Source organism: Staurois parvus, unplaced genomic scaffold (assembly GCF_062004578.1).
Source record: "Staurois parvus isolate SC_StPar_1 unplaced genomic scaffold, SC_StPar_1.0 ptg000005l, whole genome shotgun sequence".
NCBI classification, from domain to species: Eukaryota; Metazoa; Chordata; class Amphibia; order Anura; family Ranidae; genus Staurois; species Staurois parvus.
Window position 1 is genome coordinate 455,775 of NW_028317801.1, and position 144,179 is coordinate 599,953.

Genomic DNA, 144,179 nt, shown 5'->3' on the forward strand with positions numbered 1-144,179 from the left:
CATGACACCATTTACAGCTAGACACACTAGTATTCAATGGATGGCATGAAACAAAGCCATCCATTGTATACAACTGTCATGTGACCTGCTGGGATTGGTCACAGCAGGTCACATGGTACTGAAAATGGGGCTGGTACACAGATCTGTCATTGGCCGTGTCTGAGGTACATGGCCGGTGACAGATCTCGCCGCAGAGCAGCCCTGCGGGCAGGCATTGTGCATGCCTGAAAGGATGCCATATGGTGTCCACCCGGAGGGACGAGGTGTTTTGCCGTCCGCCTTTGTGCTATTGGTTGGGCGGAACCAGTTAAAACACAAGGACATGGCCTCAAATTAGCAGGAGGAAAGTTCAAAACTAATCTTAGAAAGTATTATTTTATAGAAAGAGTAGTTGATACTTGGAATAAACATCCAGCAGAGGAAGTGACTCAGGAAAAACTAAGTGCATTCAAACAAGCTTGGCATAAACATAGATGCATAAATCTATATCTATATACACATACACATAATATTGCCAAAAGTATTGGGACGCCTGCCTTCACATGCACATGAACTTTAATGGCAGCCCAGTCTTAGTCCGTAGGGTTCAGTATTGAGTTGGCCTACCCTTTGCAGATATAACAGCTTCAACTTTTCTGGGAAGGCTGTCCACAAAGTTTAGAAGTGTGTCTATGGGAATGTTTGACCATTCTTCCATAAGCGCATTCGTGACCTCAGGCACTGATGTTGGATGAGAAGGCCTGGCTCGCAGTCTCCGCTCTAATTCATCCCAAAGGTGTTCTATCGGGTTGAGGTCAGGACTCTGTGCAGGCCAGTCAAGTTCCTCCACCCCAAACACGCTCATCCATGTCTTTATGGACCTTGCTTTGTGCACTGGTGCGCAGTCATGTTGGAACAGGAAGGGGCCATCCCTAAACTGTTCCTACAATGTTTGGAGCATGAAATTGTCCAAAATGTCTTGGTATCCTGATGCCTTAAGAGTTACTTTCACTGGAACTAAGGGGCTAAGCCCTACCCCTGAAAAACAAGCCCACACCATAATCCCCCTCCACCAAACTTTACACTTGGCACAATGCTAAACCCAGACACTTCCATCGGATTGCTAGACAGAGAAGCATGATCTGTCACTTCAGAGAACTCGTCTCCACTGCTCTAGAGTCCAGTGTTGGCGTGCTTTACACCACTGCATCCAGCACTTTGCATTGCACTTGGTGATGTAAGGCTTGGATGCAGCTGCTCGGCCATGGAAACCCATTCCATGAAGCTCTCTACACACTGTTTTAGTGCTAATCTGAAGCCCACATGAAGTTTTGAGGTCTTTAGCTATTGACTCTGCAGACAGTTGCCGACTTCGGTGAGCTGTGCGCTTCAGCATGCGCTGATCCCGCTCTATCATTTTACGTGGCCTACCACTTACTGGCTGAGTTACTTTTGTTCCCAGTTGCTTCCACTTTGTTAAAATACCACTAACAGTTGACCGTGGAATATTTAGTAGCAAGGAAATTTTATGGATGGACTTATTGCACGGGTGGCAACCTATCACGGTACCATGCTTGAATTCACAGGACCAGCAGTCCTGCATTGTATAGGAGGATGACAAGGGCCTTTCCCCATTCCAGAGCACTGGACATTGGAGGAGAGCCAGTTCTGGTTGGCTACGCTGTATCCAGGTGAGCCTGGTGGCCATGTTGGGTCAGCAGAGCCTTTTTAAGTGCATGCTTTAAGGTGAGTGAATAGCGTAGGGACAATTCACCCATCTACCAGGGAGAGTGCTGCACAATAAGGGACAAGATAGGGACACACCATCCTCCACTGGAATTCTGATGAGGCATCAGGACCTGCTCCAACCTCCAGGCTTGGACAGAACTGTGAGTGTTCCTGGCTGGGTGCTTCCCCGTTGGGCTGTCTGTGTCTTTGGGCCATTCCTTCAATACATTATCCTCCGGTACCTCTGTTAGGGACCTGCATCACCGGAAGTGACATCACAGGACACCAGAAGCTGCTAGATACATAGACAAGAGACATATAGTTGACCCGCAAGGAAGGATGTGATGTAGATGGTCTCCCAGACAATAGGTTTCAGGGCATGGTCCCTTTGTCCTCACTTCAGACTTGCTCTGTGTTATTGAAACTTCTGCTGCACCAGTCACAGATAAGACCTCAATATAATGTAAGGTCTTCAATATTGTGTGTCCCCTTTAATTGGGATCCTATATCCTCCAGCACCTCTTTCTCTTCCACTGCTCCAAAAAGTGCAGACTCTTTAAGAAGGACACTTTGCCTCCTCAGCAAGTGGCATCATATTATCCACTCCTCGCCAATTTAGCTTGCCTTGGTAGTAGGGACTCATGGAAGCACTCACCTTCAGTGTTCAGCAGTGCTGTGTGTAATAACACAGAAAGTCCACACCAGCTGTGGAGTCTCATGTCCCCCTTGACTATGCTGAGCTTCTACTCTGCTTTGTAAACACCCACCTCCACAATTTACCTTTACTGTGTTTTCACTGTAATCAGTTCTAGTGATATAGCTTCCATACCCAAATAACACGAGCTAAACTATTGTCTGATTAGCTGGTAGTGAAAAATGGTGTGTAATTACTGACAGTTTAAAGTGGCACGAAATGCTATCTTTATTCTCCAGTAATGTATGTAATATATTTTTCATAAAATTTTTTCTTACTGTGTTTTTCTGTATCCTTGTAACATCCTCTGTGAGCTCCCTCACTTCTATTTGTTTGAAATGAACAGTGCACGTTAGTTGCAGTCACGTACACTGCTCTATGCACACTGCAGATCCCATAGTCCTTAGTTCCCAGTCCATCTCAGGAGCAAACAATAGATGGTGGCTACATTTCTACATACAGTGAGACCATGGAGAGTGAACGTAGCCACCCTCTAACAGGAAGTAAGATCACAGCAGCAAAAAAGGAACTTGGAGATTTAGAGGAGGCTGAGAGCAAAAGAAGGTCCTCTTTTTGAGTTAAAGTGTTACTAAACCCACAGCAGTAAAATCAGTATATATATGCAGTAAAGCATGCTTGTTATACTCACTGTGGAACCTAAGGGGTTAATCCTCTGCATTGTCTAAAAACTCTGTCTGATCCTCCCCTTCTTCCAGTGTCACCCTCTTATCTCCTGATAAGACATATTGTGTGGAGACACTCTACACATGCTTAGTTTGGTTTATATTGCTAGAAAGGTTTTTTTTTCTTGGGAGAGTGCATGGGATCAGCACAGGGCCAATCAGCACTGTCCAGACAGAGGTCAGGAGTTCTGCATCCTCCTGGAGCAGAATGAAAGCTCCTCCTATGAGCTTTAACCTGTGCTCTGCTGAACACTAACAGAAGTCAAAAGACTGCTCTAACTGCTGATGAGAAAAGGTATTTAGCAGTTTTTTATTTACTAAAATAATTGCATTTCCATGTTCTGTGTACTGTGTGAGACCAGATATAGTGAATGCAGGGTCCTGGGTTTAGTAACATTTTAAGAATATAACTTGTACATACCTAAATAGAATTTTCTTTTTTTTTAACCAGAGTTTACTTTCCCAAACTGGAAAATAGTTGTTAAAATATTAAAACCTCTTTTCTATGGTATTTTTTTATGTAATGTTATATTTCTTAAGGTATCTTCTCTAGGCATACGTTGGTATGGAAAAAAATGGTATTCATGTGAGCAATCTTTTTCACATTGGATATTAAGCTGAAATAAGGTTGTATAGCTTGTTTTATAGGACTTTCCCACAACCACAAGACCTAAGCACTGCAATTTTGCAGCCAAATCTGGCCAGCTATTATAATTATTAATCAATATTTTCAGACCTGACTGTGTATTTTAATTATAACTAGCAACTTATCTTTGCCAGCTGTCAGCTCAGCCAAGTAAATCAAAAAATAAAAGATCGCAGCCAGTTTTGGCCTATTTAAGGGTACAATGCCAGTAGCATAGTATTACCATGAAAATACAGCATTTACTATAAGAAAATAACCATCGCTGAAAGCCCAATTAGAACTTTCAGTACCAATGTAAATGTACAATATTATGCCTTGTCAGTACTATAAATACATGTAAAGGATAGGTGTATGAATATCAGATAAATACATTCCAGATGTGTAAAAACAAACGGTGCTTAATGACTTACAGTTTAATTTTCTTTTGAATGCAGCTACAACCTGAATTGAAAAGCCAACCCCCTGCCAGCAGCTGCAGATTAGGACCCTTGCTCTCTGTGGGAAACACTGGTTTCTCTGCAGTGACCCAACACACCCCACAGTGAGTCAGGCCTATATTTCTGCAATCAGCAAAACTCATGTCCTCTGCTGATTGGAAAGCTCTTGACTCTGACACCCAGAAGTGTGCAGGACCCTTGCAGAGTTCCCAATTTTTCTCAACAGACAGCAAGGGACTCACTATTCAGCTACTGGCAGTGGCATAGTGTGGGTTGTCAGCGCCCGGGGCAAGGCAAGTAATTTGCGCCCCCTAACCCGTGGACTTTCTCTCTCTGAGTCCCTTCCACTGTGACCGTGGAAATGCAAAGGGTTTCTCACCACTCTGGTGGTGTAAGTAGAACCTTCAGGACCCCAGTGAAAGAAGCCATGAAGCCTGACCCTCGGCCGTGGCCCTTCCCTCTGAACCCGGTGGCGGAATACCAGGGCCCAGTCGCAAGTGTGACCTTTGTTACTCTGGTAGTTCCGCCACTGGTGTCAGCAGTTTTTTAAACTTTTGTTATTTTATTAGAAACATAAAAAAGTGAAGGCAGAAAAAGACAGAGTGGTCCTCCTGTACAGGGCCCAGGCCAGCAGGAGGGCCCAGGCAGCTGGGTGAGTTGGATGTGGGCAGGGAGGGTGATCGGCACAGCGGAGAGGCAATTACTGCAACAGATCCCCTGTATGGCTCTCTCTGCAGCAGCTGAAAGCTGGCTTCTTCACTTCTCTCTCCTGCTGGCTTTCAGCTGCTGCAGGGAACCATACAGGGGATCAGATCTGCACCCAACACCCATCACCCTCCCTGTGCACCATATGTTTCCCAATGCTACCCAAACTCAGTGTGCCCCTACCCCCGCAGTGCTGCATGCTTTCCTCCTCTCCTTCCCACTGACAGCTAAAAGCACACAATAATATCTTTCAGTATGGAGAGTGTGGGAAGGGTCCGGTAAATATGTCACATTTTACTAGCCCCTTTTTTCTGAATGAACACAATGAGTGATCAGTACTGAACACTCACTGTGTTCATTCATAACTGAAGAATAGTACAATGTGTGGGTTTTTTTTGGGGGGGGGGGGCTGTCAGGTTGGCTGTATGGGGCCCTGTGGTTTCTAACAGCAGTCCTGGGCGGCACTGATGGGCGACATTGACAAGCGGCGCTTACTGACGGCACTGACTGGTGGCACTGATGGGCGGCACTGATGGGTGCAACTGCTTGTACTGCACTGATGGCTGGCACTGATGATGGTCACTGATGGGTGGCACTGCTGCACAGTTTCTGCTTATCGGCAGTACTTTACTCAATCTGTGACAGTGTGAGGAAAGTGCTGCCGATAACCGGCAACTGTATCAGGGGCGGACTGACAACTTATGGGGCCCCTGGGCAATAGGGGATCATGGGGCCCCTGTGTCCTTGCCCAAACTCAAAAAAGCCTATGAAAAAGGCACCAAGGGCATCTCATGGGACCCCCTACTGACCCCGGGCCCTCGGGCAATGCCCGAGTTTCCAAATGGTCAGTCCGCCCCTAAACTGTATTTACTCTGCGATCTGCTGTATCATTGGACACAGCTGATCACATGGTAAAAGGCTGCTGTGGTTGGCCTTTTACCTCATCACGTGATCAGCTGTGTCTGTAGGACACAGCAATCATGGAGATTGCCGGGTGCGTGTCGCTGGGGGCACGCGGGAGGGCGCGTTCTGGGAGGATGTCATATGACGCCCTCCCAGAACTGGACAACGGCTATAGCCGTCATTCGGCTATAGTGCGGTTAGCAAGTGGTTAAACTCCCGGGATATTGATCTGTTCAGTTAAGTAGCAGAGGTATGTTAATCAATTTCAGCTGCTTTGGTGCTAATGAAATTGACAACAGGTGCACTAGATGGGCAACAATGAAACGACCCCCAAAACAGGAATGGTTTTACAAGTGGAGGCCACTGACATTTTTTTCTCTACTCATCTTTTTTAACAGTTTTTCACTAGTTTTGCATTTGGCTAAGGTCAGTGTCACTACTGGTAGCATGAGGCGATACCTGGACCCTACAGAAGTTGCACAGGCAGTCCAACTCCTTAAGGATGACACTACGTGCCATTGCCAGAAGGTTTGCTGTGTCTCCCAGCACAGTCTCAAGAGCATGGAGGAGAATCCAGGAGACAGGCAGTTAGTGTAGGAACGATCTCCAATCCCAGAGGACGCTATTTTGGGAAAAACGCGCCAGGCAGAGTCTGTGACATCACCATGCATGAGCCAATGGACTGACACCGCAGCTGATTTATCTTTCCATTGCTCTCTTTTACTCATACGAATGTACGAATGTAAGCGCAATACTTAAGCTATAATAAACATTTGTTTTTAACGGGGTTGCACTATGAAGCTTTTCTTGTCTAAACCCTTCCATATATTACTATGGAGAGCAGTATAAAGTGGTTAAGCCGGTTCCTGGTGTGAACACGCAGTGATCCATCCATCTTCTCTGGATTTGTCAGTGAGAGTGTCAGTGTGGAGTTTGGACACTATCCGCTCATTTGATCTCTATAGCTTGAGATCAATTTGATTTGGTAAGAGGTTTGCCTGTTTTTCTGAGGAGCACCTTTTGAGCACAGCAGCACTTTATTGGAAGATTAATCAGGCACGCAGCACTTTTTTGTTCACATTGGATTGGGGGCTTATATATATGTGTTTATTTTGCACTGCATTGCACTGTATATGAAATATTATTTGATGGTTTATGTATTTTAGGTTGCACAGTTTTGTATTTTATACAGAACAATCATCATTTGAGGATACATCAATTTTCAGTTTGCACATATTTCTTCATTTACTTATCACTTTTAAAGTGAACAGCGCAGTTTTTTTATATATTGAAATTATTTACTATGGTATTCAGGAAGGTATTAGCAGCCATTCACTTTTCCATTTATTCATTTTTTATTTTTTCATAATATATAATATTGGGTTAAGTGCAAATATTTCCTTTTTTTTCCACAGAGTTACTGGACAGGGCCGTAGGAGGTCCTTGACCCATCAGCAGGACCGATATCTGCTCCTTTGTGCAAGGAGGAACAGGATGAGCACTGCCAGAGCCCTACAAAATGACCTCCAGCAGGACACTGGTGTGAATGTCTCTGACCAAACAATCAGAAACAGATTTCATGAGGGTGGCCTGAGGGCCCGAAATCCTCTAGTGGGCCCTGTGCTGACTGCCCGACACCATAGAGCTCGATTGGCATTTGCCATTGAACAATTGAATTGGCAGATCCGCCACTGGCACCCTGTGCTTTTCACAGATGCGAGCAGGTGTATATCCAACATGATATTTTTCCTCATTGAGATCTGATGTGTTATCAAAGTGTTCCTTTAATTTTTTTTCAGCAGTTCACATGATAATGCCAAGGGACAACCAACAAACCGAAACTTCGGGAAGAAAAGGGCAGTTCTGGAGTATGCCAGAGCAGAGGTTGGAGTAAATAATACTGCCTGTTCCTCTATTACCTAGACATAAAAGCAGTTAACCCTTACAGTGCGGGGGGCCCACTGCAAGGGTAGATTTTGTCTGCATTTTAGTTTTAACATTGAATTCAAGTTTTCTACCTTATAAATGGAAAGAAAAAAGGTTTATATGACCTTCCTTGGTCTTTTCACCCTATTCTACATTGGCCTGTGGGAAGAGTCCAGTGGAACCAGTACTTCACTGCAGTAATGCCCAATCAACAGTGATTGACATTTAGCAGACACCATGCCCATCTAAACTAATACACACAGCTACTGTATGTCTAAATGTGAACATTGGAATACAGTAAACCAGATGCTGTGTGTTATATGTGGTCGCATTCCGGATCACCCTGTGCATTATAAGAAACTGGGGTGATATCTCCTTCAATATTGCCTATTGTGACTAGATAAGTAGATAATATAACATATATTATCACCTAATGCAGTGTTTCTCAACCTTTTTTTTCAGTCAAGGCACCCTTTAAAATTATGGACAGTCCAGAGGCACCCTTTAAAATGGGGTACCTCAAGACTGTTCATAATTTTAAAGGGGCACCCCATTCTAAAATGTGAAAAACTATTCTAATAGTTTTATATAATGCAGCAACATCCACACATGTAGGATACCCAACATTAGAGGTGATTTATTCTTCCAAAGAAACCAAAGGTGGCTTCCTTATCAACTGATGATGTAATTGGTTGTCAGGACGCCAGCGGCTAGAAGACCATAATGGTGCACAATTTAAACCTGTGGCTTTGTGTAAATAAAAGACAAGCTTGTTCCACCCGCTGGCTTGTATATACGTTTTGGGCAATTTTTAGACATTTTGCCAAGGCACCCCTGAAGAAACCTCAAGGCACCCCAGGGTCCCTGGGCACCCTGGTTGAGAAAGGCTGACCTAATGCAATGAAAAATGCAAAGAATAACTTCTACTTGTTGAGCAACAATACGGCATTCACACAGAGAGAGCAACACAGCAAGTGCATTTCCTAAGTCCAGGGATTCACTGAACAGAGGGGATGGGCTCATCAGTAACTTTTTCTCACCTATATTAAACTGGCTCTATGGAAATTGTTTGCACAACATAGGACAGAATAATTAAAACTGACACTCCCTGAAGCCCAGGGGTCATGTCAAAGACAGTCAGTGGGCCCTGTAGAGACTGCGCATCTGCAGAGAGAAAATGTGCCGCTGCAATGATTTTCAATGAACATTTCACAGGCACATGGTAGGGGAGGGACTACATTGCAGCACCAAGCAGCAAAAGCAAACATAAATGAGTCAGAAACTGGTGAGACTGGAGTTCTTCTTTAAATTCAAACAAAAGGCCTCTTTGTGTTAGAATAATGTTCTTATCATGAGAGAAAATGAGATATTCCCATGTTGGGCAAAGGAAACATCTTTATGTTCTCCATTGCTTCCCAGATAACCTGTATATAAATAAGATCACATCATTCTTTTTTTCATGCTTCCTAAGTTTTTTTTTTGGCTATAAATCCAGACATAAGCTGTTGGTCATATCTTGCAGGCTTTCTCAAGTGGTAACTGGTTAATGGTAAAGAGGGGGTTAAAATAGATCACAAATTAATTTAATCCCTAATTATTTAATTTTGTGCAACCAAATATACTGTTTGCTGAGTGATAAAAAAAACCTCCATAAAGCTGCACACTACAACAATATATATATATTAAATAGGTGCGCTACTATGAATAAAACAAAATGGAATATAAAAATATTTATAATCCATTGAGGTTGTACTGACACATTCAGTGCATTTATGCACCCCAGTGTTTTACTACCACTCACTAGAATGGAGGATCACAATAACAAGAGGTCTGCATTTGTTTGGCTGTCTAACAGCTATGGTAAAATCCTGGCTCAGTTGTGTCCAACTAATGAACAGATGGGAAAGACTTCAAGCCAGTTTACACAACACCTATCCAGCTCTCCAGCATCCAGCAATTACCAATAAGATAAAGCAAGAAGCAGGGCAAAGCTCATAGTCTAGTAACAAAGGTTCAAAGTTTAGTTAGTTAAAAAACTACTCAATATCGCTGTAGAAATCAGCATCAAGCACAATAGTAAACCAAAAGTAAAACACCCCAGCAACACTGGCCTGCTTGTGCTATGACATCACAAATCAGAGGCTCTGTCCAAAGCATTTCTCCTCAAAAGGCATCATCAGGGAAAGGTGGCTGATCCGGCACTTTGAGAGAACTGTGCTGCTGGGATGATACTTCATATTTGTAAGGTCACCAATCACCAATTTACAGCTTAAATTAATTAATTTTGTTTATACAGTGTGTTGTTGTTAGTTTCGATGGAGAAGGGATACTATATATAAATGGGCATACAATGGCTTAAAGGGTATACTTTTTGGTAAGGTTTTTTTTCTCCTGCTCAGTGTGTTTTCCTAGACTGGACACAGTAAAGTAAAATACGGTTTTTATGACCTGTTAGTTTAGATAACATTATTTTTATATTACTTGATAATAAAGTAATATATGGATGATCCTAATTCATATAAGGTAAACAAGGTCAAAGTTTTGCTCATCTCATGTGACATGCTGGGGGAACTGTCAGCCCTCTATTTCTGCATAGAAAGGTTTGAAACAGAGGTCATTTATACAGTATTTTATAGTTTTTAAAAAACAAAAAAAATGTAATCTATCTATCTATCTATCTATCTATCTATCTATCTATCTATCTATCTATCTACATATTAATTACGTATATACTATATATATATATATATACAGTTGTGACCAAAATTATTCAACCCCCACTGAAATTGAGTGTTTTGGCCAGTTTGACATTGCTTTTGATCATTCAGTCATCTTGCTTACATTTACATTAAAGAGGCACTTGTAGGTCAGACAAATATAACATAACAGTTATAATGAAATAACCACAAATGTCTTTTCTGTGCTCACAGCATTATCAGTTTTATTCAACCCCCAAGTGACATTCAATCTTAGTACTTAGTACAGCATCCTTTTACAGTTATAACAGCTTTTAAACGTGAAGCATAGCTTGACACAAGTGTCTTGCAGCGATCTACGGGTATCTTCGCCCATTCTTCATGGGCAAAGGCCTCCAGTTCAGTCACATTCTTAGGCTTGCGCACTGCAACTGCTTTCTTTAAGTCCCACCAGAGGTTCTCAATCGGATTTAAGTCTGGTGACTGCGATGGCCACTCCAAAATGTTCCAGCCTTTCCTCTGCAACCATGCTCTAGTGGACTTGGAGGTATGCTTGGGATCATTGTCCTGTTGAAAGGTCCAACGTCTCCCAAGCCTCAGGTGTGTGACGGACTGCATCACGTTTCCATCCAATATCTCCTGGTACTGAAGAGAATTCATGGTACCTTGCACACGCTGAAGCTTCCCTGTACCTGCAGAAGCAAAACAGCCTCAAAGCATGATTGACCCTCCACCATGCTTCACAGTAGGCAAGGTGTTCTTTTCATCATAGGCCTTGTTCTTCCTCCTCCAAACATAGCGTTGATCCATGGGCCCAAACAGTTCTAATTTTGTTTCATCAGTCCACAGAACACTATCCCACAACTTTTGTGGTTTGTCCACATGGCTTTTGGCATACTGCAGTCGACTCTTCTTATTCTTTGGAGACAGCAAGGGGGTACGCCTGGGAGTTCTGGCACGGAGGCCTTCATTACGCAGTGTGCGTCTTATTGTCTGGGCTGAAACTTCTGTACCCACATCTGACAAATCTTTTCTCAGTTCCTCAGCAGTCACACGGGGACTTCTCTCCACTCTACGCTTCAGGTAGCGCACAGCAGTCGAAGTCAGCATCTTCTTTCTGCCACGACCAGGTAGCGTTTCAACAGTGCCCTTTGCCTTGAATTTGCGAATGATGCTTCCTAAGGTGTCTCTTGGTATGTTTAACATCTTTGCAATCTTCTTATAGCCATTGCCCTTCCTGTGAAGAGAAATCACCTCTTCTCTTGTCTTCCTGGACCATTCTCTTGCCTTCACCATGTTTGTAACCACACCAGTAAATGTCTAGAAGGAGCTGAGTATCACAGTCATTTTAAAGCTGCCTAATTGGTGCTTATTATGCTTGATTGCTGCTCGGTGACATCCACAGGTGTTTTCAATACCTGATGGAAAGCACCTGTATGAACCTCTGTTCTTCAGAGTGGTAGTCTTTAAGGGGTTGAATAATTGTGGCAATGAAGAAACCACATAAGAACCATTTACTACTGTATTACATAAACAATTGATGTCATTTTAGTTGCATTTGGGTAGTTACAACGTCCTTGTAGGATTTGATTCTGAATACAATTCCAAATGTACACTATAGTCCCTAAACCCCTTTACAGCATTGGGGGTTGAATAATTTTGGTCACAACTGTATATAAAAAATTTTTTTCATGATTTTGGATTAACAAGAGTAGGTCTCATCTAAAATGAAAAAAGGAAATAGCCAATATATCTTTGCTGATAGTATGCCCAGCCAGTAGCCATTAAAAGAAATTAAACATAGCATGTATCATTTAAGTAGTATTTGTATAGCTGGCCTTATGAATGCAATTACTAAAAAAATGGAAGTGTACTTTTATAATCTACTCTACAGTTCCTGTAATCACTCAGTCAGTGTACAGGAATCTGTAATCTCTCAGAATGCAAATGATCCATCCAAAGCTTGAAAGAATTATGTCCCTTCATTTGCTCGGTATTCCAGTAAAATGGATCAGATTTTTGGCACTGGAGTGTTGCTTGCCTTTGCATCTCTGTCAAATCTTAATCTTGTGGCAAGCGGTTTCCACATGAGCACGTTCCTGGCCCCCTTCCAATGTACAAATCAGAGGCTTCAAGTTCAGAAACATTTCACAAGTCAGAGTTAACGCCTCGTATAATGCTCTCAGTGCTACATAAAGCAGCAATCCAAGCCAGAATGCACTGACTGATAGCCTCCATATAACATGCAAAATCGCCAGTTTTCAGCTTTTCAAAAAGGATGGCGGAAAAAACAAAATCTATATTTTATAGAACATTTATTTAAAGGTGGACTTCATTTTCCTCCCATCTGCTGCACTAAGCAAAATAAACAGCATGAAAATGTCAATTTCTCCTGTGAAGTTTTTAAAGGTGAGTGTTGGGTTGGACGAATGATAAAAATTATTAGATTTGAAATGTTTTATGTTGTGCCAGGGCTGCTTTAGATGGGATATACAGTCTTTTCAATTACTTTCATTTTTACTTTTTACAGGTAAATGTATAGCTTGGTGTAAATACCTTTATCAAACTGAGTTATTGTTTTAAAAACATTGTTTTTGTGTATAATTTTATGTTATGTACATATTTGCCTATTACATATGCAGCCTCTGCTCTCTGTTTTGCTGTGTTGCACACTGGCTGGATTTTATTACTTCTCGCAAAACAAGTCTATGAGATGGGTGACTCATTGAAAGCTTATATGTGAGACTGATATCTAATTTCAGCAGTTATTAAAGTGGACCTTTTAGTAACTGTGTGAAGGAATAAATTGCAGACATTACAGGATGCACAGGCAGTGCTCAGCCCTGATTCCAGATGACATTGCCTGTTCTGGCAATGCCACACCCTCCTGCACACCAAGGCTAAAGAAAGAAGTTTTATTTCAGGAACATTCTGTATATACAGAATGGCAATAACAATAAGCAGATAACAATTTTGTATAAAACCACGAACAATGAGAGTGTCTTTGTACCTGAACTCTGAGTCTAGGGACATCCTATTTAAAAGGGCAGTACTGGAAGCTAAGAGGTCCTTCAGTTACTCAAAACCCCTCACATTGGCCAGTGTACAATTAAAGTTTGGAGCCCGAAGTTCCTGTGTTAGAGCTTTGAGGTTTAGGTGGATCAAACAGTATAGGGTATAAATACTCAAATTGTACCCCAAGGCAAGGTGACACTGTCTCTTTAAAAAGTTGGTGGGAAGATTGTGGCCTGTGGCCTCTCACCACCATCCAGTCTCTGAAATGTGTAATGACATTTTGGCCCGCAGCCTCTCACTCTGTTCTCCTGAACCAGTGGCAACTCTGTATTCTGTAGTGGCGATCTCTCTCACAGAACCAGTGAAGCCCTTTTAGTCCAGCTCACTGGATTTCTTTGACAGCTGTGCTCTCCATGCAGCTATAGAAGCCCAGTCACTCTCCGACACCATGGAGAACACTCACAACAGAGGGCTCTCATACACAGCAGCCCAGTCTCTGGTCATCTCTCACATTCCACTTGAGACTGTCCCAAGCGCTGGATTCTGCTTCATTTTCCTTTTAGCTCTCAGCTTCTGGTTCTTGTAGTCCCAGAGATATACAACACTGAGTCCAGTATCTAGGTGGACTACTTCCCCCACAAGTCCTTGCTCCTCCCAGAAGTCCTCAGACAAGAGGGAGTGCGGCCGTTCCTTTCCAGGCTGCTTTGTAGCCAATCACAATGTCTTCTGTATCCTGGACAGTGAGCAGGTTCTCTTCCAGCAGCTGTGGCTGCAAAAGCATCCCTTGTCAAAGCAGCCTGTGTAGTCTGGCTCCAGGTTCACTGGTGAGAGGGAAAGGAACCTGGGTGTGAGCAGCTGCAGCATTAGTATGACAGACAAAAAGAGCAAAGTGTGCAGACTAAGTGTAGTGTGTATGTAGACATTTATTATGGGAAGACAATTAGCAACTCAAATAAAGTAAGACAAAATATGTTTATCATGGTTCTCAAAAGGATTTCCAGCTCGGGAGGACACCAAAGACACAAAGGAAACTGTCACAATGGATACATTTGATATGGTCTGGATGGCATCTGCAATAGCTAAAAGAGACAGCAAGGGGGCATCAATCTAAGTGCAGCAAGGTGGAGAGGTGGACACAGCACATAATAATTAATAACTCAGTGTGTAGATAATCTCATGCATTGATGTAATAATAAAGTGTCGCGCTACTCAATAAAACATCTCAAATACATGCCGAAACTGAATATTATGAAAACCAGTGTGACCAGTTCTGCTTTTATATTCAGTGTCAATGTGAGTGTTTTATTGGCTATTCGACTTTTAATACAGGTGAAACTCGAAAAATTAGAATATTGTGCAAAAGTTCATTTATTTCAGTAATGCAACTTAACCACTTGAGCTCCTGAGGATTTACCCCCCTTAATGACCAGGCCTCTTTTTGCTACTCGGCGCTGCACTAATTCAACTAATAATTGCGCGGTCATGCAATGCTGCACCTAGAGATGAGCGAAGTATTCAAAAATTTGATTCGACTGATTCGGCGAATTCGTAGAAAAATTTAGATTCGAGTCGAATATATTCGCTGTGAATTTAACTTAAAAAAGGGTGTTTCTAGGCTTCAGAGAGACTTAATATTAGTGCAGAACACTGTACCTTTAATTTAAATGCCCTTGGAGTCTGCTGGGGAAGAGAAATAATACTGTCAGTCAGTATGACATGCAGATGAGTGCCGTCGATCTTAGAATCACCGCACACTTCACTCATTTGGGCAGTCACGGGGCCAAAACCAGAGTGTGGAGCCACAGTGTGGCGGTGGAGGCAGCAGCAATGGGAGGCCATACAGCACCCTATGACAAAAATGGAAACCACCAGCAGTGTGAGGAGACCTGAAAGTGGCACATGGCAGAGTGTGGCGATAGAGACAGCAGCAATGGGAGGCCGTACAGGGACCCATGACACACTCTGGACCTGGCAGCAGCATGAGGAGGCGGTACAGGGGCCCATGACAGATTACGGGCCTGGCAGCAGCATGAGGAGTCGGTACGGGGGCCCATGGAAGATTACGGGCCTGGCAGCAGCAATGGGAGGCCGTACAGGGACCCATGACACACTCTGGACCTGGCAGCAGCATGGGGAGGCGGTACAGGGGCCCATGACAGATTACGGGCCTGGCAGCAGCATGAGGAGTCGGTACGGGGGCCCATGACACACTCTGGACCTGGCAGCAGCATGAGGAGGCGGTACAGGGGCGCATGACAGATTACGAGCCTGGCAGCAGCAACTTGGACAGGAGGACGTTCAGCTTCTGCACCATCGGGTGCGTGCTCACAAACTGTTGTCTCTTGGAAACGGATTCCAAGAAAGACTGCTGACGGAATCCGTGAAGAGGAGTAGCAGGAGAAGGAGCATCTGAACGAGCGGAATATGCCAACAAGCGACAACAGGGGCCCATGACAGATTACGGGCCTGGCAGCAGCATGAGGAGTCGGTACGGGGGCCCATGGCAGATTAGGGGCCTGGCAGCAGCTATGGGAGGCCCGTAATCTGCCAGCACCCTATGACAAAAAATGGAACCCACCAGCAGTGTGAGGAGACCTGAAAGTGGCACATGGCAGAGTGTGGCGATGGAGACAGCAGCAATGGGAGGCCGTACAGGGACCCATGAGAGACTCTGGACCTGGCAGCAGCATGAGGGGGCGGTATAGGGGCCCATGGCAGATTAGGGGCCTGGCAGCAGCTATGGGAGGCCCGTAATGTGCCAGCACCCTATGACAAAAAATGGAACACACCAGCAGTGTGAGGAGACCTGAAAGTGGCACATGGCAGAGTGTGGCGATGGAGACAGCAGCAATGGGAGGCCGTACAGGGACCCATGAGAGACTCTGGACCTGGCAGCAGCATGAGGAGGCGGTATAGGGGCCCATGGCAGATTAGGGGCCTGGCAGCAGCTATGGGAGGCCCGTAATCTGCAAGCACCCTATGACAAAAAATGGAACACACCAGCAGTGTGAGGAGACCTGAAAGTGGCACATGGCAGAGTGTGGCGATGGAGACAGCAGCAATGGGAGGCCGTACAGGGACCCATGAGAGACTCTGGACTTGGCAGCAGCATGAGGAGGCGGTATAGGGGCCCATGGCAGATTAGGGGCCTGGCAGCAGCTATGGGAGGCCCGTAATCTGCCAGCACCCTATGACAAAAAATGGAACACACCAGCAGTGTGAGGAGACCTGAAAGTGGCACATGTTTGGGGCATGATTCATGGCGGATTTAGTCAGTTGTGTCAGGAACTGGTGGTTTGAAATCCAGACTAATCCACGCCTGATTCATTTTCACAAACGTGAGTCTCTCCACACTTTGGGTGGACAGTTGTGTCCTCCGCGGAGTTGCAATACCTCCTGCCGCACTAAACACGCGCTCCGATGCCACGCTACTGGCCGGGCATGACAGCCTTTCAAGGGCAAATTCAGCTAGTTGGGGTCAAAGGTCAAGTTTCGTTGCCCAGTAGTCAAGGGGATTGTCTACCTCGGTTGGCAGGGTGCTGTCCAAGTAGGCCTAAGCCTGTTGTTTGAGGTCCTGCTCCAGGTCCACCTGATGCTGCTGCTGCTGCTGCTGCGGCTGGTTAGTAGTTTCCTCACTGCGCTGGTGAAGAAAGCTACTCATCATCGACTGCAGACTGAGGCAGCCGCTGCTGGTGGAGCTGCCACTGCTCCTACCACCCCACCCCTCCCCTGCTGCCATGGCAGCGGAACGCGAGCGCACAGGGCCCACAGTGTCTGAGGACGGACGTTGGCACAGACAGGCAGAGACCAGCTGACTACATAGGTGGTTTTTATAGTACGTTATTTTGGCCTCCCTCTCAGCAGGTGTGAAAAAGGCCACCATTTTTGAACGGTAGCGAGGGTCCAACAAGGTGGACAGCCAAAAGTCATCCCTCTGTCTGATGGTTATTATTCGGCTGTCGCTACGCAAGCAAGCGAGCATGCTATGGGCCATTTGTGCCAAGGAATGCGAGGGACTCCCTGCCTCCATCTCCACAGCATACTGCCACGGTGCGTCTGGGTCCTCTGTCTCCTCTTCCTCCTCCTCTACCAGATGCTCCTGCTCCTCCACTCCTGTCCGCTGAGTGGAAAAACCACCCATTTCACTCAATAATTCCTGAGCACCAATGTCCTCCTCTACCTCCTCCTCTTCTTCCTGTCCTGCCCCCACAGGGGTCATGTGGCGTTGAGATCTGTGCGCCACGTCTACCGCACCCTGACCAGCCATTGTTAACAGCATTTGTTCCAGGACGTGCAACAGAGGAATGACGTCGTTCATCCCATAGTCCTGCCGACTCACGAATAGCGTGGCCTCCTCAAAGGGCCTGAGCAAGCGCAGGTGTCACGCATGAGCTGCCAATGGCTGACATCTAAGTTACACAGGGAGTACCTTTATCCGCTTTTAACATCAGGAAATCTGTGATGGCCTTTTGCTGTTCGTAAAGGCGGTCTAACATATGTAGGGTTGAATTCCACCTTGTTGCAACGTCACAGCATGAGGAGTCGGTATAGGGGCCCATGGCAGATTAGGGGCCTGGCAGCAGCTATGGGAGGCCCGTAATCTGCCAGCACCCTATGTCAAAAATTCAACACACCAGCAGTGTGAGGAGACCTGAAAGTGGCACATGGCAGAGTGTGGCGATGGAGACAGCAGCAATGGGAGGCCGTACAGGGACCCATGACAGACTCTGGACTTGGCAGCAGCATGAGGAGGCGGTATATAGGGGCCCATGGCAGATTAGGGACCTGGCAGCAGCTATAGGAGGCCCGTAATCTGCCAGCACCCTATGTCAAAAAATTCAACACACCAGCAGTGTGAGGAGACCTGAAAGTGGCACATGGCAGAGTGTGGCGATGGAGACAGCAGCAATGGGAGGCCGTACAGGGACCCATGACAGACTCTGGACTTGGCAGCAGCATGAGGAGGCGGTATATAGGGGCCTATGGCAGATTAGGGGCCTGGCAGCAGCTATAGGAGGCCCGTAATCTGCCAGCACCCTATGTCAAAAAATTCAACACACCAGCAGTGTGTGAGGAGACCTGAAAGTGGCACATGGCAGAGTGTGGCGATGGAGACAGCAGCAATGGGAGGCCGTACAGGGACCCATGACAGACTCTGGACTTGGCAGCAGCATGAGGAGGCGGTATATAGGGACCTATGGCAGATTAGGGGCCTGGCAGCAGCTATAGGAGGCCCGTAATCTGCCAGCACCCTATGTCAAAAAATTCAACACTCCAGCAGTGTGAGGAGACCTGAAAGTGGCACATGGCAGAGTGTGGCGATGGAGACAGCAGCAATGGGAGGCCGTACAGGGACCCATGAGAGACTCTGGACCTGGCAGCAGCATGAGGAGGCGGTATATAGGGGCCTATGGCAGATTAGGGGCCTGGCAGCAGCTATAGGAGGCCCGTAATCTGCCAGCACCCTATGTCAAAAAATTCAACACACCAGCAGTGTGAGGAGACCTGAAAGTGGCACATGGCAGAGTGTGGCGATGGAGACAGCAGCAATGGGAGGCCGTACAGGGACCCATGACAGACTCTGGACTTGGCAGCAGCATGAGGAGGCGGTATATAGGGGCCCATGGCAGATTAGGGGCCTGGCAGCAGCTATAGGAGGCCCGTAATCTGCCAGCACCCTATGTCAAAAAATTCAACACACCAGCAGTGTGAGGAGACCTGAAAGTGGCACATGGCAGAGTGTGGCGATGGAGACAGCAGCAATGGGAGGCCGTACAGGGACCCATGAGAGACTCTGGACCTGGCAGCAGCATGAGGAGGCGGTATAGGGGCCCATGGCAGATTAGGGGCCTGGCAGCAGCTATGGGAGGCCCGTAATCTGCCAGCACCCTATGACAAAAAATGGAACACACCAGCAGTGTGAGGAGACCTGAAAGTGGCACATGGCAGAGTGTGGCGATGGAGACAGCAGCAATGGGAGGCCGTACAGGGACCCATGAGAGACTCTGGACTTGGCAGCAGCATGAGGAGGCGGTATAGGGGCCCATGGCAGATTAGGGGCCTGGCAGCAGCTATGGGAGGCCCGTAATCTGCCAGCACCCTATGACAAAAAATGGAACACACCAGCAGTGTGAGGAGACCTGAAAGTGGCACATGTTTGGGGCATGATTCATGGCGGATTTAGTCAGTTGTGTCAGGAACTGGTGGTTTGAAATCCAGACTAATCCACGCCTGATTCATTTTCACAAACGTGAGTCTCTCCACACTTTGGGTGGACAGTCGTGTCCTCCGCGGAGTTGCAATACCTCCTGCTGCACTAAACACGCGCTCCGATGCCACGCTACTGGCCGGGCATGACAGCCTTTCAAGGGCAAATTCAGCTAGTTGGGGCCAAAGGTCAAGTTTCGTTGCCCAGTAGTCAAGGGGATTGTCTACCTCGGTTGGCAGGGTGCTGTCCAAGTAGGCCTAAGCCTGTTGTTTGAGGTCCTGCTCCAGGTCCACCTGATGCTGCTGCTGCTGCTGCTGCGGCTGGTTAGTAGTTTCCTCACTGCGCTGGTGAAGAAAGCTACTCATCATCGACTGCAGACTGAGGCAGCCGCTGCTGGTGGAGCTGCCACTGCTCCTACCACCCCACCCCTCCCCTGCTGCCATGGCAGCGGAACGCGAGCGCACAGGGCCCACAGTGTCTGAGGATGGACGTTGGCGCAGACAGGCAGAGACCAGCTGACTACATAGGTGGTTTTTATAGTACGTTATTTTGGCCTCCCTCTCAGCAGGTGTGAAAAAGGCCACCATTTTTGAACGGTAGCGAGGGTCCAACAAGGTGGACAGCCAAAAGTCATCCCTCTGTCTGATGGTTATTATTCGGCTGTCGCTACGCAAGCAAGCGAGCATGCTATGGGCCATTTGTGCCAAGGAATGCGAGGGACTCCCTGCCTCCATCTCCACAGCATACTGCCACGGTGCGTCTGGGTCCTCTGTCTCCTCTTCCTCCTCCTCTACCAGATGCTCCTGCTCCTCCACTCCTGTCCGCTGAGTGGAAAAACCACCCATTTCACTCAATAATTCCTGAGCACCAATGTCCTCCTCTACCTCCTCCTCTTCTTCCTGTCCTGCCCCCACAGGGGTCATGTGGCGTTGAGATCTGTGCGCCACGTCTACCGCACCCTGACCAGCCATTGTTAACAGCATTTGTTCCAGGACGTGCAACAGAGGAATGACGTCGTTCATCCCATAGTCCTGCCGACTCACGAATAGCGTGGCCTCCTCAAAGGGCCTGAGCAAGCGCAGGTGTCACGCATGAGCTGCCAATGGCTGACATCTAAGTTACACAGGGAGTACCTTTATCCGCTTTTAACATCAGGAAATCTGTGATGGCCTTTTGCTGTTCGTAAAGGCGGTCTAACATATGTAGGGTTGAATTCCACCTTGTTGCAACGTCACAGCATGAGGAGTCGGTATAGGGGCCCATGGCAGATTAGGGGCCTGGCAGCAGCTATGGGAGGCCCGTAATCTGCCAGCACCCTATGTCAAAAATTCAACACACCAGCAGTGTGAGGAGACCTGAAAGTGGCACATGGCAGAGTGTGGCGATGGAGACAGCAGCAATGGGAGGCCGTACAGGGACCCATGACAGACTCTGGACTTGGCAGCAGCATGAGGAGGCAGTATATAGGGGCCCATGGCAGATTAGGGGCCTGGCAGCAGCTATAGGAGGCCCGTAATCTGCCAGCACCCTATGTCAAAAAATTCAACACACCAGCAGTGTGAGGAGACCTGAAAGTGGCACATGGCAGAGTGTGGCGATGGAGACAGCAGCAATGGGAGGCCGTACAGGGACCCATGACAGACTCTGGACTTGGCAGCAGCATGAGGAGGCGGTATATAGGGACCTATGGCAGATTAGGGGCCTGGCAGCAGCTATAGGAGGCCCGTAATCTGCCAGCACCCTATGTCAAAAAATTCAACACACCAGCAGTGTGTGAGGAGACCTGAAAGTGGCACATGGCAGAGTGTGGCGATGGAGACAGCAGCAATGGGAGGCCGTACAGGGACCCATGACAGACTCTGGACTTGGCAGCAGCATGAGGAGGCGGTATATAGGGGCCCATGGCAGATTAGGGGCCTGGCAGCAGCTATAGGAGGCCCGTAATCTGCCAGCACCCTATGTCAAAAAATTCAACACACCAGCAGTGTGAGGAGACCTGAAAGTGGCACATGGCAGAGTGTGGCGATGGAGACAGCAGCAATGGGAGGCCGTACAGGGACCCATGACAGACTCTGGACTTGGCAGCAGCATGAGGAGGCGGTATATAGAGGCCTATGGCAGATTAGGGGCCTGGCAACAGCTATAGGAGGCCCGTAATCTGCCAGCACCCTATGTCAAAAAATTCAACACACCAGCAGTGTGTGAGGAGACCTGAAAGTGGCACATGGCAGAGTGTGGCGATGGAGACAGCAGCAATGGGAGGCCGTACAGGGACCCATGACAGACTCTGGACTTGGCAGCAGCATGAGGAGGCGGTATATAGGGGCCTATGGCAGATTAGGGGCCTGGCAGCAGCTATAGGAGGCCCGTAATCTGCCAGCACCCTATGTCAAAAAATTCAACACACCAGCAGTGTGAGGAGACTTGAAAGTGGCACACGGCAGAGTGTGGCGATGGAGACAGCAGCAATGGGAGGCCGTACAGGGACCCATGAGAGACTCTGGACCTGGCAGCAGCATGAGGAGGCGGTATATAGGGGCCTATGGCAGATTAGGGGCCTGGCAGCAGCTATAGGAGGCCCGTAATCTGCCAACACCCTATGTCAAAAAATTCAACACACCAGCAGTGTGAGGAGACCTGAAAGTGGCACATGGCAGAGTGTGGCGATGGAGACAGCAGCAATGGGAGGCCGTACAGGGACCCATGACAGACTCTGGACTTGGCAGCAGCATGAGGAGGTGGTATATAGAGGCCTATGGCAGATTAGGGGCCTGGCAGCAGCTATAGGAGGCCCATAATCTGCCAGCACCCTATGTCAAAAAATTCAACACACCAGCAGTGTGTGAGGAGACCTGAAAGTGGCACATGGCAGAGTGTGGCGATGGAGACAGCAGCAATGGGAGGCCGTACAGGGACCCATGACAGACTCTGGACTTGGCAGCAGCATGAGGAGGCGGTATATAGGGGCCCATGGCAGATTAGGGGCCTGGCAGCAGCTATGGGAGGCCCGTAATCTGCCAGCACCCTATGACAAAAAATGGAACACACCAGCAGTGTGTGAGGAGACCTGAAAGTGGCACATGTTTGAGGCATGATTCATGGCGGATTTAGTCAGTTGTGTCAGGAACTGGTGGTTTGAAATCCAGACTAATCCACGCCTGATTCATTTTCACAAACGTGAGTCTCTCCACACTTTGGGTGGACAGTCGTGTCCTCCGCGGAGTTACAATACCTCCTGCCGCACTAAACACGCGCTCCGCTGCCACGCTACTGGCCGGGCATGACAGCCTTTCAAGGGCAAATTCAGCTAGTTGGGGCCAAAGGTCAAGTTTCGTTGCCCAGTAGTCAAGGGGATTGTCTACCTCGGTTGGCAGGGTGCTGTCCAAGTAGGCCCAAGCCTGTTGTTTGAGGTCCTGCTCCAGGTCCACCTGATGCTGCTGCTGCTGCGGCTGGTTAGTAGTTTCCTCACTGCGCTGGTGAAGAAAGCTACTCATCATCGACTGCAGACTGAGGCAGCCGCTGCTGGTGGAGCTGCCACTGCTCCTACCACCCCACCCCTCCCCTGCTGCCATGGCAGCGGAACGCGAGCGCACAGGTCCCACAGTGTCTGAGGATGGACGTTGGCGCACAAAGGCAGAGACCAACTGACTACATAGGTGGTTTTTATAGTACGTTTTTTGGCCTCCCTCTCAGCAGGTGTGAAAAAGGCCACCATTTTTGAACGGTAGCGAGGGTCCAACAAGGTGGACAGCCAAAAGTCATCCCTCTGTCTGATGGTTATTATTCGGCTGTCGCTACGCAAGCAAGCGAGCATGCTATGGGCCATTTGTGCCAAGGAATGCGAGGGACTCCCTGCCTCCATCTCCACAGCATACTGCCACGGTGCGTCTGGGTCCTCTGTCTCCTCCTCCTCCTCCTCTACCAGATGCTCCTGCTCCTCCACTCCTGTCCGCTGAGTGGAAAAACCACCCATTTCACTCAATAATTCCTGAGCACAAATGTCCTCCTCTACCTCCTCCTCTTCTTCCTGTCCTGCCCCCACAGGGGTCATGTGGCGTTGAGATCTGTGCGCCACGTCTACCGCACCCTGACCAGCCATTGTTAACAGCATTTGTTCCAGGACGTGCAACAGAGGAATGACATCGTTCATCCCATAGTCCTGCCGACTCACGAATAGCGTGGCCTCCTCAAAGGGCCTGAGCAAGCGGCAGGTGTCACGCATGAGCTGCCAATGGCTGACATCAAAGTTACACAGGGGAGTACCTTTATCCGCTTGTAACATCAGGAAATCGGTGATGGCCTTTCGCTGTTCGTAAAGGCGGTCTAACATGTGTAGGGTTGAATTCCACCTTGTTGCAACGTCGCAGATCAGGCGATGCTGTGCAATTCCGTTCTGCCGCTGCAGCTCAAGGAGGGTGTGCTTTGCTGTGTAGGAATGGCTGAAATGCATGCAAAGTTTACGTGACATTTTAAGGATGTCTTGCAGTGGGATGGTGGATTTTAGGAACCGCTTGACAACCAGATTGAACACGTGAGCCATGCATGGCGCATGGCACAACCTTCCTTGACGCAGAGCAGACAACATGTTCTTTCCGTTGTCGGTCAACATGGTTCCGATTTTCAGTTTGCGCGGAGACAGCCATCTGTCGATTTCTCTGTTCATTACACTGAGAAGTTCCTCCCCTGTGTGACTACGTTCACCAAGGCATACCAGGTGCAGCACAGCGTGACACCATTGCGCCCTGCACATGTGATATGCCGGTCGGGTAATGGGACTTGGCACGGGGGTGGCGGCTGAGGACACGGCGGAAGAAGAGGTGGTAGAGGCGGACATCTTTGCCGGACCAAGGACGTGCAAACGTGGAGGCAAAAGCGGCGTGACCTGTCCAAGTTGCTGGTGCGGCTGTGACGGCACCACGTTCACCCAGTGGGCCGTAAATGACATGTACTGTCCCTGACCGTAGTTACAGCTCCACACGTCGGCGCTGCCGTGCACTTTGGCAGAGACCGACATGCTCAAAGACTGGCCCACCATCTTTTCTACATGTGAATGCAGGGCTGGCACTGCCTTTTTGGCGAAGAAATGACGGCTTGGCACTCTCCACCGCGGCGCGGCACAAGCCATCATTTCTCGGAAAGGTGCTGAGTCCACCACTTGGAAAGGGAGGGACTGCAGCACCAGCAACTTGGACAGGAGGACGTTCAGCTTTTGCACCGTCGGGTGCGTGCTCGCAAACTGTTGTCTCTTGGAAACGGATTCCGAGAAAGACTGCTGACGGAATCCGTGAAGAGGAGTAGCAGGAGAAGGAGCATCTGAACGAGCGGAAGATGCCAACGAGCGACAACTCCCCTCAGCAGAGGTGTTGGAGCCTTGACTGGCTGATGGAGGTCGATTGACTTCAGGTGACGGAGCAAGTAACGGAGCGGGTGATGGAGCGGGGGCTGGGGCGGGCAGATCCGCCGTATCTTTAGCACGGTTTTCCCAGGCCACCAAATGGCGACGCTGCATATGCTGCCGCAACGCTGTAGTCCCAACATGGGCCCCCTGGCCACGCTTGACTTTCTGGCCACATAGTCGACATACGGCTACGTTTACTTCCTCGGGCGGCTTGACAAAAAATTGCCACACCGCCGAGTAGGAAACTTTGCCCCCGATACTCCTCACTGGCTGACTGCTGCTTCCTCCGTGCACACCGGCACCACTACTGGCCGTGGTGGTAGGCTGCAGTGGAGCTGGTGCTCTACTCCGTGGCCGTTTGGCTCCACTGACACTGCTGCGACCCTGCTGCTGTCTCCTGGGCAACCCACCGACTGTTTTGCTCGCTGCCAAGCTGCCACCCTCTTCTCCTGATGATGCGGAAGAAATTGCCTGATGACGACGAGGCTGCCAAGTGCGATCAACCTCCTCATCATCAAGTAGGGTCTCCGCCTCACTACTAGCCCCCTCGGCTGCGTGTGGGTCAGGAGACAGACCTGTCTCTAGACTGGCTACCGAGCCACTCTCCTCGCCACTACTTCTTCGCCTGGCTGCTGAAAAGGCGGATGTCTCCCCCCGTTCCTGACCACCCTCTGTTAGCTCTTCCTCACTGTACAGTGGGGCTGAGCCCACAGCATGCGATACTTCGCTTGGTGAGGGAACACCAAAGGACAGGGGCAGGTAGAGGACACGTGATTTCAGTGGGCTTGCTCCTGGGCCATGCCAACTAACGGTTGTGTCTGACGTACCCACCGATCGTTGGCTGTAGGTGTCAGAGGTGACCTGGGAAGAGGAAGACGACCGAGCCAACCAATCGACGACGGCAGGGTTGTCGGTGGAGACACGACCGCTGGATGACACCGGGAGCACTGGCCTCTGGCTGCGAATAGTGCTGCCTCGACCCCTTCCTCTGCTGCCACGTCTGCTCGCTCCTAAAACATTGCCTCCTCTGCCACTCCTCTGCATGTTGTCTGACATACTCTTTAATTCAACGATTCTGTGTCCCTGAGTAACAATTCTGTGTCCCTGAGTAACAATTCTGTGTCTGTCCCTGAGTAACAATTCTGTGGCCCTAAGTAACGGTTCTGTGGCCCTCAGTAACAATTCTGTGTCCCTCAGTAACAATTCTGTGTCTGTCCCTGAGTAACAATTATGTGGCCCTAAGTAACGGTTCTGTGGCCCTCAGTAACAATTCTGTGTCCCTGATTAACGTTTATGTGGCCCTAAGTAACGGTTCTGTGCCCCTCAGTAACAATTCTGTGTCCCTGAGTAACAATTCTGTGTCTGTCCGAGTAACAATTCTGTGGCCCTCAGTAACAGTTCTGTGGCCCTCAGTAACAATTCTGTGTCCCTGAGTAACCTTTCTGTGGCCCTAAGTAACAGTTCTGTGGCCCTCAGTAACAATTCTGTGTCCCTGAGTAACAATTCTGTGGCCCTAAGTAACAGTTCTGTGGCCCTCAGTAACAATTCTGTGTCCTTGAGTAACAATTCTGTGGCCCTAAGTAACGGTTCTGTGGCCCTCAGTAACAATTCTGTATCCCTGAGTAACAATTCTGTGTCTGTCCGAGTAACAATTCTGTGGCCCTAAGTAACAGTTCTGTTGCCCTCAGTAACAATTCTGTGTCCCTAAGTAACAAATCTGTGGCCCTAAGTAACGGTTCTGTGGCCCTCAGTAACAATTCTGTGTCCCTAAGTAACAATTCTGTGGCCCTAAGTAACGGTTCTGTGGCCCTCAGTAACATTTCTGTGTCCCTAAGTAACAATTCTGTGGCCCTAAGTAACGGTTCTGTGGCCCTCAGTAACAATTCTGTGTCCCTCAGTAACAATTCTGTGTCCCTCAGTAACAATTCTGTGTCCCTCAAGAAACAATTCTGTGTCTGTCCGTGAGTAACATTTCTGTGGCCCTAAGTAACGGTTCTGTGGCCCTCAGTAACAATTCTGTGTCCCTGATTAACGTTTATGTGGCCCTAAGTAACGGTTCTGTGGCCCTCAGTAACAATTCTGTGTCCCTGATTAACGTTTCTGTGGCCCTAAGTAACGGTTCTGTGGCCCTCAGTAACAATTCTGTGTCCCTCAGTAACAATTCTGTGTCTGTCCCTGAGTAACAATTCTGTGGCCCTAAGTAACGGTTCTGTGGCCCTCAGTAACAATTCTGTGTCCCTGATTAACTTTTATGTGGCCCTAAGTAACGGTTCTGTGGCCCTCAGTAACAATTCTGTGTCCCTGATTAACGTTTCTGTGGCCCTCAGTAACAATTCTGTGTCCCTCAGTAACAATTCTGTGTCTGTCCCTGAGTAACAATTCTGTGGCCCTAAGTAACGGTTCTGTGGCCCTCAGTAACAATTCTGTGTCCCTGAGTAACAATTCTGTGGCCCTAAGTAACGGTTCTGTGGCCCTCAGTAACAATTCTGTGTCCCTGATTAACGTTTCTGTGGCCCTCAGTAACAATTCTGTGTCCCTCAGTAACAATTCTGTGTCTGTCCCTGAGTAACAATTCTGTGGCCCTAAGTAACGGTTCTGTGGCCCTCAGTAACAATTCTGTGTCCCTGAGTAACAATTCTGTGGCCCTAAGTAACGGTTCTGTGGCCCTCAGTAACAATTCTGTGTCCCTGAGTAACAATTCTGTGGCCCTAAGTAACGGTTGTGGCCCTCAGTAACAATTCTGTGTCCCTCAGTAACAATTCTGTGTCTGTCCCTGAGTAACAATTATGTGGCCCTAAGTAACGGTTATGTGGCCCTCAGTAACAATTCTGTGTCCCTGAGTAACGTTTCTGTGGCCCTAAGTAACGGTTCTGTGGCCCTCAGTAACAATTCTGTGTCCCTGAGTAATAATTCTGTGTCTGTCCCTGAGTAACAATTCTGTGGCCCTAAGTAACGGTTCTGTGGCCCTCAGTAACAATTCTGTGTCCCTGAGTAACGTTTCTGTGGCCCTAAGTAACAATTCTGTGGCCCTCAGTAACAATTCTGTGTCTGTCCCTGAGTAACAATTCTGTGGCCCTAACTAACGTTTCTGTGGCCCTAAGTAACAGTTCTGTGGCCCTCAGTAACAATTCTGTGTCCCTGAGTAACGTTTCTGTGGCCCTAAGTAACAATTCTCTGGCACTCAGTAACAATTCTGTCTGTCCCTGAGTAACAATTCTGTGGCCCTAAGTAACAATTCTGTGGCCCTCAGTAACAATTCTGTGTCTGTCCCTGAGTAACAATTCTGTGGCCCTAACTAACGTTTCTGTGGCCCTAAGTAACAGTTCTGTGGCCCTCAGTAACAATTCTGTGTCTGTCCCTGAGTAACAATTCTGTGGCCCTAACTAACGTTTCTGTGGCCCTCAGTAACAGTTCTGTGGCCCTCAGTAACAATTCTGTGTCTGTCCCTGAGTAACAATTCTGTGGCCCTAACTAACGTTTCTGTGGCCCTAAGTAACAATTCTCTGGCACTCAGTAACAATTCTGTCTGTCCCTGAGTAACAATTCTGTGGCCCTAATAACGTTTCTGTGGCCCTAAGTAACAGTTCTGTGGCCCTCAGTAACAATTCTGTGTCTGTCCCTGAGTAACAATTCTGTGGCCCTAACTAACGTTTCTGTGGCCCTAAGTAACAATTCTCTGGCACTCAGTAACAATTCTGTCTTTCCCTGAGTAACAATTCAGTGGCCCTAATAACGTTTCTGTGGCCCTAAGTAACAGTTCTGTGGCCCTCAGTAACAATTTTGTGTCTGTCCCTGAGTAACAATTCTGTGGCCCTAACTAACGTTTCTGTGGCCCTAAGTAACAATTCTCTGGCACTCAGTAACAATTCTGTCTGTCCCTGAGTAACAATTCTGTGGCCCTAACTAGCGTTTCTTTGGCCCTAAGTAACGATTCTGTGGCCCTCATTAACAATTCTGTGTCCCTGAGTAATGCTTCTCTGTCCCTAAGTAACGTTTCTCTGTCCCCAAGTAACGTTTCTGTGGCCCTAACTCTGTCCCTAATACAGAGCGGTCTGCCTCTCTTGAATGACTGGAGGCAAATGAAGAATTCTAAAATGGCCGCTATTTATAGCTCGACCATTACACAGTGCTGGCTGCCTGGCTGCTGATTGGCTAATGCGATCACATGTCATTAAGGAATGCATTATGGGTCAGCGCGCCTTGTCTGCGCGCCTTCCCAGACATCCCCGCTCCGTCGCCGCACATGTCCGCCGCCATTTTAGGAAAAATTTCGATTCGCGCGTCCGAAGTAGGCTATTTTTCGGATTCGGCACGAATCGAAAATTTTCCAATATTCGACTCGAATTCCACTTCGCCTACTTCGATTCGCTCATCTCTAACTGCACCCAAGCGAAATTTACATCCTTTTTTTCACACAAATAGAGCTTTCTTTCGGTGTAATTTTATCACCTGTGCGCTTTTTATTTTTCACGCTATAAACAAAAAAAGGCCAAAAATTTTGAAGAAAAACAATATTTTTTACTTTCAGCTATAAAAAATATATAGTAAACTCAAAGTTGGTAAACTCAAATAAATTTAGGCCAAAATGTATTCTGCTACATGTTTTTGGTAAAAAAAATCACAATAAGTGTATATTGATTGCTTTGTGTGGAAGTTATAGCGTCTACAAACTATGGTATAAATACTGCAATTTATGCCATTTTTCTGCTATACAGCGCTGCGCTAGTTTAAGGGACAATTGCGCGGTCATGCAATACGGTACATAAATGAAGCTTTCTTTCGGTGGTATTTGATCGCCTGTGCGGTTTTTATTTTTGGCGCTATAAAAAAAAAGGCTGACAATTTTGAGGAAAATAAACAATATTTTGGACTTTTTGTTATAAAACATGTCCAGTAAAAAAAAATGCAAAAATCAAATTTAGTCATAAATTTCTGCCAAAATGCATTCTGCGACATGTCTTTGCTAAAAAAAAACCCAATACGTGTAAATTAATTGGTTTACGTGAAAGTTATAGCATTTACAAATGGCGGGAAAGATACTGGGATTTTATATTTTTATTTATACTAATAATGGCGCCGATCAGCGACTTATGGCGGCAATCAGCGACATATGACGGCGACCAGCGACTTATGGCGGGACTGCGGCAGACATTTTGACACTGGGGGGGAACTGACTTGGGGTCACTGACATCCCCAGTGACACCAATACAGTGATCAGGGAAAAAAAACCCACTGAAACTGTACTAATGTCACTGGGGAGGAAGGGGTTAACATTTTTAGAATTTGCTGTGTAAGGGGAGTGTTTTACTAGGGGGCGGGGGTGTGTACTGGACGGGGGGAGGGAGGGGGGAGCTGATCGAGGGAGAGAAACTCTTCTCTCCTTCTTCAGCTTGTCGGCAAACTGTCACAGAGCAGGGCTGTGTGTAAACAATGCAGCCCTGCCCTGTGTTAGTGATCACCGCTCATCGCGGGAAAACGGCCGGTAACAACCGGCCGTGACCCGGCGGCGGAGACCCGCTGCTGACACCCGTGGGACAGGTAGGGCGGGCGCGCGCCCCCTACCTGTTTTGAAGGCAGCTGTTTTAAAACGTGCTTTTGCCTACGAGCGCCGCCCTGCCACCATTTAAGTGGTTAAAAGGTGAAACTAGTATATGAGATAGACTCATTACATGCAAAGCAAGATAGTTCAAGCCGTGATTTGTCATAATTGTGATGATTATTGCTTACAGCTCATGAAAACCCCAAATCCACAATCTCAGAAAATTAGAACATTGTGAAAAGGTGCAATATTCTCGGCTCAAAGTGTCCCACTCTAATCAGCTAATTAAGCCATAACACCTGCAAAGGGTTCCTGAGCCTTTACATGGTCTCTCAGTCTGGTTCAGTAGGAATCACAATCATGGGAAAGACTGCTGACATGACAGTTGTGCAGAAAACCATCATTGACACCCTCCATAAGGAGGGAAAGCCTCAAAAGGTAATTGCAAAAGAAGTTGGATGTTCCCAAAGTGCTATATCAAAGCACATTAATAGAAAGTTATGTGGAAGGGAAAGGTGTGGAAGAAAAAAGTGCACAAGCAGCAGGAATGACCGCAGCCTGGAGAGGATTGTCAGGAAAAGGTCATTCAAACGTGTTGGGGACTTTCACAAGGAGTGGACTGAGGCTGGAGCCAGTGCATCAAGAGCCACCACACATAGACGGATCCTGGACATGGGCTTTAAATGTCGTATTCCTCTTGTTAAGCCGCTCCTGAGCAACAAACAACGTCAGAAGCGTCTTACCTGGGCTAAAGAAAAACAGACCTGGTCTGTTGCTCAGTGGACCAAAGTCCTCTTTTCTGATGAGAGCAACTTTTGCATCTCATTTGGAAACCAAGGACCCAGAGTATGGAGGAAGAATGGAGAGGCACACACTGCAAGATGCTTGAAGTCCAGTGTGAAGTTTCCACAGTCTGTGTTGATTTGGGGAGCCATGTCATCTGCTGGTGTTGGTCCACTGTGCTTCATTACGTCCAGGGTCAACGCAGCCGTCTACCAGGAGATTTTGGAGCACTTCATGCTTCCTTCTGCAGATGAGCTTTATGGGGATGCTGACTTAATTTTCCAGCAGAACGTGGCACCTGCCCACACTGCTAAAAGCACCAAAACCTGGTTCAATGACCATGGGATTACTGTGCTTGATTGGCCAGCAAACTCGCCTGACCTGAACCCCATAGGGAATCTATGGGGCATTGCCAAGAGAAAGATGAGAGACATGAGACCGAGCAATGTAAAAGAGCTGAAGGCCGCTATTGAAGCATCCTGGTCTTCCATAACACCTCAGCAGTGCCACAGGCTGATAGCTTCAATGCCATGCCGCATTGAGGCAGTAATTGCTGCAAAAGGGGCCCAAACCAAGTACTGAGTACATATGCATGCTTATACTTTTCAGAGGTCCGATATTGTTCTATGTACAATCCTTGTTTTATTGATTGCATGTAATATTCTAATTTTCTGAGATTGTGGATTTGGGGTTTTCATGAGCTGTAAGCCATAATCATCACAATTATGACAAATCACGACTTGAACTATCTTGCTTTGCATGTAATGAGTCTATCTCATATATTAGTTTCACCTTTTAAGTTGCATTACTGAAATAAATGAACTTTTGCATGATATTCAAATTTTTCGAGTTTCACCTGTATAATAAACAGTAATACACTATTGAAAGCCATTTGTTTTTCCTTCCCTGGGGGTCCCGGAGTGGAGGAGAGGAAGTGGAGGTGACATTTTCGGAGCGGAGGTTATACTGCTGATGGAGGAGATTTACAGTGTGACCAGTTGCTGCCATCTATAGTCTATAATATATAATACAACCAAGCACTTGTGACCTGTATTTAATTGTATAGGTCAGGGGTCTTCAAACTACAGCCCGCGGGTCACATGCGGCCCGCCGAGGACATTTATCCGGCCCGCCGGGCAAGGGACTAGGGTTTGGCAGGTCGGTAGAGCTCGGCAAGCTTCAGGCGGGAGGCAGGAGGGCGGAATCAGCAATTCTAGAACAGGGGAAGGTGGGCTTGGCTTATGAACCCGCACCACTCACCTGGCCTCTCTGCAGCCAGCCAGCCATCTATTCTGATCAGTGCGATGCAACCGTCACGGCCGGAGGGCGGAGCCTAGAGCTGACCATGAAGAGGGGGAGCAAGAGAGGAGACTCCATCGCTGCATGTTGGGTATCATGGCCATGGACCCTAGATAAGTGCAATAGATGATTGATCTCCTCCCTCTCTCTTTCCCCCCTCTCTCCTCTCTCCCTCTCCCTCCCCCCTCCTCTCTCTCTCTCTCTCTCCCCTCCTTATCTCTCCCCCCCCCTTTACATTATACACAGATCTGACCCAACAAGGTGTCCTGCATTTACTGTATATTTCGATCCATAAGACACACTTGGGGGGAAATGTCTGTGCATCTTATGGAGCGGCCAGCCCAGTATTCCTGCCGCTTTTGTATGTCCGCAGTCTCTGGTCATCTCATATACTATGTCCGCAGTCTCTGGTCATCTCCTGTACTGTGTCTGCATTTGTTCATAGTTTTTTTTTTAAACTATAGTACAGCCCTCCAACGGTCTGAGGGACAGTGAACTGGCCCCCTGTTTAAAAAGTTTGAGGACTCCTGGTATAGGTCCTGGTATCCAGGTGAGCGGCCATCCTTACATATGGTGGTGGTGTTTATCACACGATTGATTCCGGATCACTGGAGTATATTTGTCAGGTGAAGCAAACAATTAACTATTTGGATCACTTACACATTATGGATATGAACTATTTAATGGACACATTGATTATTTGATTATTTTATAAATATTTAGTTTTTTCATGTATTTGAGATGTTTTATTAAGTAGTGCAACACTTTATTATTACATCTTATGCTTGGGGGTGTGGGATCACTTATTAGTGGGTGCAGCGACTCTATTAGTTTGATAATAATTTCAGTTTTATTTGGTTTATTTGTTTTTGGTAGCGTACACTGTCACTGTTTTACATAATCTCATGCATTAGTCATTGGTGCATCTGCAGCTGGGAGGAGATGCACCAATGGCGGTAATGAAGGAGATCATCCCACACTGTGAGTTGCCAATTATTGTGGGCTGTGCCCACCTCTCCACCTTGCTGCACTTAAATTGGTGCCAATTTCTGTCTCTCTTAGCTATTCCAGGTGCCATCCAGACCATTTCCAGTGTATCCATTTTGACAGTTTCCTTGGTGTCCTCCCCGCTGGGAGCCCTTTTGAGAACCATGATAAGTATAATTTGTCTTACTTTATGTGAGTTGCTAATTGCCTTCCCTTAATAGGTAAATGTTACACATACACACCCGCTGCACTTAGTCTGTGTACTTTGCTCTTTTGTCTGCTGCTTAGGGATCTCTCCAGTCTCTCAAAAGTGCTGCGTTATATATGTGCTGGATTGGATTCTTCTGCGATTGCTAAAGCCATAGGATCTATACTGAGGATTTGGACCACAACTGCGCTTTCCATCAATGTAATTTGTATCTGCTCAAATTGCACCCATGGCACCATATTGACAATTTTTATCCTTGAGCATTTTAATGGTAGTCTGGTCTGAGCGTCAGCAGAAGTGCTCTGGATCCAAGGCTATGTGCAGTAACAGTATACGGTATTTTGATGCTCAAGGATAAAAATTATCAATATGGTGCGATGTGTGCAGCCCGGGCTGAGTGAAATTACATTGATGGAAAGCACAGTTGTGGTCCAAATCCTCAGTATAGATCCTATGGCTTTAGCAATTGCAGAAGAATCTAATCCAGCACATATATAACGCAGCACTTCTGAGAGACTGAAGAGATCTTTTTTCAAAAAAGCTCTACCTTTTATCATTAAGAACCAATGGTTAGCACTTCCGCCTGGCAGTACTACGGTTGCTGGTTCATATCCCAACCACGGCACCACCTTCCTGGAGTTTGCATGTTCTCCCTGTGCCTGCGTGGGTTTCCTCCAGGTACTCCGGTTTCCTCCCACACTCCAAAGACATGCTGGTTGGTGAATTGGATCCTGTCTAAATTGGCCCTAGTATGTGTATGTATGAATGTGAGTTAGGGATCTTAGATTGTACGCCCCTTGAGGGTTAGGGACTGATGTGAATGTACAATACATATGTAAAGTGCTGCGTAAATTGACGGCGCTATATAAGTACCTGAAATAAATAAATAAATAAGAACCAGTTCTTCTTAATGGTTAAATCAGCTTGTCATAGCTGGCACAGATCAGTAACTACTTTGGAATAAGTGTCAGATGGTAGCTCTCAAGAGGGAGAATATGCTAGGGAATAATAATAGGATATATACAGTAGATGGTGAGTAGGAGGGGGTTAAAGTGAACTGTTCAATCAGTCAGGTGCAGCAGTGGGAAGGAAGCACAGTTAGACTGAGGACAGAGTGTCTGTATGGACACTCCAGTCTCAATGTGCCTCCACACTCTGTGCATGCCCCAGGTTCATGTGCCTCTCTTCAACAGGTACATGAATCTGTCATGTGCACCAACATTTGTTATGTGGAGGCACTTTGTAATTTCCGATTATGGTCTTCTTACACTTTAAAAGACTGGAAAAAACATCCCCTGTAATGTAATTTGTAAAACTACATTTTTAACTTCTGTGTCTTATTGAGAGTTAAGCTGTTTATGGAAACTGCTGAGTCAGCAAGTGGCTATACTGTTCAGAAAGAACAAGATCTAGGAGGTATAGGGGTTCAGCTTTAAGTGCCCAAAATAAAAATAACATTCTTGGTCAAAAATTATTTTCTATGTCACTAGTACAAGTGAAAATGTGAGGGTTTTTGGTGATTTTACAAGGGCTATATATTTTTCAATGAATGAGTGAATTGCTATGGTTGTCTTTACTTATTTCTGTATATCTCTAAATTGATGAGCACTTTGTGGAGTTGGTTTGTACTGTTTTGATGTTATGGTTGTTTATAACAAAGAATAAAACAAATACAAATAAATAAAACACCCATAAATTTACAAACATTTTTTCAGGATAATGATACGTTGCAATTGTGCCTTTGGGCAAGGTCACAAATGCATTAATCTGATATGGAAAGCCGATCTAATGAAAAAAGTGACAACTGTGACAATCCTTTTTGCAGTGATTGACAAGTTAATTATTGTCAATGCATTGAGCATTGTTAATTAGTATTTAATGGGCTACAAATTACAACACTGTTTCTAATGAGCCTCAGCAGGTTTCTTAAGGACAGTGACCAGTGGGAGGTGCTGAAACATGAAGGTAAAATTGCTGGCAATTTGGATGTTTGTTAATTTAGGCTAAAAGATGAGTATGTGTTCTATTACATGGGATGTGTTTGACCTGAACTTTGCATGTGACCACTTGATGACAACTAAACTTAGGCTGGCCATACACTATACAACTGTCAGTCCAATTTCTGCTCAATTACCTTTAGATTTACCTTCAACTATGTAGTGCAAGGCCCTGCCAAATTGGACACAATTGAAAGTGCTGTTTAGGTTTGACCTCATATTATATGGTTTTTGGTAAATCTAAAGCAAAATTCTCAAGAAATTTGTATAATGTATGGCCAGCCTTAAGCTGGGTATAAATTAGCAAGTTTTTGAAGGGACGTTCAGCCCGGGTTCACACTGATGCGGTGCGGAGTTCGCACCAGTGTCTATGCGATTTCCGCACCGCATCATGATCGCACCCCATTCATGCGAACTGCTGCGGGTGTGTATGTTACATTAACAACACCCCGAAATCAGTTTGCAAAACGTGGTGTGAGGTGCAGAATCAGATTGCATGTGTGTGAATACCCATGCGATCTGATTCTGGTGCGGACTAAAAAAAGAGTCCTGCGCTATTTTGGTGCGGATGCAGTGCAATCTGATCCATACCAAATGAATGGCTCAAATTGCACCGCACAGAAATCGCATGTGATTTGCACACGAATGTGGTGCAATTCCTGTGAGAATCACATGTGATGTGCTGCACCCTATCTGTGTGAACCCGGGCTCACACTAATATGCATACAAATATACTCAGTACAATTGATGAATGTCACTCAAACATAGTTCAAAATTAGTTGCCTTTAACATTCGATTTTGGAATAAATTAACTTTACAGGAATGAAAACCACATACTCTGGTTCACACTTATGCAGTTTGCGTTTGATCTGTTTCCGCAGTGCTTTTTGCAGTGCGTTTTGCTTTTTTGCACAGGAGTTTTTGACGTGTTTTTGAGGCGTTTTGTGTATTTTTTCAACTTGTTGCTGGGCAGAATATAAAGCAAAATGTAGAAAAAATGCATAAAAAACGCATCAAAAACACAGCATCTCCATTCAAGTCTATAGAACCAAAAACACAATGTTTTGCATTTAAAAAAGTCCCTGAGCCTTTCCAAAAAATGCATCAGGTGAAAACGGGAGATGTGAACCTGTCCCATAGGAAATCATGTTAAATGGACTGCTGTGCTTTTCTGCAAAATGCTGTGGAAAATGCATGGGTGTGAACCTAAACTTAGAAATTAGTTCAAGTGAGAGAAATATTCCATCCTGCTCTTTAGAATTTTCTTGTCACTGTGGTCAAAAACATATGTTGAATTGACACCACTAATGATTAGAAAATCAAACAAAAGTTCAGGACATTCTGAACAAATATCTACTAGTATATCCCCAGCGTTAGAAAATCTGTAAGATATTTGATGTCACTGAAAGGCACTGAACAGATCATGAGCCTTAGACCTAGTACACACGGGCCATACACACAATTGAAACCAGCCAACATTACCAGCCAATGGCTGAGATCTCTGACCAAAGTGTTCTGGCGGGGGGCCGTCCCTCCTGTCAGAACAGAATAGCACAGCAGGGAAGATCGCTGTTCTAACATTGGAAAGTTAGTACAGTGGCTCCTCCTTAGCTGTCAGTTTTTTTTGTTCATCTCACTGGGTTGAATAAAAAAAAATAATAGTGTGTACTAGGCTTTAAGCTGGCCATAGTTTTTTTTTTCTTCATTCAGCCAGTGGGTTGAGTGAAAAAAACAAAACAGGTTTCTCAATCCACACCCACACCAAGCAAAGTGAATTGAGGAATCCTCCCCTGCTGAGACCTTGCATTCTTACAGTAGGACTTTTCACTGTCAGAATACACTGATCAGTGGCTGAAGCCAATTGGATGCACTGCTGATTTACAGAAGTCGATCAGGAGTGTTGGAAACGTTTTGTTGAACAGAAATAGCTACACATGGATTAAAATTCGGCAGGTTCAGCAGGGACTTTCGATCCATCTATGGCCAACTGTAAAGTCCTTTCACCTAATGCCACACCACTGCATTCAACTAGGGATCTGAAGAGCAGATCAGAGCTAAATGGGACTGTTGTCAGTGTTGTCACATCTGTGCTGTTGAGTTTTTAATCTGCATTTTGACAGCAGACTCTGGTAGTCCCCTGTTGGATCTATAGACTCCAAATGTAACTGTACTTGTGTCCGCTCACATCAGACTAACTCTGATTCATCAAATTTAGGTCCACAAATGTGGAAATGGATACAATCCTTTTCTGTTTTTTTTTATTTTTTATTCTTGACTTGGATGGACATGGACACAAGTCCATTTGCATCTGCCTGCCCATAGACCTGCATGAAGCTTCTAATCAGGTTCATAAAGAAAACTGACAAGTGGACCTAATTGGAGAGTCTGTGTGAAAGAAGCCTTAAAGAACAATGTGCAAAGGACAATGATGTGCAATATGTCTAAGCCATGGGTGTCAAACTGGCAGCCCTCCAGCTGTTGTCCCATGAGGCATTGCAAGATTGACAGTTACAAACATGACTCGGAAAGGCAGAGGCATGATGGGACTTGTGGTTTCACAACAGCGGGAGGGCCGCCAGTTTGACACCCCTGGTCTAAGCAATCTATCACAGAGCAGCATCCATTAATATAAATCATTATGCTGGTGAAACCTGATTGATTGGTTATGTGTTACAGTGAGGTGAAACAACAGTCCCCACAGACTATGTCGAGAGAAATTTAAAGTGGAAATTTAGTCAGAAAATTAAGTCCTGCTTAATGACTTCATGCTGGCCCTTTTTGCAGGTATAGCTATGTAAAACATTAAAATAAGTGCTTATACTGTTTAAAATCTAGTAATACCCTGCCTCACCCTGCTCTGCAAATGCTCAGTTGCTCTCTGTTTTTTGGCACTGTGCTGAAAATCAGAGCTGCTAGAGGTCAATCTGCTGACAGCTTAAAGATTTACTGCTGCTCAGGGGCTCTGGGCTTCAGAAAAATGGCAGTCTCTGGCAAGAAGAAACAGGAGCAATGCTGAAGGCCATTTGCAGCACACACTAATTTTGTTGGCATAATTATAAATGTGGAATGTGTGTTTCTTGCTAAAGAACACTATTTTTTATCAGGTTGTTATGGGTAAACTTCTACTTTAGGCATATTCTGCTGGGGAAATGTATCTATGGAGGAGCAGTATTGTCACACATAGAAAGTATTTTAGGACTACAGACTCCCCCCCCCCCCCATTTCCTCAGCTCCATAATATGGGAAGGTGTTCTGTAGTCCACAGTGAGATCTAGGACCAATACTAACAGATAATAATAAACAGAGGCAGAAAGCACATGAAAATTATCTAAAACAAAAAAAAATGGTGCTCTCTCCCTTTAAGCATAAAAACCCCTAATACAACAAATAACAATACACTGTGTCAAAATAAGTTAACATAGAGTAATAAATCATTGCTCAATTAATGTGATCAGAATAATATATGACTCAAAAAATATAAGGTGGAAGTTCTATTTAACATATGAAAAAAGTTCTCAGATAAAGCCAAACTACTTCTGTAAGACAGACAGTGAATTGGCACAATCCACACACGTACTGGCTTCAAAGAACTTAAACCTCTTTCCAACTGCAAGGGATCTCTAGGTGGTAAGAGATCAAATAGTGGTTTTAAGAGATGTAGCCCTTCAAAGACTCTTCTGCTCAGCCACTAACAGCCAACAACCCCACAAGGTACGAAAGAAACACAGTGCAATATCCATAGTGTACAACCGTATGTGGCAATGGGATTTAGTAACAAAAATGCACTCTCATTACAAGACATCGATTCAGAAGAGTCGAAATCTATCCTTTGGAGGATGCGATGATGTCACATACTAGGCCCCACGCAACGCATTGGCTCAGTAAGCAGACATTGTCAGGGAAAGAAGGTTGGCTGGCAACATCTAAGATACATCATATAGCAAGTAGGATAGAGATGGCTCTTCGCTCCTCAAATATGCATCAATGCAAAACACTAAAAACATCCCTCAAAAGAGCAAAAAAACTATTTTAAAAAAAGCAACCCCCAAAACTCTATATAGTACATGCTGTTGCATCCCCAACACCCCTTCTCAACGGCATGTGCATAATTATATGACATTTAGTCTCTTTTGTAGAAAACAATGACGTTCCCTTGGTGAGTGCATCTGCAGTCATCTCCTCTGATGGGCAGTACTGGATGTCGATAACCCCTTGTTCTTGCATGTCTCTGAGCAGATGATATCTTACATCAATGTGCTTGGTTCTTGGGTTAATCTTCTCAGAGTGTGTAAGCTTTATGCATCCCTGATTGTCTTCAAAGATGGGTGTGGGTTGTGACATATTCAGTCCCATGTCTAGTAGAAGTTGACAAATCCAAATGGCTTCTTGACATGCATGTGCTGCTGCTATGTATTCCGCTTCAGTTGAAGAAAGTGCAACAGTCACTTGTTTACGACTAGACCAGCTTATGGTTCCTTGTCCATACTGGAAGATGTAACCACTTGTAGATTTGCAGTCAGTGGTGTCTCCAGCCCAATCGGCGTCCACATATCCAATCAGTTTTGGGTTTGAAGATGCTGGAAGTTGCAGCTTCATCCGATTTGTTCCCTTTAGGTACTGCATTACCCTCTTTACTGCATTCCAGTCACGTTGACACGGTGTTGCGACTTTCCTGCAAAGTATTCCCACTGCTACGGCGATGTCTGGTCTTGTCACGGTGGCAATGTATAGCAATTGTCCGATTGCCCTGTGGTAATAATCATCGTTAGGTAACAAGTTTTCTGTTCCATTGTTTTTTGGATAATCTCGTTCCATTGGTGTTTTCGCTTCCTTTGCATCTTGCATGTGAAACTGTTCTAACATTTCTGTAATTTTCTGACTTTGGTTAAGAAGATAACTTCCATTCTCTTCCCACTCTATTTGAATTCCTAGTATTGAGTAATGTTCCCCAACTCTTTAATTTCAAAATTTTGTTTCAGTTTGTGAACTATTTGGTCAGAGTCCCCTTCTTGTTCAAAACACGTCAAGATGTCATCGACGTATATTAGGATGTATGTCCATTTGTTCTCTTGATTCTTTGAATACAGACATGGATCTGCTTTACTTTTTGAGAACCCTTCCTTTCTGAGTATTTCGTTCACTTTTTCATTCCATGCTCTGGCCGCTTGCTTGAGCCCATAGATGCTCTTTTGCAGTTTGCATACAAGGTTCCTTTCTTTCTCAAATCCTGGTGGCTGTTCCATGTACAGATCCTCCTTGATGTCTCCATACAAAAAGGCAGTTTTGATGTCTAGGTGCTTTACTTGCATTCCCTTTCCGGCAGTAATACTAAGGAGTGTCCTTATGGTGGAATGTTTTACAACTGGAGCAAATGTCTCATCATAATCTTCTCCAAATTTCTGGGAGTATCCCTTGGCAACTAATCTTGCTTTGTATCTATAGATGTTTCCTTCTGTATCATATTTCACTTTAAAAGTCCATCTGCTTCCGATGGTTTTGCAACCAGGAGGGAGTTCTGTTAGTGACCAAGTTTTATTTTCTTGAAGTGATTTATTTCTTCTTCAGCTGCTTTTCTCCACTGATCGGCTTCCCTTCTCGGCAAAGTTTCTATGTCTTCCCAGGATGTTGGCTCCTGTGTTTGATGTGTTTTAGCAGCGTATGATAACCTGCGGGGTGGTATCCCTTTTGTCATTCGAGAGGATCTTCTGATTTCTTGTTGTTCAGTGGGTTCTATTGGCTCGTTGATTGTAGGTTCCACTTCTTGTTCTGGCTCTTGTCCTGCTTCGCATGGGTCAGTGTCTCTTGCCGATTCAGCGCGTAAATTCTCTCCACATTTTTCAAGAATTGTATTATCTGGTGCTTCACTTTCATCAAAATAAACACTGCGGCTTACTGTGACCTTGTTGGTCTTTGGACAAAGGATTCTATATCCCTTACTCTGCTCACTGTAGCCCACCAGAATGCCTTCTATGGCTTTGTTCTCCAACTTGGAGCGTTTCTGACTTGGAATGTGAGCATATGCTTTACAGCCAAACACTCTGTTGTGTCCTATGTTAGGTTTTGATCCATTCCACATTTCATATGGTGTACTCTCAATAGCTTTTGATGGGAGCCTGTTTTGTAGGTATGTTGCAGTCATTATTGCTTCTCCCCAGTATTTGTTAGGTAAGGCAGAGTCCGAAATCATACATCTGATCATTTCTACAAGAGTGCGATTCTTTCTTTCTGCTACGCCGTTTTGCTCAGGAGTGTATAGTACAGTTGTTTGGTGTATAATACCTTGTTTCTTTAGGTATGATTCCATCTCTTTATTCATATATTCCCCTCCATTGTCAGTGCATATTATTCCAGGTTTCCTTTGAAACTTGTTGCTTGTCATAGCTACAAACTCTTGAAGTTTTTCTAATGTCTCACTTTTGTGCTTCATTAGATACGTTATTGTGTACCTGGAACATTCGTCGATGAAAGTCAGTAAATATCTGTTCCCGCCAGGTGTGATGGTTTTCATTGGTCCGCACACATCACTGTGTATCAGTTCCATGGGTTTAATGGTTTTACTCTGACTGGTCTGTGGAAGAGAGGTTCGGGTGGCCTTTGCTTTGATGCAACACGTGCACTTGCTGAGTGTGTGGCAAGGCAATATTTTCATGTCTTCTGATAGACCTCTCTTTGCAAAGTCCTTTATAGCTTCTGGGTTTCGATGCCCGAATCTTCTATGCCACAGGTGGATGCACTTGTCATGTGGGTTATGAGTTGCCGCATTAGCCTTCTAACTTTCAGTGACGATTTTGTACAGATGTTCATTTAACCTTCCTCTTGCTAAAATTTGCTTTCCATTTTGAATTGTGCATTCATTACCTCTGAACTGGGCAGTGAGTCCATTGCTTGCAAGGGTTTTAACTGATAGGAGGCTTCCTTCTAGGCTTGGAACATATAGAACATTCTTTACAAGGATGCTCTGCTTGCCCCCTGATGGCGTTTTGCAGTTCAGAAATCCCTGACCATTACCTTCCGCTGTAATACTTTTCCCATTTGCTAGGAAGACTTTATCTTTTACACTAAAATCAATTTCTGTGAAGAATGTTTCGTTGCTTATCATGTGACTTGTTGCCCCTGAATCAATGTACCATCCGTGTGAGGTACTGTTCTGAGTCACTTTAAAAGTACCACTCCATGATGCACTTTCATTTTCTTTCATGACTGCTTTAGCTCTTTCTCTTGTGGGTAGCTCCCGCTTTCGCTGCTCAGCTTTCCAGATTGAACAGTTCTTTTTCAGGTGACTGGCCTTTTTGCAGCGAAAACATACCCTGGTTTCTTTGCTTTGTCTTATGCCTTCATGCACCTTCAGAGCTGCCTCTGGTCTCTCGTTCTCTTCACTATGCAAATTTTCCTTTCTTCTGCTGTATTCATCAATTAATTTTCCCTTAACATATTCTAACGTCAGTTCAGTTTCTGGTCTAGTTTCTAGAGCATTTATGAGGGCACTGTATGATTGTGGAAGGCTGCATAGCAGTAGTGCTACTACATGATTGTCTTTCATTTCTTCACCTATTGCACCCAGCTGGTCCACAATTTCTAGCATAGAATTTACATGCTCACCCATTTTCTGCCCTTTTTCCAGCCTCATCTTATACAGTATACACAGCAGATATAGTTTACTGTTTAGGTTTGAAAGTTCATGCAGTTTTTTTAATGCAGTCCACATACCTTTAGCTGTGTTTTCTTTCCTTAAATGAATGAGTTGATCGTCCTCCACTAACAGGCTTATGACTGCTTTTGCTTGCCTGTTTTTTCTGTCCCATTCTTCCGGGTTGTCATTGGGTCTGTGTGTATCTAGTACCTGCCACAAGTCATCTTTGGATAACAGCATTTCAAGCTTAAACTTCCATAGCTGGTAGTTGGTATTGTTGAGCTTTGCTATTGTAAACTTCATATCTGAAGCACTTGCCATCTTTCAGTGAATTGGATACAGCTCTTGATTCCTCACACAGGATTTGGTAGGATTGTAAATGCAGCACTTACTTGCTTGTAGTTTTCCTTTTTCCAGTGTCTGGAGCTGGGCCCATAACCTGTTGGTTATGTGTTAGAGAAGACACTAGTAGCTTGTGATGAGGCAGAACTTGTTTTACTTGTGTGGCTTAAGTTGCAAACATACAAAACATTTCAGCAAACTGTAACAGCAGACATCTTGGTTATAAAGAAAGAGAGAAAAGAGAGAACCAACAAGTTTTACAGATATGCACAACTGGTAACCTTAGTGTACAGTGCCATCTACTGTTCAAGTGATATTAACACACAATACTGTATATAATACATGCTGTTGCATCCCCAACAAATGATCTGTCTATACATTTCCCAGTAGGATAAACAGGTGTTTTTGCACTTATCAAACACATATAAAAATAAACCTCCAATGGTATATTTCACAGACGAAAAGGGAGTAAATAATATAAATTCATTGTTAGGGTTTATATACACTTTAATCATATCCTCAAGCCTTCTTCTCTTTCTTAATTCTCTACTACGCTATAGTATTTTCTATAAACTGAACCTGTCATGTATGGTAAACCTTTTGTGAAAGCATAGCAGAATGGCTTTTATCTTCCAAGGACTCTTTCACTTTAATCACACTCCATTTCTTTTAAATCTCATATGCAGAACTTATCTGTCCTGTTGCACATTAATATTCACCTTATTCGTTACGCCTCATACAGTTCATCAAAGCTTTCCATCCTTGTCAGCAATTTTAATCATGGTGATGAGGTTAGATTAAAACTATTTAAATATGCTAATACTCTGACAGGCAATTGAATGGCCTATTATAAATGATTCAAAATCAAACATTGCTTTTCTCTCCCTGCACAGCTGATCCTGATTAGCTTTGATATTTCTGCTTGTCAAATATATTGAATGTCCATTGATTTTTCACTGCTGTCAAACAAATCTTCGCTCATAAAATTACTTTCCACTCACAAACATTGTTATCCTGAAAAATTGTACGTGCAAAAACAGAACTGCATTTATAAGTATTTCAAAGAACCTTATTTAACCTCTTGCCACCTATGTAATGCGTATGTTCAGTGGCAAAGAGTGTGGGCTGGGCTTTAATGCCCACATGCCTGTGGGTAGATGCAGCGTGGTGCGGTGGCAGTAAATACACACATTGTTGCAGGTAACAAAACTTGTATTGAAGGAATGGACCAAAGATACAAACAGCTCAGCAGGCAGGCACCCAGCTAGGAACTTGTAGATTGAAGCAGGTTCTGATGCACCGATAGTGTCTCTGAGGGTGGAACGTGGCCTGGCCAGTGTGAACCCAATGGGGAATTCTGATGCATGATGGCATGTCCCTACTCATCCAAACCTTTCCCTACCGCTATTCACTCTCCCTAACAGTTGGATGAACAGTCCCTACACTATCCACTCACAAGAAAGCACGCCAAAGCCTGGGGCAGGCACTTAAAAAGGCTCTGCTGACCCACGATGGCCACCAGGCCCACTTGGATGCAGTGTAGCCTACCAGAACATTGGCTAGAGGACCAAGGAAACCATAGAAAAAACAGGTTTTTCTTGACTTCGTCTCCAGCTTTAGTACCACTCTGGCTGAGCACCACATGCAGTAAAGAACAGAGACTGCATCTGCCTACAAGCTGCATATATGGGTCCATGGAAAGCAGAAGTTTCTATGCTGAGAGCACTCTTACTGTGCAGTCCCAGCACAGAGACCAAACTGTCAAAGATAGTTCCTAGTCTAAAGTAATGATTAGGAGCCAGAAGCAATTTTTCCCAATCATATGATTATTGTGACAGCCAATCAGGTAGACCTACCCACCACTGGGAGTAATATTCCAGTTAAAGGGATGCTGAGGCTTGACAGGAAGGGGTTAAACATGTCAACATGAAGTGTAGCAGTGGGGAACTATTGTATGTATCTTAGTCCTTCAATACCAGATTTAGCACCTGCAAAAAAGTTAAGGCTTGCTCACGCTTGTTGCTGTGGGGGGGTGGGGGTGTGGAGGTAGTAAATATAGACATACAGGCAGGGCCTCAAAGAAGGTATTCACTTGGGAGGGACGTCACACACACAAGACGTTTAGCATTGTAGAAACTTTATAGGAATTGTGCAGAGGTACTGTATAACAGTCACAGTAGATACTGGAGAACATGTCTGTTTCAACACAGTTCATTGTAGTGTAAAGCACTATAATGTTAACAGAGGACAGCCTCTGCTGGAGGCATTGCAGTATCTGGTAATTCACTCTGTACTAGCTCACTGGGAGGAATCCTTGGAAAGTTCTTGTGGCACCAGTCTGTGTCCCTTTCAGTGTCCCTACTCACCAGGAACCTTTCCCTGTGCTAAGCACTGTCCGTAATCAGCAGGTTCCTTGCTCTAACCAACCATTTGCTCAACGTGCACCCAAGTGATGTGGGATCCCCTATTAAAAGGTTCCCTTGTTAAGATGGCCACCTTAACTTTTGTAGGCACTTGGCATTAAATTTCTTCTCATCAGTCCCCCCTTCTTCTGTAGCATCTGCAGAGTGCCTCCCAGCCTCCCTTCACTGCAGATCACTTTTAAAAGGGCTGCCACTAATGTAAATGAGCCTTTAAACATATAAAACAGTTTAAAATATGAAATATGTAAAAAAAAGTCATACCATAAAAAGTGTGCAAAGTAACAACCATGCTAAAGTTCAGTATCTATATATTCTAGAGTCAGCCCTAGAACCAGCCTGAACTTCAACTTGAATCTGTGAAAGATTAAACCCAACTGGCTCCTGAGGCACTCCTTACCCTCACATGTATTTTTGTCAGATGTCTTCTTGCAGGTCATGTGATGTACAGGGCCTTCTATCTTCTTCCATGGTGGTGGAAGGACCTCAGTGATAGAGAGTGGCACTGATGTGCCAATTGTATTCTCTGCAGCATTATGGTGTGAGCTTGGGCTGACTTGTGTCCATGATGCCCTAAGCTCTTTCAGCTTGGAAGTGAAGGGTGCTGTACCACAAAGTAGTGTGTCTGGGGAGTAGATGCAGCAAAAGCTAAAGCTGAATGAAACTTACCTCCATTCCAGCTATGCAATGCCATTGAGCCCCCTACCTGGTGCCAACATCTTCTCATGGTGTTTTTCTTCTTCTTGTGACATCTTCAGCCATCTTGATTGGACTGTCTAGGATAAAGTAATTCCCACGCATGTGTACGAGAGTAAATTTATCCAGCTCCCAAAGCATGACAGTAAGGTGAGTTGTAACTGAGTTCTAAAGCGTTGTGCCTCCTGGATTAGAAAATTAAGCAAATTAAACCTTGTATCTTCTGGTGTTAAACCCTGCTGCATTTAACTGTTTAAAGCCAGGGCCTAGGGGGCAGTGGCATGGCACCAAAAGGGGCAAGATATAATTTTGACGTTATGTACATTGTTATACGTATAGGCTGCATAGGTGTACAGCAAGAATGGGCTGTTTTTTCTGGTCCAATCTTTGTTACAGATTGTAACTATTTATATTAATTTTTGTCAAGACATGGACTGGTCATTGTGGTGATTTTTGGACTATTTATTAAGGAAAATAATATTCCCCGAAAGAGAATCACAAAGCTGACAGTTATGGGTTAACTAGTTGGTGAAACTTCAGGTGACCCATCCATGAAGCCATTCTAAACAAGGAAGTATTGAGTGGAAAGAGACCTGTTTGACATACAATGGAGACCAAATACACTATTTGAGACGTGCAGATTCTCAAACAAAAGTACCATAAATTGACAATTGTAGGACTCAGTATTATTTACTACAGCTTTTTTAAAGACCTTGCAGGATGTTTGCTAGCCAAACAAGCATGCCAAGTTGTAACAATTGTCAATTGAAAGCCAGAAGGTCAACCTCAATTATAGTGAATCACAATTTTTAGGGAAGCTTAAAATGTATGTTTACTCTAATTACTCAACAATAGCGGTAATTAGCCATTTCCTGTCCGGACAGTTTTACCCCCTTCCTTCATAGGCCAATTTTCAGCTTTCAGTGCTATCACATGTTGAATGACAATTGCGCGGTCATGCAACACTGTACCCATATGAATTTTTTAGCATTTTTTTTAGACAGATAAAGCTTTATTTTGATGGTATTTATTCACCACTGGGATTTAAATTTTTTTTGCTATGTAAATTAAAATGTCCAAAAATTTTGAAAAAAGTGTTTTTCTTATAAAATTTTGCAAATAAATAGTAATTCATCATAACTCTTGGGCAAAATGTATTCCATTATATTTTTAGTAAAAAAAAAATAACCCAAATTAGTTTATAACCAAAAATTTATAATTTTTAAACTTTTTTATACTTTTATTATTTTGTTTATATTATTTATTTTTTACATAGGGTCACCCTAGCAGTACAGTGTCACCATACTGTACTACTTGTGGGGGGGTGATGAAGATTTTTTTTTTTTTACACTGATTGCTTTTACACCCATAAAGGCTGTAAAAGCAATAATTTCTCCTTCTCTAGCTGCATTCTTGCAGCCATTGAGAACTACTGAGTGAGCTGTGATTGGTCACAGCTTGTCACATAGTACAAGGCTGTTGTGAATAGCCTTGTACCATGTGACCTCTGTGATCAATCACCGATTTCACACGTAGTAAGCAATGATGTCACAAGCTTACTACTCTGCATGTGATCACTGATTGGCCAATCAGTGATCACATGATCAGGACCTCGCACAGAGGTCCCGTCTGACGATCAGTGTTCCACTGTGTCCAGGGAGCGCGCACAAGCAGGGTACAGGGAGGCCATTTATAAATGGCCACCTGACCCTGCACTGTCACCGTCCGGCCGTTTATATACAACAGCCGGACAGGAGGTGGTTAAATGGAGATTTCCTGAAGGCCATGTCACCATGAACTTTTGCACTCAGTTTATATGAAGAAAGATTGCAGTTAATATATATACAAAAAGTTTGGCATATATCTAAACTGAAATATTATTAAAGGTATATACCAACACACCAAGGTCCATTTAATAAATTTGGATACTGCATATCACTCAACTGAAGATCATTAAGTCATAAGGATATATGAGATGGTTTGTGATTTGGGTAAAATACATATATCAAAATAAAGATGCAGCAACACGTGTCTACATGAAGATGTAGAGAGAGGTGGCACATATCACATGATGAACTGTAATTAAGAGTACAAGATCAAACTTAATACCATAACAAATTATGGAATTATTATACAGAGATCCGCCATTTCAGGACAAAGATCAGTCAATCAAAATACAGCTCTCATATCAGGAAGATGAGCCACTAAATCTACTCATATATATATATGTGGACCTTATTAAAAAGATATCAGGAAAAGTCATTTTTATAACTTAATAGGACACCTACATTTTATTATACTTCGGATAAAAGATTAAGGTCATTAAGGTCACCATTTCATTCATGGTACTTGACTCTCCCCGGTGGGTAAAGAACATCTAAATTACACAGACTTCTAACCGTCCAATCATCAATCCCCATGGGAGGTCTTTCAGAACAATGGACTTATACCATATATAAATACAAGACCCTAAAGAGGAGAGTTAAGATACCATATCTACCACTTGAGATACCACATACCACTTGCTACCTGCTATATGCTACACATGCTAAGAACCTCCTGCTGCTGAGAACTTCCTGGTGCCATTTTTTTTTTGAAAAACTTTTTTTTTTTCTTTGAAGACTTTTGCCAAAGGAGAGACTCTCTGTTGCTGATCCAATTTTTGTTCCTGACTGACAAGAAACATTTTTATGTTTACCAACTGCATCCCACTGGAAGACATCATAAATGTAAATTCTGGGAGTGGTGAGAACTGTGTCAGAACAGCATAACTTTTATATATATTTAAAACTTATTAGAGCTTTTATCATATTTCATTGTGTTGGTTAGAATAACAGTGTGCATATCTATATAATTTGCATAGTGTACGGCGGTTAACTGGGTAATAACTGATATAACTTTTTGGGTACTGATATACTGTGTTCTAACCTATTTGTAGTATTTTGTGGTGCATCTTATCAGGTATCCTTTCCTATTTCCCTACGGCCACGGGAAATTGGAAATAACATCTAAAGCACTAATTGTTTAATACTAACCCCTCTAATAATTGTTTTTGCATTGTGGTTATAGACATATATTGTGTTTTTATACCATAGTGGTTAGCGTGATATATCATTGATTGTGTGTAAGAATATACAGTACTCATCACCAGTAGTAGTTTGTATACATATATAAATCAAAATAGGCAGGTGCAGCGCTGAGTAATGATAAACCCTTATAGTATACACACTTTCATGCAATATCAATTAGTGCAAAATAGATGATGTCACCGAATGGTGATTCTTAGTGAATAAATAGTTCAATAGGGTATGGTAAAATCGTGCGGATCCTGAGGGATGACAATGCCAGGTGTGTGGATATCCTGATCCGGGAGTGATAGATGGTGTGCTTCAAATGAATGAAATACGCACTCACCAGAAGTGCGTTTATAACACGCAATATGAAATCCTGCGTTTCCAAGCAATTAGTGGATCATCTGTTCCCAGGTCAGGTCATATAGCAGATAACCATCTGGACACATCAGCATAGAAGTATCGCGGTCCTTTGATGCGTATCGCCATCTTGGGTCATCTTTTTTAAAATGGCCAAAGTTTTACAACAAAAAAATCCTTCAGAGGAAGCCAAACATTGGTCCTTGGTGCCTGTTACCGATCAGACAACTTCCAGTGGAGCAAATTCGTGCCGGCTCGTTGCTCCTCCGTCTCCCGGGAAGGTCAGCGCTCCGTGTGTCTGCAGCCTGTGCTCTCCCCCCCAGTAATCCCCGTCTCCATCCTTGTATACATATATATATAAATTTGTGTGCATAAATAAATTATTTATTTATCAAAAAGGCAAATTTTGTGTATATGGTAAGAAATCACATCAAGGAAAATTATAACGTGGTGATCAAATTATTAAGGTGTCCATATTATTGGATTATTAATTATTTGCCGTACTTTAACGGCTGGAGGCACTGCAATATATTGTTTAAGAGAATCGGACACCGCCCTATTTAGTTTGAATAAATTATATCATAAACCACCACATCATGCATCTGGAAATAACAAACTTGTGAATTGTTATCCACCAGAACAGCTGGACACAGAAATATGATGGAGTTATTTGTGATAGAATTTTTACATTTTATTCGCTTGATGTATTATCTTTTCACAATCATATTTCATGTACTAATTTGTAGATTTTCCCTCTTGTGACTGCCTGCATGCCACACAGTGATATCATCATTCTTCATAAAAACTACTCTGAGAAAATCAATTACAAAATAAACTGTCTTGAAAATATATTGTTTTGGCTGGAGTTACACCAGAGATTTCCATGTATGTGATTTCATGCTTTTGAAGTGGTCATATGAGAAGATCTCCTCTGAAAATTATTGCTTGTCTGTCAGGACCAGAATATATCCAATTTTTATCACTGACCTCTACCTCTTGAGTGAGTGATTAAAACAATTCTTGACACGTTGATACTCTCAGGTGATCTTGCTCATTTGTGCTAAAAATGTTTTGCTGTCTGACATCCCCTCATTCATGTCTACTGTATTGACAAACCAATGCTTCCATATTCATAGACTGAATCAGTAGATTGCCGTGCTGCAACCCTGCTTCAGGTTTACTTTTGGTTTTAGCACATAGTTTCCTTGAGTAGGAGATGTGTAAGCAGGGCTACTAATGGACTGGGTTGTTCAGTCAGTTCCTGAGTCCAGTGTCCAATGCAGACCCCTAGTGTTCAAAACGCCACTACGCACCGTAGATCATAAGCTTAATAATGGCATGCAATGCCAAGCTGCGGTTTCCAAAGCGAGCAAAATCCTCTCTTGTATTAAAAGAGGTATAGATTCCAGAGAGAGAGATCATTTTACCCCTGTACAACACATTAGTAAAACCTTATCTGGAATATGCAGTTCAGTTTTGGGTACCAATTCACAAAAAGAACATTGGGGAACTGGAGAAAGTACAGAGAAGGGCAACCAAACTGATAAGAGGCATGGAGGAGCTCAACAATGAGGAAAGATTAGAGAAGCTGAATTTATTCTCTCTTGAGAAGAGGAGATTAAGGGGGATATGATTAACATGTGTAAATACATAAGTGGTTCATATAGTGAACTTGGTGTAGAGTTATTCACCCTGAGGTCATCACAGAGGACAAGGGAGCACACTTTACATTTGAAGGAAAAGAGATTTAATCTCGAAATAAGGAAAAGTTTTTTCACAGTAATGGTGTGAAAATGTGGAATAGACTCCCTCAAGAGCTAGTTCTGGACAGTTCAGTATATTGGTTTAAAACAGGCCTGGATTATTTCCTAAATGCACCTAATATAACTGGATACTAACATTTATAGGTAAAGTTGATCCAGGGAATATCCAACTGCCTCCTGGGGAATCTGGAAGGAATTTTTCCCCTGCAGGAGCAAATTGGTTCATATTTTGCTGGGTTTTTTATGCTTTCCTCTGGATCAACTGTGGGTATAGGATTTTGTGTATATAGGAATGTATATATATTTTTTCTTTTTATTGGTTGAACAAGATCTACTTGTGTCTTGTGTCAACCAGACTAACTATGTAACTATGTATGCCATCTCCCTGGGCCACCCCAATATTGACCCCTTAATGCAAGCCATAGATGGGTCGAATTTCGCAGCAATGATGGGCAAATCGGCTGATCTTTTTACCGATAAAAAAATCTGCGCATGAGCCGTGACCTGCAAGAAAAAGAAGAAGAGAAAGAAGAAGAAGACAAAGAAGAAGAAGAGGAAGAGAAAGAAGAGGAAGAGAAAGAAGTAGAATTCCAGTCCGCTATTATATTTGACATTAAAAAGTATTGCGGTTGCAACAATGTATCTATTTGTATCCAAAAAAAAACAAAACAAAACCCATCTGTATCTGAAATGGATACAAATAGATACAATGTTGCAGCCTCTATACTTTTTAATGTCAAATATAATAGCGGGGCTCTCTGCAGGGACAGAAGTAATTAAATGCTGGCCGTAGACAGAAAGAAAATCGGCCAATTTTTTTTACTGTTGGTGGTAACGTCGGCCTATTGAACGACCGATTTTTCTTTTTTTTGTTAAAAAAATGGCCGGTTTTCTCCCCGTCTATGGCCTGCATTACTTTTCAAGGCCTTGCATTCTCCTCCTGGAGAATGAATCCTGGCTAAGGTCAACCTGGGGCTAATGAAACATAAGAACACATGTCACCTAATGTGTGTTGTGCTTGATGAGTCCTCTATACAGTGCCAGAAGGGCATCCTCTTCCCTCTAGCTACCACCAGCTTCTGACCAGGGTTACACCATGTACCTTATTATTCAGGACCCTGAAACTATAACAGTGCAGCATATTATGAGAATGCCCCCCATACCACCTGGTACCCAATTTGATCTGTACTAACTTCACACACCTACACTAAAATGCTCGGGTATTCCCAATGAATAAGGACACATCCAGCCAGAAGCCAGTGTCAGGGTCCTGTCCCCGGCAGAAGTTCTGGAAGATCTGGCATCTCTGCCAGTACTCTGCATGGCCACGGGAGTACACATTAGCCTCAATATAAAAGAGGGTGCAGCGCTAAAATTAATAAATTCAATAAAGGTGCAAAGTACACATAATAGATTTAAATGACATAAAAGGTATATATAATCAATAGTTCATAGAGGTGACTTTCTGTGCGCCTATGATTCCAGTTTTCTTGATTAATCGGTGCTTGTGCATTCAAAAATGGAAGAAATGCGCACTCACCGGACGTGCAGTAAAATGCGTGTTTAAGAAATATATCTTATAGCGTGACGTCATGGCATAATTGGCTCCTCCTTACGCAAGATTGGTATTCTTACGTGTTTCGTAACTGTGATTTGAAGCGGGGCTGTGATGTAAGCAGGGCTATAATGTTGGGGGTCTCTAATGTGAAAGGGAGTTGTGATGTAAGGGGGGGGGGGCTGTGATGTGAAAAAGGGAAAACCGAGGACATTAATTAGGGGCTGTGATGTGAAAGACCTGAGTAATAGAAGAAAAATGAGATTCGGACTCTGCAGAAAGAAAATCATACCAACCTCCGTGAATTTTAATTCAGTACACCTGGTGTAAAGTTTTAGGATTATGGGGAGAATTGGTATGAGGATTAATGTTACAGGGAAGATAATTCTATAAATAAATATAAACATCATCACCAAAAATGTAAAATCAGGAAAACCTTATTTACTTAAACACAAGCACACTGTTTTTTGAGTTGGTTTCAATATAGCAGCATTTCTTCCAGATTCAAAATCAAATATAATTTCATTCTTTTGTTCAGTATAATTATTTATATATGAATATTCAGTTCATCTCTGCAATACATTAACTATTTCTTATGTTTTATCCCTTTAAAACACTTCAAATTTAGAATATTAGCTGTTGATCAGTCATAAATCCAGTGTGCTCATAACTTTCCCTTTGAGCTGATAGCACAGTGCTTCTGCTATTCTAAATTCCAAAGCAGTGTTGTCAGTCAGTCAGTTGTGAGTCCTCCACTATAAATTCTCCACCTATTTCCAACCCCCTCTGCCTTCTCCACAAACATACATTGATTTATTTCCCAGGAAAACAATGTCTTTACCTTTTGGGCCATGACTATACAAATCCTTAAAGGGACAGTTCACCTTTTTTGCACAGTTTCAACAAACCGTCCCATTCATTCCAGCAACTTCTGTACCAATGCTCAGCTTTGAAAAAAGGTGCTCCTTTTCTACTACATTTCCATAGGTCATGTGCAACCTGTCTGCAGAAACCTCAAGGTAACCAAACTCCTTATATCCACCTAAACAGCAGGATGGGCCAGAGATTAGAGGTGCACCCCTAAGAGATGCTCTGACTCCTTCAAAATGCACACATTCGCAGTGGACTCTTTCCCCCTCTAGCAGTTGTCACACAAGGCTGAGGTCAGCCGCCGCTGCTAGAGGGTGAGAGAGCTTGTTGCACATGCATGCAGATTAAATGAGCCAGAATGCCTGCTAGAGGTGCATTTCAAGCAGGATGGAGGGGTTCAACTACAAAGGAAATTTGCACAGGCTATGCATGGGCTATTGTATTGCACGGGAAAAGTAGCACCTTTAGAATAAGCTGAATAAACTGAGAATAAGCTGATAATAAGTAATGAGCCAGGCATGCTGGAATTCGTGGGGAGTTTTGCTGGAAATGTGCAAAATAGGTGAACTAACTCTTCAATTTATGGTTTTAGGGAGAGTTAGTGTACCCTAGATCCATAGGTAATTAATGTATATTGCTGACCCTATGTCCATGCAGAAGCATTATATAGATGCATAGGTTTTTAAATCAATAATCCATAATAGTATTTACATTTAACCCACTGCATTCACATATAATTTAAAATAGGTTATTTTTTCTAATAACTATGTTTTGAGGACAGTGAGATCATTAATCAAACATTTTGCCTGGTTCTGTGCTGTTGTCAGGTCACCCTTTGATAGAATTGCTGTGTCATCACCTTTATTTAGACCATTTAAGAGTAAAGTTTTTAGGTCATTCATCTTAAGTGTTTCTTCTCTAAATAGATAATGGAATCTGTTTTCTCCTCTGTCCCTGGAGGTTTTTATCTCATTCCCTTTAATCTTTACTTCTCCCATGTTACAAAGTTTCCAAAGGGGCTTATCTTTGTTTAACAAGACTCCTTTATAACAAGTTTTGTCTTGTCAGAGTAGAAAAGAAGCCATGTTTTATTACCATATGCCTAATAATGCTGGAAACTGACATTTATAATATTTAAGCCTGTAAAACATTTAGATCTATATACACGAAGATTGTCACACAAAATGTGAAACACTGGATACAGAATTTCAATGGGTCAACCAAATTATCACATGAGTTCCATTTCAGCAGCCCTCCACAATGGGGATACCATTTAGCAGTGGGCTGACAACCATATATTTAAAGTCTAGTTAGAGAGTCAAACCAACATCAATCAAAACATTTTGGTGCACTTTTTTACAATAGCATAACCTGCCATCTGAAGCTGTTCCAAGCACAAAACTACAGATTTGTCTTGTATCTGCTTATTTGAGTTCATTAAGCACGGTCAAAATTCCTAAAGCCGACTGTAGATGGTTTGAATCGGTCTTGATCATGTATGAGCAGGCTGAATGTACCCAAGTTGATCCATTGATCAACTTGGGTACAATCAGCCTGTTGGTTTTTACTTGCGATTATTTCTAGTGGTTATTATAGCCACTAGCAGTAATCACTGTGCTCTCCCCGTGGGGGGAGCTGACACAGTGCCCCTTCACCATCACAGTGCCCCTTTTACACATCAATGTGCCCCCTTCACAGATCACCTTGCCCCCTTTGCACATCACTGTGCTTCTTTAAAAATCACGTGCCCCCTTTACCCCTCCCAGTGCCCCTTCACATCACCATGGCCCCTTTACATCACCCTGCTCCATTTACATATCACAGAGTACCTTTTACACATCACCTTGCCCCATTTACACATCATAGTGTCCACAGTACCCCCTTTACACATCACCATGCCCTTTGCAGTCATAGCCCCTCTTTCCTCCTTTACATCACAGTCCCCCTTTCATTTGCAGCCTCCCCTACACATTCCTACCACATAGCAGCTGGGTGTTAACTCTTGGGTCTCACGGTTGGTCGCCGCTATCATCCTCACAGCAGGCAGGAGCAGAAAGTGCTACAGATCGTGAGGGCAGGAGCTGCCCAACTTATTATGTTAACAAGCGGGTGATTACCGGATTGTTAATATTATTATTATACATTATTTATATAGCGCCAACAGTTTGCTCAGCGCTGTACATTATAAAGGGAGACAGGACATGAGACAGTACAGTAACAATACGATTCAATACACGAGGGGTTCGAGGGCCCTGCTCCTTGGAGCAATATGCATATCTGTTACAATATGCAGCACTTCCCGCCACTGCCTGCTGTGAGGATGATAGCGGTGGCCAGGAAGGAAACCCGAGAGAGAACACCCAGGATTATAAGTGGCATGGTCGTGGTCTGGACAGGATTATCGCTCTGTCTGGGTCCGGACCGCTGTTCACCATTTAGGAAAACCCTACTGTAGGTGCTATGTGCTATGTACAGTATATGAGAAGATAAAAAAGGCAATATAGCATTTTTACAGCCATTTCTTTTATAAATACACTCCAACGAAGGCTGCATGGTATTTCTCAGTGCAGGTATCCTGATGGTGACAACAGTGGACCATAATAAGTGTTGAAATGCCCCCCTGTAATGTCCATCAGAAGGCTGTGTGACAGAGTGACAATGCAGAGTGTTGTCCCTCTTTTACTGCAAGTACCTGAATGGGAAATTTCATAGCAGGATTACAAAGGGTATTATTTTAAAAGCACCGGGCAAACTGTTGGCACTATAAAAATGTTGTATAATAATAATAATATTAAAATATTACTAATAATAATAATTTATATTGAAGGCTGTAAATTGAAAGTTAATGTTGAAATGACAATAACATGTTCTATGAGATTTTACTGATTGAACTCATACGTAAGGTAAGCGTAATACACTTTGTACCTCTTTACAATAAGTCCAGTGTTATGGAAAGCTCCACAGTAGGCCTTCTTTTTCCTATGCAGATTTTTGAGAAATCTGATTTTCTCTTATCCCCCATCAATTTTTTAGGTAAGTACTAGTTTTTAACTAGTATTCAATGGTCTAAAATTTGTTGCAAAAAGCTTATTATCAAGACCTACTTGTAGTTGACGTAGAGCAAAATGGCTCAGGAGACTTCAAAAGTGGAACTTTTAGTGAATATTTTCGGTGAATTGAGAAATGAGGATTAAACTGATTTTTTTAAGCTATAACAAGATTCTCCATCTGCCTTTACAGAAATCTCTCCCCTTTACTTTTCAACATAATGGCTACAGACTTTAACCTTCTTAGTAACGACATACTAAAAAATACATAAAGGACACTAAGTTATGTTTGATTTCTTTCCCCCTTTGGATTTACACTGCACCAAACTGCAATAAAAATAAATAAAAATGATATGCTAAGATTATATGTGATCGTTTTATTGCCCAGGCTAGCTCACAGCCATTCTTCAGTTATTCGCCACTTCAGACATAAAAATTTTCGTTTATTCTAATGATTCTGAATGTTATTATTCTGCATGTTAAAAATGTTATGTTGGGAAGTTTAAAATATTGAGGCTATAAATGGCGGGGCACTTACAAGTGTTGTTCTCTTGCTGCGAATTAAATTGACAGGTATCTTTGGCACCTCAACTTCAGGGTTTTTTATATTTATAGTTCTGCTAAGACTTGCCAAATAATATCAGATCAACTCTGGAAAGTGTAGTTATCATCCCAGAGACAGACGTGTATTGCCACACACTGAAATTGTTACATGTCCCAGAACTATTTTGTAATGGATTAACATTATTCTTGCCTGTCATGAGGTGCTATGCCATGAAACCCATAAAATATTTTCCTGGCTTTTTTTTGCATTCATCTTATGATCAGCAATAAAGAAAGTTAGCCGTGGAAAGATTTAATTCATCTATAAGTCACATTTGAATATTTGCTAAGGGACAAGCTAATTCCATTAAGACACAACACCTCGAGCTTCAGTAGACATTCAATGGAATCCAATAAACTTTCTTTTATTTGGCTTGTTCCTTCTGGTTAGGGAAACTTTTAAAGAAAGAAAATGAAAAATGGTTAGTCTATTAAAATAAAAATACTGACTCCAGTATTTGAAGAAGGAAGGAAACAGGCATTATATGCGATGCTTTGTAGATAGATGAAAGCCATACATTTTTCAGCACAGCATCTCTTGTGACATAAACCATGCCTGCTAATAGAACAGGTGTTTTAAAACACCTCTGCAAGTACTCCACATTTCCAGGTGAATGCAAGACCTGTTACCCTATTCCATGCAGTAGTTTTTCCTGGGCTTGTACAGTATTACACAACTGTGTTGCTATCACTATTTTAGTGATTTTTATAGAATAAATATGTAATGACTTTTTAAGACCATGTATTGTTTAGAAACTAAGATTCCCACGTTCATGTACTAACAAACCTGTTGGACTGGTTCATGAGGCTCAGGACAGGAAATGATGCTGCAGGATGTAAGGGGAGGGAAAAACTGACTTGAACAAGCCATCTGCTGAGGAACAAAGGAACTGGTCAGACTAGAGGAGTGGAAGAAGCAGAAAGCAGTCTGGAAGATGACTTCATCATACAGAAAGACTTAAAAATAGGAGGGTTACCTGAAGGTTGACACTGAATCTACAACCCAAGTTAAGTAACCTTAAGTGTATTCCTTTGGCATATATTATCCATGATAATTTGCATATTTTGTAATACTCTGTCATGTATTTTTCTAAAAGTTTACTAGTTTGTGTAAGTACAGCATTTTTGTTTAGTAAAGTAAACATTAAAGTGTTACCAAACCCATGACACTGCATTCACTATATCTGGTCTCCCACAGTACACAGAACATGGAAATGTAATTATTTTAGTAAATATAAATTGCTGAATACATTTTCTCATGAGCAGTTAGAGCAGTTTTGTGACTTCTATCCGCATCCAGCAGAGCATTGGTTAAAGCTTGTCGGGGGAGTTTTCATTCTCTCCTCATTGTCCTATGAGGCTGTATAACCTCTGACCCTGTGTCTGGACAGTGCTGATTAGCCCTGTGCTGATCATATGCACTTTCCCAAGAAAGAAAAACTCCCTAGCAATACACATCAAACTGAGCATGTGCAGCTTGCCCCCAAGGCTCTGTTCTATCAGGGGATGGATTGGTGACAGTAGAAGGGTAAGATCAGAGAAGACAGGATCAAGCATCCTTTGTATACAATGTGGAGGATTAACCCCTTACGTTCCACAGTGAGTACAACAAGCATGCTTTACAACAAATACAGACTGATTTTACTGTTGTGGTTTTAGTAACACTTTAATACACTACAGAGGTTTTATTACATCCTTCGGTTTACTGCAAAGAACCTTAAAAAAACACAAACCAAAACAAGAACATATGAAATGGCAACACGAACCACTGCAACCCTCAATCCATACTTAAGTATTTATACTTAAGTAAGTACCAATTATGTCATTAATTGAGAGTAATTGGAGTCAATTATGTCAATGCCAAAGATGGATAATATGCTATGATGGCCATGGGGCACCCAATGGCATCCCCCATGTGGCCACCTCAGCATTCATGAGGGAAAGAATCTGTCTGCAAATGACGTGATGTCATGCCGGCATCTAATGTCCAGCCATAAGGGCGTACTCCAATTACTTCAATTAATTACATAATTGGTACTTACTTAAGTATAAATACTTGAGTATGGAGTAAGTCTACCGTTGGCTGATCAGATTGGGGCAGAGGTCTTTGAGACATTAGAAATCTGAGATAGGTATGCATGGAAAATACCAGAAGGTTTTGTCTCTTTGAATGCTGCTGTTTTTCTCCCTGTTTCTTATGTACTTTTAATGTATTATACTTTGGAACTTGGGTTTTCCACTTTTCCTTTATTATCTTCACTATCTTTTTGTATCTAATTTGCACTCATCGGCCACTTTATTAGGTACACCTATTCAATTGCTTGGCAACAAAAATTTCTAATCAGCCAATCACATGGTGGCAACTCAGTGGATATAGGCATCTAGACGTGGTGAAGATGACTTGTTGAAGTTCAAACCGAGCATCAGAATAGGGAAGAAAGGAGATTTAAGTGACTTTAAACGTGGTATGGTTGTTGGTGCCAGACAGACTGGTCTGAGCTTTTCTTAAACAGCAAATCTACTGGGATTTTCATGCACAACCATCTCTAGGGTTTACTGAGAATGGTCCGAAAAAGAGGAAATATCCAGTGAGCGGCAGTTATGTGGCTGAAAATGCCTTGTTGATGTCAGAGGTCAGAGGAGAATGGGTAGACTGGTTGCTGCGACATTCAGATGGTAGGGTCAGAATTTGGCGTAAACAACATGAAAGCATGGATCATCATGTCTTGTATCAATGGTTCAGGCTGGTGGTGTAATGGTGTGGGAGATATTTTCTTGGCACTAGCAAGGTGTACCTAATAAAGTGTGTTAAGGGGCAGTGGTTACATTTCAATAAGGGTATGTATCTGTTTATGCAGTGCTTTAATAGTCTAATACACATGCTTTTTTTTCTTTATTCAAAATATTCAGTACATCTGTACGAGTTTTCTTTACAGTTGAAGTGAAGCGGTGAATCTTTAATAAGTGCATTTATCATAAAGCCCCATTCTTTAACAATATGCAAGACAGCATATTGACACTCTTTCCCCTTTTTTGGTTCAATGGTCAGTATTGATGGGCTAAACACCCCCCTGTTCAGTTCGCGGTCGAACAATCGAGCCCACCCAAAGCTCCCCACCAAAGCACCTTGCCCTCATGTCGATGGGGACAAGGGCTTCTTCTCCACAACCCTGGCTGGTGGTTGTGGGGGTCTGTGGGTGGGGGGCATATTGGAATCTGGAAGCTCCCTTTAACAAGGGGGCCCCCAGATCCTGCCCCCCTATGTGAATGAGTATGCGGTACATGGTACTGTTACCCATTCACAAAAAAAAGTCTAGCGTAAAAAAAGACAGAAGACAGTCTTTGACTAGTCCTTTATTAAAAATAAAAAAAATGTCCCTTGAAGTAGATCTGATGTCAATTACAATGCATGTTTCCACCGCTGACCCGAAAAAAAGAAATAAAATCTGCTCTGTCTTTGATGCTGGCTTTTGATGTCTGACAGCTGCTCCGCGAAGACAGTTCTTAAATAGCCCCCGTCCCCTTGTGACATCATTAAGCTTGAGGGGAGAGGAGAGCCAGTAATCAGCATTCCTCAGAGGGGACATGTACACTGATCATCAGGGCACTGATGATCAGTGTGCCCTGATGATCAATGTAGCTCCAGCAGTGCTACCTGTCAGTGTCCATCAATACCAGCTGTCAGTGCTCATCAATGCCACATATCAGTGCCACATATCAGTGCCCATCTGAGCTGCCTTTTAGTGCCACCTATCAGTGCCAGTCAGTGTCACCTATCAATGTCTGTCAGTGCCATCTATCAGTGCTGCCAATCAGTGCCGCCTATCAGTGACAGTCAGTGCCGCCTATCAGTGCCAGTCAGTGCTGCCTATCAGTGCCAGTCAGTGCTGCCTATCAGTGCCGCCTAACAGTGCAAGCCAGTGCCGCCTAACAGTGCAAGCCAGTGCCACCTAACAGTGCCAGTCAGTGCCACCTATCAGTGCCAGTCAGTGCCACCTATCAGTACCACCTATCATTGCCACCTAGCAGTGCCATATATGAGTGCTGCCTTTCAGTGCCCATCAGTTACGCCTGTCATTGCCCCTCAGTGCCACCTACCAGTGCCTCCCCATCAGTGCCCATCAGTGCAGCCTATCAATGCCCATTACTACAGCCTCATTAGCACACATCAGTGAAGAAGAAAAATCACTTATTTACAAAATTCTATGACAAAAACTAAGAAAAAACTTTTTTTTTCAAAATTTTCAGTTGTTTTTTGTTTGTTTAGCAAAAAATAAAAAACCCAGAGGTGATTAAATACTACCAAAAGAAAGCTCTATCTGTCTCAAAAAAATTATAAAAATGTCATATGGGTACAGTGTTGCATGACCGTGCAATTGTCATTCAAAGTGTGACAGCACTGAAAGCTGAAAATTGGCCTGGGCAGGAAGGGGGTATAAGTGCCCAGTAGGCAAGTGGTTAAAGCTGCTCTGATATATGTTGTTGGTTGAACTGATACATTGAATATGTTTCCAATGAAAAAATATGTTACTATCATTGTTGGATGTAAAGAAAGACATTATTAATTCTCTATGTCTATTTAGAGACCCTTTTCTCTCATATGGCTCCTGAAGAAGATCTTAGATTGGCATGATCGAAATGCTACAGAACTATCAGGGATCATTATGTGTACTGATTTATGTAGTTTTTTCATTTTTTTTGACCCCATATAGGGGCTGATGTTAAACAGATTCTGTCAGAGCTACCAGAGAGATTTTTTGTATATGGGCATTTAATAGGTATTTTTGTAAAATAAAGTATACAAACTTTTTTTATATCAGTGTATATATGTGGCATTTTATCAACCTGCAATAAAGTCCCAAGGGGGGCATTTCTTCTTTTTGAATTTATTTACTCTTCTTTTAGGCTACATTCGCACCGGCGACTAGCCCCGGTGCTATTGACAGTGGTGGAAATCTGTTGATTCCTGCAATTGTTTCTACCCGCTGTGAGTGGCTAGCTGCAGTCACCGAGCCCTGTACACTTCAATGACAGCTTGGTGGTGCCCGCAGCTATTCATGGCTGTACGTACAATTAATGATTAAAAGGCATTCTGCGAATGGTCTAGGTAAGAGCAGAGACGGATAAAATGTAGGATGCCTTGCATTCTGTGAACAAAATACAAGGCATTTTGTTAATGGATGAGGGGAGAAGAAAGGAGGGGTGAATGAGAGTATCACTTCACTGTATGAGACCTAGAACCCCCAGTTACAGCGCTAGAAGAAGAGCTATCGGTGTAGTATCTGACATCAGCAAATCTATGATTTGTACATTAATTAGCAGCAGTCAGAGCCTGGGATAGTCATCAGGTAACTTATTTGGCTTGTGGTATTTCCAAAAACAATTTTCCTGGAGTTCTGCTTTAAAGTGCAATACTATACAGTATGTATTACTCTTGGTGTTGATATGTTTATCGTCAGTCAAAGCCCATACCACCTGTCTACAATCTGTACAAGAATGTGCTATCTGTCTGGTACATCTGGCAGAATCTGCAATGAGGAAAAGCTGTATTTTAGAGCAGAAGGGCATTTAAGTAGATTTTTGTGGACATTTTTGAATATCGACCAGCAACCTTATTATCTGCTATAAATAGAAAATAAATTGTTGTACATTGCCTTTTCCATCTGTTCTTTAGGTTAGGAGCATAATTCTCCAGTAGAATTCAGTGTATTATAATGGTGTATGAGGCTGATACCACATTTTTATCAATGCTAATGAGATGTAAAAATCTTAATTAGATTTGGAACGGGAAGACACAAGAACAACTTGCCAGATATATATTTCTAAATGTGCTGTATGTCATTTTTATGGCTTTTAGTTGGTGTATTTTTATACAACACTAAGCTTTTAAATGTACTTCAACATCTCACACATAAAACAAAAAAAAAAGCCAAAACATTAATTTGTTGCAATTAAGTGATCTGCCTTTCCATTATTTCTTGAACTGTTTAGTTATTTATTGCTGTAATTTGATTTCTTGAAGAATTATTTATTTGAGATACTGTATATAGAGTCTCGGAGTGAGCATTATTGAACAGGCTTCAGATATGTGTAGGAGGTTCCAGAGGCCATAGCAAAGGTGTTACTCTCTTAAAGTGTATTTACAGTCAAATTGGGATGTCTACTTTATATTTGTTAAATGTCCCCATTCACATAGCAAAGCTTAAAGGAAATACTTAAAAATTTCAGCTTATCTTTTTAGATGCTCTATTATGGACCTTCCAGCAAAAATCCTAGGCTGTTGTCTTTGTTTATGAGGGGGCTGGGGAGCTGTGTTTGCCATAAATAACCCTGTCCGTAATGTGCAGGCAGATCATAATTACGTTGTACTCCTGTTCCCTTGATGATGCTGATTGGTGGTGAAAAACATAGGGCGGAACTTGACTGGTGACGCCATCACGCTTGCTGAGGGGTTGGTGGCCCTGCATTCTTTTCGATGTGCTGTTTTTATTCCTCAACTTTGTAAGTACCTGTCTTATTTTAATAAATGCTGGCTTAGTGGTTTTAAACTATGTGCGACCTTTGTTCCTTTTCCCAAATAATGCTGTCTGGCCTGGTGTGCTGATTCATGGGGTCAATGAGATATAACATTGGGCAGTGTGCTGTGCAATACCGCCAAGTGCCTGGAGTTGTCTGCCATTCACATGCGGTATTGATCTCCTTTTCATAAGGGATCAATATGATCCGGTAAGAAGCTATTCAATCTGTGGTGGAGGGACATGTAATCTAAGGAGTTGTATCTCTGCATGGAGCTGATGCTGCCAAAAACTACAAGGTCCAGCCATTCGGAAAGAAGTGGAGAATGCTGAGAGAGGATATTTAGGGCGAAACCCAGGCAAACTCACTCTCTTGGAAACCCTGCTGGAAGCTGAAAGCAGGGGCTCCGCTGCTCTGGAGAGTTAGAGCAGGCCTCGCGGTTGCTACAGAACCGTCAGCAGGTAAACTACATACCTGCAAGCAGATCTTCTGTCCAGCCCCTTGCAGATCATGTCCAAGGTTACTCTCTTCATCACCGTAACAGGCCTCTTACAGGAAACACTATCTTATATTTTCCCTCATTGCTGGTCACCATAGCCCAGCAATCCCCTTTGAGCCCTAATTGAGCTAACTGATGATTCTGAGGCATTCTCTATTGCCAAGACTCTCCTACCCTTTTCTTTTTTTCCCTTTTTGTCTTCACTTAAAAAACTCCGTGCTACATTTTTCCTCTTCTGGCATGGAAGGTTCTCCACTGACAGAACACAATATGCCCTGTTGGAGGGATTCCCCCATCAACACTGACCGTGTTGATGGTGGAATCAAGCAATTTTCTTTCCTTTCACCCGTGGTGGAAGAAAAGTAAATTGCATGATCTATAGCCTGCCTAACATTGTTCAAAAAACCTTGCTTCACCTATGACACCTCCTCCTGAGAAACATCTACGAGGTAATTCCCATAATGGACTGTAAAAAAAAAATATCAACCCCTCTCCATTCTTCAAAAGATCAGATGAAATTTGAAAAAGACGTTCTTTCTGATCTTCTGTCACAATCCGAGGCACCATCTTTGTGGAAATCTTTCTCTTTCCCAAATCCTTCTTTAGAAACTGACGCACTGTTTCTCTGTTCATGTTCTATTCTTCTGCCATCATTAACACACTCAGTCTCTGATAAAGATACAAGGTTTCATACTCTGTCCATATTTGCATCCATCCTTGCATTTTTGGCTGTTCACTTCTTTTGTCATTGTGGACATCTTCATGTCACTCCTTAACCACTTCAATACCGGGCACTTTTACCCCCTTCCTGCCCAGGCCAATTTTCAGGTTTCAGCGTTCTCACGCTTTGAATGACAATTGCGCGGTCATGCAACACTGTACCCAAACTAAAAAATTTTCATTTTGTTCACACAACTACAGCTTTCTTTTGGTGGTATTTAATCACCACTGGGATTTTTATTTTTTGCTAAATTAACAAATAAAGACAGAAAATTAAAAAAAAACCAAAACGTTTCTTTGTTTCTGTTATAAAAGTTTGCAAATAAATAATTGTTCTTCATAAATTTAGGCCAAGATGTATTCTGCTACATTTCTTTGGTAAAAATAACCCAAATCAGTATTTATTATTTAGTCTGTAGGAAAGTTACAGAGTTCACAAACAATGGGATATATCTGAAAATTGACCAATTCTGAAGTACTGACAACCAATCTAATTTCTTGAGGCCCAAAAATGTCAGAACAGTACAGATATCCCCCAAATGGCCCCTTTTTGCAAAGTAGACAGTCCGATGTATTTCATAAGAGGCATGGCAAGTTTTTTTGAAGTTGTAATTTTTTTTTGTCATAATTTTTCAGAAAATGAAGAAATTAATAAAAATATTTTCACAATTACATACTCTCACCAGTGCAGTACAGAATCCTCATATAATTGGTGTGTCGGTGATCAGGGACACTGACTGGTGACAGTACGAAAAAAAAAATGTATAATTTTTTTTAAATGTTTAAAAAAAATTTTCTTTTTCTATTAAATTTTGTTTTCTTTTTTAAGATTTTTTTTTTCATATTACACTATGAACAAAGTAGTATAATGTTACCATAGTAACATTGTACTACTTTGGGGAAGTGATCAGAATTTTTTTTTTTTTACACAATTTGATTGCTTACAGTAAAGAATTTCTTTGCTATAAGCAAGCATTTAACTAGAATGAAATCGATTCATTCAGCTTTTTTTGTTGTGATTAGCTGTGATTGGCCACAGATAATCACATGAGACAGATGGGCTGTGATTGGCCCAGCCTGTGCATGTGATCACTGTGACCATTCACAGCTAGATCCATTGTATACAACTGTCATGTGACCTGCTGTGATTGGGCACAGCAGGTCACATGGTACTGGCAACAAGGATGGTGCACAGATCTGTCATTGGCCCTGTCCAAGGTACACAGTTGGTTTCACATCTCGTCACAGTCGGCCCTGCGGGCATGTTCAAAGCACAATCCGATAAGGACGTCATGACACCCTACCGGAGGGAAGAGAGGTTCGCCCGGCCGCCATTTTACTATAGTCTGGGCGGGAAGTAGTTAAACTGCCGATGCCATTCAAAAACACTTGATTTCTTCCTGAAATATTCACCATAAGTCTGTTGTAACAAATCAAAAGTTTAACTTGCACTTATTCCAATTTTCATGTAAAAATTGATGTTAATCTGCTGCTCTAGATTCTTGTCACTCATTTTCCACCAATGCACATACTTGTTGCCCAGAAGAGTGCACATTAGAACATGTCAGAACAAGCAAGTGTGAATGGCTGGGACTCACCACCATAGTGGCATGCTGCAGGCATTCTGGAATATAAATTGTCATAAAAGGCAAGAAATATTTTTTTATTGTATATTTTTTCAAACAGAACAAAATCTATTTAGTTGAGCAGGGGGTTGGGGGTGTTTAGAACCTTAGGATTTTTATTGCTGTCCTATTTAGGAGTATTCTCCTTATTTTCTTTCCAGGTGATAGATGTCAATTATCTCTGTTGGAGACATATAGCATTTAAAATCTGACAGATGTTTTATACAACTCTATACCACTCTGTCCAAATTAAAAAAAAAACATGTTTTGATTGAAGTTGGGCTTAATGTTTTGTATTGGTAAATTACCTTTTAAATATGTTAACCTTTTAACAAACAATTAAAAGGTGAACTAACACCTGACTCCCTCAATCACTGCACCCCTTCAGTCCCAGCTGTACTCACCCTTGTTGGTGTGTAACTGTTACTGCCCACACATTTGGTTGGGGTATTTGCAAGCCCCACTCTTCTCCTACTTTCCTTAGGGCTTCCAGGATGGATCAGAGTGATTTGGACTGGTCAATGTGTTGGCATGTGATCAATCAGAATGGGTCTAATCCATCCCTGAAGCCTGAAGGAAAGAATAGGAAGAAGAGAGGGGCTTTCATATCCTGTCTGGCTTCACGTGACTGGCAGTGCCCTTAGAATAGGTAAGTATATACATCTTTCCTTTACAGGCTAGGTTGTATAGGACTTAGAATAGGAGTGGGAGCAGGTTCAAGCTTAGGTTTAGACCAGACTTCTACTTTAAAGCTGAACTCTGGGCATATATACTGCCATTTATATATATTCTTCAAAAGACAAAAGAGAATACAAATTCACTTTGTATTGACCAAATGCCTTTACAAACCAGGATATTACTTTGTAACAATAGCAGTGATATTATCACTGAGTGTACAGTATAGCCCGTGCAGACAGCAGAGCGGTGGGAGGGACCCAGCAGGCCCCACCCACTGCAGACTGCAGAAAACTACAGGAGGGGCGGAGACAGGACTAGTCACCCTGCACATGGAGAAAGAGCAGCAATGACTGGTCTTTATTAGAGGCAACATCTACACACTGAATTGCCGTACAGATCTCAAAGAAATACACAAAGCACACTAAGAATCAAGTAAGAATACATGTCTCTTCTATTTAGACAATATCTGTTCAGCTTTAATAAACAGACTACTAAAACTTTGTGAGATTCTGATATCCAGATCCAGGGTGGATTTTCCTTTGTGACTAGGAATTTCACTAAGTAACAATGAGATAGCCTAACCTTTGCAGCTCTGCTGCTCTGCAAATTCAGCTGTCAGTTAACATTTACAGGACATGTCTCTTCAGAAATGTTGGGATTCAGTAATGACTCATAGGGGACTATTAGAAAAAAAATTGATAAAAAATTTAAATGAAATGCATTTTTGATAAAAGATTTGGGGTCTCTTCACACCCATACAATCTGTTGCTGTGTGTTACTGCCCACACATCAATGTGCAGTATTTTGCATGTTGATGTGCATTGTATTAAAGCAGTTTGCTAATTTACAATGGCTTACCCACAGCTGACAGTGACAGAATGGGCTGCTAGTGCATGCCAGTGGAAGCAAAACAAAACATCTACATGGTGCTTGTCCTGCCATACTTGTGCGATGGGGTGCCATGGCACATTGACAATCAAATTTTTATTCCTTACTTTGTGAATTTCAGTAATGCATAGATGTAAAGCCAGCCTAAATCTGTCTGGTCAGTAGTGGCCAGGCCTGTAACCTTTTCTCTCCTGAGTTTTATGGAAAACAGCAATCTGCAAATTCCTACTCATTTGTACTGAAAACTCTTGCATGTATTAGCTAGTAATTATTAAAACTAATGTATACAGCAGGGTTTCTTAGCCTTTTTACCTTGGAGGAATCCTTGGCAAAATGTTTGAGATCTCAGGGAACCCCTGAAAAGCATTTTGAGATCTACAGCTCACAAAACATTGGATCTGATCAGTGAGCTATAGATATATCATCAATTAACAAATAGCATTAAATAATAGAATAAATATATTTAAAAAAAACCCTTTTTGTTAATGTGGACTTTTTTCTGCACAGATCCTCAATTCTGGGTCATCTTAATATAAGCACACAAGGACTTGCGTTTTTCAACATAGAGAGCAGCACAGGGAAGCAGCTGTTGTAGCTTGCCTTTACCCCCTGTTCTCCGGTAGCCCTCCTCTCATCCATCCCAGGTGATATCACAAACAAGAAAATGGGACAGACAGAAGAGGAGAAATGGTGGGGAAAGTGCAATAATTAGCAGTATGCTTCCTTGCACTGCTCTGCAAATTCATAACACAGGATTGCTCAAACAGGATTCCACCGCAAATCAATATTATGGTGGATGTATATCAGACCAATGTTGTTTTCAATAAGCACTGAGAGTGCGCATTGATATGTAAGGGTGTGACGCATGGATTAATTCTAGTGTGTAATGTTAAACTGCAATATGCTCTTTGGTCAGTAGATGGCAGCAAAGTACAAGAATCGATTTTGTAGTGACTTTTGCTAAGACAAGATAAATGCTTATTTACCCTATAAAGTTTAATGAATACTAATTTAGGGGCTGAGTAGGACCCTCAGAGGGGTCATAGTGAACTGTAAATGCAGGTTTGAGGCTGCAATTAAGAAATGACTTACTGCATCACAAACTCAATGGGAAGGGGAGGAGTTCCTGTGCTGAGGAGGAAGTGGAGTCTGGGTCTGGCTGATGGATGCTGAGGACATCTGGAGAATCTGTGTGGGGCCTGGAAGAGGATTTACGGGTCACAGAGGAATCTGGCGAGGGCACCTAAGGCAGATCCACAACGAGGCCAGGAAACAAGTGACTGTATGGTCCGGTTCCGGAGTGGGTCAGGAGAAAGCACCAAGAGCCTGCCAGGGAACCGTAAGTGCACCTTTGCCGCAGCACATCGCACCACACGTGGTCAGTGACATTTTGGATATACCAGAAAGTTACAAGAGACACACTCCACTTTCCTTTGGATTACAAATAGTATTGCGCAATACTTAGGGTGCACCCCAACGTTATATCTTGCTCAGGAACATTCAGGCACAGCCAGGCTGCTTTCTGGACATTGGGGAAAGTCCGCAAGTACGGGGTTAGTGTTAGACAGTATTATACTTACTGTATGGTTATGCGCTGTTATCATTCTGTTCACGTATGCTCAACTACATGATCACTATAACTGTTCAGTAAACGTAATTGTTTTAAAAGAACCACTGTCTGTGTCTGTGTGGCATCGTGTACCCTCTGAATCTGTGGGCCCAGCCCTCGGCTTTCCTTCAGATACCTGATGCTTCCTCTGTAGTTGTGGCTCCTATGAACTCAAAGGGCAGCACTGAGGGGAGTGCAGAGAGTGAGAATACGTGGCTGGATCAGGAGGTAACATCCAGTGTATGGCAGCACTGAATGTAGACTGCAGGGAGGGAGGGCAGAGGGCAGGGGCACATGGCTGATAAGATTGAATTTAGCAGGAGTTGAGCTCACAGTGGGGTCCCTAGGTGGGTGAGGGGGTATGCGCCACACTGGGTGACACCTATCACACGGGTTGACACCAGACCCTCTTCACGAGCTCCACGAAAAGGAAAGTTTTAAAGCAAGCCGACGATCCCCGCAAAATGGTTCAGATCTGCGGATTGAGCATAATGAATCGGAGTCCGTTTCATTATGCTCCCCAATCCACAGATCTGATCCATCGTGCGGGGATCGTCGGAGGTGTGACACCAAGTGTTATTGCACCTGGTGACATCAACCCTAGGGACGCCCCTGTGAGCTCATAATAGCTTAACATACAGTTATGGCATAACATAAAGTTATTATGGTCTCATCTTCTGCTATATTCAGTCTCATCCAGTTGTGTGATCCCCCTCTCTGCAGTCTGCACCACCACAGCCATACACAGGATGTCGCCCCCTGCTTCAGCCATGTGCTCCCTTTCTCTGCTCAACCCCCAGTCTGTGTTCACACATACAGTGCTCCAGGTCTCTGCCCAACCCCACCCTGCATTACATTGCTGCCATACAATAGACTCAACAGGGAATCTCACCTCCTGATCCAACCATGGGCTCCAGCTATGTGCTCCTTCCCTCAGTCTGAATTCAGCACTCTCATAGGAGTTCACAGGAGCCAGAGCTACAGAGGAGGCACTAGGTATCAATGTGTGCTGACAGTACCGACTGTCAGTGCGCATTGAGAACAACACTGGAAACAACACTGGGTGGTTATCTTAGTTACATAGTTAGTCTGACTGAAAAAAGTCCATTCAGTTCAACCTAAAAAAAAAACAAAAAAAAGTTATAATCCTACACCCACAATTGATCCAAACGAAGGCAAAAAAAAACAGCAAAGCATGATCAAATTTGCTCTTGCAGGGGAAAAATTTCCTTCCTGATCCCCCGAGAGGCAATCGGATATTCCCTGGATCAACTTTACCTATAAATGTTAGTATCCAGTTATATTCTGTGTATCTAGGAAAGAGTCCAGGCCTTTTTTAAAGCAATCCACCTGAGCTGGCCAGAACCAAACTCTTGAGGGAGGTTAATCCACATTTTCACAGCTCTTACTGTACAGAAACATTTCCGTATTTGGAGATTAAATTTCTTTTACTCCAGATGTAAAGAGTTCCCCCTTGTCCTCTGTGATGACCTCAGGGTGAATAGCTCTACACCAAGTTCACTATATGAACCACTGACGTATTTTTACTTGTTGATCATATCCCCCCTTAATCTCCTCTTCTCAAGAGAGAATAAATTCAGTTCCTCTAATCTTTCCTCACAGCTGAGCTCCTCCATGCCTCGTATCAGTTTGGTTGCCCTTCTCTGTACTTTCTCCAGTTCCCAAATGTTCTTTTTGTGAATTGGTGCCCAAACTGAACTGCATATTCCAGATGAGGCTTTACTAATGATTTGTACAGGGATAATATCTCTCTCTCTCTCTCTGGAGTCTATACCTCTTTTAATACAAGAATGGATTTTGCTTGCTTTAGAAACCACAGCTTGGCATTGCATGCCATTATTAAGCTTGTGCTCTACCAAAACTCCCAGATCCTTCTCCACCATTGATTCCCCCAGTTGTACCCCGTTAGTATGTATGATGCATGCATATTCTTAGCCCCCAAGTGCATAACCTTATATTTATCAATATTAAACCTCATTTGCCACATAGCTGCCCAATAAAACAGCGCATTGAGTTCGGCTTGTAAGTTGGAGACATCCTGTAAGGACGTTATTCCACTGCAAAGACTGCAACGGTATTTTTTATCCCCGACCCTATATTGTTTATAAATATATTAAAAAGTAAGGGTCCAAACACTGAACCTTGGGATACACCACAAACAAACCTAGACCATTCAGAGTATGAATCATTAACCACTACTCTTTGAATACGATCTTTTAGCCAGTTTTCTATCCATTTACATACGGATTTTTCCAATCCTGTAGACTTTACTTTACACATTAGCCATGCGTGGGGAACTGTGTCAAATGTTTTTTCAAAATCCAAGTAAACCACATTCACAACCAATGCTCTGTCCAAGTATACCACATCCACTGCCACCCCTCTGTCCAAGGTTATTTTCACCTCCTCATAAAAAGAAATCAAATTTGTTCGACAACTTCTGTCTTTCATGAATCCATGCTTTCTGTTGCTTAAATATTTTTTTCCAGCAAGAACTCATCTATGTGGGCCTTTATTAAACTCTACATCATCTTCCCATTTGTAGATGTTAAACTAACAGGTCTATAATTACTTGGTAAAGATTTTGATCCCTTTTTAAATGTTGATTTGTGGTGGAACCCCTGGGGACTTCTCGTGGAACCCTAGGGTTACGCAGAACCCCAGTTGAGAAACTATGGTATACAGTATAATTGTTTCTTTTAAAGCTTATCTATATCCATCTTTTCTAATTTCCAATCATATATTCATTTTCACATTGCATTTCCATTTATTTAAAAGTTACTTTGTGAAGATCCTACATATTTACTTCTATGAATTCTGTGGCTCAGATTTATTGTGCCTTGTAAGAAGGCACTGCTGTGTCACAGAATTCACAGAGACTGCCTTCTGAACTACAGAGATGCTGAGAAAAGGAATTTCAGGAGGCGATATCAGTACAAGAATAACTGTTTGCAGGCAGCAAGGAATCATGGGATATGTAATCTTTAGAAACTGAACGCAAACAGCTGAAAAGAAACTACATTGCATGCAGGGAGTTTAGTAAGCTCTGGAAAGAGACGGCCAACAGACAGACAACACTCAGAACATGAAAGGAGATTTTTCAAGTATGTTTATATTCAATTGTCAGATATAACCATTGCTTGGCACTGTTTGTTAATTCACCACTTTTGGACAGAGGTTGTTAAATTCAGCACAGACACTATGACTCTTCTGGTTCCCTGTGTGACCGTATGTGCCTATTGGGTTTAGTGGAGGGTCTAGGCAACACTGTAGCACATATGAGGTGGTATCAAAAAGTTTCTAGACTAGTTTTGTAACACGCCAACAGATGGAAGCACAAGGCTGCATGCACAGTCACAGGAAGCACCGACCTTCATAAATCAGTGTGCCAAAAGACATTGTCCTGTGTACATCAGGAGCTGTGCAACTGGTGCTAGTCTGACCATGTGCGTTACCACGTCTGCAATTTCATCATGAACAGCAATTTAAAACAAACAGCAAACGTGAAATTCTGCGTGAAACTGGGCAAATCTGCCACAGAGAAGTTTGACATGATTCTACAAGTTTACAGCGATGCTGCAATAAGTCGTTTGAGGTGTTTTGAGTGAAAGATATCTATTGTTGCTGGGGGTGTATTTTGGTTCTGGGGGAGGGACTGCTGTTGCTGAAAAGGATCTATTGCTGCTGGGGTGTATTTGTTCCCTGGGGGAGAGACTATTGTTTCTGAAAGGATTTATTGTTTCTGCTGGGGGCAAATTTTTTTATCTTGTTTGGGGGGAACTAATTTTTTTTGGGGGGAGCGCTAGTGTTGCTGGCAAGGATCTATTGTAGCTGTGGGGTCTATTATCTATAAAATGAGAAGTACTAGGAGGATAGGTGGATAGGAGGCAGAGACAAGGGATGGTGCTCAGAGGTTGGTTGGGGAGGAGACGAGTGGTGACTCAAGGGAGTGGGAAGTACCTGCACCTAATTTCTGAGAAAAAAGCCATATATATATATATATATATATATATATATATATATATACGGGGTTAGATGAAGAAATGGAAACACTACATGATTTGCGGGTGTGAAAGTGACAACATGTTTCACATTGAAAGCGGAAGTGACGTAACATTCTTTTGCTTCCGCTGTGTGATGAGACACTTATCTAACAGGTAGGAAGCCTTGCTTTCATCATTCACTGTGTGCGCTGCTAGTAATATGGAATCACATCAGAGCTTACTGAGTTTCAAAGAAGGCAAATTGTTGGTGCCCGCTTAGCTGGTGCCTCTGTGACTGAGGTTGCCAATTTATTTGCTCTGGCGTGAAGCACAGTATCAAAGGTTATGATAGCATATACAGTTTCCTGGAAAACGTTGTCTGATGAGCATAACCGTGGTTGACATGGCCAACTTACTGAAAGAGACAAAAGGTTGACCTGACCATGTAAACCGTGCTTATACTTATCAGACATTTCCCAGAAATTGGGAAAATGCCCCAACCTGCAAATCATGTAGTGTTTCCAATTTTTTTGTCTAACCCGTATCTATACAGTATATATATATATATATATATATATATACACACTGGATATGTAGATGGAGATAGCCACAGAATTCTCTCTCTCATCTCTTTAAAGTAGTCCTTTCTTTGAAAGCCTGCAGCACAGACCACAGCAATTTTGCACAGTTCAAAACATGGAGCATTGTCTCTTTAGAGAATTGTAATTTTTCTCGTGCAGGTTCTACTCATCTGTACACACAGATTGCGCTGTTGCATGCACAGAAATACAGTTCATATAATAGATGAACTTAGTTCTTTGTAGGGAAATTCAATTCTGCCCGCATTCTCCACCACATGTAAGAAGCAGCTTCAAATACTACAGCATTAAGAACACAACCACTCACTTAAATCTTTTTTAATGGTTTTTCCTGCCCATTTTTATTCACAAAATGGAGATCACAAATGCAGTTAATTTCCATGCACTAGATTGCATGGTACAAAAGGATCATGCAATTTGGTTGCAGTGTGGTTCCAAAATTGCTGCATGCACAACTTTTGTGTGATGCATTGCGATTTGAGCCAATTCAAAATCCACCTTCTCCTGAGTAGACAAAAATCCTTGTACCGGTCCTGCCCACATCCCAGGCTCACTCCAGGCTTTCAGTAGCAACTCCAAACCCCAAGGCCCTTTCTGTCCAGGGTATGGGCAGGGATATTCTCCAATCAGAGTTCTCCCTCCCCATTGCCAGGGTGAGCTCCTTCCTAGGCTGTGGTAGCAGTGAGTCAAAGTCCTTCTTTGCTTCCCTTTCTCCCAGCACAGTCCATCAGCAGCAAGAAAGGCTACTGGCCATAACTACAGTAGTAATATCTGTTTAATGGTAAAAATTACAACCCTGATCCAGATTTCTAAACTTTTTATAAACAGATACTGAAAAAACATTTCAAATATTTGTATATTACTCAAAAATAATTCTAGCAGTCATTTACAACTAAACTGACTTTATTGAGGGCTGTTCTGATATTATAGAGTTATGGCTCTGTAAATTATTTGGTAAACTAGCTGTTTTTTTCCTGTACTTTTCTAAAAATGTTTTACCAACTTTTGACAAAATGGTTTGACTGTAAAGCTAACGATTCAATGAAGGCCTCTACTATCCCTGTTTTGCTTAGACAGAACAAATAACTGCAGGGTGTTTATATTCTCTTGGACAATAATTTGAATCATGGCTTGGACTGACAGAACCTAGTATTTATTATATTCTAAAATTATAATATGACTTTCCAGAATATAGACACAATAACAGGGCATGTATGTTTAGATGCGGATCCAAGAGAAAGAATTTCTGCATTATGTTGGACTATAGTCTGATTTTAAAATGGAAAGTGTAGTCACAGTTTTGGCTGTATTTTACTGTATTGGGCATTTTAATGGTCAAGTGTACTCTATATAACAAGAATGGGCACTCAAGTAGAACACATGTAAAGTCCAAAACTGACAAGGAAAGATAAATAAATCCTCAGAGAGCCAGACCTGAATTCATCGACTTGGGTTGGCTTGTTTCCATAGAATATTGAACTGAAAGGAATGAACAGCTACAAAATGCTTATTAACTCTTGCAGACATAATTAAAGTAACTATGTTGCTAATTTGAATATATGAATAAAAAGTATACCTCTAAACCTCTAAAAAAGAAAGCATATACATACTCTCTGGTTGCCTATGCCAGGAAACATTGCTTTGATTAAAAAAAAAAAAAAATCACTGGCTGAATTCTGGTCAGAACACTCCTGGGAATATTGATCTTCTGTGTCCCCCCCCGCTGTGCTCAGTGGTTTCTCTTGCTTACCCCACATCAGTACAGGACAGATTAGTGGAAGGACAAAGAAACTTCTGAAAACAGCAGGATACGTAACACACTGACTCTTCCAAAAGTGTTGGTTCTAAACAGACCTTAGCAAGCTATTTTATTTTATTAGAGCAGAGATGCGAGCAGAGAGAGAGGCAGGTATTTACCCTCTTCATTACAGGGATACATTTGCATTAATGTAATGCAACCAATTATATTTCTTTCATTGCAGTTTGGTTGAGGAAAGAGAACTTTTGTTTGGTTGTTAAAGGTAATTGCACTTATGTGTCTAACTGGATATACTTACTAAAATGTAAAAAACTGTAGCAGAATTCCAAGCAAAAAACCAATATTATACATAAGACCCACCTTACTCATAGCTGTACACATCCGTTATGATCACCCCCCCCATCCCTTTGGCTCCTTTCACATAAAGGTGTTTTGAATAGCGGGCAGAATCGCTGTAATTCTGCCCGCCATTTAAAAACGTGCTGTTAAAATGTCAGATTACACATCAGCATGTTTAGGTGGCATTATTTTCAATGGCCCCTAAAAATGCTGGGCAATTCTGCAGTGATTGCCATGCAACAAATCAAGCTACAATCATGCAAACCAAATCACATGATGCGTGTGAACTTCTTTTGGGTCCCACTTTTTTATGGTGTCATTGAAATGAATAGCACCTGAACACACTGGTGTGCGATTTGATATTTTAACAGAGCATTTTAAAATTGCGGGCAGAATCGAGGTGATTCCGCCCACGATTCAAAATACCTATATGTGAAGGGAGCCTTAGTGCCACACCCTTCCTTTACCTACTAGTGTTTTGGATAGGGAAGATAAAGCCAACCCAGTGCTCTGTTCTCCTGCAATAATATTTGCAATGTTAAAATGACTGAATTATGCAAAGCAAAAGAGCACTGATTAGAGTAAAGGCTTTGTTGCTGACATTTGCTGCTGCATGGACACTTACAAGAAGCTAATATAAAGGAGATTCAGGCATGTATACTAGTATCGCCCGGATTGCATAATTACATTGGTCCAACATGGCACAATGTATGTATGTATATCCCTTAAACATTATTGGTACCCTCTATTGGTAAACTCCTTGTCCTTTTGGGTACTGAGATAGTCCATAAACTGAGGCTAGACCTCTCCTTTTTTTCTTTGTATATCTCATACCTGATGGAGTACTGTGGAGGCTGGAAATCATTATAGTAGATGGTGCTCTTACAGTGATAGCTTCGATCTTCTGGGTCCTGCTTAGGTTCTATGCGAGCAGCTGTTCCACTGTACACTGACCACAAGTGGTTGCTCGCTTGGCACTGCCTACAGTTTTTTCAATGAATGCAAGGTTTTACCAGATAGGACTAGGTGGAGAGGAGAGTCAGAAAGATTGTGATCTCGACCTTGTCCAATCAAAGAACCCCTGGTATTCACAATAAAAAATATGAATGGCGGCAGCACCAAAACAAGTAACCCCCTGTAGTCAATGTGTAGAGGGGAAGCTGCTCATCCACAAGACTTGAAAGATTGTAGCTATCACTGTAACAGTGCTGACTACTACAGTGATTGTCAGTGTCCCCAGTGGCCCCTCAGGTATGAGCTATGCATACTTACATTAAGCCAAGCTGATAAAGCAAAGACACAAAATATGGGAAAAAAGGGTTAAAAGCTTGTTTGTTCCTTCTTTATTTGCAGGTGTCTTAGATTGTACCATACTATTGAATACAAAAAGGAATAAGACAATGATGTTCAGTATCCTTTAGCAATCAGACAAACTGAGAAGTTTAAAGTAGATCGAAATTCTACCTGAATACCAATTAGTTGCTAATCCTGATGTATCAAACAATTGTATTATTACATAGTTTACAGTTTCCTCTATTTTACATAACTTTTGTATCCTGATGCTGTTGATCTTCACCAGCTTATTTTCAGCTAATTCCTGTCCTCATGCACATGCTCCAGTGGTGGCTGCGCATTATTGCTCTTTGCTGGCTTCTTGATGGTGACAATGGCAAAACAGATTTTATATTTCATTACTTTGACCAGTGCTAGCAAAAAACATTGAATGCTAATTTGTTGCTATGAATTATGGTTGCAAGGCTCTTTTAATACTGTGTAGATGTGGCATGGAGAATTACAAAATGTTGGCAAATGTGTTTTTATTATTATTATAAATATTATTAATACTTAATCATATACAGTACATTATTATAATGATCATTCACTAAAATCTATAAATACAAACAAAAAAAATATGTAACCACAACCATTGCTGGCTGTGCTGAGGTTCCTTTGTAAGAAGTAATTTCCATTGAAATTATCTTTTTGCAGTACAAGTACAAAACGGATTTCTGTGCAAAGTCCCAGACATAATCAAAAGGAAAAGCTAAGCAGTGTTATTTCACAAACCTATGAATGGTAATGATCAGCTCTGTGATTCTTTACAATTTGAATTTGTAATATCAATTGCTTCTACCATCTGATACTTGTTTGACAGGTGTTATCTATCACAAATCAAAGAATAATAAATTCTGACAAACTCATCGAAATGGAAGAAATCAGAAAATGTTCTATGATTTTTATATATATATATATATATATATATATATATAATATTCTCAGGTTTCTTAACCCCTTGATGTGAAAGGTAAATCAAATCTTGATGAGTCAAACCAGTTTTGCAACTTTGGCATGTATTAGTAAAACTAGACACACCTGTTGCAACTACGTACTTAGTGTATCCAAGTGAATTATACCTTATTCTTTTCAGGCTAAATTGGGCCTTTATTTGGTGGTAAATGAAAATAGATATCTTCTGATTTTCTTTATTATGAAAGTAAAACTCACCCACAATAGTAAAAAAACATCATTAAAAAACTAACTGTATATTTCTTTCCACTACCATGACCCACCACCAAAAAGAAACAGTCCAAATAATTTCTCCTACTCCTGATCTGCATAATAATACCACAGATGTGAGCATTATTTGTTGTTTGTATCGGTAGCTGGACAAGACACAAAGCACGTTTTGCTTTCTTCTTTTTTATCTAAAACACACTGACACCAATGCTGCCACTTACCCTAATGCTAACACCGACACCTAGGGCCACTTTAATGCATGGGCATCCCTGGGCACTGTCTAGGGACCCCAGATGGATAGGGGCCCCATGAAAATCTTGCATTAGGCTCTGCCACTATAGGGTGACAGGAGATGTGACAACAGTGTCACTCACTACTCCTGTCAGCAGGGGAGAGGTGAAGCACAGCAGGGGGCAGTGTGTACAGGGAGGGGGGTAGGGTTAAAAAAGAGTAGGAGTAGTGTGTACAGGGGAAAAGATGGCAAGTGTATACAGGGGGCAGCGTGTAATGAGGGCAGGGAAGTGCGCACAGAGGGTGAATTTAATTTTGGATAATTCCCAGGTTTTGTTTATATGTTAATTCTAATCAGACTAAAAATCCACACCCAATATTTAGCATAATTTAGCCACAACCACACCCACAGTGCACTACGCATGCGTCAAGTCTCCATCTCCCTAGTAGGGGTCCCAGTGCAATACTTTGCCCAGGGGCCCATAATGTTATTAAGACAGCCCTTCCAAAACTGACCCTAACCTACACTCACCGACCACTTTATTAGGTACACCTCTTCAATTGCTTGGTAACACAAATTGCTAATCAGTCAATCACTTGACAGCAACTCAATGCATTTATGCCTGTAGAGGTGGTGAAGACAACTTACTGAAGTTCAAACCTAGGATTAGAATGGGTAAAAAAGGGGATTTAAGTGACTTTGAACTTGGCATGGTTGTTGGTGACAGACAAGCTGGTCTGAGTATTTCAAAAACTGCTGATCTACTGGGATTTTCACGCACAACCATATCTAGAATTTACAGAGAATGGACCAAAAAAACAAAATGAATTTCGAAAACAAATTAAACAAATTTAACGAAACAAAATTATTTAAAGAATGAATCGAAACAAAACAAATTTTTTAGTTCTGCGCATGTCTAAAAATGACCAAGCCAGGAAAATCTATTTAATGAACTTGGATGAAAATGTCCCAAAAAGATATTCCTTTCTTTCTTCTGCTGCAGACAGGATATAGAACATAGAAAGTAATCCTATGCTACAACCAATAGCCAAAACCGTTAAAGGAAGTTGCAGTCCAACATGTATTGTGGTGCTAATGGAGGAAAAGTGGAAAGATTCTCTGGTCCCCTGGCAACCAATTAGGTTTTTCTCACCTATTCCAGAAAAATGGGAGTTGGTTTGTTGCATTTGCTGTAACTGCATTCTAATTGCTTGTTATGGACTGCACTTTTTTGTAAAGGAATTTTTAACAAGAATTAAAAAATTTTGTAAAAAATCCTAATGATGCATTATGCCTGTTTTCTTCTCTCAGCTCTTATCACTTCAAGCGGAACTAAACCCTCCTATCCTGTTCAGCCAGGGAAGCTGACATCTCAGCCTCTGTTTGATCTGCAACTGCTATAGTGCTGCACATATGATCACATGTGACTCCAGCCTTTTGATGGTTTGACAGTTTGGTTGAGAACACAAGCATATGTGACAGTTAACCTTCCCAGCATGCCTAGAATGTTTTTTTAAACCGTTAATGGGTTAGTTCATCTGTACAAAAAAAATGCCTATACAGATAAGGGATGTCTTTAGATAAAAACAAACTGTGCAGCTCTGGCTAAAGTTGAATAATACCCTTGCTATAGTTGTAGGCCATTTACATACCTTGTGAAGCCTGACTGGAAAACTCCCAGGGTGTTGCAAAGTGAGGCCTAGTCATTCCTGCCACCTCCACCTTACATAGTTACATTGTTAGTCTAGCTGAAAAAAGACAAAAGTCCATCCAGTTCAACCATGTAAAAAAAAACAAACAAACGTTATAATCCTATACCACAGTTGATCCAGAGGAAGGCAAAAAAACCCAGCAAAGCATGATCCAATTTGCTCCTGCAGGGAAAAAAATTCCTTCCTGATCCCCTAAGAGGCAATCGGATATTCCCTGGATCAACTTTACCTATAAATGTTAGTAACCAGTCAAATTCTGTGTATCTAGGAAAGAATCCAGACCTTTTTTAAAGCAATCCACTAAGCTGGCCAGAACCAACTCTTGAGGGAGGTTATTCCACATTTTCACAGCTCTTACTGTGAAGAAACCTTTCAGTATTTGGTGATAAATCCATTTTACTTCAGATGTAAAGAGTTCCCCCTTGTCCTCTGTGATGACCTCGGGGTGAACAGCTCTACACCGAGTTCACTATATGAACCACTGATGTATTTATACATGTTAATCTCCTCTTCTCAAGAGAATAAATTCAGTATCTCTAATATTTCCTCATAGCTAAGCTCCTCCATGCCTCTAATCAGTTTGGTTGCCCTTTTCTGTACTTTCTCCAGTTCCCCAATGTTATTTTTGTGAATTGGTGCCCAAAATTTAACTGCATATTCTACACCTTCACAAGAGAGAGCTTTCAGACGCTGAACTAATACCTCAGGGGAGAGAGAATGTGTGAGGGGGTCTGAATAAGAGAAAAAGCTCACTCCTGTGATGGTGAGCAGCAGGGGCGGACTGACCATTTGGAAACGCAGGCACTGCCTGAGGGCCCGGGGTCAGTAGGGGGCCCCATGAGATGCCCCTGGTACCTTTTTCATAGGCTTTTTTGAGTTTGGACACAGGGGCCCCATGATCCCCTATTGCCCGGGGGCCCCATGAGTTGTCAGTCCGCCCCTGGTGAGCAGCAATGCTAGGCCTCACTTAGCAAGGTCCTAGGAGTATTCCTGTCAGCATGCTTTTTTTTTTGTTGAGAAATCACTTTGAAAACACTCCCTATCATTTCTATTTGCAGCCATCTTTGGCAAGGGCAGATGATTCATGTAGCATTTACTTCCTGGAATCTATCTACCCTTAGCACAGGCAAACAGGCAGGAGGGCGTATTTATTTGAAAAAGCCCGTCCTCTCCTCCCCCCTTCCTCCAAAAAAAAGAAAAAAAATTGCCCATGAATAAGCCATAATAATGGCCTAGGCCAGAAACCAGGAAGCAACTGAAGAAATGTAAAAAAAAATGTTTAAACAAGTAAATACAATAAACTTACCTATCTCTTTATTAATGCTAGCAAAAAAATAGTTAATGTTGATTGAGAGAGTAGTTCTGCTTTAAATGCAACTCATGAACCCAATATGCTGCTTTATCAATGCCGTAGAAATGAATCATTTACATTTAGTGCACAACTAATGAATGATTCAGCAGAGGTTCAATTCAGTAAAACAAAAAAATTAAGCTTCCCTGTGCATTTGTGTCTGTTGAGTGTAATATAAAAGTGGTTACTTATAACAATGAATGTTATCTTAAAAATGCAAACATAAATATAGAATGTATTTCAATTTAGCAGCGCACTGCAAAAATACATCCAAGCTATGATAACGGAAAAAGCAGATTTTGAGTCAGTATGCCATGAATATTTTAAAAGGGTTGCCAAAGTGGAATTCATTCAAAGTACATTTCAGTAAATCCCTTGTGTACGCTCGGAAAGCCTTGCAAAGTTTGACAGATTTTATAGCTAATGGTATAAACTTATGTTTGATCACTGGGCTACCCTAGAATTGGGCACCTTCCAAAATACACTAGGTGATAAATAAGGGGGGAAAAAAGGAACACAAGTATAGTGATGACTTGAACAAAAAAAGTTTATAGCACAAACCAGCTACAAATGATCCTAAATCCCAACTTTGGCCCTCTTGAAAAAAAAACAAACAACCCTAGCTTCAGGGTTGCTGTTAGAAACCACGGGGCCCCATAAAGCCAACCTGACAGGGCCTCACCACCAAAAAACCCTACAGTTGTCTATGCTTCAGTTATGAATGAACACAGTGAGTGATCAGTACCAATCACTCATTGTGTTCATTCAGGATAGGGACTAGTAAATGGGGCATATTTACTAGACCCTTCCCTCACTCTCCATTCTGAAGGATGCCTGTGTGCTTGCAGGGTAGCAGGGGGAAATGTATGGTGAACAGGGAGGGTGATGGGTGTGAGAGGGGACAATTACGGGAACTGATCCCCTTGTATGGCTCTTTACAGCAGTTAAATGCCAGCAGGAGGGAGAGGAGAAGGAGCCACTTTCATCTGCTGCAGAGAGAGCCATACAGGGGATCGGTTCCAGTTATTACCCCCCTGTCATGCTGATCACCCTCTCTGTCCACATCAGATTCACCCAGATGCCTGGGCCCCCCTGCTGGCCTGTGCCCCATACAGGAGGACTGGTGGCACCCCATTATCCACAGCCCTGCCTGGCTTTTATCAGGGCCAGTGCAAGCAATAGGCAGCTTAGGCAGCTGCCTGAGCATGCCAGGAGGGCATGAGGGTGGTAAAATCCAGATCCCTAGGAGCTGAGCCTAGTATATAAACCCTAGAGCCCAGTCCCAAAACAAATTCTGGAACTCCAGTGGCTTGCCTGGCAGGGCACTGTTGTGTGACACCTGCCTCACAGCTTGTGCAGGGGGGTTTTGGGTTTCACAAAACTACAACCCCAGCATGATTGGCCGGAGAGGGGGATAACGGGTCTTTCTGGGAAGAAAGGGGGAGGACAGTGTGAGGAGAGAGAGCCACACTGCCCCAGCATCATCATCTGAGGGGAGAGGAGAGCTACGTGCTACCTTTGACGCTCTTCCCTTGTGACACCACCACCACACCTCTCCACCTCATCCAATCAGAGAATGCCTTGTATTCAGTAACAAATGCAAGGAGTTCTGTGAATGGCAGCATTGCCAAGCTAGGGATGCCCTGTGGTCAATGCACAGAAGGGAAGCCAGTCAACATGGGACCCTGAAGATTGTAGCTATCACTGTAGTAGCAGCAACTACTACAGTGATTGTCAACTTCTTCAGGTGTGAGAGATGCAAACTTACATTGGTCAAAGTTGGATCAATGCAAGTATTGCAGTAAGGTTCAGCTTTAAAGTGTAAATGCACTTTCAACAAAAGGGCGCTAACCCTCCCTCCTAAGTTGAAATATACTGAAACTATACTAGAACTAGGTTCCTCTTGATAGGAGATCATATTACTCCATCCTGTTTCTTATATGTATCCTCTAAGGCCCCTTTCTCACGACCGATGGGGTCTGCCTGTCTGTTTTCCAGGCAGACCCCATTGGTTTATCTATAGACTCCTATGGACTGCTGGGTGTCAGCGGACAATAGTCCACTGATATCCGCCAGCAACCGCTGTGCTCCTGTACGCCAAAAACAGATGGATGAGGATCCATCCGTCATCCAATCAACGGATTGGGTCGGATGACAATCGGTCAGTTTCCATCCAGCCGTCCCTTTGAAATCAGCAGGCAGTGTCTGTGTCCGCTCTGCAGAGACCTGCCATCTGCCTGCTCTGCAGGATCAGAGGAGAGATCCCCGACTGAGCAGGCGCATCGCACTGATGGATCCGCACTGCCTGAAAGGGGTATAACTGCTCCAGCATGGCAGTTGATTGCGGTTGCACAAAGTAAACGTAGATCATTGTGTTTGACTATATAGTACAATTGTTCAAACATGCTGAACAGGTACTTTTGTTTTTAAAAGTGAAAACTCAAGGGTAATAGTGTGCTAAATGTCCTCAGACTCTTCAATTACTGTGCATGAACTCCTTCTCAAGCCGAAGTCTTCCCACTGCAACAGACAGGCAATAGTCTGCTAGTTCAGACAATGGTTCACCTGTGCTGTAGGCCAGAATTTATTTTGCTAAGTACTTGTGGGGCTCACGGCAATGCCATCATACTGAAGCTTGGCATCACAATATCCGCAGATGCTTTATTGCTCCCTCCCTGAAGGACGACATGCAATTAAACATCTGAAGATTGTAGATGCTGCATATTTATACAGGCAGTAGAAAAGCGATATGAAAAAACTTGTCCCAAACCCCCCCCCCCGCTCCATTTCTCCTCTTTCTCCTTTTTTTTGTCTTTGTTTGTGTGCTAATGTAACTAACTGCAGCTCAGATCAGTACAAAAGAGGAGAAATAAATTAAAACTCATGGCCACAGTCTCTTAATTATTACGTTTTTGAAAAATATTGCTACACTGTCACAACATACAGCAAAAGTTTAAAGCAGGACTCCAACCAAAAAATAACCAGATAAAAATGAATATCCTGTAGTGATCCCCCCCCCTTGCTTGTTCTCCCCACCGGCAGATAACAGGAGCAGGTCTGAAGGGGAAAGACTATGCCACCCCTCTTCCTCTCCACCCGAATCGAGTCACCTCTGTAAGCAGCAGGAAGAGCTGCTGTCTGCGTCTCCTCCCCCTCACCTCCCTTATCCTGCCAGTAGTGGGGAGACGTATAGCAGAAGACCAGAGTGGCTGTGTTACACTGTGGTGATTGAGAGCAGCTTTGGGCTCTTCCTTCCCCCCTCCCTCTATTACTCATGTTGCTTTACTGGGGCACATGCCAGGACAGCCGCTCGCCCTTTTTCCCACTGGCCAGGGGGAAGAGCCAATCAGAAAGAAGCAGCAAGGGGGAGGATCATGGGATATGTAGTCTCAGAACACAGGCAGCCCAATTGAATGAAGAGAAAAAAAACTACAACCCCAGCATGCTTGGCAGGCGAGGGGGATAACGGGTCTTCCTGGGAAGAACGGGGGAGGACAGTGTGAGAAGAGGGAGCCACACTGCCCCAGAATCATCGTCTAAGGGGAGAGGAGAGCTAGGAAAGGACTGGAGGCAGTTTCATCCCTAGAGATTGGGCCAGTGGAACCCATTACTGTTGAGAGAGCAAGGAGTGTGTGGACAGCCATTACTGTGTAGGGCACAAGTGTCAAACTGGGCACCCTCCAGTTGTTGCCAAACTACATGTCCTATGAGGCATTGCAAGATTGACAGTTACAAACATGACTCCCAAAGGCAGAGGCATGATGGGACTTGTAGTTTTGCAACAGCTGGAGGGCCACCAGTTTGACACCCTTGGTGTAGAGGGAGGGAATAAACCACACAACCCACGACCGTTCAGCACAGTGATCCTGTCCAGCAGCCACAGGCACCTCATCAGTAGTGTTTGTACTCAGGGCTACCTCCACATATGCCCACACAGACATCACTGAGTCCCTGTCAACAGGTTGCCAATTGGGCATCCTTCATCTGGCTGAAGACCTTCAACTTTTATACCCCACTCAGAGATACTGCATGCAGACACCGTTACCCCCCCCCCCCCCTCCATTTATCCACTTAAAGGCCTTTGCTGGGAACTACTTTGTCCACTCTATTCACTTTCTTCTTCATCCTCTTCTACCTGCCATTGCACCATAATACCTTTGGGCCCCTTCATAGCTAGCTGAAGACCATGAACACCCTTACCTCAAGGATTCCTCCACTCAGAGGATTCAGCTTGCAGAGTCTTTCACTGGCTAACCCTTTTTTCCTCCTAGTGTAGCAACTGTTTATCTTAAAGGGGGACTCTTAAACAGGTTTCACATGCTGTGCTCTGCCATTATTTTGTTTTGCCTGTGGCATCAGGGCTTAAAGGCATCTGACTGAAGAGAGGTCTTTTCTTCCCTCTTTTGCTCCTGGGATCAAAGGTCCACCTAGGATCTGTTGGCTCTACAGTCAGGTCCATTGTTATGGTCATTTATTGCATATCTTTGTGACTCTGTTTAATGCTAAACCCTACAAATTGGGCAGTACCCACAGTTTACAGTTGTTTTTACCTGTTGACTTTATTTGTCTCTTGTAAAATATTATTCTGCAAATCTATTCCTTTTGGTGTCATTATAACTCGTGTTTGCAGTTATCTCATTTAACTAGGTGTGTCAGAAAGACCGAGGCTGTTCTTGGAATTGGGGCGCAGAACAGGGAACCCAAAATTACCAACGGCTCCTTTGGGGGTAGCGCTACAAGCCTACTATTTATTATAATAACAACATCTGTTTTTTGTTGAAATATTCTGCACCATTGAGACAATAATACATACAAATTGTGAATTTGCACAACTAAGACTGGCCATGATGATAATAACGTATATTGTTCATGTTCAAATGTACTCCTGAGGAAAACAAGTGCACAAAACGCATTGAGTTTTTTCATAAGGATTTGTCATCTTTTAATAAGAACTATTCACTAATGATATTGGAATCACAATGTTAGTATAATGTATGAATGCACAATATATAAATTCGTCACAATGCTTGTCTTTTTTCAGTATTTAATAAAGAAGATGTAGTTTTTAACTGTACAATTTTCTCACTAACACAATTCTTTGTATGTGTCCTAAAAAGTCCCTGCTACATGTAAAGAAGTGGATCCTGAAGAAGCCCTTTTTGGGGCGAAACATGTTGATCTACATGCACTTCGCTTCTTTTAACCAAAGAGATACTTTATTGTTCTATTTGTATCTTGCAAAATTTGTTTTAATTATGAGGTTTATAAGCAAAAAACATTTTTAATATTTGTATACAATAAAAGAAGAGACATTTTATAGATATATATGCTTTTTGTTGTGTTGTGTTGTTTGCACCCTTAAATCTCCAATTTTTCTGTGTTCTTTCCTCCCTCCTCTAATGGGGAGGTGAGGTTACTCACAGCCTCTACTACTATACAACAAATAAAAGTCATCACATTTTTAAAAGTGCTGGAATTCCTAGAGATTTTCTTGAATGGGGAAGGTGAAATGGGAAGGGGATCTCAGGTGCGTGCAAGCTGCCTTGGGGTTTAGGATTAGGGTTAAATGGCCTGGGTTTGGTTTGAGTGGGGTTCAGCAAACTAAAAAAAAAATAGGATGCCAAACCTGAACTATGTTAAAATCAATGAGAACAGGATCTGTCAAGTCAAAAATTCCAATTTTATGGGCTTATGGGCAAGGGGTTGTCTAAAAATAGCATGTGTGGGTGGGCCAGAGAACATATACTGTAGCAATGTTGGCTCATCCCTATTTAGCATGCATAGGAGGAGGTTCAGTCCACGAATGGCTAGAATAAGGGGTTAATGCTAGAGTAACTCTGCAGTTTCTGGGACTTCGGGCATTCCGGGTTGTGGTGGATCACAGACCAAGGAGACAACAGAACCACAGTGAGAACCACAGAAGACTAGGATAAATGTAGGAAGCACTTGGAGCACATTTCCACAAACTGTGATTTTGACCTACTCACACTTATGATACCAACAACTATGAAGAGTTAATAATGGAGTAGCAAGGTTCAAGAAATGATTGCATGAAAACTGCAGTCACTAGACATTTTCCTATTATTACGTTCCTTGCACAGCTTTTGGAGTATGCTCTTAATCTGTCAACACAATTAATTTATATAATTAGTGCAGTTAGCTTCCTTCAACTATGCGTAAATTCAGAATTTCTATGGAGGAGTAATATTATTAAGTTATCATTACTTACAATAAAAAAAAAAAGATTAGAGAACAGCTTGTGAAACACTTCAGAAAATATTGTACAGCTAAAAATAGTCTACGATAGTTTGTAAAATTACTCTACAAAAAAAAAACCTATTTGTCGTAAAGGTTGCTGACACAATTAGATACAAGGTTAAAATGCTCCATACAAGGTGCTTTATTTAACTGTATATTCTGAAAGGGCAAAGAAAGAGTCCCCTGCTTGTGCTTTTCTCTGAAAAAGAAAAACAAAATTACGCCTACTCATTTGTTAAAAGTGTATTCTATTCAGCATAATTCCACAGAGGAGTCCTGCAAGTGGCATAACGTAAAAATATTGCTTTCTATTAATCGTGTTAGAGTTTTACTGAACCGTGAAAAGACTTGCATTAAGATGGAAGCGTATTGGAAAATAAAACAAGTGAATGGGTAGATATTATAACTAATTGTACAGTATATGTCATTATTACGAAACACTGCAGACTGTAGAAATAAATGGATTTTCTACAAAGAGGCCATAAAAGCGACACATTTGTTCATAATCATAATACAAGCTGTAACAAGAGTCACAATTGGAAATAATGTCCCCTAAGGAGTAACATTTCTTGCTGAGCATTATTTCATACTAAAACTGGTTGAATTGTACTACTGTAGTGTGAAAACATGAGATCAGGTTGTATTTACAGGCCATGCTACTCTTGTCACATGTGATGGGGCCCTTAGGCTTTAGCTATACCATTTGTTCCACCAGCCATTTTATGTGAATAATACATTTTATTATGTATCCCAGTAATGCTTTACAAAAACAGTAATGACGCACACACAAATTAACATGGGACATAACAGAAATTCAAAAGGGCCAGTACACTTAAAGCTGAAGTTTAATCTGCTAATATTTTTGATTTCCTTATTCAGCCCATCCCCCTTCATCAATACAGTAATTCAATTTTCAAATAAAGCCTTTACATTTTCATTACATACCTTATTTAAAACCCAGTGATGTCAGTGCTTACAGTTAGGTCCATATATTTTTGGACACAGGCACAATTTTAGTTTTTTTCAGGTATTTACCTAAACATATTCAAGGTATAGCTATACAATGGATATGGGCTGAAACTGCACACTCTCATGTTTAATTTGAGTGTGTGCACATCCAAATTGGAGGAAGGGCTTAGGAATTACAGCTCTTAAGAGTAGCCATCCCCGCTTTTTTCAAGGAACCAAAAGTAATCGGACAATTGAATCAAAAGCCGTTTCATGGTCAGGTGTGGGCCACTCCATTATTTCTTCATCAATTAAGCAGGTAAAAGGTCTGGAGTTGATTCTAAGTGTGATATTTGCATTTGGAATTTGATTGCTGTGAACCTACTGTACATCATGCGTTCAAAGGAGCAGTCCAGGCAAGTGAAACAGGCCATTGTAAGGCTTCAGAAATGAAACAAATCCATCAGAGAGATAGCAGCAACATTAGGAGTGGCCAAATCAACAGTTTGGTACATTCTGAGGAAAGAAGAATGCACTGGTGAGCTCATCAACATAAAGAGGCATGGACATCCATTGAAAACAACAGTGGTGGATGATTGCAGGATTCTCTCTATGGTAAATAAAAACCCATTCACAACATCCAGAGAAGCAAAGGACACTCTCCAGGAGGTGGGCGTATCATTGGCAAAGTCTACAATCAAGAGAAGACTTCACGAGAGCAAATACAGAGGGTTCACCACAAGGTGCAAACCATTCATAAGCCTGAAGAATAGAAAAGTCATATTAGACTGCCAAAAAACATCTAAAAAAGCCAGATCAGTTCTGGAAAAGAAGAAGTGTGGAGAAGGCTTGGAACAGCTCATGATCCAAAGTACACAACATCATCTGTAAAACATGGTGGAGGTAGTGTGATGGCATGGGCATGCATGGCTTCCAGTGGCAATGGGTCATTGGTGTTTATTGATGATGTGACAGAAGACAGAAACAGCCGGATGAATTCTACAGTGTTTAGAGATATACTGTCAGCCCAGATTCAGCCAAATGCAGCAAAGTTGATTGGATGGCGCTCCACAGTATAGATGGACAATGATCCAAAACACACTGCAAAAGCAACCCAGGAGCTTTTGAAGGAAAAGAAGTGGAATATTTTGCAATGGTCAAGTCAATCACCTGATATCAACTCAATTGAACATGCATTTCACTTGCTGAAGTCAAAACTAAAGGCAGAAACCAACACAAACAAAGAACAACTGAAGCCAGTTGCAGTTAAAGTCTGTCAAAGCATCAGAAAGACATTTGAACCAGTCACCATGATCCTAAGGGAGTGTAAGATTATCTACATATGGGGTTCCCAACTAAGTTTCTTCTGACATTCACTTTTCAACAACCTCCCTCTTGCAATTGTCAACATTTACGCTTCCAATACACACCACAGCACTTTTTACAAATCTATCAAATCTAACAAATTAAAACCCTTCCCAAAAGACCAAGTTACTATCTGTGGGGATTTTAATGACATTATTGATCCAACTATAGATACCTCTAGTCCCCTCAGAAAAAATTCCACCGCCTTGTCCTCTCTCCTTCAGTCAGAAGATCTTTATGATCCCTGGCAATGCTTGCATGGCACAGAGAAGAATTATACCTTTTATTCATGTGCATAGAAATCACATTCCAGACTTGATCTATTCCTGACGTCCAAACATATGTTACAACCTATTTCACTATCTTCCATTGGCCTTATCATGTGGTCTGATCATGCTCCAGTATCCCTGAATCTCCTCTTGTCTACCTCCTCTAACTAACACTCCATTTGGAGAATTAATACTTCATATATTGGCTGCACCATGTATCGAGCACAGATCAGGTCTGAAACTGATTCTTATTTTTGGCAAAATACTGGCTCCATTGATAATCCCACCACCATTTGGAATGCCCACAAGTCGGTCATTAGGGGTATCTTCCTACAAATTGGTGCCTCACTGGTACTATAGCCCAATACTTATATAAAATTTGTATACTTAAACACATCAACAAAAACACCACAACTGCTCAAATATCTGATGAACTTCATCAGTTGGGTTCAGCCCTCAGCTCATATTTACAAAAGGGTTATGAATTTTATATCAAATGCTTGTGCCTTAATTGGTACTCTCATGGCAACAAACCAGGCAAACTTTTGGCTCACCAATACAAACATAAGTTTACCAAAATTCCATATATTTCCTCTGCCCAAGGTAAACATCTTACGAACCCCCTCCACATTGCCAATTCTTTTTGAGAATTTTACTTGAACCTATATAACTTCCAATCCTCTGAAAAAAGTCCTCTCCATTGGCTCACGCTATACAGTCCTTATTAGCCTCAGTGTTGATTCCGTCAGTGATGCTTGAGCAGCTCTCTGAGCTCCCCCAACCACTGATAATTACTGATAATACGTTAAGAACAGCTGTTGCATCCCTTCTACTTCACAAGGTTTCTGCAACGAGTACTATAGAGAATTCTCCAACCTTTTGACTCCTCATCTTCAAGACTCTTTTAATAGATTCATAAACACAGGCGATATAATTAGAGTCTCTAGAAGCCCCCTAGTGACGATCACAAAACCAGGTGAAACCTTTGAGAATTCAGCTAAATATCACCCTATTTCTCTCAGATCTTAAGCTACAGTATATGCTAAACTCTTAGCAGCCTACATTGCAAAATTCATCCCCTCCCTGATACACTCTGATCAGTTGGGGTTCATACCCAGTAGACAAACATTGGACTGTACCAGAAGGTTCCTAAAATGTATACAATGGGCTGGGCACCACAGGATGCCTTCTCTGCTCATCTCTTTGGATGCAGACAAGGCGTTTGACATGATGCACTGGAAATACCTGGAGGAGGTTCTTATTAAGTTTGGTTTCACTGGTCCTTTCCTAAAGGCTATTTTGGGGCTATAGTCCACCCCCAGAGCTAGGGTTTGGACTTCTGGTTTCTTTTCGGGAATTATTCTGTATCACCAATGGTACCCTTTAGGGGTGCCCACTATGCCCCCTCATTTTTGCCCTGCTGATTGAACCCTTCACTGAAGCGATCATCTCTAACCCCCTCATATCGGGCATCTCTGTAGACAACAGTATCCACACGATTGGACTATATGTGGATGACATCATCATTTTGCTTATTGACTTACTTTGTTCCCTTCCTGCGCTCCAACAACTCCTTCATACTTTTGAAGCCATATCGTTATACAAACTTAATCACTTATAATCTTCCATGTTAGGTATTTGTTTAATCACAACTCTTAGGGAGGATATCACTAGGTTAACTCCTTTCTCCTGGGCCCCAGATTTGACTCTGACCTACCTAGGAATCAAACTGGTTACTACTCCCTTTAACCTTCTCCGCACTAACTTAGCTATTTTAACCAAACAAAATACAATATGTTAGCTCAGCCTTGCGCCCCATTAAAGCATCCTGGGCAGGGAGCATAGCACTCACAAAAATGTTTCTATTTCTACACCTCTTATATATGTTTAGACCACTCCCAATTCTGGCTCTGCCCTGTTATCTTAGCTCCTTTTGAATTCATTTATATCTGACTCTAAGCATCTTCGCGTGAACAAATATCTATTATTTCTTTCCAAAAACTATGGACAGCTAGGAGCTCCTAATAAGAAAGCCTACTACAAAGCATCTCTAATGGATCAAGCTCAGCAGTCTCATTTCATACCTTCAATATCCACAAATCAGATTTTTACATGTACTGTATCTCCGCATTCGGCATGCACTTGCTGCAACAACTTGGTCCACTTCCACACTAACCTAGGACTTGCTCAAGACTTGCAACCCTGCAAGTGCTTCCATAAAAAGACTCTCCTCCATCTAAAAATCACCTTTGGAAACCCTCGATATTCTCTAAAAATGTCCCCCCATTGGGAAACTATTCCATTGGTGGTACTTCACACCTGTCAGGCTAGTGTGTATATATCCCAATCTCTCATTCAAATGCTGGAGATGTTGCAAATATGATGGAACTTTACCACATATCTGGTGGGACTGCCCTGCTCTTTGTACCTGTTTGAAAACCATTGCAACCTTTCTCAAATCACTCATCAGTATATCTGTTCTCTTGACCTCACAGACAGCTCTCTTATGGTTGGGACTGGAAGCCTGGCCTACCACAATGCACTCAATAGCAACTCATGTCCTCATAGGTGCTCCCCTTTCCATTGCCCATCTCTGGAAGAGCTTCAAACCACCTTCTCTTCATCATTTGATTAAAATCCTTAACGAGGGGGCGTGTCCAAGATGGCGACCGGACGAGTCGCATGACAGGGAGCTCCGGCGGGATTCCTCTCCAACCTCGGGCATCCAGGTCGTATAGGAGGGCGGGGGCGAGCGGGTTGCTCACCCGTCCCTGCTGCAGTGCGGTTGGGAAGTCTTGAGCGCTTCGGGCGCCGTCCTGCGGTGACGACCCGGTGCGGCCTGCTGCGGCTAGGTGCAGCCGCGGCATCCTCCTTCGGATCAGCTGGTGGTGGTGAGTCGGGAGCGGGAAGGGGGACGGCTGGTCACCCCCCCTTCCGCGCGTGCAGGGAGCAGCTTACTTATCTCCCCTCTGGGTCTGGCGATCCGCGCCGGAGGGGCATCATCATCTTCCTCCCTCCCCCCCATCAGTGACACAGGGGTGGTGAGGCCTAGTGCGGCCCAGTGAGCACAGATCCTTCACCACCAGAGCACAGATTGAAGGTGATCCTAATCACGGTCAGCGCACTACCCAGGCACCTATACCTCCTCCCAAAGTCTTCTGTCAGTAGTCCAGGGCCCATCGGGGCAGCCCCCACACAAACCCAGGGACCACCGGCACATGGTAGAGGCCTTGCTATAGCCCACACAGCAGGGAGCTGTGCTGAGGTTAGGCCTACTGAAGATTCTTCCCCTGTAGATTCATATAGAGAGACGACAGTGATAATCACTATATCCACACAGCAATATTCAGTGTCTCTCCTGCTTTGCCTATCCTCCCCAGCCCGTGGAGGTTTTCAGTGCGAATTAGGGCGTGTTTGCATCTACCTACCCACATCTTCATTTTCCGGTTTTGGGGGTTCCAGCATGACCCCAAAGAAAATGGCAACTTAATACCCTGAGCCTTGGCACACGTAGGTGGGGCTACGCGTACATGACAAGGAATCGCTGCTAAAATGGGGAAAGCAGACAGGAAAGCTAACGCTCCTCGCTCCAGATCCCCACGCCGTACAGGTGGTCCTGCTAATCGAGGCATCCCGGAATTATTCCGTTCTCTCACTCCGGATCAAACAGATTCTTCCACCCTTGCCTCCCCACTACATTCGCCTGCAAAAGAAATTCCCTCGCAGCCAATGAGCTTGTCAACAGCTACTGCACCTGGACGCTCCGATCCTCCCCCTCTCACCATGGGGGATTTGAAAGCGATCGCATCAGATATTAAAGGGACCCTTTCTGCGGCGATAGCTGAGTTACATATCGACATGCAGGCAGTGGCTCGCAGACTGGACGCAGTAGAAGACACAGTTCATATGCAAGGTCTTGCTTTTCATGATATGCGCACGCAGGTTGACTCGCACACCTCGCACTTAAGGGAGCTCGATCGTCACATTGAAGACCTGGACAATAGGGGTAGACGACATAACTTAAGAGTGCGCGGTGTGCCTGAAGCAATAGAGCCTAGCCAAGTAACCCAAGCTATTTTATCTATCTTTAATGATCTTTTAGAAAGGCCGCATGAATCTCCAATTGAGTTCGAGCGCCTACACAGGGCTTTGCGGCCTAAAGGCAGGGATTCTGACCCACCGAGAGATATAGTTTGCTGTCTCGTCGACTTCCGCCTTAAAGAGGATATTTTACGCAGAGCTCGAGACAAACAACGCTTGCTATACCAAGACGTTGAAATCAAATTGTTTCAAGATCTCTCCCATCTCACCCTGCAACGCAGGAAAGACCTGCGCCCGCTTCTAGATATACTTCGCTCTAAAGGTATTGCCTACCGTTGGAAGTTCCCGTTTGGCCTCTCTGCGACACATTTAGGGAGATCTGCTCTCATGAGATTTCCGGAAGATCTTGCACCATTCTGTGAAACCATGAATATCCCACTACCGGTCATACCTAATTGGTCCAATGACCCTATTCGACAAGTGCAACTAGATGAAGGCCCCATGGAGGCACAGTCTAATGGCCTCTCTACCGGAGACAGACGACGCAAATCATCTCACCAAACCTCAACTTCTCCGGTATGTAGAAGGCTCATTACCGGCGACAGTCTACCATCGTCACCTGCGCACCGCAAGGCACGTCATGAATGACTTCTCCTTGTTATCACTTCTCAATGCTTCTGAGTAAACACTCCCCCGTACCCTGAAGCTGCTCTACTGGTGGATCGTATGCGTTTAGGGGAAAGAAAAAGGAGAAAGAAAGAATTGTTTTTTTTTAGTTGTTTTTTCTTTCTTTCTAATTTCTGTTGATTTTAGCCAAGGTTCCATTATACGCTTTATTTGACATCATTCATACTTCTGAAGCCTGGACTTAAGGGTATGTGTATCGCATCACATTGTCAAATTTTATATGTATGCTGTCTATATGTGGTAAATGTTGGTTTTGTTGGCATATATCAGCTAAGGTATCCTATTGTGTGATAAAAAAGATCGAGGTGGGGATAAGTTTTCTGGTGGCCTTGATTGTGCACCTAGGGGTGTTAAAGATTATCTGCTTGGTCGGTAGGGGTCTACCACATTACCTTGCGAACCCTGCCGGTTACAGGAGTGAAGTTAGGCTTGAGTTCCGGGGACATGGGCTAGGCCCTCTTTTGGATTGTTGCCTTCCTCTCCAAATCCCAATGTAGGGGTATATGGTGCACTTGGATGGGGAGTCTCTGGGATCCTAGGTTTTATGTTTCTTAGGATCATGGTTCCGCAATGTTCCTTGTCATGATCTTGGAAACAGATTCTGTGGGAGCATTGAGATTTCCGGACTAGCCTTTACATTTATTTTACCTATCCTTAAGGTGGCAGGGGATATTGGCTTACGCAGATCAATCTCGTAATATGTTGTGTCTCTCGCTCCTGCTGTGCCTTGAGAGATGATATAATGGGGTTGATTCATAGGACTCAATGCCATTTTTTTTTTGTACCATTATACAAACCTTCCCCTGACCCTTCTCTTATAGTTGGATCAATGTAGACAAAGTATTCGTTTGATACTCGCACTATTCCTTCGCTCTTCCTAAATTGTTCTCTCCCTACATAGCATTTGGAATACCTTAATTGCCAATGTGGTTTCTGACAGGTTACATACCCTCTATCTAGCTATGATTATGATGGTGTTTTAGATTTGAAATTTGGGATCGTTCTATTTGATATTCTCGTTTATAGTTCACTATGTGGACGGGTCCAACTTGGCCCTACACAGTTACCTGTTTTGACTGGGAGCTTGTGTTGGGTCACGGATCGTGGACTCTTCCCCTCTACTAACCTATCTATGTTTAGTGGGTGGTGGAGAGTGAGGCACTAAACAAGTTTCCTCGTTTGGAACTAAGATCTACATTGTATCTGGGAAAGGGTGACTGACAATGTTTGGTCGGTGACCTACTTCCTAGAACAATCATAAGTGATGTTATTGCTACTGTTATGCACTGTTTCATGTAACGTAAATATTAGTAGTTGAAATGCTTATGGCCTAGGATGACCACTTTCAAGTGACTCACTTACTTAATAGGCACGGTTTAATGTACCTTTCAGGTTAAGACAGTTTAGAGATTACTTTATGGTTAACTGATGACATAACTTATCAATACTTAAATTTATGGTTCACGCAACTGAACTTTACATTTTCTGGAGCTGGCCAAAGTTTTCTGATGTATATCCATAACGTACAGGTCTTCTCCTTAGATATGCGCTCTCTACCGTACCTAACATTACACATCTTTGTTTATGAGCCTTGATGTGGTCTAGGTGCTTATCTATAATATTTTGCTTAATAGGCTGTTACTTCTTTTACTTCTAGTCTGCATACTCCCCCTGTTACACACCTCTCATATCTCGATACAAATTAGCTACTTCCCACCTACGTATATGTGTCAAGGACGCCTCATGTTGGATTATTTCCCCTCTACACCTTTTTATTCAGGAGAGTTTGGCCTCTTTCAGATTGTACTTAACATTGCCAATTCGGCCGTCTCTGGGTTTGACACTTCTCCGACTGTAATTTCAGACTCCCTGCTATCATATTGCTAACAACTAAGTATTGGGAGTTGTATTATGAGAAAGAATAGCTGGACTATTCTGCCTCTGGATTCTAGTCTTTACAGGAAATTGAAAGAAGATAGCTCAATACATGAATATGGGTTTATATGACATACACCTGACACTTCTCTTCTTCTTTGCCACATTCCTTGACTCTTTCCCGTAATAACTTCTCCTCTTCTCCAACATTCTGTAACGTTCTACTAGCCTTTTTCTAATCTGTATACTAGTCTCTTTCCCCTCCTCATCACCTTCCCTGTCCTCCCTTAACCCATCCCCCTCTATACCCCCCTCCCTTCCCCCCCCCCCCTTTTTTTTTTTTTTTTTTTTTTCTCTCTCCCTGCTGCTGTGATACTCATCTGGTATACTTATAGCCCTTAAGCAACCCTTTTGGGTACATGACATGATGACTACTAACCACGTATCTAATCGGTCGACTCGTACACTCTCCGTGGCCTCTCTTAATGCGAGGGGCCTAAATATACCTGAAAAACGTTCGCAACTTCTCACTTATATGAAAAGCCTTCATGCAGATGTGCTCTTTATCCAAGAAACTCATTTTCGGGCAGACCAAGTCCCTAGATTCTCAAATATTCACTATCCCACGGCATATCATTCAGCTAATGCGGAGGTGAAGGCCAAAGGGGTATCCATTTTATTCTCTAAAACGCTCCCGTTTGAACTTACTGAATCGCTCGAGGATCCTGAGGGGAGGTTCCTTTTTCTCAAAGGCACCCTCTTTAATAAACCACTTACCTTAGTCAACATTTACAGTCCCAATACAGCACAGGTATGTTTTTTTCGTAAAATCGCCAAGTTACTTGCTACGTTTCAATCAGGTATCTTGATTTTTGGTGGCGATTTTAATGTAGCGCTGAATCCATTGGAAGATACCTCCTCAGGGGTCTCATCCATTCCATTCAATGCACTTAAACAAATAAAAATTGAACTGAAAGATCTTCTCCTACATGATACCTGGCGTACTCTTCACCCATCGGGCAAAGACTATACATTTTACTCTGCTCCTCACAACCGCTATTCTAGAATAGACTATTTCTTCATCTCGCAAAACGATCTATATACCCTGAAGTCTGCCTCGATCGAACCAAAGATCCTTTCGGATCATCATCCAATTATGATAACCTTGCAATTTCCGGATACACCAGGCATTTCCAAAATATGGAGACTGGACCCATTTCTCCTTACGGATGCATCGGTTGTCCCCCAGATCCGCGATGCCCTGAAAAACTATTTTCGGGAAAACACATCCACGGAAACGTCCCCTCTCATACGGTGGGAAGCACACAAATGTGTGATCCGTGGACTTCTAATGTCTATCTCCGCAACACGAAAACGTCAGGCTCTAGCATCGTTCAACTCTTTATTGCATAAAGTTCGTACACTTGAGTGCTCTCATAAACGATCAATGGCCTTAAGATGCGCTACTGAGCTAGAGCACGCACGTAAACAACTCCGCGAGTTAGTGGAAAAGAAAACGAAACGCAATTTTACTCTACAACAAAAACTTTTCTATGAACATGGCAATAAGAGTGGAAAATTTCTTGCCCGGGCTTTACAATCTAAAAAAGCTGCTCGGCACGTATATCTGCTCCATTCTAAATTTGGTAACTCACTGAAATTGTCGTCGGATATTGCGAAGGAATTTGAGGAATATTATTTTAACCTTTATAACTTACCCCTACCATCCAAACCAACAGGTGATACTAGGCCGCGTAAGACCATTATACAGCAATTCCTTAAACAATATCTTCCTAAACCGATATCTAGATCACAAGTGAAGGATTTAGAGGGAGCTCTGACGTCGCATGAACTTCAACAAGCTATTGCGCAATTGAAACCGGGTAAAAGTCCAGGACCTGACGGTTTTACCAATTCTTACTACAAGTCTTTTCTTGACGTCTTGGGGCTTCCATTTCTACAGGCCTTCAACTCACTAGACACGCCGGGGCAGTCTATGCGCCATCTTTCCGAGGCTCACATCACGGTTATACCCAAAGAGAATAAGGACCATACATCACCTGCAAATTATCGTCCGATCTCTCTATTGAATGTTGATCTAAAGATTTTTGCCAAGATTCTGGCTACCCGTTTGCAACAGGTAATAGATTCCATCATATCACCGGACCAGGTGGGCTTTGTCCCAGGGAGAGAGGCCAGAGATAACACTATAAGGGCCGTGAATATACATCATTGGTTAACCCAAAATCAACGATCTGGATTCTTTCTCTCGTTAGACGCCGAAAAGGCGTTTGACAGACTAGCATGGGATTACCTAGAGGCAGTTCTGATTGGCATTGGACTTCCTTTGCGTTTTTTGTCATTTATTCTGTCTTTATATAATGCCCCCACGGCACGAGTGCGAGTGAATGGCTGCCTTTCGGATTCCTTTTCAATCAGCAATGGGACTAGACAGGGATGCCCACTATCACCCCTCTTATTCATTCTTACTCTGGAACCTTTCTTGAACTGCATAAAAGATAATGATAACATTAAGGGGATTTTGATCAATGGCAAAATGCATAAAGTGGCAGCCTTTGCTGATGACGTGTTACTTTTCTTGACTGACCCACATATCACGATACCTAATCTGTTACAAGATTTCAAATTATTTCAGTATTTGGCTAATTTTAAAATCAACTTTTCTAAATCCCAAGCGCTTAATATATCATTGACTCCAGATGTGATTAGACAGGCGACACTAAATTTTCCCTTTACCTGGCAACGTGAAGCTATCACTTACTTAGGTATCCAACTACCATCCCATCTTACAGAACTGTATACAAAAAATTTTCTTCCCCTCTTACGTAACATCTCCAAAGACCTCCAGACATGGAACAAACCTTGGTTCTCGTGGTTTGGTAGAGCAGCAATTCTTAAGATGAACGTGCTCCCCAGAATATTATATTTACTACAGACAATACCAATTCAATTGCCAAATTCGTTCTTTCAATCGTATAAAACGCTCTGCTCCTCCTTTCTGTGGTATAATAAACGTCCAAGAATTAGCTATGCCCAACTCACTATGCCCAAGCAGAATGGAGGTATTGGATTACCAGATATTAACCGTTATTACAGAGCTTGCCACCTAGCCAGGTTAGTAGACTGGACCACGAATCACATTCCTAAGGTCTGGGTTGGTTTGGAGGCTGATTTTTCTCAGACGCCTCTTTCTACCTCCCCTTGGCTGAAAACTTCCCACGTCCCTTCTGAGTTTCGGAGTCATCCACTTATAGGTCCCACATTACGCTGTAGCTCACAATTATTCCAGAAAAAAGAACTTTCTTCCTCTCCGAGCCCTTTCACTCCGATCAAAATGAATCCAGACTTTGTTCCGGGGATGTCTCCAACATTTCTCGCTGGGTATAACCGTGATGATAACCTGACAGTACGTCAACTCTTCAAAGATTCTAAGCTCTTATCTAGAGAAGACATTACTCGGGCGTGGCCCTCCATCACTCTAACGCCTTGGATGTATAGACAATTACACCACTTTTTGCGTAACTCCCCACATTTACAGGATTTGTCAAGATCGCTTACTGCATTTGAGAAGCTCTGCTTTACAGACTCCCCTCAGCGGCATGTAATATCTAAGATATATTCTTTTTTGGAAAGTTCCAATACCTCTCATTTGCAGAGGGCTTGTATAGCCTGGCAACGTGATCTACAAATCCCACTCTCTCCAGAGGACTGGGACCGGATTTATGATCACATACATAAAGGTTCCATGTGTGTTTCTACACAAGAAGGCAACTACAAAGTATTTTCCAGGTGGTACAGAGTTCCATCTGTGCTTCATAAATTTGATCCTAGTGTTCCTAACTTATGCTGGAGAGGTTGCCAGGCAACAGGCACTCTTTTGCATATATGGTGGGAGTGCCCGCAACTGCAGCCCTTCTGGAGAAATGTTTTGGACATAATCGCACAAGTCACTACATACGCCCTAGACTTTACCCCAGCACAATGTCTACTCCATCATTCCTCTCTTCCTGTGAAGACCTATCGTAAGTCGCTTGCTTTACACATGATAAATGCGGCAAAACAGTGTATTCCTGTTCATTGGCGATCAGACCATATTCCCACCATGCGAGAGTGGATTCTTAGGATCAATAAGATCGCGGAAATGGAGGAGCTGATCTCAGTGGCGAAAGAACACCCCGAGCGATTCAGGAAGACATGGGCATGTTGGACTCACTTCCTATCTACTGAGACTTATCATGGCTTAATGAAGGAATGAGCGAGCAGATTTGGTAAACTGGAGAACCTCTGGATCTTTCACCCCAGGAATAATTCCTTTACTGGACTTTAAAGAGATTATGACCTTAATTTAAGACAGCATCTGTTATAACCAGGCCGATACTATGTGATGTGATTGGTTTAGTTATACTTATTTAATTCTAATCCCCAACTCCCCCCCCCCTTTTTTTTTTTTTTTTTTTTTTTTTTTTTTTTTTTCTTTTCTTCTCTCTCCCCCCCTATTTATATGTCTTCCTTATCCCACTCCTCCTCACTCGGATATTACTTCCCATACTCCTTTTCCATTTCCACTCGAGTCTCTTTCTTTTCTTTTCTTTCCCGTTTTAGCTACCCTTTTTCGCATATTCTAAATAGCAATATTATTTACAAGGATCAGAACACTTCTAGATGTACAAGTGTGATAGTACTTTAGAAAATTAACCCACGATTTTTGGATACGGATATAGCAGACATATGTGCCTTGAGATAATTCGTTTGTCTTGCGCCTCATAGTCTTGCTGCTTGAGCTCTCTCTACATAGAGACTACTGTATACCATATTTATCGAACATTACAGATGGTAAATATTATTACTATGGTTATACTTTTTGCATATGCTTTATTGTGGGAATTGGATGCATGTTGCTCTAAAATCTATTCTAACGTCCTATTCCCGTCTGCGATACGGGAGAACATATATGAAGATGTGCACGGACTGCGATCCGTATCTGTCTATGATCTGTTTTGTCTTTCTTACTTCAATAAAACTTTTTGGAAAAAAAAAAAAAAAAAAATAAAATCCTTAACGAACACTACTTGATGGATCATTTGTTTGCTAAGGCCCACTTAGCTACCCCTAAATTATTTCAACTTTGGTCTCTATCTTCATTTCTAGGAGTGTCACAATATCTTAATACACCGATTTCATATCCCTAGCCTTTGGTCCAGCCTAGCTGCAGAGTCCTTAACAATGGGGGAGCTGTCTAATTTGCTGTTTTCTTTTTATCTACGTTTCAGTCTTACATGGCCTACCAATATCGACTAATACATGTTCTCTCCCTAGATGTCTCCCCCCCATCTTGGATATAAAGGCCTGTTTTTCCAATGAATACTTCAATATTGAATGCACAACGTGTTGTTCTTTTTCTTTTCCCTTGTTCTCTTCTCGTCTACCCATGTCTTGGTACTACATTTAGATACGTTTCAGTCTTACATGGCCTACCAATATCGACTAATACATGTTCTCTCCCTAGATGTCTCCCCCCCTATCTTGGATATAAAGGCCTGTTTTTCCAATTAATACTTCAATATTGAATGTACAACGTGTTGTTCTTTTTCTTTTCCCTTGTTCCCTTCTCGTCTACCCATGTCTTGGTACTACATTTAGATACACACTACTCTTCATATTGTAATTGGCAAAGCATGATTTATTTCTCCGCATGATGTGCAACTGTAGATTGTATTTTTATGTACTTCTTTTTCTGCAGATTGTAATTTGAAATATCTCAAAATATCTCAATAACATATCAGTTAAAAAAATCCAAGTGTTCCACTTTCATGTGAATTTTTTCTGCAACATTTTGTTCCTGTGATTATTAAAAAACCTGAAATTCCCATCACTTTTTGTCGCAGTGATAAAGGTTACCAGAACAAAAAGAAAGGACTAATCTTCAAACCACTTCACATTCAATCTGTTGTAGTACTGGTCTGTCAGATAGGGTGGTTCATGAATGTTAGGCCTTTTTCTTGCATTATCAGAGCAATGTAGAGCATGTCCAATAGACAGTGATCTACCTCCAAGACTCATTTTCTTGTTTGTGTAAAATTTCAGCATGAGTTATTGTTCTCTGTATACAACAGGCTTTTTTCTAACAAACCAGCTAAGGCAACAGAGGATTAGGGGCCGAGTGCTTAATTTGCTGGTGTATGCAAGACAATTTACATTTATTTACATTACTGTTTTCTTATAATATTTATTTTTATCCTTGCTTAAAAACAAGACCAATGTACAATACGTTGCCTTTAACTGTATACAAATAAATTTTATGTCAGTCGGTTTGTTTCTTGTTAATTGGCACTAAAGAAATATTGCGTTAAAAAAAAGAAAACAGGATCGCAAATAATACATGTTTTTTTTGCCAATCATTGAAGGGGCATTTTTTCATTATCATCTGTAACTGAGACAGAAGATTGGCAAAGGTTATGACAGTTATTAAGTAAATCAGAGCAGCAAGCTACAGACAGATTAATGAATATTTTCAGTCCCTTTTCATATTTACAGAGGCTACTGGGACTGAATTCATTAAAAGCTATAGCAATTTATCACTTTCCGAAAGAGTTTTTGCTAACAAGAAATTCCAGTAAATGCTATAACATTCTTTCAAAGGACTCACTCTTTAGATTTCACACTAGAAACAGTTAACTATACAAATGTTCCCCATGTACCCAGGTATTCCTCCTAACAGCACCAATTAGTCATTGAAATTAAGGTTCTAATGAAACTTTGGGCAAAATAAAAAATAGACATACTGTATATGATGTAATCTGCCACTAGTATTAATACAGTGGTTTTACTTTTTCTGACTGCCCTATTACATATTGCCTGTTGATTCCACCAATAAATGTTATTTTTCCCTTTTCTGTAGCAAGTTTTTTACGTTTTCAATGGGGTAAGGAAGGGTTAGACCCTCTGCCATTTTTTTTATTGTGATCTGTGTCCCTGCTGGGGAGATTTACTTTTACTGATCCCTAGTGAGATTTGTTACCGAGACAAAAAATAAAGGGAAAATAGAAATTTTGGAGATGTCATGAGATCAAGAAGACATAGGAAAATCTGCTATGTGAATAGCCGGTTTTTAGTGTTTCTTGGTCTATATCAACCCCTTATAGCAGAACATTACTTGATCCTCCCATCATCCTCTAACATTTTTGGAAGTTTTTTTCTAGGGAGAGGGTACCTATTTCTGGCAGGTACCCTTTCCCACTTCCACTCGGATTGCCTAAGCAATTTGGAAGGAAGTCCGGCACTCCCCCACCCGCAATCTCTTGGGCCTGTAACATCACAGGTCCCAGAAGGGAAGTCCAAACTCAGGGCGAGTTAGCAAACATGGTACAAAAACAGTTCCAAGGTCAGGGCTAGTAGCAAGCAAATGTAGTCCAGTCAAAAATATGAGGTCAAGTTCAGGCAGCAATCCAAAGAGTAATCCAGGTACAAGGCAAAGGTTAGCAACAAGGGAATCCAAGATAATAGGAGTGGGTCAGGCAGGGAAACAAACAGGGATCCAGGAAACTAATGCTATCACAAGCACAGGCTAATAAGGCTTAAATAAGGTGCCTCCTGTACTGCAGAACAATGGGGTCATCACCATGCAGTTGATGGTAGCAGCTAGGTGTCTGAGAAGACCCACTAAGGGTGCTTTCACACTGATGTGGTTTTCCTGCACCTCAGGTGCAGCACACTGTACCAGTGGGTTTGGTGTGGAATACCTGCACTTTGCCATAGACATTTATTGCATCATGTATTTTTGGTGTGTTTTCTGAATGTACACCAAATTTCCTACACACAGAATACAATAGCACTGTAGGAGGCATTCCCCTATCAACACTGACTGTGTTTATGGGGGAATCAAACAATTTTTTTTCCTTTCACCAGCGGTTAATCTATGGCTCGCCTTAGAGTACGCTACATCTCTAAAATCAAAAACTAAAAAAAGAAAGCCTTTTGGTTCTACATACAAATTAATTTGTTTTTCTTTTATTTAAAGTCCATTTTAAACTAAATGTTCATCTAAGGTTATCCTGTCTACAAGGTGACTAACAACTGCTGTGCCATTTTACTGCAGAGCATACTGTATTAGTTGAAGAATCAACAGGTAATGCAATTATATTAAAGAGAGGACACAGAAAACAAAACTGCTGTTTTAATGCTTGAGACACATTGCAGCATATATGTGATTTTTTTTATTTTGTCCATAGTTACATTTTAACTGAATATGTGGTAGGTTATCCCTGCTGAACAATCATTGACCCATTTGTGTTTGAATCTGGAGTCATGGTAAGTCATAAATTACTAGCACAGCTGACACTTAAAGTTGTGCATTAATAGACACATTTGACAGCTATTTAAGACATGCTACAATACCTAATTTAATTTTGCTCAGTTGGGGTCAGTAAGAATTTGGAAAAGAAAAATACAATAAATCTTGAAACTGAAAATGATTAGTAGAATGAATATACAGTAGTACATTTTGTATTACTTTGATTCTTGTTAAATTAACTGTAAGCTTGGGCAAAGAAGGTTTAAGAGACTGTAAACTTTTTATTGCCTTCTATGTTCTCGCTAGGGAGATTTCACATCTGAAATTTTTTCGCTTGGGACACAGACAGAAGCCCAAACACATTCCTGTCCCTGTGACAACTGCTCCATCAATTTCCATTATGGGCATCAGAGGGGAGGGGAGTGAGGCAAAGAATGTTATTTACTAAAACTGCATGGTGCAAAATCTGGTGCAGCTCTGCAGAGAAACCAGTCAGCTTCCAGGTTTTATTGTCAAAGCTTAACTGAACAGGCTGAAGATTCTGAGTGCACCAGCTTTAGTAAATATCCCCCAAAGGCTACGCAGTAGTGTCAGACAACAATATAAACATTGCATAAATTGTAATTCTTCCTTTTAATTTATCCAAATGAAAATCAAAATGATCTGTTACTGGTTATCACAGGAACAAGGGCCCCTATTGGAAGATTTACCCTATACAGTATTTATGTTACGGTAACTACTTAGAGTTTTGGATGTTCCCCACTTTCTGTCCCAAGGAGAATAATCTTTAGGATTAACCCAGAGGGTTAAGTTAAATGCATATGGGCAGTTAGGCATATCAGCATCAAATCTCAAAATGTTTTGTGTGCCCTGGAGGTGTAGGTGCAGCATCTAGCCCCGCAGCCAGCAGCATGTCTAAATCTATGACAGGCTGAAATACCTTGAGGCTGTAAGAAGCTGGATGCTGTACTAAGTGGTACCCGCATTTAGGTATGTATGCATACATGGATGTATTCCACAAATGCAGAATTTCTGTATTCAGGGCAGATGTCCCTGAATGCATAATGCCCTATATGTGAGTGGTGCTCAATGCTGAGTCCAGTTGTCGCATGTTTTAGCAAAAGAGAATACAGCTGTAGAGAACAGACTGTGTGCAGTGTACAATTACCCAGGCAGAGTAGCATATGCATTAAATTATTTGCAGAAAAACATTACTGAGTGTAATTAAAAGAAATTATTTGAAGTACTGGGAACATAGAAAATGGTCAATATTAATCATCAAATTGGCTTGGAGAACAAATATAATCACATGCACATCATTAAAGTGGGGACTATACTGCATGATTAATAAATTGCTGAAAAGGCAATGTAGGATAGTGTCTTGCAAAAGTCCATGTACATGGAGCTTAATGGTCGGTGGTTTATTGGAGGTTTTTCAAAAGTGGGTTCACATCAAATACATCTGCCAAGCCCCCATGCAATCAAATGCATATCAATGTGATAATCTTCAAAACACCTGCATCCGATTGCTGCATTGCAAAACAGCATAAAGATAGTGAATAGTAAAATCTCAATGATAGTTCCTACTGCTGGTAACTGTCTCCAATCATCAATAATAAGGCATCATGAGAAACAAAGCAGCGACATAGAGATATCTTGTAGATCATGCAGTATGGTGATCAAATAGGCAATGTGTTGGTAAAAGCTCAGACTGCCTAAGCAGAGATGTAAATTAAGAGTGTCCACTCAAATTAAGGAGTTTAAACAGCTCATTTAGGAAAGGATAAGTATATATGTATAGAAGAAGGAAGTCCAATGCAGTATACATTGAGCAAGGATAATGGTAGTTAGAGCATGATACCATAGCCAAATATAACGGTTGAGTTGAAATAGTCACTTACTGCCACCTTCGGTCAGTGCACTGTGATAAATTCACTAGGTAATATGAATGCTTCACTTTACAATATAGAGCTGTTCCCATTACCATGAGTTGCTACTATTGGTGTGCCTCCATGGTGCTTAACAGGAATAACGGTTACTCCAATATGATGTGCTTTGTAGATTGGCTTCCGTCCATCCATGTGGAATCCAGCTCCTTGACCCATTATATGTAGTAAGTGGGCCAAAAGCTCTTTAAGATGTCTCTCTCCTCCAGTATCCCTTTCTGGTTTGTTCTCCAGGACGTTTATCTCCAACTCCAAAATTCTCCTCCAATGCATATGTAAAGGAAAGAAAACCAGGAGGCAGCTTCCAATAGTGTAAGACTGCTCCTCAATAGGAAATCTGATTTTTTTTTTAAATAACAAACATGTCAAACGTACTTGCAATGGTTTTGCACAGAGCAGCCCTGAACCTCCTCTTCTCGGGTCCCCTGATGGCGCTGCTGGCACTTCCCCCCCACTGAATGCCCCCATAGCAAGTCTGGGGGCACTTGTGTGTGCTCACTCTCGAGCCGAGTTGTGTGTGTCCACATGACACAGAGAGTGGGGCTAGGCCCTACTCCCTCACCATCCCTGTCACCGGCTCTGATTGACAGCGCAGGAGCAAATGGCTGCTGTATCTGAGCCAATGAGGAGTGGGAGAGCCGAGAGAGACTCGGTTCTCGTGCACATTGCTGGATCAAGATTGGGCTCAAGTAAGTATTGGGGGTGGGGGGGGGGGCTGTGGGGGAAGCTGCATGTAGAATTCATGCATAGAACCTTCATGCATAGAATGTAAGGTAAAAAAAAGTCTGCCTTTACAACCACTTTAAACTGCACTTTATTGAAGCACTTTCTTTATTTATGATGTTTATTTATGTATGTTTTTTTCCACAACTAATTTGTACACAGAATGTATATTGTGCGATATATAGCACCACACCAATATTTTATTGTTTTTTGCTCATTATACCCAATAATAGTAGGGTATAAAATGGTGTTTTGGCTACTATCACTTAACAGTGGCAGTTGATAGCACAGGGCTCCCAGTAAATATACCCCGACTTACTGATTGGATACCGCACATCCTAGAAGGAGGTTCATTGTCAGCTAATGTTTACTGCAGAAGAGCCTAATCGGCTTTGAGAACTGGCCCTTCCTCTAATAGTCTGGGTTCTGCCAGGAAGGGGATCCAGGAGTCTTGGTACAGGAACTCCTGCAATACTGCAAAGCCAAGTACAGGACCTCCATTGCAGCAGCACAGCTTGGTCAAACACACACCCCAGCCTACTGATTGGACACCACACATTCTGTAAAGAGGTTCATTGTCAGTATATATTTACTGAAGAAAAGCCCAATTGGCTTCTAGAACTGGCCCGCCTTCTATTAGTCTAGTTTCTGTCAGGAAGGTGATGATAGGAGTCTAATATCAAAGTGATACTAAAGGTTCAGATTTTTTTTTAACTAACAAAAATGTAATTCTTACCTGCCCTATGCAATGGTTTTGCACAGAGCAGCCCCAATCCTACTCCTTTTAGGCCATCCTGGATTCTCCCCCCTGCTTGCTCTGGGGCACTCATGTGTGCTCGCTCCTGAGCAGCCTTTGCATGCCTATAAGACACATAGAGTGCAGTTCGGCCCTGCCCTGCCCTACTTCCCTATCCCTCTCTGGCTGTGATTGACATTGACTCCCACTGCTGTGTCTCAGTCAATGAGTTAAAAACCTTCAGCCTTTATAACCACATTAAGACACACAGGCACCTAAACTAGTTCCGTTTAGAAATCCATTTAATAAGTTTTTAATGAATATAGTTCTGTCGTAATTATAAGCAGCATTTGGCAACTTTCAAAAACTGCACTGCTAGTTTGTAGAAAAAGAAAAAAGGAAAGGAAAGCAAAGTTACAATTTATTTATTTTACCTTTTACTCAATTCTTTACTTTTAATGAGGATGAATCCCCTTAATCATGCAGACAAATTCATCTTCCTTCAATATGAGAAATACAATCTGATCATTTGAAAAAATATATAGAACTCACATCTTTGCTATGTGGTGCTTTGCCATTTAAAATCTGTTTTATGCTTGTGCTATTACCGTTTTTATTTCTTTTGTGCATGATTGATCTTTTGTTTATGACAGCCGAGATGTGCACCAAAGTACATTTTTAATTTTACAGCAAAATCCATATGCACCCTCCAGTCATAAAATAGGACTGCAGTTTTATGAGTGACTCACTAGTCATAAATAATTCAGGTGGTGTTAATTAAACATTCAGACTTTCTTACTGGTTGCCCATGCTTGTTTATTTTGGTGGCAGCAATTACAGTTACAGTTCCATGACATATATTTATTAAGAAGTTTTTTTGGTTGCCTCAGATTACTGTGAGAAAGTAGTTTGTTTTACAGAAGTAAACATCATTTTACAAAGAGAATTCTGTAAAAATTTTGAACCAAGCTACTGAAATGCCCATGGGACTTTAGTAAGGTACATCAAACCACCAACAAAAACTAATATATAAAGACATCAATCCTTTACTTTATCCAAATATAAATATATTTTGCTTTTGCAAGGCAAAAAATTTGAAAAAGAGAAAAAGAAGTTGATTTTCTGTTGTCAGTCTCCTTAGCATCATTTATACATGATCTCATATTTCATAATAGCATTCATGCTAGATTTTCACAAACATTGCATATAAAACAAAAATGAAAAAGTATCATCAATCTCAATGTGGTTTGTGAATATTCACTTCATCAGGAGTGGATGATAGTGACAAGGTTTTAATCAGTTTCAGATATACACTATATTGCCAAAAGTATTGGGACGCCTGCCTTCAAACGCATATGAACTTTAATGGCATCCCAGTCTTAGTTGCACAGGTGGCAACCTATCAGAGTACCATGCTTGAATTCACTGAGCTCCTGAGAGTGACCCATTCTTTTACAAATGTTTGTAGAAGCAGTCTGCATGTCTAGGTGCTTGATTTTATACACCTGTGGCTATGGAGGTGATTGGAACACCTCAATCCAATGATTTGGTGGGGTGTCCTAATACTTTTGGCAATATAGTGTACATTAAAACCATTGCAATTTTGGATGGTACCCTCACAAAAAGTTGACATATGAAATAATTTTGTTAATAATTGGCACCACAAAGGTTTATTGAGGCAGTAAAGCATTGCACATGCAGTAATAACATTTAATTTTGCATCTGTGCCATAAAAATAGGTGTGCCATATGTGATCTATCTATCTATCTATCTATCTATCTATCTATCTATCTATCTATCTATCTATCTATCTATCTATCTATCTATCTATCTATCTATCTGTCTGTCTGTCTGTCTGTCTGTCTGTCTGTCTGTCTGTCTGTCTGTCTATCTATCTATCTCTCTCTTTCATGAATTTGAATTATTTTAAACTGAAACTATTCAATAATATGACAAAGGCTAAGATTCTAAAATACTAATGAAAATGGATGATTACACTATGAAAAGGAAGTTTTTTTGCTATGTAAGGTTATAATGTTTCTAGAACTTTTGGAAGGGAGGTATGCCTCCTTGGTAGCTGTTGTTGACAGGAGCCTTTGCAAGCAGCAAACTTTACCTGCCTCATTAGACTTGTAGTCAGTACTGGTGGGAAAGTGTCCAGAGTAGCCTTCTCTGTAAAGCCATGTAGCCTATATCTCCTTGCAGAGTGGCCCACCTAGGAATGGTGATGCATGTTGGACCACCAAGCCTATGGGGGTTCAATGCTCCTACTAAACATTTCCAGAGTATCTCAGTACAAACTGTAAAATGAGTCACAAACAGCTCAATATACTGTAAAGTATGATAGACAGCTTGCACAGATCTTTTGCCTTTTTTTCACCACTGGAAAATGTAACCAAGAGTAAAGAATAAAACAGTGTATAGTATGTGTGAATACCTTGCTGCTAGTGCCACCAATCTACCCATGGATGAAGTGAGGACATGGTGAAGTGTGTCTTCATAGTGTAAGGTGTGGACATACCCCAGGGTTTGGCACTAAAACAGACCTCTGCTTACAATATGGCTAAGTAGTTGGCACCTCTGCCTAGCAGCACTAGGGTTGTTGGTTCAAATCCTAACCATAGCACTACATGCCTGGGGTTTCCACCTGCCTGTATAGGTTTCCTCCAGGTACTCTGGCTTTCTTCCAGACTCCAAAGACATTCTGGTAGAAAAATTGTCTTCTGTCTAAATTAGTCCTAGTCAGGGGTGGACTGACAACTCATGGGGCCCCTGGGCAATAGGGGATCATGGGGCCCCTGTGTCCTTGCCCAAACTCAAAAAAGCCTATGAAAAAGGTACCAGGGGCATCTCATGGGGCCCCCTACTGACCCTGGGCCCTCGGGCAGTGCCCGAGTTTCCAAATGGTCAGTCCGCCCCTGGTCCTAGTATATGAATGTTAAGGACCTTAGACTGTAAGCTCCTTGAGGGCTAGGATTTAGGTGAACGTACAATATATATAGTATGTAAAGCGCTGAGTAAATTGTCAGTAAATTGTACATACCTGTAATTATTAATTATAAAAGCCACTTTAGGTGAAAGTCTTTATACCCTGACTTCAAAAAAGCCTATGAAAAAGGTACCAGGGGCATCTCATGGGGCCCCCTACTGACACTGGGCCCTCGGGCAGTGCCCGAGTTTCCAAATGGTCAGTCCGCCCCTGGTCCTAGTATATGAATGTTAAGGACCTTAGACTGTAAGCTCCTTGAGGGCTAGGATTTAGGTGAACGTACAATATATATAGTATGTAAAGCGCTGAGTAAATTGTCAGTAAATTGTACATACCTGTAATTATTAATTTTAAAAGCCACTTTAGGTGAAAGTCTTTATACCCTGACTTCCCTGATGGAGTAATTTGAAATATTGTTCACAACTGCTATGTTGGAAGTATTCAGCTGTTGTCTGATGAAGCAGTTTGTCCTGTACTTTTGTATCCTTGTTTACAATACACCAACATGCTACCTATTGGAATGCACCGAGGTTAATTTATAGACATCTGTAAGGCTAATAGTGACTACTGACCTGACACCTTTCAAGCAAAGAATAGAAATTGAGCACCATTTTTGGTTGGTTGCAATGATCAATTAAAACTGATCTTTACTGTCATCTGACCATAGCAGCTATGTTTTGTGTTTCCTGGCTGTTTTCAGAACTGTCTTGATATTGACATATCTAAAGACAGATAAACCATATTTTTTAAATGATTTATTTATTCAAACTCATAAAGATATGAGATTGTTATCTCTACCTAAACATTTTTATTTTAGTTAACTGCAGACACTTACTGAATAGTTGGGTAAGATTATCCTCAGTGGTGTGTTTTTCTCTAAATTTAATAAAACAGCTAGACAATCTTCAGAGCATATGGAACAATCTTTGCATAAATATTTCAGTTGTGTCAACCATTTTCCTGGAAGGTAAATGAGTTTTAAATGGGTCTCTTACATGTTGTTTATGAGATCATAACACAACTACCATGACTTTCAAGCATTTTCACACTGGGCTGTTGAGATTAATAATTTAAACCTGGGAGTATTTACTGTGTGTAGGCGAGTTAACAAGCAGAATGCCTACAAAAATTTCAGAAATTTAAAACTTTGCAGGTCGGCTTAGGCACCACTGCAAAGGTCTGGGCAAGACAAACATTTGATCATGTTTTATGTTGAAACATCACTTTGAATTCAAAAACAGACTGATCTGCAGTGATCGAGGAAGGTTAAGCATTATGTACAGTTTTGTTGCTGATGTGGGTTAGAGAAAACAGATGTAGACCTTCTCACTGTCATTTTTCAAAGATGTGGTGTGGGATCCCAGAATATCTGCTAGAATTTTCACTCTACATATGCATATTCTGCACTTTGCTAAATTGTTAATGTAGAACTATGGGAAAAGTAAAAATGTAATGCAGCCTTAGCCCTTTCGTTGCCAGAGCCGTTGTTGCTTTTTTTGCACATATATTTAAAAATTATTTTAGGCTTGAAGATTACACAAAACCCCCACACATTATATATTTTCTGAAAGCAGACACCCTAGAGAATAAAATAGTGGTAGTTGCAATTTTTTATGTCACCGGATATTACCGCTAAGCTCTAGGAAACACGACTTTTCAGTTAAAAACACACTAACGTGAATTGTAGGTGAAACAAGCACAATAAATTACTAAATTTTTTTGTAAAATATAAAAGATGAGGTTGCCTCAAGTAAATAGATACCCAACATGCCAAAGCTTAACTGGTGTGTGCTTATGAAATGGTGACAAACTTCAGTACCCTATATTTTCTATAGGCGATGCTTCAAAAGCATCAGTTTAGTGCTGCAGAGGAAGTCTTGTGCTAGAATTGTTTATCTCACTATCGCACACGGTGATAAGTAACATGAATACCACAAACAAAGTTTCCATGCATAGGCACCCCTACATGTGTGTTTGCATTTGTAGGTGCGTATACGTGGGGGTGTTATGTGCTCGGGTGTAACTTTATTTTTTTGCAATGAAAACATTTTTTTACTTAACTTTTTCTTTTCATGAAATAGGGGACACAAAGTCCCCTATGTAATGATTTTTAGGTAACGGGTTCTCTTTATTGAGACATGCAGGATCTAAAACACCCTGCACGTCTCCTCAGGACTCCATTAGATGTATTGCAATGCAGATTGCATTGCAATACATGTATCCCTGGATATTCTAGCCGGGAAAAGTGACAGCCGTGACCCAGAAGCGACGTCATACAGGCCTCCTTCCGGGTCACAGAAGAAGGGGAGGAGAGCAGATGTTCGCAGGGCCGGTGCTTCCACTAGGTAAACTAGGCAGCCACCTAGGGCGTACTGTCACCTAGGGGTGGCATCACAGGCTGGCACTCTCTCTGTGTGGCCTATTGTCCTCTTGTATGAATTCTTCATTTCTCTGCAGAGTTCCCCTCTCCTCATACACAGGGAATGATGAGGGAATGATGGTATCTTTACTCTACAATTGTCTCATAGCCTATCTATACACATGACCATTTAGTAAATATATATATACATATTAAAAAAATATATGTACTCCATGTAGTAGTGAAGTGTCAGTTCCCCCTAGGAGTGATGACATTAGCCCAGGACCCCGGGCGGTCATCAGTCTCTGATCAGAGGATCCCTACATCTCCGGTACACACCCTGGCACACACGATCCTCCAGCTGTAACAAGGAGCTGGCTAGTGACCGAATGGGTGTGTCTAGTGCTGGATCTGCCTTCTTCTACACAGCTAGAGCCAATCAATAGGCAGGGTTGTGCTCTGGTTGCAGGGTTAACCCTATGTGAGTAGGATGATCGGGGCCCAATGTGTATGAGAGGGAAGAAGTCTAGTGCTGGGAGGCTGCCTGGACTCTGCACCCCGACAGGAGCCATAAGAGGTGAGCCGAGCCTAGAAGAATGGTGGGTCATGGAGGTGACCAGAGGAGGAGGGGGACGGACAATGGTTGAGGTGAGGGGAGCGGATGCTGATTAATCGCGTGGGACGCCGCCATTTCATGAATGATCCTTTAGCTAAAGGGAGGGGCTGCAGAGGGGAAGGAAGAAAGGACAGAGAATGATACCGGGTGTCTTGCTCCTTGCAGTTTTCCCCTCAGACTCAGTTCCTTACTGCAAGCTGGCCGGTGGCTGCTGATCTCTGTGGAGTTTTATATTTGGTTAATATATATTTTCTCTTTAATTTCGGTCCTGGTGGTATCATATGGCACTTATTTTTGCAAATTAAAAGAAATTTAGTAGTTTCATGTTTTGTTGATTTAATATTCTCTACTTTTTAAAAACATTATTTATTTATTTTTTTTTTTTGGGGGGGGGGGGGACCGCGCAAGTAGCTGGTGTTGCCTAAGATGCAAAATAGTTTAGCACTGGCCCTGGACCTTTGTCCACTCTCCTCTTTCCCCTTCACCTGCTGGCACTCACCATGGTGCTTCTCAAACCTGCAGATGGACAAGTTGAGGCCAGGTACATGGGGGGAGCGTATATGCGTGCGGCGGGGGGGGCCGTGGCGGGGGGCACCGGGATCTGGGGCTATGGAAGCAATCGGGCAGCAGTGCAGCCGCCCGACTGCTTCCACCTGACAGGCAGGGGTTTTCCTGTCAGTATTATACACAATCTCAGTGGCTGCAGCTATTGAATTGTGTAGAAAACCCCCGCTGTCAAGTCCATACCACTTATGCAGATAAATTGGGAAAACACTTAATATTTGTTACATGTTTTAATTTACACAGCATAATGTAAAATAACAGTACATAACATAAAAATATTTTAAAATTGCTGCTTACCTTTATAAATATTCTTTTCTTAAAACCTCATTCATGACAGCATTAATTATATGTTATCATGTAAATCGCTATGATTGGTTATAGCAATCACATGATACACTGGCTGCTCACCGTGGCCGGAAAGCAAGCACCATAACCTGCTGTGTCCAGTGGACACAGCAGTCGCAGGAATGTGCCACTGCAGGCCCAGGGGGCATGCCAGTGTAACTCACTGATCCATTTTGGCCAGGAAACGGGTGCAACGAACATGTACACCCCCCTTCTTCAAACAGACCAGGCCACATGTCTTTAAAATTAGAAGGGTACCTTGAAAGGGTGGAAAAGTCTCCCCCCACATTTGCATGACACCTTGTACCATTGTGGAGAGGATTAAGGGTCTAATCCCTAAATGCTGTCCTCAAAAAGGTATGTAGGGGTTTATGGAGGGGGAACTTGGTGGATTTATCAGAATCATAAGCCACTTTAGAATAGGAGGACTCCAGATTTTTTTTTTTTTTTATAATTCAAATATTTATTAATTTTCCATTTCAATTACATTTCATCATCACAATATAAATATATATATATATATAAAATATATTCTATAATATTATATTAACCAACATTTCTACTTTATATACTCTATGCAACCTTTTCCCCCCTTCTCCACCCCCCACCCTATGTCCCCTCTGCCTATTCTATCTTTTCTCTACGTCTTCTTATATCAGCAAGTGGAATTTTTCTGTTGTTATCTTTATTCTTTCCTACACCTCATATATAATCTGGCTTTTTCCCAGTTCTCCCATTTCCCATGATAAACCTCCATCTTATCTTCTTGGGTATGGCACAGCCTTTCCATCTTTTTAATCTGCTCAACTCTTTCAATCCAGTCCTCTTCCTTTGGTGCCTCTATTTGCCTCCAGAACTTGGGTATCAGGGCTTTTGCAGCATTTATATAGTTCCATATCCCTGATTTTTTATATTTATTTACCGTTATATCCGTGATGTGCAAAATACATACTTCTGGATCTAGATTTATATCTATTTCTGTCAATTTTCTTATTAAGTGGATTATTGTTGTCCAGAATATCTGGATTTTTGGGCATCCCCACCATATATGGTATATTGTGCCTATTTCTCCACATCCCCTCCAACACAGCGGTGTACTCTCTCCACACATCTTATTTTCTACTACTGGTGAAATGTGCCATCTTGTCAAACACTTATAGTTCATTTCTACTTCTCTCATAGAGACGTTTTCGTGAGTTAATCTATACATTCTCCTCTGCTTTTCCTCATCTATCACAACTCCCATATCCATTTCCCATTTTGTTAAATATGTTGGTTTCGTGTTTGTGTCTAGTTCAGTGAGTATTTTATAAATTCTAGCAATCCCGTGTTTCCCATCACCTTGTGTTCCCAATGTCTTTTCAAACAAGTTCCAATTGTCTCTTGTCCTTAAAGGTCTTGGCAAACTTCCGACAAAACACCTCAATTGGAAATACCGCCATTCGTCTAATTTAGTGAAAATCTCTCCCTCTTTTTTTTTCAATTCGCCATATGCTCCTATTTCATCTCCCACCAAGATATCTCCTAATTGCACCTTATCTTTTTTAAACCACTTCCCTCCTATTTCTTCTCTACCTGGGGGGAAAAACTCTGTATTTTTTAGTGGAATCAGTGTAGAATTAAAAGTCCATTTCATACTTCTGTGTAAGTTATCCCAAATCTTTAAAACATTCAAAGTGTATGTATTTACATTGTCATTTAAACCCCTATACTGTGTTGGTACCCATATCATTCTTCCCAAGTCTATTCCGCTGAGTTCATTCTCTATTCTCACCCAGCTTTTTTTATTATTAAATATCCAATCTATGGTTCTTGCCAGTATTACCGCTTTGTAATATCTTTTAAAGTCTGGGAGCCCTAAACCCCCTCTTTCTTTCCTCCTACTTAGCAGTTCGTATGACAGTCTTGGTTTTTTATTCCTCCATATGTATCTTGTTATCAATTTCTTAATTATTTTAAAGAAAATCTCTGGGAGTTTAATTGGGATCATTTGATATCTATATATGATTTTTGGTACTATTACCATTTTTACCAGATTAATACGGCCCATCCATGTCGGGGTTCCTCCCTCCAATCTTTTTAATTCATCTCTAATCTCATTTATCAGTGTAATATAGTTTAGTTTATATAGATGTTTCTGTGAGGCTGTGACTCCAGATATTCTTCCTCCCCCTAGGTCAATAAGTACAGAGTCCACCCCCCATCCCCCCTTCCCCATTATTCATTCTTAAAATAAAAATTCACAAAATGTAAAAAGTAAATAACAACACCTACATGGGTGAAAAGTTAATCAAAACTCCCAAAGTAAATCCAGCATTGGTCACACTGCCGGTGATGTGTATCCTCATCAGGCATTTATAAAAGCTATAGATTATTCTCATTCATAGACACTATAATACAGCTTCTGTGAATGAAAGAGGGGTACAGAAAGGGTGGGCATAGTTAATTTAATGAGTGTATATAACAGGTCACTTGTCTTTATTAACCTCCACCACACCAGAAAGTTACCAATGCGGTGGGATTGGAGGGCTGAAGATCTCAACTAAAGCAGCAGCCAGCAGTACAAGGGATACATAGCAAAGACTGTAAATAATATCCCTTGTGCTGATTTTTTAAAAAATATTTTTTGACTATACCTAGGCATTAAACAAAATATTGTAAATGAGGTGGAGGAAGAGATAGGAGAGGAATTATGATACATGGAAATAGAATGTAATACCTTCTTACTCTCCCCTTCATAACAAGTATACAGATTAGGTGGTCTGACTTTGATTGTGGAATAACTTTTTTGAGTCAGATAATCAGAAAGTATTAAAGTCAGAGGATCGCCAGGGATCTGGGAAATTTGCATTTTCTTCAGCAGGTCAAGTATAACATTTTTAAACCAAAACTATCTTCACATCTTGCATATATCAAGAATCTGAATTAGAAATGTACAACTCAGTTTAGGAGATTGTTTGCAGCCATGCAAATAATTCCTGAAACAACTGAATGTAGTTTGGAATACATGTGAAAATGCAACCAAAAAGATCTGCGCTTTGGGTGAATTACCAGGTAAAGCAGCTGACACCTAAATTTGTGATACCAAATTCAGAAATACTAAAGCAGAAATGAGTAGTGCCAAACCCATCAAGTAAATCAAAGTGATTCTAAAGGCTTATCTTTTTAAAAGATAAAATAACAAACATGTCTATACTTACCTGCTGTGTGCAGTGGTTTTACACAGAGCAGCCCGGATCCTCCTCTTCTCGGGTCGACCACTGACACTTCTGGCTTCTCCTTCCTGTCAGGTGTCCCCGCAGCAAGCAGCTTGCTATGGGGGCACCAGCTACTCCATGTGGCCATTCACACAGAGCTGTGGTTCGGCCCCACCCCATCTCTCTTCTCATTGGCCCACTGGTTGTGATTGACAGCAGTGGGAGCCAAAAAGCCGAAAAGGGAGTCCCGGGATAGCTGAGACTCCAGTGCACATCACTGGATCGAGAGGGGGCTTAGGTGAATATTGGGGGGCTGGGGGAGGATGCTGCACAGAGAAGGTTTTTTACTTTCATGCATAGAATGCATGAAGGTACAAAACCTTGAGCCTTTACAACCACTTTAAATTGAGAATAATAAATCATACATATTAAATTATACATTTTAATTTTAATTTATTTGATGGGTTTAGCACTACACATTTTTGCTTTAGCTTGGAATACATTTCATTAATACTAGGCTGGATGTGTGCTATTACCTAGTGGCACTGACTGAATAATTGGCCCAGGGGCAAAACAAAATAATTTAAATGGCTCTACCCACTATCCCAACAATGGAAAATAAGTCTTACAATATATTAATTTGGGATGCGCTCATACATTTTAATTTAAGTAGACTCTACAATATTTTACCCTGGTGTAGTGGGATGGTTTTGTGTTTTTCTCAAAAGACAAGCACAGGAAAAAATAAAATAAAAAGAAAACTATTTTTTACTGATTCATGTGATCCTCACTGGCACCTCTTCTGGTATTGAAAAACAGACATTTGCCACTAAAGTTCAGGCCCTAACCCCTGCATCATGACATTATGATTATGCCTGAAGTCTTCAGGACTCTGCCAGGACCCCTCTGATCTTTATAGACCTTGTGAGAACTGAACCAATTTTATATGCCCACCCACATATTGCAGTATATTAAAAAAGAAGACTCCTGACTCAGCATGCCACTAGACCATGGTTTCAAGTTAGAATTTTAGATTTTCTTTTATAAATTTGAAACCTACTGATTATTTGGAGGAAAGGGTGCTCAGTAGGGTGGTTGTAGATAGAGATCAGCTTGAAGATATGACAAAATCTTTAGCTACTAATACTATGTAAAACATACTTAAAAATAAATATCCTGTTATAGGTTTGTTCAAATTACACTACATACACATTATGTTGATTATTCACTGCAGGTGACCACAAAAAAGTTGGAAAGTTTTCATCCACTGACTGGTAATTCTAGATGGTCATTCAAGTTGGTACAGAAATTGTTAATGTTTCAGTTTTGTGAGCAGAATACCTCATTAAATCGACTTTCACAGCAAATCTCAGGTTCCATTAATAGTATTGTCTGATACACTAAAAATTTTAGCGTGTTCCATTTTAGATGTATCAAATGTCAGCAATTTGTAGACAGTAATTGCTCATTACTGCAATTGTCCAGAAATTGTGAGCATTCTGACTTTTATACTTTAAATGGTTTCATGAAAGCCATTAATTCAGTGAAGCAGAAAAGAGGTTACGCAAAAAGTGATTTTTTTTTCCACTGATTTAGTTCGGCTGAGCATTCTAAAAATGCTTTAATCGTGGGACACACAGTGTACCTTTGCTGCAATAAGTGCTGGCTCAGTGATTATGTTACAGGGGCAGATGTACACAAGTGTTGAGTCCAATAATCTGCACTTTCAGTACACAGATAATAATAAAGTGCTGTATTTGATTATATGCCAGCTTCCCTCTACTGCTGATATACTGCTGAGCCATAGTTTCCACACATATGTCAACGTGTCATAGAGAAACTGTTTGGCAAAGTCATGACATGTACCTGATAAACCCATCTGGTTTTATCTCATTATCAGCACAATACAAAATACACATGACTGCAACTTTACATATCAGCCAAGTGTACACAACGCCATTTTTCTGTTCTATCAGTGTGAACAGTAGACTTGAGGTTTTGGGTTTGCCGCTATCATGGGTTCCTGGCGAATCCTGAGGATTCATTAGATTCTCAAACTGTAAACGTTTGGCTGAAAGGTTTGCAGGTTTGACCATGAGAAATTTGCAACAACTTACAATGCAGTGAATAGCCTTTTCCTAATCACAAATAACAAACTGAAGGAATGATTAGCCGATCCCCCTTTCTATAAAATGATGGGCTCACAGCAGAGTATTGTCAGTGTTTTTTTGAAGCTGTTAGGGAAAGCTCTGGGAGGAGAGCGATATATATATATTTTTTTTATTTTACCATTAGTACATGTCCCCCTTGGCAGTGCCTGGCTTTTCATGCCTTTTGTTTGACAATATCTTAATTATTAGCCCTACAACTGGCCAGGATTGAATAACAAGATATATATATCAGGGGTGGACTGACAACTCATAGGGCCCCCGGGCAATAGGAAATTATGGGACCCTGTGTCCTCGCCAACACTCAAACCACACCCAAAAAAGCCTGTGAAAGGTATCAAGGGCATCTCATGGGGCTCCCTACTGACCCTGGGCCCTCGGGCATTGCCCGAGTGCTCGAATGGTCAGTCCGCCCCTGATATACATACATATATATATATATATATATATATATATATATGTATACATACAGTATATATAAATATCTCCTGTATTTCTATGGTAGCCCTACAAAGTAGATATTTTTTATAGGAATGGTTTCTAAACTTGATTTATGGCAATCAATTTTTTGCAAGATATGATGGTCACTACAAGTAGCTACGCCAATGCACAGGCATGGCCACCATTGCCACTTTTAGGAAGTCAGTTCAGAGCGGTAGTGTGCATGTACAGAGGCAGTGACTTAAAAAGGCTGAATTAGATCAGCAGCATCAAGAGGCAAAATAGATTAAAAAAAGAGTACTTTACAAAGAAAAAAATATGGCATTTTTTATGATACAGAATGCTTTAGAAAACTGTCATCCTGTGAAGGTTTAGATCTTTAAAACGAATCAGTTGTTAACCCCCTGGTAAAAAGAAATTGATGGCAGGGGTCAGAGGGACCAGTTTCCAGAATGTGCTAATATACTTATCACATTATAAATAACTTATCATTGAGTTTGTCCAATTCCAGGAATGACAACAACTGCTGTTGCCATTGTAAGAGAGCCATCTTCCTTTTTCATCATAGGGTGGTCAGCAGTTATGCAACTCTTGTACATGACCATTAAACTTTGATTAACCCTCCACTTGACTGTTGTCTTCGGCCTTTTACAGATGCTAAGAGTGTACACTGCACTGCACAGGCAGTGTGAATAAAAGAAAAAAAGTGCTAATAAAAATTGAAATTAGCTTTTTTGTGCAGATGGAGATAACAAAGTAATTCTTATCAAAATGCTATGCCTCCTAGTAGGTTTTTGGATATAAACTTCTGCTTTAAATGATTAGTGTTTAGCTGTGTGCAGGGGGCAGGTTCAACAGACATTGAATTTACGTGCATAAGGGAGTCGATGAAACTTTTTTTTTTCACTAAATAAAATAATCTCAACTGCTGTAAACTAATAAAATTAATAATAAATTAATTCATAAAATCATGGTTTGGAAATGGAAATATGATATTTTGCCATTGCAGATATACTGTAAATGCTTGCCTTAGAATGTTATATCATGGCAATTTAAAGTCTTATAAGATGTTTTTTGTTTTTTTTTGCCATGAAGAATTGGTAGCTGATTCTGGTGAAATAGTGAAGCAAAGATACAAATAAAAAGTGGTAATTTGTTAAAACTGGTGTGGGAATTTTTACATAGATTAATTGGTCCAGCTTGGACCAATGTAAGTATGTTTGTGCCATGCCTGTGGGAACCAGTGGAAGCTGGAAATCACTGCAGTAGGCACATCTACTCCAGTGACTGGCACTAGCTTCTGTTTACTGTGCCGTGTGGCTGCCCTGCTGCATTGAGAACACAGGAAGTCACTCTATCTGCATGGTTGCAAAGCGTTCTTTGATTGGACAAGATGGAGATTTTGACATCACCACTCCTACTCTTCACCTCATTCAGTCAGCGAACACTTTGTTTTTAGTGTATTCCCTGAAAGGCCCCCGTTCTGAGCCAAAAACCTCCTGGGTTCACAATGCAGCAGGGTGGTGGCTCAGTACAGGACATGGAAGCTAGTGGTGATTACTATAGTAGCTGTACCTGCTACAGTGATTTCCAGCTTCCATGGGGGTCCCACATGGGGGTCCCAAACATTAGCTTTAATATCTAGCGCTATCTATTCATCCATCCATCCGTTCTGAATCTAAATTAGGACACATTTTTGGTTATTCAGATGTATCCGAATTTCCAAATAACAATAGTAATGAATTTCATTAAAATTTGTTTAATTTCATTTATTCATTTTCTAATGAATTCCACATTTTCAGAATGATTCGAATTCAAATTGGTTGAAAATTGATCGACCAATTCAAATTCTGTGGGAAGAATCTCTGTATGTTAAGGAGAGGGAACTTGGCTGGTGCTTCCTTAACAACCAATTGCTCATCAGCTGTCAGTGGGTTTCACCACTGTTAGCTGAATGTAAACAGAAGAATGTTGGCAATGAAGAAAAAAGAAAAAGAAAGCGTAACCTCCCCCCCCCCATCCGTAAAGGGCTTGTCAAAAACTGTTGTCGTGTTTGTTGTGTTTTTACACTTTTTTGGTGAATGAGTACCCCATACTCATTCACATGCGGGGGCAGGATCTGGGGGCCCCCTTGTTAAAGGGGGCTTCCAGATCCTGATAAGCCCCCTGCTTGCAAACCACCACAAACACAGCCCAGGATTGTGGGTGCCTTGTGGGGGGGCCTGCTTCAAAGCACCCCCCCATGTTCAGGGAATGTGGTTTGGAAAGTATACTTTCCTAACCTGCCATGCTGCAGCCTGGTATGGATAGGGGGGACCACACACTTTTTTCTTCTTTTTTTTTTGTTGCCAACATTCTTTTGTTTACATTCAGCAGTCATTGGGGAAACCCCCCTGCTTGTTAAGGCTTCCTTTCCCTCTCTGTAACAACCAGCTATTCTTCCCACAGAATTCGGATTGGTCAATACATTTTCAACCGATTTGAATTCAAATTTTAATTCTTGTTGCAAGATGAAAGAACATGCTACCTGAAGGTCTAAAACTGGTAAATATAGTCATATTAAAATGATGCTCATGCCAAAAAAATTACGCCAAGTAATGCAAACAAGCATAGATGCCCAGGAGCTAATCTAACCACGATTTTGTTTAGTTTTTGTTTATTTTTACAATTATCCTTTGTTATCAAATGTACAGCTAGTTTCTACTTGTTAGGTGTAGTTTTCCATGCAAGATACGTGAATTATAGTCAACTGTTTTATCACTGACTAAAGCCCAATAGGAGCTAAGGCAGAAAGTAGGTAGAAGAGTTTATTAGTTTATTTACAAGTTTGTAATATTTTACTGTTGGAAGAGCTTTTATTGATCCTCAGAACTTGACAAAGGATCCAAGGAACATGAAGCAGGCTGCACAGAAGGACCACTGTTTTCTGTGTAAGAGCAGCAGGAAAAATGCCTAAAAAAAGAAAACTAATGCAGCTACCTCATTTACAGTATAACTAAAGGCAAAGCTTTTTTTAATGTTTTGGATAGAGTGGTGATGGATTAAAACACTTTTTATTGCTGCCTGAGCTTCCGCTAGGAGGATTCACCCTCTCCATTTGTCATGTTTACCATTACCATTGAAAGTGAAGGAGAAATAAAATTTTGGGTTGTCTGAAGAGATGGCAAACACAGATGGCAAGAAAACTGACAGGGTGAGACAAAACATGTCATACTTACCTTCTCTATGCAATAGTTTTGCATAGAGCAGCTCTGATCTGGTGCTCCTAGCTCCCCCCCCCCAAATACACACACTGAGTACCCCATGAGCTAACTGCTTGCTGTGGGGGCAGCCATGCGTGCTCACTCCCAAGTCAGCCCTGTATGTCCACGCCCTCACCCTTCTCACTGGCTGTGATTGAGAGCAGCAGAAGCCAATGGCGCCCGCTGCTTTATGTAAGCCAATGAGGAGTAAGAGAGATGAGACTGCTGAGGTTCTCATGCACATCACTGGATCGAGATCAGGCTCAGGTAAAAAAAAAAGGGGGGGGGGGCTGGCAGAGAAGCTGCATGCAGAAAGTTATTTACCTTCATGCATAGAATGTATGAAGGTAGAAAACCTTCTACCTTTACAACCACTTTAAATAATAGTGCACCCATGATTGAGCATTCTGGATTTTCTAAAGAAGGTACACAGAAGCAGCTTACACCATTGAGACTGTCTCCCTCTATATGGCCCTGACTGAGTAGGGCAGAAAGAAAGGGGGTTGAGGAAGATGAGTCACTTCTGTGCCTTGTTAAGATTCTTTCATAACTAGATCTTCAGCTCATCAAGTCTGTGAAAGACAAGCTTTTTTCAGCAAAGCATTTAAGGTTAGCCTGGTAAATGTGAAGAGTGTAGATCTCCTGCTGCTGTCTGGAAATTGTAAATCTGAAAAATATTTATATGCAGTGGGAGAATGTTTAAGCCTTCAGCCCTTCTAATATCCTTTGCTTTCTAACACAAGTAGTGGGAAAAGCCATTGAGAAAATTAGATGTTTTCTTCTAGCTGGGGTTGGAGGGATGGAATCTAAATAGTGTATTAAAGGTGCGCTTAGCCTTTAAAATTACTGTTGAATATAATTTGATAAACAGCTAACCGGAAGGCCCCCAGCATAAGAATTCCAGCTGTTCTTCAGCACAGTAGCAGTAGTGATAATGCTCTGTGTATACAATGCTAACAGGCTCCACAGATTCTTACTTAGGAATCCTAATTAACTTGCAAAATCCTGATATTAAGCTTCCATGTGGTAGATGTTCCATACAGGTTTAATGTGAAAATTTCAGCTTCGGGCTTTATAATAGTTTATAATTGGTTTCCAGAGGATAACAGCAAATCTTCCAAACAAATTTTAATTGTAGAGAGCATTGTAAAATGTGCAATGCTTTTACCTAGGGATAATATGGTATTAAGCAGTCATGATCTTTTGCAGGAGGAGGTATATTCATATTTACACAATCGTTCTGCCGCTAAAAGCACATAATCAAGAAAGTTATTTTGTTCCCTTGCTACTTAGTACTTTTTAAAGGCTGAAATTCTCCAGTGTACTACTTATTCATAAATACCAAGTGCTACTAAAGTGCTGCTCAGGCATCAAATCTGTGCCTCCTGTTTTGGAACTTTTTCAAATAAAATGTGTTCTTGTATCAATGGGGTGTATATATACAGGGGATAGACAAAAAAATGGAAAAACTACATGATTTGCAAGTGTGAAAGTGACAGCATGTTTCCCTTCCTAGACTCTCTAGTTGCCTCAGCTCTCGGTCCTCTGCTGACCCGCTCAGCTTTCCCAACTCCCCCAGTCCTGTGGGTATGGGACTCTCTCCAACATGAAGTCTTGCCTCCTAAGCAGGTCACCTCTCCAGGTTGGAGCACACCTCTATCCTCACACAAAGGCTGTGTCTTTGAATGTCAGCAACTGCACTGAGCTACAGTGCCTTGAAAAAGTATTTATACCCCTTGAAATTTTTCACATTTTGTCATGTTACAACCAAAAATGTAAATGTATTTTATTGGGACTTTATGTGATAGACCAACACAAGGTGGCACATAACTGTGAAGTAGACTGAAAATGATAAACGGTAATCAAAATTTTTTACAAATAAATATCTGAAAAGTGTGGTGTGCATTTGTATTCAGCCCCCCGAGTCAATACTTTGTAGAACCACGTTTCGCTGCAATTACAGCTGCAAGTCTTCTGGGGATGCCTCTACCAGCTTTGCACACCTAGAGAGTGACATTTTTTCTCATTCTTCTTTGCAAAATAGCTCAAACTCTGTCAGATTGGATGGAGAGCGTCTGTGAACAGCAATTTTCAAGTCTTTCCACAGATTCTCAATTGGATTTAGGTCTGGACTTTGACTGGGCCATTCTAACACATGAATATGCTTTGATCTAAACCATTCCATTGCAGCTCTGGCTGTATGTTTAAGGCCATTGACCTGCTGGAAGGTGAACCTTCACCCCAGTCTGAAGCCTTTTGCAGACTCTAACAGGTTTTCTTCTAAGATTTTACTGTATTTGGCTCCATCCATCTTTCCATCAACTCTGACCAGCTTCCCTGTCCCTGCTTAAGAAAAACATCCCCACAACATGATGCTGCCACCACCATGTTTCACGGTGGGGAGGATGTGTTCAGGGTGATGTGCAGTGTTAGTTTTCTGACACACATAGCATTTTGCTTTTAGGCCAAAAAGTTTAATTTTGGCCTCATCTGACCAGCGCACCTTCTTCCACATGTTTGCTGTGTCCCCCACATGGCTTCTCACAAACTGCATATGGGACTTCTTATGGCTTTCTTTCAACAATGGATTTCTTCTCGCCACTCTTCCATAAAGGCCAGATTTGTTGAGTGCACAACTAATAATTGTCCTGTGGACAGATTCTCCCACCTGAGCTGTGGAAGATTCAATTCCACCAAGGAAGGAAACTTTGGAACCTTCAGACTCCAGGCCCCAATTTGGGATAAACTCAAAGAAAGCGTAAAGAACAGCTTTCTTACAATAAATACCCTGGAGCTAATGGGAATCCTGTGTCATTTCTTTCTAAATTCACATAGTGGCAGGACCTTGCACTGTCACTGTATATATATATATATATATATATATATATATATATATAGTCAGTCCATGAAACAGGGAGATTTTAGATTTCAGTACAGCTTACCTTCTTTTATGGCTTGGATACTCCAACAGTGAAATCTTGCATAATTTTGAACTCATTCCACCCCCCACCCCCTCCCATGTGTGTTGGGCACCCACCTATGCATGTTGCATCTACTGTATGTCTGTTGCATTCTCCATAATTTAAAATTTTAAGATCCTCTAGGGTGAGTGGGGTCCCTGCATAACTACTATAGTAGTTGTATTATAATATGTAAGGAAAATATGTACAAATCCACCATACATTCCCTTTAAAGTGATACTGTAATTAATCCCCATAAAAGGTCCCGGTATTAGAAGAGGTTATATACTTACCCCTCCATCAACCTATATCTTTTATCTTCTTTCTACTAAAGCAATGCAACATCCATCAGAATCTTCATCATTCAACACTTCACTGTACTCAGGGTTCAGCTCCTACTCTTAGAGCAGGGTTTTTCTGATTGGTTCTTGCCTAAAGCTGGCCATAGATAGCCATTTCCATTCAAGATAAGTCAATCTAAGGAAATTTCTAATTCGATCAGCGCTTGAAGCTATTTGGCTGCACCGCTGATCAGTATATTCTAACAGCGGAGGAGTCCCATTGTCAGAGTATTGTAGCACAGTGGGGAGGATTCCTCCAACCATCTTGCTTTTGTGCACCATAATTGTATAGCCAGCTTAAGTTGTGCTTGATATAGTGAAAGAGTAGACATACAAATGAGAATGTAGGTGTAGTGCTGCCCCCCGAGGAGCCACTAAATTTATTTGTATCTTTTTGGCATACCAGGAGATGACACATTTTGCTCACTAGTGCTCACTGACACACTTTGAGGTATTTCAAAAAAATGTATTATGCCAAGCTTAGTTTAAAGCAATAGTAATCCGCATAAACTAAAACAAAATAATCTTCTCCCTGGAAGTTAGGAGCATAATGTTCTAGTATGCAGCACATTATGATAGACTTACCTAAAAACGAAGCCCTCCAGTGGAGTGCTGTCATGGCACCCCCGGACTATCATCTTCACCAGGTCTTCCTTCTGGGTTCGTGGGCTGCGGCCATTTGATTGGCCGAGCTGCAATAACATCACTCCTTCACAAGCGTGCGGGGGTTTTGGCTGTGGCATGGCTTTCTCAATGGACAGCACATTGAGAGCACATTGCGCATGCTCTGGTGACATCACCAGTGCTGCTAAAATAAATATTTCCTAGTGCATGTTTAGGAGATATTTACTGTACCAACAGGTAAGCTTTATTATAGGCTTATCTTGAGGTATAAATGAAAAAAAAGACATTAACTCCACTTTAAAAGATTAGCAAATTTACTTATACAAATGAATCAATAAGACAACAATATTACTATTACAGATATGGTTAAACGCCTGCAGTATTCTAACAATAATTAACAGAACTAAACTGTATTTACCTAGCAAAGGTATATAAAGATAGAACTTGCAGGGATAGAAATTGGTGTGATCTCTCTTTCATTCCTGCTGAGACAGTTTCTCATTTCATTCCTTACAAGTGGTGGGAGTGCTCTCAAGTACAGTCTGATCACACCAGGCATCCCGCAGTCTGTCCTAATTGTGGTCAGCTATGGAGTTATGTTCAGTCAGCAGATCAGTCTTTTTTCTGACACCCCTGCTTGTTTCAAGACAGTCCTCTCCTTTCCTGTCCACAGCTTGCAGACCACTTTTCCTTGCTTTGTTATATTAGCTATTCACTGTCCTTGATCGATTAAGACTCAAAATGGCTGCCCCCTGCACTGGAGACATTCCATAGATGAACATTGTAATGTGTTCTCCTTAAAGATGGCTGCTGCACTTTTATAGTAAAGTGTCAATAAACCCACATAACTAAAAACTATCAATGAATTCTGTATTACATGCTGATCATACTTACTCAGACACTATGGGATTCATTTTCTGTGTTCTGCAAAAAAAAACCTGGTTGAGCCTGTATCTCCCCTTTCTGTCCCCACTGCAGTTGGGGATTTTGCAGAGCAGTGTTGGCAGCTAGTGCACATGCTCAGTTTTCAGTGTATTTTCTACCCTGAGCATTTCCTCCCTATCACAACTGAGCAGCCCATGTGACTATAGTGTCACATATGCGAGTGCACACAGTACACTCTGGTAAATGAAAGCCCACTCCCTCCCTCCTTAATGCCCACTAACCAGCTAATCACAATGGAGGGGGGGGGGGGGGCGATATTACATCTTGATTGATAGAGGCTTCAGCTCCCTGTTATTATAAGTCACAGGCTGGAAGGGTGTGACATAGCCTGAGGCTGACAGAAATCCACCCACACCATGATTTCATTTCAAATATATATTTGTATGGCAATTTAAAACAGTTTATTGATATTAATTATTTATTTTTACTCTGGTAAATGACAGCCCACTCCCTCCCTCCTTAATGGCCACTAACCAGCTAATCACAATGGAGGGGGGGGATATTACATCTTGACTGATGGAGGCTTCAGCTCCCTGTTATTATAAGTCACAGGCTGGAAGGGTGTGACAGCCTGTGGCTGACAGAAATCCACCCACACCATGATTTGATTTCAAATATATATTTGTATGACATTTTAAAACAGTTTATTGATATTAATTATTTATTTTTACTCCGTATCCCAAAGGCTGTTTTTTTTTAATTATTTTGAACTTGTGACCAGAGGACTAGAATCTCCTCCTGCCACTGTTTCCCTACAGACAGGCAGGGAAAGAGCAGGGTCATGTGACAGCATAGGAGGAGCCTCTGCATGCCTTGACGTCACGCCACCGGATCAGGAGGTCCGGTGGCCATCATATTTATCCACTGGTCAGTGCATTCAAGAGCTCATTATATTTGTATAGGTTACTATAACCCTGTACGCTTACTTTATACCATAATATTTTGTACCATAATAAATTTTACATTACTACACCATGAGCGGTTTCATCTCTGTTACCTGGCACTGAGCCTTCACATCTCAGCCCAGCATTCCAGGAGTCCGCCCAGGCTGGAGGATTTGGGAAATAGGTCCAGACCATCATCCCTGGCAGCTGTCACCTCATTAACCACCAGAGGATACCTTTATCATCAGGCTGTACCTTCACGGGACCTCCGGCTACATGGAATTTCTATGTGCACATTAAAACTGCACTTCCGGTGAGTGGGCAATTTTTCTACACCTTCATGTCAGGATGCTGGAATATACCCATTTGGATTGAAGTCATATATACTCCATAACTGGAATATACCCATTTGGATTGAAATCATATATATTACCTCGGACTGTTTACCATTCAGTTTACAGGACCTTTTCTTCTCTTTTGCCATATCTATGATAGTGTGTTTATCTGTATAGCGCTGCACACCCCATTTTTATGTTGACAGCTGCATATCGATTTGGAAAAAAAGTATTTCGTTTTTTTTAAATAAAATAATTACAGTGCCATCATCCATACATAAAAAGAAGGATAATGTAAATTAAACAGTGTGTGTTTAGTATAACTTTAAAGAATGATTAATGAATGATCTGTCCACACTGCAGAAGGAGAGTACAGCAGCAACAAAAAAAGGTTCCACAGCAGTTATCAGCTACAGTCCAGGTTACATAAGCATGTATTAAAAGACTGCTAATCTACATATCCCAGTGATAGGAAAGCAATAAAAAGTGTCAAACTGTAAATTTAATTATACATAAAAATCCCCCACTGAATCCAGTAATGGCTTCATTCACTTACATTTACTATTTTATAATCCCTTACTTATCAGTGTTCAAACTGGGAGAGGAAAGGGCACAGAAAACTGAACAAATGGCACATGCTGAACACAGAGCAGAGAGATGACCTCATTAGCCACTTCAGCTCCAGAAGATATTACCCCCTTTACGACCAGGTAATTTTTTGCTATACCGCACTGCACTACTTTAACTGCTAATTGCACGATCATGCAACGTTGTACCCTAATGAAATTTGTGCAATTATTTTTTACACAAATAGAGCTTTCTTTTGGTGGTATTTGATTGCCTCTGGGCTTTTTTTTTTTTGTGATATAAACGAAAAAAGCTGACAATTTTGGGAACCCCCCCAATATTTTTTACTTTCTGCTATAAAACATATCCAATAAAAAATAAAAAAAATAATTATTTTAGAAAAAATAATTCATAAAAAAATGTATTTTTAAATGTTTACCAAAATGTATTTTGCTACATGTCTTTGATTAAAAAATTCCCAATAAGTGTATATTGATTGGTTTGTGTGAGAGTTATATCATCTACAAACTATGGTATACATACTGGATTTTTTAATACTATTAATGGCGGTGATCAGTAACCTATAATGGGGCTGCAGGACTGCCAATCTGACACTAACTGACACTGACTAACTGCCACTGACATCACCAGTGACATTAAGACCAGTGATAATTCTATACACTGTCACTGTACTAATGAAACTGGCTGGGAAAGGGTTAATATCTAGGGCGATCTGAGGTTAACTGTGTGTCTAACTATGTGCAATCTGTGTAAAGTGTGCTGCTTTTCTGGTGCATTCCGGGAAGTATGTCATCTGATGTCTGAGTGAGAACTGGTTAAAGGGATGCCAGAGTGGATGGAAAGGGGTTAAAGCAGAGCTCCACCTAAAAAAATAAAAATAAAAGTTAGCAGCTACAAAAACTGTAGCTGCTGACTTTTAAAATACAGTTACTTACCTGTCCCTCGGTCCAGTGGTGTCCTCACAACCTCTGGTTTCACCGGCCGTCATCTCTCCCTGGCGCCGGCATCTTAAGTGTGGGCACCCGGCTGTGACAGCTTGCGGCTTCAGAGCCGGGTGCCCACTGCGCATGCACGAGAAATGTTGCGCTTTGTGAATGGTCCCGTAGTCTTCTAGAACCTGTCACATGTCCCAAAAGACTACGGGGGGGGGGAGAACAACTTCCGCTTCTGATTGCCTAGGCGATCGCAGCGGACATGGGGGCGCGTACCTGTTAAATTCGGGTATACGCCCTCCCGTTCTCAAAAGGTGCCAATCCCTAATGGTGACCGTGGGACAAAGGCTTAAAGCGGAACTTCTTAATACCCAAAGAAATAGAGGCTTAAAGAGTATCGCTGGAAGTACAAAGTTTGCCCAATAACCAAAAAAGCATACAACAAAAAAATTGTGAATCAAGAATTCACAAGAAAAAGGTTACATGAAGGACAAATGCAATACTCATATAATTATGAAAATGCTTTATTAGCAAAATTGCACATGAAAGACAACTGAGTAAAGACTGCAAGTTGCCATCACCTCAGTTTAAGACTGGACAACCTTAAAACCAAAAAAGAAAAAAGACATCATGGCAGGCCATAAGTCATGTTATGCTGTAAGGGCAACGACTCACAGGTCTTTTGGATCAACAGCAAACACACATCGGGGTGCACCATCCTTTATGTAACAGCTTTTTCTTGTGAATTCTTGATTCAATTTTTTTGCTTAAAGAGGAACTTCCAGGTTTGGACTGTGTGTTTTTACAGCCCCCAAAATGCAAGGGTAAATGGGCTCTTCATTATCATTAGCACAGATGTTACCTTTGAAAGATTTCCCCTCACCTTCTGTTCTGGTGACATTTATATTGTTTTGCATTTCCAATCCCTATCTGTCTAAATCACCACAGTCACCAGGACAAATAGAAACGATGGATCTCTCCAGCATTGACACTGGCAGCAACCAAACCATACAAAGGGTTTCAATACCTTCTTCCTCTATTCAAACCAAAAAAAAAAAGTTCAACTTTAGATCCACCCTAACCCTTTGCTGCAGACACAGTTATGATGCATGTAGCCCAGATCCCTATTAGAGCTCTCCATACTTAGGAATTGAGGGTTCATTACATGTCTTTAGATAAAATTCATCCTAATGCCTTGTGCAATCTGGAAATAACGATGTCTGCTACTTGTTATGTTTAGGACTTTATTCATATTTTCAATGGGTAAGAGAAATGGAGGAGACGATGAAATATATGGATATATCATATTCTGCAATTCCTGAACCCCACACTGTAAAAAATGCTTTTCATCTACTGAATGTAAATGATGTTCTTATATATTCCATTAGATTCAGAACCATTCAGCCAGATTCCGCTTCAGAAATTGAACATTACTCACCATTCGCTCCATAACAGGAAAGAATTCCAATGCCTTCTGTTCTCTTCGCTAAGAAAGTCAATTTATTCACACAAAAAGCCAATCAGTGAGATTGCTGTACTTTCTCTGTTATTGATTTGCAGTCTCTATCTGACTGCTTAAGTTTTTCCCTCTGTCATAACCACAGGCTTAGCCAGCATGAATTTATACCCCAATACCAGATAAAGATTATGATAGAGTTAGAAGTAATTTGATCGTATTTAACTGTGAAGTGGCAGATACTTGGCACCAGAGCGATTGCCAATGTCTAAGCACAGAATCTTTCATGAAGTGGCTTTGTCATTATTATATTTTATGTATTTTAAAAGCTTGATTGCTTCATCAGATGCACTTGTATTGCGGCATTAATACAACAATCACAACTATACAGCAGGGAGCAAAGAGATTGTCTGATATAAGAACGGATAATTCCAGATGAAAAAGAAAATCTGGATGCACAGGGAGTACAATGAAAGTATGATAATAGAAACTTGGCATGAGAAAACATGGAAGTTTTATTGTTCTTTCTGAACATGCTAGCTAACTGGCCATCATGCTAACTCTTCAGGCTGAATTCACACTAGTATGGACAGCTGTGAGAGCACTTTCAACATATCACACAGCTCTCTTTTTTTGTACAAACTTTTTTTGAAGTGTACAAAAGTACACTTCATTTATGATTATGACGCTATACAGCAGCGTGATGGGCTGTGTTGCTGTTACACATCTGGGATTCGTTTTGTTATGAATTAAAGTTTGGACAAAATTTTTGTTATTCAGATGTATTATTTATTTATTACAGGTACTTATATAGTGCCATAAATTTACCCAGTGCTTTACATATATATTGTACATTCAGATCTATCCCTAACCCTCAAGGGGCATACAATTTAAGGTCCCTAACTTACATTCATATATAAAATAAAGCGCAGCGCTAAAAATAGGTACATAAAAGTATCAAAATCACTAAATTAAAATATGAGTAAAAATTGTTCATAGAGTGACTGCTAATGTGAACAAGAATCCTGTGTTCATCTAGAACTCGGTGCTCGAGCAGTCAGAATGAGGAGAATGCGCACTTAACGGAACACATAGTAAAATGCGCATTTATGTATAAATATCCTGATGTCACCCAGATCTGGACAGGAATGAAGTGTAATTCCTCACTGGATAGGTCTGGATCCTGAAGCTTCTGATATATACTGGGAGGGTGCCAGAGATCCCTTTAAGGGATGGACGGGTTAGCTCACCAGGTGTACAGGGGCTCCCTCTCTGGATACTGAGTATATTTGTGTCTCTCATTACTGGAAGAGGCAGGCCATAGATGGAAATGTTCACTGTACAACTGGACCCTTCAGTAGCTCTGCAAGTAGCACACTGTACTGTGGAAGAATCCTGCCAGCAGTTGAACAAACATGCTTGGCTTCCTGCCAGTAGTTGCGTGCTGATGTCATGTGTGCGCTCCTGTACACAGCATTCCAGCACAGACCGTCTTATTGGCTACCTTTAGTGTGCAGCAGCTTTTACGTGCGCTCGCAACTATCCATTGATTTTTATTACAGTCAAATATACACATACTAGGGCCAATTTAGACAGGAGCCAATTAACCTACCAGCATGTATTTGGAGTGTGGGAGGAAACTGGAGTATTCAGAGGAAACCCACACAAGCACAGGGACAACATGCAAAGCAAGGCAGGTGATGCCGTGGTTGGGATTCAAACCAACAACCCTAGTGGCACTAGTGGGGAAGTGCTAACCATTTAGCCACTGTGCTGCCCTATATGTATCCAAATCTCTGCATCACAAAAGCAACAAATTGCAATGATTCTGAAATAAATTATGACGAAAACAACTAATTAATTTGTTTCATTCGTTTGCGAGGGTTTTGTAAGTTCAGTAATATTGTCACACTCTATATTGTTATGATTGGCCAAAGCCAAAGTCAAGCAAAACATCAAAGTTGAAACCGTGTTGCATAGAAATTGCAAGCAAGTTGCATAGAAGTTGCATCAAAGTCGCAAGAAAGCTGCATCAAAGTTGCAAGCAAGTTGCCAAACTAACATAGTGACATACACTCACCAGCCACTTTATTAGGTTCACCTGTTCAATTACTTGGTAACAAAAACTGCTAGACAGCCAATCTCATGGCAGCAACTCAATGTGTTTAGGCATCTAGACGTGGTGAAGAAGACTTACTGTAGTTCAAACCGAGCATCAGAATGGGGAAGAAAGAGTTAAGTGACTTTGAATGTGGCATGGTTGTTGATGCCCTATGGACTTGTTTGAATATTTCAAAAACTGCTGATCTACTGGGATTTTCACACACAACCATTTCTAGGGTTTAAAGAGAATGGTCTGAAAAAAGAGAAAATATCCAGTGAGCAGCAGTTTTGTGGACAAAAATGCCTTGTTGATGTCAGAGGTCAGAGGAGAATGGGCAGACTGGTTTGAGATGATAGAAAAGCAACAGTAACTCAAATAACCACTCGTTACAACCAAGGTATGCAGAATACCATCTCTGAACGCACAACTCGTCGAACCTTGAAGAAGATGGGCTACAGCAGCAGAAGATCACACCGGGTGCCACTCCTGTCAGCTAAGAACAGGAAACGTAGGCTACAATTTGCACAGACTCACAAAAATTGGACAATAGAAAATTGGAAAAACATCTCCATATCAGCTGCGACATTCAGATGGGAGAGTCAGAATTTGGCGTAAGCAAAATTCAAGCATAGATCTATCCTGCCTTGTATCAATGGTTCAGACTGGTGGTGTAATGATGTGGGGGATATTTTCTTGGCACACTTTGGGCCCCTTAGTACCAACTGAACATCATTTCAAGGCCACAGCCTACCTGAGTATTCTTGCTGACCATGTCCATCCCTTTATGACTACAGTGTACACATCTTCTGATGGCTACTTCCAGCAGGATAATGCACCATTTCACAAAGCTCAAATCATCTCAAACTGGTTTCTCGAACATGACAATGAGTTCACTGTGTTCCAATGGCCTCCCCAGTCACCAGATCTCAATCCAATAGAGCATCTTTGGGATGTGGTGGAATGGGAGATTCGCATCATGGATGGACCAAAATCTCTGAGGAATGTTTCCAACACCTTGCCATGAAGATTTAAGGCAGTTCTGAATGATAAAGGAGGTCCAACCCGGACCTAATAAAGTGGCCGGTGAGTGTAAATGAATCCAAATCTTCCAAAATAACTTCCAAGCATATGAATTGAGCAACAAATATACAAAACAAATCTGAATATACGAAATGAACTTCCAAAATGAATCATTCTAACATAACAAATATGACAAAACAAAAAGATTGACTTAACAAATGAATACAAAATGAAACCTTTTTTCATCATGCATATCTCTAATTGCTGTGCAGGGACATGCAATCCTGTACAGTGTTCTGCCATAAAATGCATCATGTCTGCATTGCATTGCAGCACACAACAGTGCAGCACCAGTCTGTGTTGCAGTGTGACTGGGACACACAGAAAACAATTGTTTTCTGTATGTCCTTGCAGTGACAGGCGTTTTACAATGCAGTGAAACACCGGGCACTGCACTCTGTGTGAATTCTGCCTCAATGATTTTTGAATCACTAACCTAAAGCATACTGGCAACAGTGTGTTTAAATGGAGGCTAGCAAGGGCATCCTCTGTATTTCTCTTATTTTAGCTTTCATCTAATAACTATGTTAGCTGGAGAGGTTAAAACTAATGGGACCTGATATAAAGGAAAGTGTTATAAAGTGTTAACTTTAATGCATAACTTCAGGCATAAAAATGTACATTTAAAATGGAAATAACACCCTCCCCCCCAAAAAAATAAATAAATTGTAACTTGCCGATTCTTAGATGTGGTGGCTGCATTAGTTTTAATTTTTAAAATCTTTTTCCTTAATTTACATCTGAATTCAACCAGTAAATCTGTTGTTTTTCAACTTATGTTAACAGACCAAGCTGTCCAGAAAAAGTAGCAGTTAGAAGGTTGAGACAAATCATTTACCACTGACGGGTGCTTACAATGGTCAGCTTCTATTTTTTCATGTAAACCTTTATCCCAAAAGGAAAAAACAGTTTGCTGTAACTGCCTATAAAGTGTTAGCTGGGGTTTAGCTTAATTTTGTTAGTCAGGTCTGTTGACCAAATCTATAGATTATGAAATATAATATTTCTCTGATATGACTTGATTAACCTTATTGAGAGTTCTTTGACCAAGAGTGAAAGTTTTAACACAACAACCAAAATTTATTAGTGAATAGTAGGGAGGTCTAAACTAACACACCACAATCTATCTATTTTAAAATAAGAAAAAGGAAAAGAGAAACAAAATGTAAATGATTAAACCAATGAATTATAGAATATAATACTCATACCCTAAACCCACAAACAGCAAAACAGACAACACATACGACAAGCATGTATATTATTATTATACAGGATTTATATAGCGCCAGCAGTTTGCTCAGCACCTCACAATATAACGGGAGACAATACAGCAACAATACAGTTCAATACAAGAGGGATAAGAGGGCCCTGCTCCTTGGAGCTTACAATCTAGGAGGGAAGGGCTAATGGTACAAAAGCTAGTAACTATGGGGGATGGACTGGTTGGCAGAGTAGAAGATTCCATTATTAGCTGAGGGCAGGATAGGCTTCCCTGAAGAGATAGGTTTTTAGAGATCGCCTAAAAATGAGCAGAGTAGGCGATAGTCTGATAAATTGGGGTAGAGAGGTCCAGAGGATGGGGGAAGCTCTGGAGAAGTCCTGGAGACGAGCATGGAAGGAGGAGACAAGGGAGCTAGAGAGTAGGAGGTCTTGCGAGGAGCGGAGAGTACGGTTTGGATGATATTTAGAGACAAGATCGGTAATGTAATTTGAGGCAGTGGGAAGCCAGTGGAGGGATTGGCAGAGAGGGGTGGCAGATACAGAACGGTTAGTAAGGTAGATGAGTCTGTCAGAAACATTCATGATAGACTGAAGAGGGGATAGCCTGTGATTAGGTAGGCCAATGAGGAGGGAGTTACAATAGTCAAATCGAGATATAACAAGGGAGTGAATAAGTTGCTTAGTGGTTTCCGAGGTTAGGAACGGGCGTATCTTGGAGATGTTGAGGAGGTGAAGTCTACAAGATTTGGATAGTGATTGGATTTGGAGCTGAAAGGACAGATGGGAGTCTAGGATTACACCTAGTACCCTGGCATGAGGGGAGGGAATGATGATTGTGTTATTGATCTTGATGGAGAAGTCAGGGGAGGGGGCATGGGCTGGGGGGAATACTAATGGCTCAGTTTTGGAAAGATTGAGTTTGAGGAAGTGGAGTGACATCCATGCCGATATGTCACTTAGTAGGTTAGTAATGCGAGAGGAGACTGAAGGGGTGAGGTGAGGGGTAGAAAGATAGATTTGTGTTTCATCAGCATAGAGATGGTACTAAAAGTCATGGGAGTTTATCAAGTGACCATGGGAGGAGGTGTAGATGGAGAAGAGAAGGGGTCCAAGGACAGAACCTTGAGGGACCCCTACAGAAAGAGGGAGTGAAGAGGAGGAGGCAGCGTTATAGGTAATGCTGAAGGAGCGCTGCGCTAGGTAAGAAGAGAACCAGGAGAGAGCAGAGTCTCAGAGGCCAAGAGAGTGGAGTTTTTTGAGGAGGAGGGGATGGTCAACCATATCAAAAGCCGCAGAGAGGTCAAGTAGTAAGAGTATGGAGTAGTGGCCATTGGTTTTAGCTGTTAGTAGATCATTAGTGAGTTTTAGTAGGGCAGTTTCAGTGGAGTGTAGTGAGGGAACGCCAGACTGTAAATGGTCAAGAAGGTTGTTGGTGAGGTGGGAGCTCAGGCGAATGTAGACTAAGCGTTCTAGGAGTGTAGAGGTAAATGGCAGCAGGGAGATGGGTCTTAAGTTGTTCAGGTTGGTGGGGTCCAGGAAGGGCTTTTTAAGTATGGGAATGATGTGTGCATGCTTTAGAGGGGAGGGGAAGGCACCAGTAGAGAGGGAAAGATTGAAGATGTGAGTGAAGGAGCATAGGATAGAAGAAGAGGGTGACCGTAGCAGTTGTGAGAGGACAGGATCCAGGGGGCAGGTGATGATACGGGCTTCTGAGAAAACTTTAGTGACCTCTTCAGTAGTTGCAAGGTCAAAAGAGGAAAGTGTTGAGGGAGTTTTAGTATAAGGTATGCTAAATGGGATGGATGTCTGTGAAGTGGCGATGCCCTTATGAATTGCGTCAATCTTGTTTTTGCAATGATTTGCAATCTCGTGAACAGTGAGTGAGGTACTGGGTGGAGGTGGAGGTGGAGAAAGTAGAGAGTTAAAAGTAGAGAAGAGACGACGAGGACTGGGTGACAAGGTATTAATAAGAGTGACAAAGTAGGCTTGTTTGGCAGCATGAAGGGAGGAATTCTACGTTAAGAAAGCAGATTATATAGGGTAAATGCTTGTTGAGATTTGGATTTACGCCATAATCGCTCCAGCGCACGACTATGTCATTTAAGATTTCTGGTGTCGTCAGTCTGCCAAGGTTGTAATGGTCAGGGCCTGATGCTTTGTGTTGTTAGAGGAGCAAGAGAGTCTAATGTGGATGAAAACGAACTGATGTAGACAGCAGTGGCCAGGTCAGGGCAGGACAGGGGAGAGATTCTGTCATAGAGCTGGTCAGTTGCAGAGTGGAAAGGAGCAGGGTTCAAGTTGTGAAGGTTTCTGCGGGTAATTCTTTACTGCTTGGATGGATAGATGTTTGAAGATGAGGACACTGTGAAGTTGATGAGATTATGATCAGAGAGAGGAAAGGGGGTATTTGTGAGGTTGTAGGGAGTGCAAAGATGGGAGAAAACAAGGTCTAATGTATTCCCATCAGAGTGAATGGAGGACTGTATACATTGTTCTAATGCAAAAGATGAGGTTAAGTTGAAGAGTTGGGATGTAGCCGGGTTGTTGACATTAATAGGGATGTTAAAATCTCTGAGAATGATAGTGGGTAGTTCAGAGTAGAGAAAGTAGGGTAGCCAGGTGGAGAAATCATCAAGAAAGTGGGACACTGGCCCAGGATGCCGATATATCACTGCAATCCTCAGAGAAATGGGAGAAAACATTTGGATGTAGTGAGTCTTGAAAGAAGAGAAGGATAGAGAGGGAGGGTTAGGGAGGACTTGAAAGGTGCTCAGTGGGGATAGAAGCAAACCAACTCCACCACCTTTCCGACCACTGGGTCTGGGTGAGTGGGTCCAGAGGAGGCCTTAATAGGAAAGTGCTGCGGGAGAAGCAGAATCTGCTGCTTGAAGCCAGGTTTCTGTAATAGCTAGTAGGTTAAGGGAACGGGAGACAAAAAGGTCATGGACAGAGGTGAACTTATTACAGACAGAGCGGGCATTCCATAGTGCACATGAAAAAGGGAGGGTGGTTTTTGGGAGCACAGGGACTGATATTAAATTGAGGGGATTGCGGCTATTCCCAGAAGAAAGAGGATGCCTGGTGTGGGGGTGAGGTACTGGAGGTCCAGGGTTTGGGGAGATATCCCCAGAGGTTAGGAGAAGAAGAAGGGTGAGGAAAGTAACATGGGAGCGGGATGTACACGAGTTTACATGCCTTCCTGTCCTGGTGTGTGCGTCAGCAGAAGAGTAAAGTATTAGCAAGGGGTGATGAGAGCAGTAGTAAGGAGATGGTAGCAGTGAGGGTGAGATGTACAAATTTTGTGGTGGAGCAGAGGGGTAAAGAAGTGAGATTTTGGGAACGCAGGATAGTAATATGAAAAGGAGGAGTGGAGGGGACATAATAAAAGGTACACAGAGTGGAACTCAGACTTGTAAGAGATGTTTCCCAGGGTGTTTGCTTGCAGTCTTTCCAGCATGCAGTAGAGTTTCTAGCTGTTGTTGTATCTTCCTGCTGCTTGAGTTATCCTGCTTTAGTTAAACTGCTGTGTTCAACTGCGTCTTAGCACTCCATCAAAAACAGCACTCACGCAAAAGCAGCACCCCATCTGTGACTATGCCTCCCGATCTGTGACCTCCCCCATGAGCTGATCTAAATTTAACGTATACATTTAAAGTGCCAGAGAGATGCCTGATATTTACCAATGGTGTAGCATGGGGGCCCCCAGGATTGTTGGATATTCTCTGCTGTCTTCCCCCAAAATCTATCCTGATATACACCTATCTCATAGACTTGCATGGGGCCATCCTGATTGGTAGAACTATCTAATCCATCTCCCATATCTGACGCATCTCATCCAGGATTGGACAATTTGCCCATCCCATATCGCTTGCATAACTCAGCCCCTTCCCAGAGCCTCCCCTTTTGGTGATAAAATTACATATGACAGGTCATGGCACCAAGGCATCTGGGTTGAGGCTCTCTTATCAAAATTCCATCCATTATTGAGTGTTTGGAGGGAACCTTAGTTATGCAAGGTCATAGCCTGGGAAAACTGCATTCCCGGACAGTTAGCCATCCCCATTGCATATCTAAAGAGAGGGTACTTTGAAGTGGCCCTCATACAAACAAAGAGATTTAAATGGCCTGGTCTAGATAGTTATGTCGGCCCCATAAAGTCTTAGATAAGGTAGTTAATTTAGTGGTTGTCCCTTCTCGCATAATAGAGCATTCCCTGTGGCACTCACATGTTTAGCACATCAAACATTACTCCAATACACAGCTATCTAGTAGATTAATTCCTAAAACTTGATTCCTTGTTCCCATGTCTATGTACAGTACACCTACATCAAACCAAGCTCTGATATTTCTAACTTTGTAACTTGGTTACCGTATAGTTATAAAAATATCTATT